Source organism: Patiria miniata, unplaced genomic scaffold, assembly GCF_015706575.1.
Source record: "Patiria miniata isolate m_02_andy unplaced genomic scaffold, ASM1570657v1 HiC_scaffold_3, whole genome shotgun sequence".
In the NCBI taxonomy this organism is placed as follows: domain Eukaryota; kingdom Metazoa; phylum Echinodermata; class Asteroidea; order Valvatida; family Asterinidae; genus Patiria; species Patiria miniata.
The window spans coordinates 8,234,473-8,378,651 of NW_024037069.1; the positions used below are offsets into that span (position 1 = coordinate 8,234,473).

General features: G+C 40.1%; 5 protein-coding genes, 1 long non-coding RNA gene and 1 pseudogene across 7 annotated transcripts; all 7 read right to left on the reverse strand.

The window, feature by feature from the left end:
* Nucleotides 1-12,067: 12,067 nt before the first annotated feature.
* LOC119736945 lies at nt 12,068-13,872 on the reverse strand. Its single transcript, XR_005272323.1, has 3 exons — nt 13,440-13,872; nt 12,553-12,740; nt 12,068-12,398 (listed from the first exon to the last, which is right to left on the reverse strand). It is a non-coding gene; the product is annotated as an uncharacterized LOC119736945 (long non-coding RNA).
* Nucleotides 13,873-32,304: 18,432 nt separating this feature from the next.
* Nucleotides 32,305-42,293, reverse strand: LOC119736422. The gene is made up of 8 exons (XM_038210441.1): nt 42,284-42,293; nt 41,599-41,655; nt 39,999-40,361; nt 38,889-39,098; nt 36,370-36,513; nt 35,337-35,509; nt 34,791-34,823; nt 32,305-32,370 (listed from the first exon to the last, which is right to left on the reverse strand). Exons 1-8 carry the CDS (start codon nt 42,291-42,293, stop codon nt 32,305-32,307), a joined length of 1,056 nt encoding a protein of 351 aa, XP_038066369.1.
* Nucleotides 42,294-62,285: 19,992 nt separating this feature from the next.
* On the reverse strand, nt 62,286-76,286 carry LOC119736423 (annotated as a pseudogene).
* A 1,658-nt stretch (nt 76,287-77,944) lies between these two features.
* Nucleotides 77,945-79,105, reverse strand: LOC119736424 (plexin-A4-like). Its single transcript, XM_038210443.1, has one exon. The coding sequence runs from the start codon at nt 79,103-79,105 to the stop codon at nt 77,945-77,947; it is 1,161 nt and encodes a 386-aa protein (XP_038066371.1).
* Nucleotides 79,106-83,542: 4,437 nt separating this feature from the next.
* On the reverse strand, nt 83,543-104,986 carry LOC119736425 (plexin-B-like). The gene is made up of 28 exons (XM_038210444.1): nt 104,914-104,986; nt 100,578-101,791; nt 99,528-99,734; nt 98,517-98,642; nt 97,987-98,102; nt 97,123-97,255; nt 96,617-96,770; nt 96,160-96,259; nt 95,589-95,706; nt 94,599-94,733; nt 93,805-93,900; nt 93,566-93,671; nt 93,230-93,420; nt 92,636-92,790; nt 92,083-92,197; nt 91,151-91,287; nt 90,485-90,652; nt 89,701-89,794; nt 89,142-89,369; nt 88,421-88,597; nt 87,892-88,093; nt 87,115-87,282; nt 86,336-86,416; nt 85,595-85,776; nt 85,252-85,292; nt 84,825-84,987; nt 84,273-84,409; nt 83,543-83,895 (listed from the first exon to the last, which is right to left on the reverse strand). Exons 1-28 carry the CDS (start codon nt 104,984-104,986, stop codon nt 83,580-83,582), a joined length of 5,133 nt encoding a protein of 1,710 aa, XP_038066372.1. The 3' UTR covers nt 83,543-83,579.
* Nucleotides 104,987-107,691: 2,705 nt separating this feature from the next.
* On the reverse strand, nt 107,692-109,565 carry LOC119738389. 2 transcript variants are annotated; one of them, XM_038213269.1, is made up of 4 exons: nt 109,410-109,565; nt 108,910-108,948; nt 108,347-108,380; nt 107,692-108,040 (listed from the first exon to the last, which is right to left on the reverse strand). In XM_038213269.1, exons 1-4 carry the CDS (start codon nt 109,539-109,541, stop codon nt 107,931-107,933), a joined length of 315 nt encoding a protein of 104 aa, XP_038069197.1. In that variant the 5' UTR covers nt 109,542-109,565; the 3' UTR covers nt 107,692-107,930. The 2 variants fall into 2 exon arrangements, with proteins under 2 accessions (XP_038069197.1, XP_038069199.1); XM_038213271.1 differs by lacking the exon at nt 108,910-108,948.
* Nucleotides 109,566-109,936: 371 nt separating this feature from the next.
* On the reverse strand, nt 109,937-111,601 carry LOC119736426. The gene is made up of 3 exons (XM_038210445.1): nt 111,158-111,601; nt 110,517-110,726; nt 109,937-110,112 (listed from the first exon to the last, which is right to left on the reverse strand). The coding sequence occupies exons 1-3, from the start codon at nt 111,507-111,509 to the stop codon at nt 109,937-109,939; spliced, it is 738 nt and encodes a 245-aa protein (XP_038066373.1). The 5' UTR covers nt 111,510-111,601.
* Between the last annotated feature and the right edge of the window lie 32,578 nt (nt 111,602-144,179).

A 144,179-nucleotide genomic window follows, 5' to 3' on the forward strand; every position in this document is an offset into this window, starting at 1 on the left:
GAAGAACAAAATGCCCCTTTAAGGGACGTCACATGACATTTGATGATGACATCACATTATTGTTCATCTATAACCCATCTTTGCATTGGTACGATCACGAATTTCTTCTAGGAACATCTGTGGGTGGTAGTCTAAGTGTGTACCAGGTCTAACGTCGATCGCATAATTTACAAAAGTGCCAAAGTAGAGTGTTTTAAAACGTGTACAAACCCTATGGGGAAAAATGCATCTTTAATGTGATGTAACCCAACACATGATGACGTCACGATCACGAATTTCTTCTAGGACCATCTGTGGGTGGTGGTCTAAGTATGTATTAAGTCTGAGGTCGATCGCATTTATGAAGGTGCCAAGGTGGAGTGTTTTAAAACGTGAACAAAACATATAGGAAAAATGTGCATCTTTAATGTGAAGTAGCGTGACAACTGATGACGTCACGATCACGAATTTCTTCAAGGACCATCTGTGGGTGATGGTCTCAGTGTGTACCAAGTGTTACGGCGATCGTATTTACGAAAGTGCCGAAATGGAGCGTTTTAAAACATGTACAAACCCTATGGGTAAAAATGCATCTTTAATGTGACGTAACCTGACACTTGATGACGTCACAATCACGAATTTCGTCTAGAACCATCTGTGGGTGGTGGTCTAAGTATGAATTAAGTTTAAAGTCGATCGGATTTACGAAGATGCCAAACTGGAGTGTTTTAAAACGTGTACACAACATATGGGGGAAAATGCATCTTTAATGTGACGTAACCAGAGACCAGATGACGTCACGATCACGAATTTCGTCTAGAACCATCTGTGGGTGGTGGTCTAAGTATGAATTAAGTTTAAAGTCGATCGGATTTACGAAGATGCCATACTGGAGTGTTTTAAAACGTGTACAAAACATATAGGGGAAAATGCATCTTTAATGTGACGTAACCAGACACTTGATGACGTCACGATCACGAATTTCGTCTAGAACCATCTGTGGGTGGAGTTCTAAGTATGAAGTAAGTTTAAAGTCGATCGGATTTACGAAGATGCCAAACTGGAGTGTTTTAAAACGTGTACAAAACATATGAGGAAAAATGAATCTTTAATTTGATGTAACCTGACACCTGATGACGTCATGATCACAAATTTCTTCTAGGACCATCTGTGGGTGGTGGTCTAAGTAGGTACCAAGTCTGAAATCAATCGGATTTAAAAAAGTGGCAAAGTGGACTGGTAGAAGAAACGTGTGTTAAACCTATGGAGAAAAAGTCTGAAAAAGGAGAAAAAAAAAAAAACTAGAGGTGTATGTCTGTTTGCAACAGAACATAGGGCTTTTCCGCATTATGTTTTTTTTTAAATTAAGGTCATGTTTTTCTGTTTTGTGCAAAACTGTGTGCATTTACGTTTTGTTTAACAAACCTCATTCAAATGGAAATTTGATTTTGGCATATTGCATTTGTCATATATAAAATATATATATAATCACAAGATGACGTCATTATGACGTCACCTCAATATTTATTTGTAACACATCCCGGCATGCCCCCATACCAAGTTTTAACCCAATCTAAATTACTGTTGATGAGATAGGGGCTTAAAATATACAAACGATGACGTCACATGTCTAATGATGACGTCATTGTAACAATACTTGGCAGTGCTCATTATTTTATTGCGGTTTTAGTCTGTACCAAGTTTGAAAACAATCGGATTAATGAAAGTGTTAAATTTTGTAAGCAGAATAAAATTGGCAATATTAAAAAAATCGTAAAAAAAATCTACTGATGACGTCATCGTGACGTATTTCAGATGTTGTGTACTAGTGTTATTATCTACCCACCCACCAAGTTTCAAGACGATCGGACATTCCCTTATATGTTTTTCAAAAAATCGCATTTTTGCTGACGTCATTATGACGTCACACATTTTTCCAAATTTTGTGCATTTATCTATTGCCCAGCGAACCTAATACAAAAAGAATTTTGAATTTATCATATTGCGTTAGTGAGATATGGCTTATAGGTCCAAATCTTCGAAAATCTATATAAAATCACACGATGATGTCATGATGACGTCACCTCAATTTTCGTCTATAACACATCCCGATCTACCTACATACCGAGTTTCAACTCAATCGGACTAACAGTTCTGTAGATATAGGACTTTGTAATATGCACATGAATGATGACGTCACGTGACCCATGATGACGTCATCATGACGTCTATCTTCGCGAACGACCTTTGCTATATGTTCTGTGACTATGTTAAGTTTTGATGTCATATGACTTTGTTTTATGCCAAAAGTGTTTGCTAGAAAAAACGTGCACAAAGTCTATGGCATTTTGGTTGGAAGTCCCAAGAGGAAAAAAAAAAAGAAAAAAGAAAAAAAATTCGTAGAGAAACAAAGGCTTTTCCGCAACTTTGCGGAAAAGCCAAAAAAAAAAAGAAAAAAACAAATCTTAACGAAAACAAGAGCTGTTTCGGTGTGTTACCGAAACAGCTAAAAACTAGACGGACGTTGTGTTTGTAGGTAAACAAACACCGAGCTGTTTCGGTGTTTTTTCTGTCTTTGAATGAAAAAGATTGACGTGGCCATCGGCGGCTATCGAACCCAGAACCTTTGTGTTGAGATTCTAAGTTTTTGCCGTGTGTGCCAAGTGTGTGAAGTCGATTTATGTCAAGACGTCCTAAATCCACGTGGTTCAATGTGTGCGCAGTCCTCTTTTCTTTGCGTTTGGGAACGGGTGCGCGTGCAAAGCGTAGGAGGGTGATTCCATAAATTTAGGGTCCAATTTTGGTGTCCGAGTTACATCTGACTTGTGTAAGATTTTGTAATTCAGGACACGTCTCTGATTCTTAGAGTATTTATGTAAAGCAAACTACCTGGTAAACAAATGAAAAATAGTGTGATTCATTTTTATTGACACTTAAATGGCAAACTAGAATGATTTTGTTCCCACATGGTAGGCAATGGGCATGGTTGTGCAATGGGGGGGGGGTGCTTCTATGTGAATATTGTATTCTTTACATGTAGTTTACTAAGCACCTCTGATTTTTTTAAACGCTATCAGCCTACATGTATATGACTGCCCAGATCATCACTTGGTATCCAGTTTTGCCCTTCTCTGATGATATCCTTTTATCCCCGCCCCCTGCATTCGTCACATGACTGTCTCCTTTTAACTGCACACATTGATTCCTCAGATTGTATGTAATTTTGCCCCTCGAAATATAATCCTGACAATCTCGAACGTTTCATTATAGGTAGATCATTTAAAACACTAGAGGGCAGAAAACAACTTTAACAGTTCCACAGTTGTGTGCGAGGTCTGACAAGAATACAAAACATCTTGGAAAGAATTCCGTATACGGACTCCAGTTATTTTCCTAGATATGACTTGAAAAGTACCAAAAGTTGTAAATCTGACGAAGAAACGGAAATTTAGGAGGGGAAAAATTCAAGATTTCTTTAAAAATACTTTGACGTTTCCTGTCATGGCCCATAGAGGTGGAGGCTTATACGGAATTCTTTCCAGTGTTCCTAACGTGGCGCACTTGAACAAATCCCCAAAAATCCCACATTAACATTTAAGAAATTCTTTAAAATTGTTAACTTATGATAAATCATGATTATCCCAACTCACAAACCCAACTACAAGTTTGTCACATTTACGTAAGCCGCATAAATCTGTGGCATCATGACTGTACTGCGTAGAGTGCGCGGGGACCTGGCCAGCTGAAGGGCGGCAAGGCATGCACGCGCATGCTGTCAAAATGTCAAGTTGGATAACGGTCGAGTTGTCCGACCCCATGGGTACAAAGCCTATGGAGAAAACAACGTGCACAATGCTTATGGAGAAAAGAACGTGTACAAACTCTATGGAGAAAAGAACGTGTACAAACCCTATGGAGAAAAGAACGTGTACAAAACCTATGGAGAAAAGAACGAGTACAAACCCTATGGAGAAAAGAACGTGTACAAACCCTATGGAGAAAAGAACGTGTACAAACCCTATGGAGAAAAGAACGTGTACAAACCCTATGGAGAAAAGAACGTGTACAAACCCAATGGACAAAAAATACACCTTTAATGTTACGTAACTTGACACTTGATGACGTCATGATTACTCATTTCTTCTAGGACCATCTGTGGATGGTGGTCTAAGTTTGTGCCAAGTCTGAGGTTGATGCTATTTAAGAAAGTGCCAAAGTGCCCTTGCTAAAGAAAAAACGTGTACAAACCCTATGGAAAAGAGTCTGAAAAAGAAAAAAAAAATTAAAACTAGAAATGTGTTTGTGGACAAACACAATCTGTTTCGGATATTTGAAATACTCTGTGCACGTGATGAACACTTGATGAAGTCACTTCGAATGTCATCTGCCAAGTGAAAAGTCAATCAGACATACAGTGCCAAAGTACATGGTTTGAAGAAAAACGTGTACAAAACCTATGGGGAAAATGCATCTTTAATGTGAAGTAACCTTACACCTGATGATGTCACGATCACAATTTTTTTCTAGGACCATCTGTGGGTGGTAGTCTAAGTGTGTACAAAGTCTAATGTTGATCGGATTTACCAAAGTGCCAAAGTAGAATGTTTTAAAACGTGTACAAACCCTACGGGGAAAATGCATCTTTAATGTGACGTAAACCAACACCTGATGACGTCACGATCACAAATTTGTTCTAGGACCATCTGTGGGTGATGGTCTAAGTGTGTGCCAAGTGTAAAGTCCATCGAATTTATGAAAGTGCCAAAGTGGAGTGTTTTATGAAAACGTGTACAAACCCTATGGGGAAAATGCATCTTTAATGTGACGTAACCTGACACCTGAGGATGTCACGGTCACGAATTTCTTCTAGGGCCATCTGTGGGTGATAATCTAAGTATGTATCAAGTTTGAGGTCGATCGGATTTACCAAGAGGCCAACGTGGAGTGTTTTAAAACGTGTACAAAACATATGGGGGAAAATGCATCTATAATGTGACGTAACCCGACACCTAATGACGTCACGGTCACGAATTTCTTCTACAACCATCTGTGGGTGGTGGTCTAAGTATGTATCAAGTCTGAGGTCGATCGGATTGACGAAGAGGCCAAAGTGGAGTCTTTTAAAACGTGTACAAAACATATGGGGAAAAATGTATCTATAATGTGACGTAACCCGACACCTGATGACGTCACGGTCACAAATTTCCTCTAGGACCATCTGTGGGTGGTGGTCTAAGTATGTACCAAGTCTGAAATCGATCGGATTTAAAAAAGTGGCAAAGTGGACTGGCTGAAGAAACGTGTGTTAAACCTATGGAGAAAAAGTCTGAAAAAAAAAGAAAAAAAAAAGAAAAAAAAAATCTTAACGAAAACAAGAGCTGTTTCGGTGTGTCACCGAAACAGCTAATAAAACTTTAACGAAAACAAGAGCTGTTTCGGTTGTAACCGAAACAGCTAAAAAAAAAGAAGAAGAAAAAGAAGAACTTTTTTTTTTGACTTTTCCAATGAAAACTTTATTTCAATTGAAAACATATCCAGAAGACTAAATACAAAGCAACAAAAAACAATTACAAATAAAAGATTGGTATACTAAATTAGTAACATAAAATAACAAAATTATAAAAAAAACACAATTATTTTTATGACGAACAATTATCTTTGTAAAGTAAACACGAAAATGTAAATGAAAAACTTTAAGAAATTATCATTATTATTACAAAAGCCATTAAAGACAACAAAAGAACAAAACAAAAACTCTTTTACATTAAGTTAGGTTGGAAGGTGGGAAGGGGAGCCACCGGCTTCTCAGGATGTGAGTGCATATGCACCCACTACCAGCGCCCTAATGGAGGAAGGAAAAGGGAAGGGGATAGGACTGGGGAAAAGGGGGGGGGGAACAAAAGTGAAAGTAAAAGAAAGCTAGATCAGCCATGTTATCTCATAATTTGATACAGTGAACAGAGAGTTGTTGATAGACCATCTTTTTAAGAAATCCTGTGGTTTGCCGAATTGCCGATGAGATGAAAGTAGTTATGATCAATGATGATTTTGTTTTTTAGGCGATAATTCTAGATGAGTAGTGGGTTTGAGAAGTGTGTGGTACGGTACGACCAGTAGATGATGTTTTTGAGGCTGACGATCAGAAAATTTCCGAGATCAACCGCCTCCCTGTGGTGTCTCCTGGCGTGGGGGATTAGTGTCCAATACACGTTGAAGTCAAGATTCAGATCAGGAGGAAGTCTGCTGAGAAGAGTGTGGAGTTGATTGAGAGCCGGTTGGATTGCTGGGCAGAGGATGAAAAGATGATTGACGGTGCCTCTTTCTCCGCACCAACCGCATTCTGAAGGAATTTCTGGATTGAGGTGATGAAGAACCTTGAGGGACGGAAGAACATTGTGGAGGAGTTTAGATTGAACGTCACCCTCTTTCTTTGAGGTAGGTAGTCTGTAGATCAGTTTCCACTGAATGGGGTGAGATTCTTCGAAGAATCCAATACGATGCCAGTGTGTGAGAGTAGCAGGTGGAAGAGAGTTGACGTGGTGGTTTTGAATGCCGTATAGGTGTTTCGATGGGAGAGAGAGTCCGTTTAAGTCAGGAGAGATAAGGCAGTCAAAATTAAGTTTTTGAAGAGGCGGGGCGTTGCGTAGAAGATCGGGAGAGGCGAGACTGCCAGAATGGTTGAAAATAGCAGGAAACTTGGAGAGAACAGAACGGTGAAGATGGTGCAGTTCCATTTGGATGAGCCGCAGAGATGGTGGGCGTGGTTGAAGGGGTTTCATTGCAAGCTCTTCAGCATCCAGCCAACGACCACTGTTGGGGTCTACAAGTTGCTTGACGGTTTTGATCCCCCGCGCCAAGAGACGTACGGGAGGGGCGTTCTCGTCAGCGGCATGAGAAAGGAGGAGACAGTCGAGGGGAAGGTTTATAACATGGCTGATAGAGTCTGGTGGTATGACTAATTGAGCTCCAGAGGCCGTCCAAGCACGCATGAGCTCACTGTAGAAGCAGGTAAGGCTAGTTTGAAATTTGGGGTTGATGTCTACGAGAAAGAGGCCGAAACCGAAGTTAAGTTTTTTGTACTGTCGGAGAAAATTATCTACCATAATGTAGGCGGGATGACAACAATGACTGAGGTAGCGTTGGATAACGGAAAAGCGAAAAGTTAATATGCGTGCTTGGAGGCAGGTAAGACCTAATCCCCCTTTGTCGGGTTTCTGGAAAAGACATTGTTTAGTAAGAAGGTGTATTTTATTTTTTGTGGTGGCATGGGTGGCTTGTGCGTAAAGCGCTCGCCTCTCACCAAGGTGACCACGGTTCGAATCCTAGCCGCGGAGGTGAGTAGAGTTGTGCGTTGGTTCTCTCCTGTGCCACGAGGGTTTTTCTCCGGGCCCTCCGGTTTTCCTCCCTCCGGAAAAATCAAACAGTTTCGATCTCAGGCTGTGCTCCGTGGTCATATATGGGTCGATGTGGCCGGCAGCCATAGGCGCCTTTACGTGCCAGCGGCCCGACCACGTTGTAGCCGCGTCCTTCGCAATTCAGCGTACCAGCTGCGAGTAAGGATGATTAGCCTCCCAAATTATTGTTATAGTTAATATTATTTGACCCGACGATATTGACGAGCATTTCTTGAAGTTTTTTTCAGACTGAGTCTGGCGGGGAAAGGACGGTGAGGCAGTGAAAAATGTTGGAGGCCGCAAGTTGGTTGGCAATGAGTATTTTTCCTTTGAAGGAGATGGAATGACAGAGAGATTGCCAACGGGAGAGAGTTTGATTAAGCTTCTCTTTGCATTTAGTCCAGTTTAGTTGATTGTACTTGTTGCTGTTACCAAGATGAACTCCAAGAAACGCTAATCCCTCGTTATTCCAACGAAAACCGAGGGGTCTATCATTTCTTCTAATCCAAGATCCGACCCATAATCCCTGAAATTTATCATAGTTAAGTCTAGCAGCAGAGGCTTGACTAAAGAGGTTATACACTTAATTGATAATTTTAAAGCCGGCGTCAGCAGTGATAAAGATGGAGATATCATCTGGGTATGCCGAGTCCGAGCAGTATTTGTTGGTGCCTGGAAGGAGAAAGCTGTTTTGATTGAGGTTGTTTCTGAGCGAGTTTATAAAAGGTTCTATGGCTATGGAGTATAGCAGTCCCGATAGAGGACAGCCTTGATGGATGCCCTTTTCGAAAGGGAAAAGAAATGGTTAAAGAGCCGCAAATGTTGATTAGGCTCTCAGCGCCACTGTACAGAAGATTGATGAAGGACAGGAAACGTTCACCAAATTCCATGGCTCTCATTGTGTTGAAAAGGTAGCAGTGGTCAACATTATCAAAAGCTTTCTTTTGATCAAGATTGACCACGGCTAAGGGAAGGTCATTAAAGTTGGAGTGATCAATAACATCTCTGATCAAGTTAATGTTATCATGCACAGTGCAACCAGGAACACAGTAAGATTGATCCTGATCTACAATGGTACCAATACACTGCTTCAGTCTACCTGCAAGTAACTTGGCAAATATTTTATAGTCCGTATTCAGAAGAGAGACGGGGCGCCAATTGGCTATGTCGGAGAGGTCGCCTTTCTTAGGGAGAAGGGTAATAATAGCTTTGTGAAATGAGTGCGGTAGCGATCCGTTTTCTATTGCGAAATTGAGGACAGAATGAAGGTCTTCTTTAAGAATAGGCCAGAAAGATTGCAAAAATTCTGAGGTGAGTCCGTCTATTCCGGGAGTTTTGTCTTTGCCAAGTTGCTTGACGGCGAAGTCGAGCTCCTGTTGGCTTAGAGGAGCATCGAGATCTTCCGTATCAATCGGATCAAGTTGATGCAAACTAGACAGTAGAGGTTCAAGAGCGCCCTCATCGACAGGCCCACGGCTATACAGAGATTTATAGAATTTGTGGATGTGAGCTTTGATCTCAGCAGGGTTTTCAGTGACGGTGCCGGAATCCAGACGAATATTTTGAAATAGTTTTAGATTGAGACCTGCTTTTCTCCAACTTGAAAAAGTAAGAGGAGCTTGAGTCCGTTTCATTTACGTGTTTGAAACGTGACCTCATGAGGGCACCTCGAACCTCATGTTTAAGAATAGTATTAAGTTCATTTCTTCGCTCTTTATCTTGCCGAATTTCGGGTGTGAAGTCTGGCGCAGATTGAAGATTATCGATCCGTTGATTGATAGTTAACAGAGAATTGCGTTTGTTTTGGGCCATTTGGGTGGCATACATTTGAGTAATGGATTTAATTTGAACTTTTCCAAAGTCCCACCAGGTGGAGACATTTGGAAAATCTGGCTTCTTTTGTTGCCAGTCGGTCCAAAATAAGTGGATGATTTCTCTGTAGTTCAGGTCCTCAAGGAGAGAGTTATTGAAATGCCGATATGCGCTCCCCCGAAGTTTAGGGTTAGGTAGATTAATAGTGAGGGAGACAGCAGAGTGATCAGAGAGAGAACAAGGTATTATTTTACAGGAACGGGTAGAAAAAAGGAGGCTCGCAGGAATGTAAAAACGATCAAGCCTAGCTTTAGACATTTTGTTGACGCTTGAGGGATTATCTCTATGCCAGGTGTATTTTTTGTCAACTGGGTTTTGTCTGCGCCAGACGTCATACAAAGAGAGGCTATCAACAGCTTCTTTGAGAGCCAGGGCTATTTTGGGGCGATGCTCGGTCGGCATACTCAGACGGTCTAACAATGGATTGAGTGTGCAATTAAAGTCACCACCAACAATAATGGCACCGTCGCTGTAGCCTTGGTCAATGCTCTCGTAGCCTTGGTCAATGCTCTCGTCGTTATTCGTCCCGTACGCGGTCAATCATCGGCATATATCCTCACGCGCTATGCACATGCATGTAAAATTACAGCGCGAACAGCGACCTCACGCGGCCAGTATTTTTATATGCAAATCAGTTGGGGACAATCGAGAGCCTTGGTTCAATCGTCCATGTGAGGTTTTGGGGTGGTGCTCATTATGTTAATAGCCTAAGCTGACCTTAAATGTCGTTTTCTTATTGGTCGATCGTTGCGTGGAAACTTGCATAGTGAAACGTGGCACCGTACATAATCCATACACGTACACGTTGTGTGTCTCTGCACACGGCACCAATGCACAAAAATTGCGGTTCCTGTCACGTCCGCAAAAGGCGAATAGCCGCAAATAATTTGATGACGTCCGGATTTACCAAGTTGTGATTGGACACTCCACATATTAGCCCCACCTACACTTATCTGTATTCGCATACGAGGTCGTGCGCTAGGAATCCAGCGCAAATAAAGAAACACATAAGCTTTTGCCGACGATTGAACCAAGGCTCGAGATCGTCCTCAACCGATTTGCATAAAAAAATAGTGGCCGCATGAGGTCGCTGTTCGCGCTATATTTTTACATGCATGTGCGCGTGAGGATATATGCCGACGATTGACCGCGTACGGGACGAATAACGACGAGAGCATTGACCAAGGCTACCATCGCTGATGCACTCAACGTGCCGATTGAAGCTACGAATGGCTCTTAAGAGTATGTCCACGAGAGGACCATGCAGACCGTGACAAGATGGGGGTCGGCGGATTTGGTTAAAATTTGGGGGGTAGGTGGGTCATAGGTAGCCTTGAGGTTGTACAAAATATTTGGCCAATCTGACCTCCGTAGCAGAAAAAAGAGCCAAAAATGTGTTTTTATTAGTGAAAAATGGTGATTTTCATGATTTTGGGGTACAAACGTTTAAACGCTTGCTGCTCAACAGGGGAAAGCAGCAGAGAGATGAAATTTGCAGGGTCCTGAGGTTGTATCCTTACCTAAAACCAGGTACTCAAAATTTAGAAAAAAATTGCTCTTAGGAGGTAACGGCACTCAGGGTACCCCCAAAGTTGAGTCATAAAAATAGCGATCTTTAAGTCGCCGTAGCGTCATTAGTGCAGGTCTTTGAACAATGACACTCAGGTGAAAGAGAGTTCTTATCATGGTCTTTAAGTATCAAGAATAAAAACATTGTCAGCAGTTTTTAGTATAAAATGGCAGGAGTCTGTTTCACCCCTATTTTTCGCTAGTAAAGGGGCGGGGAGGGGCATACAGTGCCCCCCCCTTTCTGTATTTTCAAAAGTCGACAACCAATTTTCATGAAGTTTGCTACCAAGTTTTATATTTCCAATTTGTAAATAATGACGTCAAAAATGTTTTTAAAAATCTTTAACAGAGGTTTTTTATTTTGCACCTTTTTGGTCAAAAAGTGTATTTTTCACATAATTTTTGTCTTTTTTGCTTGAATGTTATGAAAAATGGCAAACGTGTATATTTTTTCATGATCAATCAAATTAAAACCTATTTTAATACTGGAGACGCCATAAGGGGTGCTATAATTCCTTAATTTATCCCATTTTTAGGGTTGGGGGTTCACTTTAAATCAATATACCCTGCCCGATTTGTGGCAGAGGGAGTCCCCACAAATGTTCCTATACTCAACACACACTTGTCTTTTTGTTAACAGAAGTATCCCCCAATAGTCATCTAAAGAATTCCTGAGATTACCAGAACACAATGAAGACACAATGGGGGTGGGGGTTACACCCTGCCGCATATCGTGCACCAAATGTGGGAATGATGAGGCTTGGATGACAATGTTGTTATTTTTTGGCATGTTAATGTAACCCGAAAAATTAATAAACTTGGAAAATAATAAATTGAATGAGAAAAACGCTAAATGTTGGGGTACTCGTTGTCAAAAATGAGATAGACCTAGATGGGGTAGGAACAAGTAGAGAGGAATTTGAATAAATTGAAACAATGACAAACACATTTTTAGAAAGACCAAAAAAGACATAAATCTTATTCTCGATCATAACCCCATCTAAAAACACGTTAAAATTGTGCAGCAGCAGAATTCCAGTCAAACCAGTGAGTTTGGCGGTTTTGAAACATCATCTTATATTGAAAAAAAAAACTTTTTCATTTTGCCGACGCGCATGGCTACGGCGACGCGCGCGCATACCAGAAACCGGAGACTTTTTTTTTTGGCCTAAAGGAGGAGAACATGGAACCACTAATGCAAAAATGTTGGTAAAAAAGGATGCAATAAAAAAAATGAAAACGGGCATTACTATCAAAATTTTGACCACTTTGTGATGATTCAGCAGTTGTTTCACCGATTGTAATCTTCATGAGCCCATCTTCTTGACGTGGTGCTAAACAATGAAGAACTAGACCAAAGGCTTCCTTTGCCTTCCTTCTATAATAATGGATGGTGCTATCAGATGCTTCTTCTAATGACAGATGAAGCTGCCCATCAACAGCAGACATTCCACCCTGAGTAAGGAAAGTGTTCAGGGATTGCAGCTCCACATTCTTTGGTCAGGGGGTTGGAGCCCAAGAAGAGGCAAGTGCACCTACATCCTAAGTAATATCTCCATCAGTTGATGAGGACTCAGATGTATGCTAGAAATAATCATGAGAAAATAAAAACAGTGAGATGCGTGCTACATATAGGGTTGAAATACAAATTGATGTACTCAAAGAAGAGTGCTTACAATTCATCTGTGATAAATGAGATGCAATATGTCAAGGTCCATTCTTAGTTCACTCTCTTTACCTCATGAACTGAAGTGCACGCTGTGTCGGTGGGTTGGAGAGATGGTACACCAGCCGGCGATGTGAAATCACTGATTGTACACTGATGCTCTTCTTGTTCCTTAGAGAGCACATCGCTAGATGGTAATTGTTCCGCTGTCTGGTGCGTAACTGCTTGTTTGTGCTAAGATAGACAACCTCTACAGATACCTGAAAGTCATATGAACAGTGAAAATTAACAAAGTGTTAAGGCCGCAGCAGGCTTAATATTTTTTTAAAGTAAAAGATATAAAGCGGGGCGTATGTAGCCAACAATATTGAGCAATAGATGCCTTGAACAAAACCCATGTCATAAATTCCCCCCCCCCAAAAAAAAAAAAATGAAAAATAAGAAATCTTCTTTTATTATTTTATATTGCCTGTATTTAATTGCACTTATTACTTTTTCTTTTCTGATGTGGCTGTCTCTGGCGGATTTGTATAAAAGGGGAAACAAATCTGAAATTGTTCTTTAAGTTGTAAATGGTCTGAGTCACATCTCGTGAATAAAAGTAAAAAAAACAATGTAAGTGAAAAAAAAATATGTTTTATTCCCCAAACTGCGCATGTTCAGTGCAGTTCCAACTTTCTTTATATAAAACAAAATAAATTCAAAATCCAGCTCCGGCTAAATATCCACCATGTGTGTCCACTGCCGAAAACCATGTGTGTGGTCCAGAGCTGTGACAATCAGTATTAATTTTTCACACAATAATACATTTCACTGGTCCCAAGTCAACTGCATGATAAGGGATTTAATTGATATAACCTACCCAGGAACAAAGTCAGTTGATCAGAAATGGACCATGACCATGATTAATTCATTTCAATTTTCAAAAATGTATTTTTGTTTGATTTCTGTCTTCTCACCTGTTCCTACAGTGATCAGGGTACCCCATCGATCAAACATCTATGATCTCACGGCTAGTTGCTTTATTCACACCACGGAATGGTTTGCCTTTCCCTCTATGGAGTGGATGACAACATTTCCTTGATGATGTCCAACTCAACCCTAACTTGTATCTATGCGCTGGACGTATTGTCTTATCAGTGTATGCATCGACGTCGAACAAACCACAAGGCAGGAGGATCAGTTTCCACTCGACATTCACATCATATGCAGCGACTTTCCACTTCTGCAAATGGCTCCGCGTCTTTTGTGCATCGATTAAGTTGCACTGTATTTAGTTCGCGCAGATAAGAGGGATTTACACCACATTCGATGGCTTTGCTATACTCAAAATTACTAAAATTACATTGCAGCCGCACAGACGGGATGTCCATGGCTGCCATTTTGACGGTAACGTAATGCGAGGGCGCCCTCTTTCTACCGCGCGCTAACTGGGTGGGCGGCAACAGGACGTTCCCCTCCTACCGGATCAGTGCGCACCACCAAAGGTAGCCCACTCACCCACCCACCCAATAGGTGAAGTCTGCAAAACGTAGATTTTGTTACGCTCTTACAACAATTCCTGCAAAATGTCAATAAAGGGCAACCAATTGCACTAGGAACTGTCTAGGGGGCTATGTAAGTTTGGTCTTGAAAATTAGGAATTTTTCAACTTTGTTGACCGTGAGCAAACAAAAACAAGAAGAGCTGACAGTTTTTTATTTTTTCTTATTGTAGTCGGATATCTGAACTATATTTCCTCCAAGTTTGTTGACTCTCAGCCCTGCATTAATTAAGTTATGGTTTACCGCGTAAAGGACTTCATTTCGTAATAGAGCTGATACGTGTTTTTTTTACGCCTATATCTCCGCAGTGAATGCTTGCATATCAAAGATTTATATTTCATCGTTTAGAGGAGATTAAACCCTTTCTTTGATATGTAGGTCGACAGTAAACGATTTAGTTTAAGGGTATAAACGAGGCTATATCTTTACACCAGAAACAACACATATTTACTCCCCGGAAGTCACCCTTTTTGCTCAAAATTGTTGGTGCCCCGTACTCGGCCACCGTGTGATTATTTATCGAGCTACTCCACCGAGTGGTATCGTCTCAGGTGGGGATCAAATGGCCAAGATTTGAACTTAATTCGCTGACCCCCCACCTTGTCGATTTTTCAGGATTTTGCATGGTCTTCTCATAAACGCACACTTAAGGCACTATTGTCATTTTGAGGAATGTTGAAGTTATAGAGATTATAAATAGCATTGTTAAAATTAATTTTGACAAAAATGATGTGTCCTTCGAAAATGATGCGAGTATTGACGACATCAAGACATTTCTTAGTGAGAACAGTGACCCCTGATCCACGTGTAGGACTTGGGTTGCAAAGAGGGGTGTAGTCTGACCAAATATTCCAGCAGGAACATTTGGCAGTGAGGTTGTAGGTTTCTTGGAGTAAAACAATATCAGGATTATTAGCAATATGTTTAATAAAGGTTTGGAAAGAGGCGTTTCTTGTGGGGTCAGAACAACCTCCAGTGTTAAGCAAGATCAGCGACAGTGCCATCAGAAGGGGAAGGGAAGTGTAAAACCTCAAATCCATAGCAGAGAGAAAAGGACAAACTATAATTCAAGTTTTTTTATCAGTTTTTGAATTCTCTGCTGCAAGCCTTTTTGAAGCAAAGGACTGTTACGGAGTGGTTTTAGTTGCTTAACGAGTCCCGGGATGTTTGATGTGAATTTTTTTAGCCACAAACATCGTTTTTTTACTGGACTTAACAGTTGTTTTAAACTTCAGTAAGTTATCAGGGGATAGTGGACCACTTGACGCGGGAAGTCCGGCAGAGACGAGGATGTTTTCGTCAGACTGCGTGTCCTCCCAGGATATGGACTCCGTGTCAGTGCCCGTTTCAGAGGCAGGGGTGGATAATGTGGATGTGGTAGCATCAAGGGCTTGTGAGACGCTCGGAGTGTCGCGAATAGATGTGGTTTGGGTGTCAATTGACATTGGGGAGGAAACTTTCTTCGCTAATTTCCTCATGGACGTTGGGGATGATAACGGAACAAAACGGGAACGTTCGGTGATGGGCTCAGGAGTGAGTTGTTTTCGTTTGGAGACGGTTTCAGAAAACAAACGGGTGGGGTGCCCCAGATGTAAGTAGTGGAAGTCTTGGTGGGGGATTTGGAAGCAGAAGACTTGGTGTAAGGCGCGGCTGGGGATGCAATTGAATTATTGGGAGCACCAGGAGCATTTGCAATAGAGTCATGGGAAGTGCTGGAATTGGTATTTGAGCGGGTGGACCGTTCGAGATGTGTGCGTGTAGCTGACGCACTGGCTGCAGCACCTGATGAGGTGGGATCTGAAACCGACAAGCCCTCTGGCTGAGCGGCCTGCGCCGGGGTGCGCGGGTCGCACGGCCGCAGGTCCAGCACTTACCGCAAGGGCGGAATGCGGGTTGGAACAGTGGATTTGGATTGTTTTGCAGGATTTTGGGGGTCAGATTTGCTTTTGTGTACAAAGGTGGGAGGTGGGTTCAAAGGATTTGTATGACTTTCATTGTCAAGATGATCATTGATGTTTTTGTCCGAGTTGTTTTTTTTTGCAAGATTTACTTATGTGCCCAAATTCTCCACAAATAAAGCACCGAACAGCTTCTGTGGAGAGGAAGACGCGGTAGTTCATACCGGCATGGGTGAAATTGATGTGGTTCGGAGGTGTAATATTAGGTTGGAGCATAACTTGGACATGTCTCCTGAAGGACATAATATGGGACAGTTTTTTTTCCTTGAATCCAAGCGGTATAGGTCGGATCTGCGAAACAACCTTACAGAAACTGGACAAGTTCTTCGTGAGCACGGCATTGGGGATTTCCGCATAAACATTCGATAGAGTCAAACGGGTGGTTGGTTTAATAAGGGGTGACAGCTCGACATACGAATCTCCGTAAAGGAGGCCATGTTCGACAGCGTCAATGACGGTTTTTCTGGTTTTGAGATAAATTGCTATGCGCCCATTAGAGATTCGAGAGGCAGAAACAACTTCTTCAGCAGGAATGTGACTGACAAAAGCGTCAATGTATGATTGAATAGAGACATTGTCAACAGCACTGAATGAGACGCCATTGTTCCTTGTGACCTGCTTGAAGGGCTCGGTCTCACCAGGGACAATGTTTACTACGGTCGAGGGACCCGGCGCCGTACTCACGGTTGATTGCCCATGAGTAGGCGGTTTCGCCCGACTGGCCATAACGGCCAGTCGTGTGTATACTTATACAGAAAAATATGACCAAAACTATACAAAAAATAGCATAAATAAGGAAACCCGACAAAGGGAGATTAGTCTAGTAGGATCTATAAAGTATAATAACGACCTAGTAGTCAAAACTAGGACCATACACGGTTTCAAACTGAAATAATCTTACTGTTCCCCGGAGCTCGATGTAAACACGTCTTACCACCAGAAGAAGAAGTAAAAAAAACGTATTTACTAATCGCCAACCCACTCACCTTTGACACGCATAGTCATGTGTCCATCAACCATCGATCTGAACGCCGGTTTGACCTTACAGTAGTAGGTCCCTTCATCTGAGTTGGTAACATTTTCAATTACCAGAGATAAATTTCTGTTGATGTCATACACGCCCTTCGGGATGCCGTTTTGTGGAGCGACGTTCCCTAGGAAGAAGGAGATCAAGAGGTTTTCATCTAGTACCCCGGAGAAGTACCAGTGCATGACTTTGATCTGATCCAGCGGGATGCGTCTAGATGAGATGGGAGGGCAGGACAGGATGCCAGGGTTGCCTCGCTCCAGGAAGATGGTTCCATCCTCAATGTTACTTGCTTGGATGCCAATAGCCACCACAGAAACGACTATAATGGGGATAATGCACCAATTATTTTTTTTTTTAGAAACTATTATGTTATCAAAGTCTAGAGAATCACGATGGTGGAAAATCAACAGAACTAATGTTAAAAACGGAAGACTGCTTGTTGCATGTTACACTTAGATACGGTTGTTGTCTAGTACAGTTCGTAGGGCAGGTTTGGCAATGTTAATTCACCCCATAAGACCTCCATTTGATAGAACAGGGAAGTTTAATTGGATGGGGTCAGTCCCAGACTGTTCCATATTTGTAACACATTTTAAATTTTGTTTTGTATCACTGTTTGTAGCCACTTGATTATTGCAAAGAAATTTTAGGGTTCAGACAAATGAACTCCTCGTCGGTGTTCAAATACTATTCGTGCACAGTAGTTTAAAAAAATTTGAATAAATAATAATAAAAAAAAAACTTTTGAACGAGCCAAATTTGCAGCTAGCTATAGCTATTCGTTTTAGGTTAGTTCTGATGTCCATCGCTGATTCGAGGCCCCCATAAGAGCTTACGATAAGGCAGAAAATAAGTGTTTTTTAACGCAAATTGCAAACTAGACCAAACGCCATTGTCTCGGCTTGAGACCTTTTGTGCGTTTATTGTAACAATATTAGAATAAAAAGAACATCTGAGATACATACAACAAATAAGGACTATTGCATACATATCGCTGTTTTGATTAAAAGTATTGTTTGTCACACTTCAACTACTGATGATATACTCCTCGCTACAACTTTATAACAATGTTCACAGCGTTGAACAAAATATTTGACACACAGACCACTCACAAGTGAACTGATTCGATTCGAAAATTGATAAAAATTCAAATTTCAAGTGCACAGCGTACTTGGCGCATGTGCACATTCTCATGGACTGACTGAACTGCGGAATGGATGCCACTTACCTAGAACCATCCACAGGTCTGCTACGTGTGCTTGGATCATGTTGGAAAGCATCACCGCTGGAAAGGAATAAAATAAATATTAATACTCAAAATAAGGCAAAAATGCTTTTCAGAATTTGTTGTTGAAAGCTACCGGTACTCTCAAGCACTGCATGTACACAGCGTGAAGTTTTATCAGTACTTTTAGACTGTAATGTATGAGAAAGACAAATGGGGAAGGGTTCAAAATATGCATCAAAATACAATACGATCTGCCCAAAAGTATAGTCTGTGGGCTAGGAGGGGTCCACGCGTGCACCCCCCTATAATGCTCCTCTTTGGGTTTTATGCTCTGGCAGGAGCTTCTACATAGCACTTGGTGGTCGGTCGGTCGGTCTATCTCTCCCCAAAGATTGACCAAAAAAATTGACCAAATGCCTTGCCGTGATCAAAAATGCACTCTTGACGAAAGTTTTCGGAACCCCGGCTTGATTTCGATCGATGCGCATGCGCGTTTATTTTGCACGTGTCTGTCCCCAAAATTGACCAAAATAAGCCCACTAAGTTTTCCATAATTATAACTGCCAAATTGAAATAAGAAACCCCAAATTTAATACTTAACATAAAGTGTTTGTAACAATTCGGAAAGGTGTTTATACAAAGATTTGTAAATGGAGGCAAAAAATATGTGCAGTATAGTCACTTGGTATATAGCGCAGCGTGATTTTCGCGTGGGACGGCGCCCGGGCTTGAACGCACAATCTCCGGTCAATGTTACCGTCCGTTGCACGGTGAAATCGTTTGTGCCATCGTGGGTGGTACTCCGAAGCACACAGTGATTTCTTGGCACTGGTGCGGAAAGGAGCCCGGCGTCGCATTTTGAAGCTCTGACAGGGATCATTTCGATATATTTCATGCAATACGGCCAAAGCTTATATTGTGCACTCGCACTTCAGTGTGTTCTTTAATCCTTGGCATGTTCCCAAAAGACACAAAAGATGTATGTTAACAGTCAACATCTAGGGATGCACTCTCTCTCTCGGCAGGTTACTTACGATGACCTTTGACCCCAGTTTGGTTATGAGAAATGTTGGGGCTTGGCAACTTATACTTTTGACAAAGTTTGGTTGCAATCGGTCAAACTATGTAGGAGCATTAGACAATGTGAACGTTTGTTACTAACAAACGAATTTACTAACTATAACTTACCTAAAGATTAACAGAGTGACTTCACTGAAAAATTGCCTGGGTTAACTTTACCCAGTCAAGGGCGAAAACCACAATTGGCTGGTGGTATACCCAATTGGCTGGGTTAGAATTTCTGTTAAATTCAGACAGAACTTGTGGTCATACAATACCAAATTTAATTTGATCTTGTACAACCACAAGTTCTGGTTGAATTTGACAGAATTTTTTACCCAAGTAGTTGGGTAAAGCACAACCCAATTTTGGGTAGTTGCAGTTTTCACGCTTGCTTGGGTAAAATTAACCCAGGCATTCAACCAAGACACGTTATTTCAATGCTCTATCGATTACCCTAAAAAAAAAAAATTGGACCTGTTGATCTTTTTCGCCCTAACGACCTTCTTCCAATCTCCATGGTTGTATTTAGTTTCTTTTTGAGTTGTTTGCCGGTAATATTAAACAAGTGAATTACAAAACCATGTTAGCCAATTGACCAATTAACAGCCTGGGTTGAATATCTGCTCAAAGTGACGTCATTACTTTCAAAGTCGACTGCGAGTCCGACTCAGCCTCGACTCCGTGGGCTAGGGGCGCCTTTCCCCATCATGATGTCCCCTGAGCAATTATTTTCTGATTGATTCACTTTTTTTCAGCGGACTGCTTGATCATGGTCAGATCTTCCCCTCGCGCGCCCTATGGGTCGAATCAAGACCAACATGTTATAAGAACGTATATGTAGATGTTATTTTCATGTGATTTGTTAACTTTCGAAATCACATGTATGCACATGTTCTACACAATGTAAACTTGCATGTACACTTATGCGTTCTGTTTGAAGGGAGTGAGCGCGCGTGTTATACGACACTGTTATGACGCTTGTGCAACTTGTCGCGCTTCTGGAAAGCTTGTAAACTAAACGATTTTTTTGAATTTGTTTTAACCAACTTGTTGTAAATTCGACTTGAGTCAAGTCTAAAATCGTCCCTGTGTCAGCGTAAAAAAACCCACTAGACTGTTATAGGTCAGAGTCCGAAGATAATACAGCGCGGATATTATCTGTATTTTTTTTTCGACAAAGTAGTTTGATTGCTTTTTAAACCAGGCAGGGTGCTATAGCCTGGCACGGATTAGATAATAATAATAATAATAATCATCGGCATTTAAGAACGCTCTTATTAGTAAACTAGATCACATGTTTAAATTGTGTAGGAGGAAATGCGCCAAAACAAACTACAGGCTTGGAACAAGACCTACGTGCATTTATCGATCAAGCCAGTGGCGTAGCATGGTAATTTTTAGGGTGGGGGGGGGTAAACATTTTTTTGAAAAGGGCACTTGCACATCTGTGCTGAAATGTAAACACGTTTTTTCCCCCGGACACTTGGCCTCCGTAAAATCAAATAGTGGGGGGAGGGGGGGGGGGGGGCTGGTACCATGGGACGGTGGCGCTGTTCAAACCCGACAAAATATCGGGGGCGGTAAATACCCCCCCCCCCCCCGCCCGCTGGCTACGCCTATGAGCTTCGAAACAAACAGCACAGACATTATTTATTGTGAGTACCTGTGTGAATCATCTCTGTCATAGGGCAAAGACTACACCTAATCAGTATTTTGTAGACAGATAATAAAAATGTTTACTTTAGGTCCCATTTGAAAACATTTTCGCTAGACTCCGTTCTATTTCTGTATTAAAGGGAATATACAACATTTGCAAACATCGAAAAATAAAACTACCAAGTTTTTGCGAAATACCTTAACACGATGTTGGTAAATGACAGTCTAAAGCATCCTGTAAAATTATGGCACCTGGTATACTGTCATTTTCAAGAAAAGTGGTATTTTTGTATCAATTTCCAACGCTGATCGGCCGATCAGCGTTGGAAACAACTGGCTTTTTTTCAAATACTGGCCCCAATTGACCATTGCACTTGTTTGCAATCGATTACAAACCTATGAACGGGTACGAGCCAGCTAGACTGGTTCCCTGACCTTACAATTCCCCAATGTATGTAAACTGCTCTGTTTCTTCTTATATGGAGTCAGGGAACCAGACTACAGGAAAATGATCGTTTTTCTTGGTTTTTATAGCATTTTCGAACCCAAAACCTCCAAAAAAGTCAGTGTAACTATATTCGCTTTATATTTCCAACCCCCCAATTCCATCCATTTCTGAAAATTACAGCAAAAGCAAATGATGTATATTCCCTTTAAATGTGCTATTTCTGTAATAAATGTCAGTTCGGTCGCGGTGTAATATGTAAATTTATTGTGTATGCATGGACGGAGGGAAGGAAGATGATCCCTGAATCCAGGTGCACAAAATAATGGCTGATATCCAGAACCTTTATTTTATTTCTCTCAAAAAAGACAATATGAAGTGAAAACCCCTGCAAAGACAGAAAGTTAAATATTCCGAGGTTCATTCTATATTTCCAGTGAAAGTTCATTTCAACTGTAGATATTGACTAAAGAACTCTGTACTATGCATTAATCTAGTTTAATGTGGTGTTATACAAATACAGCATGGTTTGAGGGAAAGTAGTGGGAATTACTGGTCCCGAGATGTAGGTCAGCTTGACTACCTCCTGCCGCGAAGCGGAGGGAGGTAGTCAAGCTGACCTACACCGAGGGACCAGTAATTTTAACTATTTTCCAGAAATAAACCATGTTGTATTTGTTTTTCAAACCAGGCTGGGTGCTCTGGCCTGGCACGGATTAGATAATAATAATAATCATCATCATCATCGGCATTTAAGAACGCTCTTATTAGTAAACTAAATCACACGTTTAAATTGTGTAGGAGGAAATGCGCCAAAGCAAACTACAGGCTTGGAACAAGACCTACGTGTATTTATCGATCAAGCCAGTGGCGTAGCACGGTCATTTTTATTGGGGCGGGGGGGGGGGGTAAACATTTTTTGAAAAGGGCACTTGCACATCTGTGCTGAAATGTAGACACGTTTTTACAAAATGTCGGGGCGGTAAATACCCCCTTACCCCCCTCCCCCGGCTACGCCTATGAGCTTCGAATCAAACAGCGGAGACGTTACGTATTTTGAATACATGTGTGAATCATCTCTGTCATAGGGCAAAGACTACACCTTATCAGTATTTTGTAGACAGATAATCAAAATGTTTACTTGAGAACCCGTTTGATAACATTTTCGCTAGACTCCGTGCTATTTCTGTATTAAAGTTCGGTTCAGTCGCGATGTACATGTAAATGTATTGTGTATGCATGGACGGAGGGGAGGAAGATGATCCCTGAATCTGGGTACACAAAATAATGGCTTTTATCTTCAAGCAAACTTGATTCCTCGATCCTGATTGGTCGATCCATGGCAACAAGCCGTGCTACAAAAAACCATACCGCACGGCCACGGTCCATACCGCACTCCACGTATTGCGCTATTCTAAGCCTACGTGACGCGATTAGTGCTGCACAATTCACTGTGAATTCAAAAGTTGCACACACAGTATGCGTGTTCCAACTTTAATGTGCGTCAAATTTGCTTCAAGATAAATTCGTTATTACGCTCGCGTCTGTGTCCCACATTCCACTCGGCCTTCGGCCTCGTGGCATGTGGGACACAGACGCACTACATTATTGCGTGTTCCACTCGCGCTCGCAAGATAACTAATAATATCCAGAACCTTTATTTTATTTCTCTCAAAAGAGACAATATGAAGTGAAAACCCCTGCAAAGACAGAAAGATAAATATTCTGAGGTTCATTCTATATTTCCAGTGAAAGTTCATTTCAACTGTAGATATTGACTACAGAACTCTGTACTCTGCATTAATCTAGTTTAATGTGGTGTTATACAAATACAGCATGGTTTGAGGGAAAGTAGTGGGAATTACTGGTCCCGAGGTGTAGGCCAGCTTGACTACCTCCTGACGCGAAGCGGAGGGGGTAGTCAAGCTGACCTACACCGAGGGACCAGTAATTCTAACTATTTTCCAGAAATAAACCATGTTGTTTTACTACACCTCATAAATATTAGGCAGCCTCACTGTCTTGTCGATAACGGCCTTCGTAGATTTTGCAGATTTTGCAGATTTTGCATCTTTATTCAGCACAATTTGAGTTCTTCGTCACAGTACATGAAATAGTCTAGTGCCAACACTCTTTAATGTGTCTTTACTGCTGCAGTAATAACCAGGATTACAAGAACAGACTGGTTTCGTAAAGTTTACATGCCATATAGACTGTATGTCTACGAGGTGGGTTCTAGAGCAAATGTTAGGTGCTACCAGAAAAACTACAACAAGACAGCGAGCCGGATACTCACCGGGATGACGTCACATGGGCGCGTAAAATGTTTACTTCCCAGACGCGCGACGGAATCGCCAATGACGCCCTCCAATTTGATCGTAAATGTTTATGAGGTGTAGTACAATTCAATACATTGTTGCGTGTTTGCAAGATTAAATTTTATTTAAAAACAATCACCGACAAAATAAGAGGTTAATGACACAAAATTCCAATAACTTGATGGTTTGTAATAATTACTTCTTGATGTGTGACCCTTCGGCAGATTCTCACTTATTGCAATTGTGCACCGAGTTCTCACTCACAGTGACCAACACCCTTTTTAATGTGCCTGCTCATCATTACTACTCATGGAGACATCTAAGATCTGGACACGCTCATCTTCTGGACTATGTTCTGATTAGCCAGGACAAGATCCGTGACGTGTGCATCACTAGAGCCATGAGAGGCCCAGAATGTGGCACTGACCACTACATGATAAGATGTAGGCTCAAGGTCTCTATCCATCGGCCTAGACGGAGAACAGCCCCTCGCCCAAGCAAGAAGCTTAATGTCAGTGCTAGGGAAGACCTCTCAACTATCTTCAGTCAGCGCTTCTCCCCAGCTAGCAGTTCCACTGCCGCTGAGAAGTGGCAGAACTTCAGCTCATGCCTTTACGAAGCTGCTAAAGAAGTATTGGGGCACCCAAAGTGCAGGAATCAGGACTGGTTCAATGATTCGGACTCCTGCATTTCAGAGCTCCTCAAAGCTAAGCGTAAAGCCCACTAGGCCTGTCTTGCCAAGCCCAGATGCCAGAGAACCAAATCTGAGTTCGCCAGAGTGAAGGCAGAACTGCAACGCAAGCTCAGAGACATGGCGACAAGTGGTGGGATCAGAAAGCTGAAGAAATTCAGAGAATGGCAGACATGGGGGACACCAGAGGCTATTACCAAGCACTGAAGACTGCCTTTGATCATGGAGGAACACAGTCCAGCCCTCTCCTTGCACCTGATGGCACTACCCTCTTGACTGAACAGGGTGACATTCTTGAACGATGGCGGATACATTTCGATCAGCTCCTGAATCGAAGATCAAATGCTGACATCTCGATTCTCGAGAGAATCCCTCAGTGTCCAGTGCTTCTCAGTGCTCATGACCCTCTGCTCATAGATGAAGTGCGGCAGGCTGTCCGAAGCCTTACCTCCAACAAATCCCCCGGAATGGATGGTATCCAGGCGGAGATCTACCAAAATGGAGAACAGATTACCAGTAATCTATATGATGTGCTCTCAGCCATTTGGAATGAGAAGTCTGTACCACAGGAGTTCAAGGATGCTGTCATCATTCCCATCTTCAAAAAGAAAGGCAACAAGCAAGAGTGTGGCAACTATAGAGGCATCTCACTCCTGTCAGTCGCTGGCAAAGTGCTTGGCAAAGTAATTCTGGAGCGCCTCAAACCCATCCTCGATGCAGTCCTCCCCGAGTCGCAGTGTGGCTTTCGTAGATCCAGATCGACCATTGATATGATCTTCACACTGCGCCAGCTGCAGGAGAAAGCTCTGGAGCAGAACATACCCCTGTACATCGTGTTCGTTGACTTTACCAAAACCGTTGACACAGTGAACAGGGAGTGTCTCTGGTCTCTCCTGCGTCGATATGGCTGTCCTGAAGGCATTGTCAGCCTCATCTCTCAGCTCCACACTGACATAATGGCTCAAGTCTCTCTCAACGGCACACTCTCAGACCAGTTCACTGTGATTCAAGTTGTCAAACAAAGCTGTGTGCTGGCTCCCTCCCTGTTCTCCATCTACCTCAGTGCTGTCTTAGAACTGTGTCCAAAGCACCGTGGTGTTTATCTCAGAACACGTTCAGACGGAAAGTTGTTCAGCGCCAGCCGTCTCAAGGCCAAGAACCTGACCAGAATTGTTTGTGCTCGTGAACTGCTTTATGCAGATGACTCTGCCATGGTGTCACACTCTGCGGCGGAACTCCAGGCCATGCTTGATGCCTTCCACTCAGTCGCCCAAAGCCTCGGTCTTACCATCAACATCAGAAAGACCGGGGTCATGCTCCAGCCTCCTAAACACACTGCCTACGTTGACCCAGAGCTGTCCCTTGGCACTTCAAGCTGTGCACAGCTTCACTTACCTCGGCAGCACAGTTTCCAATGATAACAGCCTGGACAAAGAAGTGGAAAGGCGCATTAGTGCGGCCGCTGCAGCCTATGGGAAGCTCCAGTCAAAGGTTTGGAAGAGACATGGCATCCGGCTAACAACCAAGTGCAAGGTGTACCGTGCAGTAGTCCTCACCTGCTTGCTCTACTCATCTGAAACCTACACTCTGTATCGTCGCCACATCAAGAGACTCCAGCGCGTTCAGATGAACCAGCTGAGACATCTCCTCAAGATCTCCTGTCGAAACAGGATTAGTAATGTGGAAGTAAGAAGACGAGCAGGCATCCCCAGTGTTGAGGCACTACTCACTCAGAGCCAACTGCGATGGAGCGGCCATGTAGCCCGCATGGACGACCTGCGGCTTCCTAAGGCTGTCTTATATGGTGAACTTATCAGAGGCGCAAGAAATAGAGGCAGACCCAAGCTGAGATTCAAAGACTGTCTCAAGACACACCTGAAGGCCTGTGCCATCGACGTCGACTCCTAGGAGGTCACAGCAAGCGACCGTTTACGGTGGAGATCTGCTGTCAGAGGTTATGTTACCCTCATTGATGAACGCCTGGCTGAAGAGACAGCATAGCGCAGTCGCAAGCGTGCTGCCAGGGCTGCATTAGTGGCCAACCCTCATGCTCACATCTCTCGCTTTTGCTGCCGCCACTGCGGCAGACAGTGTTCTCACCAAATTGGACTCTATGCCCACGAACGATATTGCCGAAGTCGTCATACTCCTCAAGAGTGACAGCCAGAGAGAGACTATTAGCCACGGAGTTACCAAAAATGTACTACTGCGCATGCGCGCATCCCAGGACATCGATTGGGGCGCGTTCGAGTGTGTTACTCTTGCTACTCCCGAATGCAGGAAAATGTTGCGTGTGCATTACTCTCAGTGAAGGAGGATACTCCCGGTATGATGGAGAGCATACTCTTGCCAACCCGCGGGTCGTACTCCTGCCGTTCGTGCGCTTAAGACAACATTTGCAAACGTCGAAAAAAACAACCAAGTTTTTACGAAATACCTTACTATCGGATGTTGGTAAATGACAGTCTAAGGCATCCTGCAAAACTATGGCACCTGGTGTGAAGTCATTTTTAAGAAACTGATACATTTCCAACGGTGGTCGGCCGATCACCGTTGGAAAAAAACCTAACTATTTTTCAACTACTGCTCCAAATTTACCCTTTTTTAATCCAAAGTTTTTTTGCTAGTGGTTACATGTTCATGAACCGGTGCAGGCCAGCTAGACTGGTTCCCTTACCTTACAATTTTCCGGCATTTATAAATTGATCTATTTTATCTTTAGTGGAGTCAAGGAACCAGACGTCCTAAACCTTTTGTTTTTCTTGGTTTTTCCAGCATTTGCGAACACAGAACTTCAAACATGTCAGTTAAACAATATTTGATGTATAAATACTAACCCCTCAAATAGTTCATTTCTGAAAATTACAGCAAAAGACAATGATGTACATTCCCTTTAAGGAAAAGTGCTATAATATTGCAGCAAAAAGACTGCCATTAAAAAAAAAAAAAAACCAACATTTCACCCACTTTAAAATGGAACGTTCCCCAGTTAAAGGTACGTCTGCATGTCACACAATGTACCAGTACGTGTGCGTGAACAGTGTCATATGAAAATCCGACTCCTATATGAAAATCCGACTAGATAATAATAAAATCGGATTAGATAATAATAATAATAATAATCATCGGCATTTAAGAACGCTCTTATTAGTAAACTAAATCACATGTTTAAATTGTGTAGGAGGAAACGCGCCAAAGCAAACTACAGGCTTGGAACAAGACCTACGTGTATTTATCGATCAAGCCAGTGGCGTAGCACGGTCATTTTTATTGGGGGGGGGGGGGGTAAACATTTTTTGAAAAGGGCACTTGCACATCTGTGCTGAAATGTAGACACGTTTTTTTCCCCCGGACACTTAGCCTCCGTAAAATCAAATAGTGGGGGGAGGGGGTTGGGGGGCTGGTACCATGGGACGGTGGCGCTGTTCAAACCCGACAAAATATCGGGGGCGGTAAATACCCCCCCTCCCCGCCCGCTGGCTACGCCTATGAGCTTCGAAACAAACAGCACAGACATTATTTATTGTGAGTACCTGTGTGAATCATCTCTGTCATAGGGCAAAGACTACACCTAATCAGTATTTTGTAGACAGATAATAAAAATGTTTATTTTAGGTCTAATTTGAAAACATTTTCGCTAGACTCCGTTCTATTTCTGTATTAAATGTGCTATTTCTGTATTAAATGTGTTATTTCTGTATTAAATGTCAGTTCAGTCGCGGTGTAATATGTAAATGTATTGTGTATGCATGGACGGAGGGAAGGAAGGTGATCCCTGAATCCAGGTGCACAAAATAATGGCTGATATCCAGAACCTTTATTTCTCTCAAAAAAGACAATATAAAGAGAAAAACCCTGCAAGGACAGAAAGATAAATATTCTGAGGTTCGTTCTATATTTCCAGTGAAAGTTAATTTCAACTGTAGATATTGACTAAAGAACTCTGTACTCTGTACTTAATCAGTATTTTGTAGACATCAAATAATCAAAATGTTTACTTTAGGTCCCATTTGAAAACATTTTTGCTAGAGTCCGTGCTTTTTCTGTATTAAATGTGTTTTTTCTGTATAAAAAGGTGATCCCTGAATCCAGGTGCACAAAAGAATGGCTGATATCCAGAACCTTTATTTCTCTCAAAAAAGACAATATGAAGAGAAAAACCCTGCAAGGACAGAAAGATAAATATTCTGAGGTTCGTTCTATATTTCCAGTGAAAGTTCATTTCAACTGTAGATATTGACTAAAGAACTCTGTACTCTGCATTCAAATAATGTGGTGTTATACAAATACAGCATGGTTTGAGGGAAAGTAGTGGGAATTACTGGTCCCGAGGTGTAGGTCAGCTTGACTACCTCCTGACGCGAAGCGAAGGGGGGGGGGGGGTAAGCGCTGATGAGAAAGGGCATTTAAATAGAAAAGGGCAGTCTTTACAAAATATCGGGGGCGGTAAATCCCCCCCCCCCCCCCGCTGGCTACGCCTATGAGCTTCGAAGAAAACAGCAGAGACGTCATGTATTGTGAATACCTGTGTGAATCATCTCTGTCATAGGGCAAAGACTACACCTAATCAGTATTTTGTAGACATCAAATAATCAAAATGTTTACTTTAGGTCCCATTTGAAAACATTTTCGCTAGACTCCGTGCTATTTCTGTGTTAAATGTGCTATTTCTGTATTAAATGTCAGTTCAGTCGCGGTGTAATATGTACATGTATTGTGTATGCATGGACGGAGGGAAGGAAGATGACCCCTGAATCCAGGTGCACAAAATAATGGCTGATATCCAGAACCTTTATTTTTATTTCTCTCAAAAAAGACAATATGAAGTGAAAACCCCTGCAAAGACAGAAAGATAAATATTCTGAGGTTCATTCTATATTTCCAGTGAAAGTTCATTTCAACTGTAGAAATCTGACTACAGAACTCTGTACTCTGCATTAATCTAGTTTAATGTGGTGTTATACAAATACAGCATGGTTTGAGGGAAAGTAGTGGGAATTACTGGTCCCGAGATGTAGGTGAGCTTGACTACCTCCCAACGCGAAACGGAGGGAGGTAGTCAAGCTGACCTACACCGAGGGACCAGTAATTCCAACTATTTTCCAGAAATAAACCATGTTGTTTTACTACACCTCATAAATATTAAGCAGCCTCACTGTCTTGTCGATAACGGCCTTCGTAGATTTTGCAGATTTTGCAGATTTTGCATCTTTATTCAGCACAATTAGAGTTCTTCGTCACAGTACATGAAATAGTCTGGTGCCAACACTCTTTAATGTGTCTTTACTGCTGCAGTAATAACCAGGATTACAAGAACAGACTGGTTCCGTAAAGTTTACATGCCATATAGACTGCATGTCTACGAGGCGGGTCCCAGAGCAAACGTTTGGTGCTACCAGAAAAAACTACCACACGGTAGCGAGCTGGATACTCACCGGGATGACGTCACATGGGCGCGTAAAATTTTTACTTCCCAGACGCGCGACTGAATCGCCAATGACGCCCTCCAATTTGAACATAAATGTTTATGAAGTGTAGTAAAATTAAATACATTGTTGCGTGTTTGCAAGGTTAAATTTTGTTTTAAAAAAAATCACCGACAAAATAAGAGGTAATGACACAAAATTCCAATATCTTGATGGCTTGTAATAATCACTTCTTGATGTGTGACCCTTCGGCAGATTGTTCTCATTTGTGCTGGTTTATTTCTGTTCAGTTGAGGAATGAAGACAGTTTGTAACTTGGTCTTCGACCGAAAACAGAATGATACATAAAATAACAAACGAATGAATATACAAATTACAAAAGAATGAATATACAAATGAATATACTTTAGAAATGATCAAAATACTCAATTATACCCAAAGGATGCGTCAATAATTAAACAACAATCAACGGCTGGCATCTAAATTCGGGCAGTGTCCGCTATCTGGAATTAGAGGGCACCGTTGGAATCAGATAAATAGGGCCTACACGATTACGGTAATGACGCAATGAAATAGTGAATTTCTTAAATTCTGAAGATATTTCTAAAAATACAATGAATCGCAAGTCAATCAGAGTTGTGGCGGTCGTGCCGACAAGCAACCCCGAGTCGTCCTCGATCGGCCGACGTCAACGAGCGATCAAGCCTGCATGAGAAGGCCAAGGGAGCAGGACCGTTTCGGGGCAGTCTACCGCCAGGCGCAGCAGGGGAACAACTGTGTTTGAAGGCGGAGCTGCCGCCTGCAGTACTCGCGCAAGCACACATGGGAACAGGGCAGGGGAAGGAAATCGGGGCACCTCTAAATCAAACACAGGACGTGTCTCTTTAGGTTGATATTCATTTATTAATATCTACTCAGGTGGACCAAATCATATAGGTCTTAACAGGTGTTTATCACCTTCCCGGTGCCTCCTTTTAAACACGGGTGCGAGTTCCCTGTACAGGTTCTTAATCCTTCGCACTAAATTTAAGTCTACTCACCACTATATACGGCCTCGCTACGTGGACGGAGTTCCTCGTCAACTCACTGAACTAACACCCTGACAACTTCTCCCGGTAAGTCCGTCACTTACGGTTATGTACAGCTGCCTACTGCAACCAGTAAAGTGCACGCGAGGGACTGTCAATAGACACAATGCACCGTAAGCCACGGAGTTACCAAAACTGTACTACTGCGCATGTGCACATCCCAGGACATCGATTGGGGCGCGTTCGAGTGTGTTACTCTTGCTACTCCCGAATGCAGGAAAATGTTGCGTGCACATTACTCTCAGTGAAGGAGTATACTTCCGGTATAACGGAGAGCATACTCTTGCTAACCCGCGGGTCGTACTCCTGCCGTTAGTGCGCTTAAGACAACATTTGCAAACATCGGAAAAAACAAAAAGTTTTTTCGAAATACCTTACTATGTGATGTTGGTAAATGATAAAAGCATCCTGCAAAACTATGGCACCTGGTGTAAAGTCATTTTCCAAAAAATGGTATTTTTGTATACATTTCCAACGGTGGTCGGCCGATCGCCGTTGGAAAAACCTAACTATTTTTCAACTACTGCTCCAAATTTACCCTTTTTTAGTCCAAAGGTTTTTGCTAGTGGTTACATGTTCATGAACGGGTGCAGACCAGCTAGACTGGTTCCCTTACCTTACCTTTTCGGCATCTATAAATTGATCCATTTTATCTTTAACGAAGTCAGGGAACGAGACTACTCGAACATTTATGGGTTTTTTTTCCAGCACACAAAACTTTAATCATGTCAGTTTAACAATGTTTGATCTATTATACTAACCCCTCAAATAGATCATTTCTGAAAATTACAGCAAATGCCAGTAATGTACATTCCCTTTAACATGAGTACCACGCTCGAACGCACCCTTGCGGTCGGGGGATAAATAGTTCTCCACACGCGTGCAAAATCATAGCGGGGTACCAACGAAATCATAGAAAAGTTCTGTTTTGAAGTAGATGCACAATTTTATTGTTTTTAACGGCACCATGGTTTAAGATGTTTTGCATGGTCCAACTTTTGCGCAAACAAAAATGTCCATCTTCTTTTTTACTAGAACAACATTGCAAAAATGTGGATTCGGTTACCACGTCCCCCATAGGCTTGTGTGCATATATCTGCTTTGTTTAGTTGCGCGGTACAAACGTTTTTGGTTGCGCGGTACAAACGTTACGAGGTAAAAAAAAAGTTTACTGGGTACAAAAGGTATAATAGTTGTGTGGTACTATACAAAAAAACAAAAACAAACGTGAAATTGGGAATATATATCAACATTTTCCTATGGTGGCGATGTTCAAAACGGACGCCGTGGGCAGCATGGAACAATAGGTGGCGATTTTCAACTTCTGTCATTCAGATTGCAATATAGATACGTACTGGCTTGTTACTTGGTAAATAAATCACATTACACTCTGTTCGTTAAGTGGGTCCGTGGTTTCACAATCCGTGTGGTTGTCCGCCGGCAACTATTAAGTAGATGAAGAGAGAGTATAAAGCAAAAGTCATTCAATGAGGTCAATGATCCAGGGTTATAGCAAACTCCTTCAATTCAGTCGATATATTCTTCTTCCCATCAAGATTAAAATGCGAATTTTGAAAGGAGAAAAAATAATGTAGTGTATCTCAAACAAAACGGGTAATAGAGGCCTGAACCAAAGCTAGTGCAGTATTTTTAATATCATGTTTTCAGGCCTCGGTGCTTTCATGCACCTTTTTCATTCCGTCAGCTCCAACAAACCATTCGAAAATCGCGCAGGATATTCGTTTCTGCATAAAGGTTGCCTTTTTAATGGTATGTAATCCATTTCGATATTTTTTTAACCATCACTTACTTTACAACGACCACAGTGTTACCTAAAATGCATTTGTCATTATTACCATTTACATGTTGTATAAGCGTTCGGTGATATCAGTACGAAAGCCCTGTAGTGCCATTAAGTATATATTTCGCTAAGTTCGTTTTTATGAGTTATATATTTGGCCAAGTTCGTTTTTATGAGTTATATATTTCGCCAAGTTCGTTTTTATGAGTTATATATTTCGCCAAGTTCGTTTTTATGAGATACATTTTGTCGAAGTTCGTTTTTATGAGATACATTTTCTCGAAGTTCGTTTTTATGAGTTACATTTTCTCGAAGTTCGTTTTTATGAGTTACATTTTCTCGAAGTTCGTTTTTATGAGATACATTTTCTCGAAGTTCGTTTTTATGAGTTACATTTTCTCGAAGTTCGTTTTTATGAGTTACATTTTCTCGAAGTTCGTTTTTATGAGATACATTTTGTCGAAGTTCGTTTTTATGAGATATATTTTACGGAGTTACGGAGTTTTATGAAGTTACGGAGCCCCTAAAGGGACATCCAAAATTATTTTCTTATCTCGTGCGCACGACATAATATCTCGTGCGCACGAGATAATTATCACAGGCGCACGACATATATCACGTGCGCACGACATACTATCTCGTGCACACGACATAATATCTTGTGCGCACGAGATAATTATCACGTGCGCACGACATATATCTCGTGCGCACGAGATAATTATAAGTATTAACGGAGCTTGCTGCACGTGCAGCGGATGAGTTTGTTTGTAACGAAAGCAGCGTGTCTGGTACGGAGCCCCTAAAGGAACATCCAAAATTATGTTTTTATCTCGTGCGCACGACATACTTTCTCGTGCGCACGACATATATCTCGTGCTCACGACATGCGCAAGCTCCGTTTATGCTTATAATTATCTCGTGCGCACGAGATATATGTCGTGCGCACGAGATATATGTCGTGCGCACGAGATATATGTCGTGCGCACGAGATATATGTCGTGCGCACGGGATAGTTATCTCGTGCGCACGAGATATTATGTCGTGCGCACGTGATATATGTCGTGCGCCAGTGATAATTATCTCGTGCGCACGAGATATTATGTCGTGCGCACGGGATAAACAAATAATTTTGGATGTTCCTTTAGGGGCTCCGTAACTTCATAAAACTCCGTAATTCCGTAAAATATATCTCATAAAAACGAACTTGGACAATATATAACTCATAAAAACGAACTTGGCCAAATATATAACTCATAAAAACGAACTTGGCGAAATATATAACTCATAAAAACGAACTTGGCGAAATATATAACTCATAAAAACGAACCTTGCGAAATATATAACTCATAAAAACGAACCTTGCGAAATATATAACTCATAAAAACGAACTTGGCGAAATATATAACTCATAAAAACGAACCTTGCGAAATATATAACTCATAAAAACGAACCTTGCGAAATATATAACTCATAAAAACGAACTTGGCGAAATATATAACTCATAAAAACGAACCTTGCGAAATATATAACTCATAAAAACGAACCTTGCGAAATATATAACTCATAAAAACGAACTTGGCGAAATATATAACTCATAAAAACGAACTTGGCGAAATATATAACTCATAAAAACGAACCTTGCGAAATATATAACTCATAAAAACGAACTTGGCCAAATATATAACTCATAAAAACGAACTTGGCGAAATATATAACTCATAAAAACGAACCTTGCGAAATATATAACTCATAAAAACGAACCTTGCGAAATATATAACTCATAAAAACGAACTTGGCGAAATATATAACTCATAAAAACGAACCTTGCGAAATATATAACTCATAAAAACGAACTTGGCGAAATATATAACTCATAAAAACGAACTTGGCGAAATATATAACTCATAAAAACGAACCTTGCGAAATATATAACTCATAAAAACGAACCTTGCGAAATATATAACTCATAAAAACGAACTTGGCCAAATATATACTTGATGGCACTACAGGGCTTTCGTATATCAGAGATATACCTACTAATATACTAGAAAGTGTTTGCATACCTGTATTCCATTCGTTTGTCCAGGCTTCCTCATCTGAAATGACATTGAAAATATAAGACATTACATACTACAACAAGTCATGAGCCGCTATCATTAACAAGACAGCGACGAGCACCACTCCGGTATATGTCTAGACATCTTGTTCAATGCGCATACTCAAAATATGACACCATTAATAACTTTAATTAATAAACCCAAACTGTACATAAGGCATCACTTAACCGGGTCTACCCAATGTTCCTTAATACCTATGTTCCTTAATACCAACGTTCCCGAAATCCTTAGGATTAGGATAAGGGTTAGGGTTAGGGTAAGGGATATAGGGTAAGGATTTCAGGGAACATCGGTATTTGGGATCATAGGTTTTGGGAAACATAGGTATGCACCCCCTCTACACAACTGCGGTGCACTTAACCTGCTTGTGTGCTTATTAAGACAACATCTGTACAAGGATATGGATATTGGCTACACATTATTTACTTAATAATTGATTAATTGAGAGTGTACACGACTTTAAAAGAACATAATTCTGTTTTCGCAATTTACCTTGCACACAGCACTAACCAAACCAACGACGACAGCCAATGACAGGCACAAAGCAACTGCAAGCCCAATCACAGCATTCTGAGAGCTATCTGGAGCGTCCTTCATCGCAGATGTAAAGCCCAACATACTAGGCATAACCGTTAAAGATGTGGTAGGTTGAGTTGATGTCAAGTCTGCAAATATGATTTCAAATTCGTAAAAAAAATCACTTATGGTTAATGTATTCATTAATTTTTATAACTGCGTTTGTGTTTGATACTCAGTCGTAGAAAACGTCTGCTCCGCAGTAACAGAAAGAGGACTAGAAAAGTTCCTATAAAGGCATATAATTGAAGCTACTAGGTTGCTCATTGCTCTTGAAGCGCTCAAGCATTAAAGGTAACCATCGAAAATCATTAATCCTCCATGCTTGACATCAAAATTATGCAGTGCAGGCAGAGATAACACTATGGGTTTCTTTTTAATACAAAGCCTTCGCAGCGCTACTGTTTGTTTCAATGGTATTTATCTTGGAAAGACAGCCCAGACAAAAACACTTTTACCAAAAATATGAGGCTGGGTGAGGACTACAAAGCGTGTAATTGGCGGACTTAGACCCTAAGCCTCTACTGGAACTTGCGTAAAGTTTTGTGTATAAAATTAAAAGCACTAATGCAGAGCAGGAGCAGTAACAGTAAACAAAGTGAAGTTGTACGTGGTTATACAGAGTGGGCTTGTCGGCCTTGTCTTTGCCAATTTTTATAGCTGTTTCGGGATTTCAATTATTTTCGTATTAATTCAGTTAATTGTCCCTTCTTTTCATTTAGCATTTTTGATACGGCGGCTGCCATCTTGAATTTTCGCCCAGCTGCACTCGACACGTACTTAATTCGGCGCTCGTATAATCAGCAACCCGAGAACACCGCGGCCCTATTTTGGTAAAATGATGTAAGTCGATTTTTGGGCGATTTTGTTGCGGGTCACTGAATACGCCCCAGAAGTTGTACTAAATAAAATATACAATAAGACAAGAACAATGAATATTAATGCTCACATAATGTTTGAGGGGTCACGTGACTACCATTCCTGGCGCCCAGAGCCTCCCCGTATGCTTGACATATGTACGTGAACTTGTCCCCATCACTCACTATAACTGGGATTGATGCAGAGGTCGTGAATGTGTTCACCAAATACTCACCTAAAACACAACACAAAGGGAAGAGTTATTATTATTTCACTATAGCTGAGAAAAAAAAAAACAACTACAGGGTTAGTAAAAAAAGAAGCGGAACCCAAACCCCCAAAAATATATTTCATGTTTAAAAAAATATGTAGCACCAAAACTGGTAATGACTGGATTGCCAATTTCTACTTTTAGACGAAAAAAATACTGAAATTGCTCAATCTGTTCAAAAAGTATCTTCATTTAAACACAATGACTCTAAAACCTCTTTTGTCCAAAAGATGCAATTTTAAGAATCGTCGTCACAATTTTCTTCAAACATCCCCAGCGATAACACCTCGGTTTAAAATTGAAAAATTATTCAACAAAGTCCTTTGAAGGCCCGTCTTTTAAAAAAGTAAATCTTTTAAATCATATTGTTTGCCTAAACAGGGTTTTTAAAAAAGATATTGTGTACTACATGCATTTGTTGACAAGTATAGGTTTTCCCGTCCAATTTTGCACTTAGTGCATGCAAGAGTATAAATAGTTTATTCAATTTTGCTATAGGGCAACCAAAAATTCAAAATAGTCATTCAAAATCGCCATAGGGCAGTCAAAAAAGAAAAACAGTCATTCAGAATCATCATACGGCAGCCAAAAATTCATAATGGGCATTCAGATTCGCCATAGAGCAATCAAAAGTGTAAAAACAGCATTCAGATTCGCCATAGTGCATTCAAGTTAGCACGGAAGGACACGTGACTGAAGATAGAGCATTCAATTTCGCTATAGGGTATTCATGTTCATAACTAGTGCATTCAATTTAGCACTGTATTTACATGACTTGTATACAGTAATACATATTCAAATATTCTTTGCGCGTTTTTCCCAACCTGCAATATGTGTGCCACCAATGACCATTCATAAAACTTCACTGGACAATTTACATTATTTATTTTTTACAGATGCCTGGGCTTCGATAGTTGTATTTGTTTTGTCTCCTAGAGGTGAAATGTAAATTATAGAAGCATTGGCCTGCTTATTGAACAAGTTATTTTGTTCCTCACCAGCGCCTTGGTGCAAATTGTACATATATTTCTTTCATCTCCTTTGGTAATGCATTCTTTGCATTTCACCTTTTGCTTTCCACATATAATTATCAGCAGCTTGAGAATTTACATTGGCAGACATTACGCAATTAACATCAATGGCTGAAAAAATGACTGAGTTTTGAGCTTTGAACTTTAACATGTAAATTTCCTACCAAAGATCAGTAAATATAACCATCTGCAGTTGCGATATCATATTAGGTATATACATTAAGTTATAATTATGTTTTTAAAAGATTATAAAAGGTTCAACAAAGAATTAATATAATGGAAGAAAACCGTAATCAATGTCTTAAGTTGTGATGAAAGATTGTTTTAAATGATTAAAGTCATATGAAAACAGATACAAGATAAAATCACAAAAAGTACATATATATATATGCTATATGAAAGAAGAAAATCATGATATTGTATACATGCTATGATTTATGTCTCTAGTCAATGCATATAATTAAAGAGATGGTGCAAATGACCAAAACAAAATATACATTATGAAATAAAATTTACAAAGATAAAAAAGGCATATGAATTAACAGAGGGAAATGTAAGGAAATGTTCCCTATGTTAATTCATATGCCTTTGGGCCATCCGATAAATATGATTTTTATTCGGTGACTTAATATAGACAAAGCAAGCTCATAAAGTGGAAGAAGATATAAACATGAGAAAGCTATTAAAAAAAAACAAATAGAAAAAATTACATGTGCTAAATTGGATGCACAAATTGAATAATTGGATGCCCTATGGCAAAATTGAATGCTCTAACTTAGCTCGAGGCGGTTTGAAGGGCGAACTTGGTTGCACTATGTACGAATTCGTATGCCGATTGGCGAATTTGGTTGCCCTAAAGCGATTATGAATGCCAATTGGCCATTTTGGCTGCACTATAGCGAATTTGAATGCCGATTGGCCATTTTGGCTGCACAATAGCGAATTTGAATGCCGATTGGTGATTTTGGCTGCCCTATCCGCGAAATTGAATGACCTATTTATACTTTCTCATGCACTATGTGCGAAATTGAATGACCTATCTTTACTTTTGCATGCACTAAGTGCGAAATTGGACGGGAAAACCTATAGTTACTTGATAAAGCGTATCACAGGCCGAAATTTACCTGTGAGAATAAATTCATGGCAATGCTTCTTCCTTTAATGAGGCAGCCCCATGTCTGCCAAATGAAGAGATCTTCCAGTCTGGGATATAATTTCAAAAAAACTACCTAGTGCAAAGAGTGAAAAACCAGCTTTTGCTACTCTCCAATTCCGGGGGATTCAGATTCAGTCACACCCTGTACATACTCGGTTGTACGGTGAACCTTTCGCCGATGAGCTGTGTGTCGCCATCACTATACTCAAGCAGCCATCGGAGAGCCACGGCAGGCTTGGCATCCCGTACGATGCAGGTCAGCCTTGGTTTCTTGATGTCATTCGGTAACTCTGCCTCACACGCAGTCTCAGAGATGAGTTCAGTGCATTGAGTCACGTCGGGAAACGGCTCTTTGGGAGATACTACACAACATATCAACGAATACATTTTTGTAAAAATCCTTTGAATAAATTCAAATAAAATGTTCGGACTTCCTGATTTTTTAAAATAAATCTTAACATTTTTGATATGTTTTATGTTCAAAACACTTAGTACAGAAAAGGGGAACGTAACAATTAACGATTCACAAGAGCCGTCAGATCATTATTGCAACAATCGATCACAATTACTTGAATTGAAATAAAGTGAATGGAAATCCCAAGCCCAGCACAGCTTTTTCAGGATATTTGTCTAACGTTGGCTTCTAAACCCCATATGTATGGTAAAAAATATTGTAATTTCCTTTAACCCTAAAAGGGCCGGGGGGGGGGCGGAATCCGCCCCCCCCCCCTCAACATTTTCCGCGATAGCTTCTAAAACAATTTTTTTCGCGACCCAAGCTGTTATGACTTTTTAGCCTCGAGCTTTGCGCATCTTTTGATACCAAAAACATAAAAATCGGACCACGGGTTGGCCCGTAGCGAAAAATTTTCCGGCGCTACGCGCCGTGAAAACTGAATTTTCGCATATACATCGTGTACATCGAGCAGAATTGCCATTCATACATATGAATAATTAATTAGCCATAATTCCAAAACCCTTTGACCTATAGTCATGAAATTTCTTGGGCATGTTTAGGAAGAGTTGCTCTATGCATGTGTGGAGTTTCAAAATTTTTCGTCACTCGATGGCCGAGATCTTAGGGGGGGGGGGGGCGGAATCCGCCCCCCCCCCCCGGCTGAGAGATGGTCAAAATAACCCGGCCCCTTTAGGGTTAAACGTTTCCGCCCTTCAGAAAATAGGTTTAAAACTGAGTTGGACAAAATATTGCTTTTCTCCAACGCATAAATACAATATTATCTACTAATCGCTAACCCACTCACCTTTGACACGCTTAGTCACTTGTCCATCAACCATAACTTCTAACTTCGGTTTGACCCTACAGTAGTAGGTCCCTTCATCTGAGTCAGTGACGTTCTCAATAACCAGAGAGAAGTTGTCGTTAATGTCATACACACCGTCCAGGATGCCGTTTTGTGGAGCGACAATCCCTAGGAAGTAGGATATCAAGATATTTTCATCTCGTACTCGGGGGAAGTACCAGTACATGACATCGATCTGATCCAGCGGGATTCGTCCGGATGCGACGGGAGGGCAGGACAGGATGCCAGGGTTACCTCGCTCCAGGAAGATGGTTCCATCATCGTTACTTCTTGCTTGGATGCAAATAACCACCAAAGAAACGACTACAACAGAAAAAAGAGTACCAATGGATCTTATTAGAAACTATGAGTTTGGAAAATTAACGGAACTCATGTTTAATGCAAAAGATTGTATTTGTTAATTACATGTATATTCAAATATAGTTATTGTTCAACACAACTCGTATAGGGCACTTTTTGAAAACGTAATTTCACCCCATAAGACGCCCATTTGACTGAAAGGGTTAGAAAAGGGAAGTTTTATTGTACAGGGGCAGTCCCAGATTGGTACATGTTTGTAACACATTTTTTATGCAGTTTAGTTTTGCACTTAGACCTAAGCGATTAAACAACTGCACATAGTTTTATGGTTCAGACAAATGAACTCTTTGACGGGTTTTAAGTACCATTTGTACACATATTTTTTTTTTTATCCTGGTGCTTAAAAGAAATTGTAGTAGTAGTAATAATAATAATAGCTTTATTTACAGATGGTAGCCATGTCACCTGACAGATGATTTTCAATGGGCCATCTATCAATTAAAACAATTAAAATTACATGACTTGATTAAGACTATACATACATACAAAACACAGATCATTTCACAATGATAGTGCCACTAGAAAAATCAGAACTATAAAAATACATGTAGTATAATATGAAAACTAACAAAACTTTTCTACAGGCCCAATTTGCGGCTAGCAGAGAGGGTTTTTTTTTTTGGGGGGGGGGGCTGAGTCGTAATGTCTATCTCTAGCTCTGTCCAGTTGCGTGACTTATAAGGGGGCGGATCAAGTCCTCTCCCCTCCCTCCCCCTAATAAAATACACTTTTTATAGCAAATTGCAAATTGGATCCAACGCCATTGTCTCGGTTGTAGACCTAATGCATTGAGTTTAAGTTGGAGGACAACGTTTTTGTACTGCTTGCATAGGCACGATTAATTTGTTTGTGCGTTTATTGTAACAACGCTAGGATAACAAAGAACACCGGCCCTCTAGGATACGTGCAACCGAAATGTCTATTGCATACATGACGCCGCTCTGAATCAAAGCAACTCCTGACGATACGTTCTCTCTGCAACAACGTTCATACTGTTCAACAAAGGACTTGACATACAACCCACTCATAACTCACAATAATCTCTTTGTAAGCCTCCATACAAAAAAAACCACCTGATTTGTTTCAAAAATACTGTTCAAATTTCGGGCGCGAAACGTAACTTGAGAATGCGGACATTCGTATGGCTAGCTGACTGAAGTGAGCAATGGATGCCATTTACCTAGAACCATCCACAGGTCTGGTTTGTGTGCTTGGATCATGGTGGAAAGCATCACCGCTGGAAAGGGGAAAAAACAATAATTCAAATAAGGCAACGATAACCTGCAGATTTTTATCGTGTTAAAAAGCCACAACTACTCTATAGCACTCATAGTCGTAACCAGCGGGGGTGTAAGGGAGTATTTCAACCCCGCCTCTCCTCCCAGAAAAAAAAAATATATATATTTTGTAGACTGCCCTTTTTACATTCCAGTGCCCTTTTTCCATCAGCTTGCCACCCCGAAATATTTTTAACGAGTGGCCCCTTTGTTAATCAGTGCCTTTTTTCCGAAAAAGTGCCCTTTAAAAAAATGTATTAAAAGCCGTGCCATTTTTGTAACAGCGGCCGTTACGAGTGCCTTATTATGCATTTCGCGTATGTGTCGCATTGAAAGGGCTATATATTGTCCGTTCGTATCGTCTGTTTTAAACAGCGCCCCAAGCCAGCCCCCCCCCCCTCCAAACAAAAATCAAATGACCTTGCTACGCCCCTGGCGCTGCATTTTCAGTTATAGACGGTGTAGACGGTTATCTTGAGAAAGACAAATGCGGACGGTTTTAAATAATGGATCACACATTCCACTATGATCTGCGAAAAGCTATACATCTAGTCTGGGCTAGGAGGGGTCCCCGTGCAAACTACCAACCCCCGGCCATAAGCCTCAGCCCTGGTATTTTTCTGCCTTGAGGTTTTATTTTAATTTAGCTTCTTAATGAGGTCGACCGAATCTTTTGCTTAATTTATAATTAGGCCTTCAGCAAGAAAGGAGGTGAATGCGAATGTACATGTAGATCCAACCGAACCTATATCACCTATTGCACCACACAGCACAAACAGCACTATGTGGAAAGCACCACCAGCAGAGAAAGAAACAAACTTTAGTAGACCAAGATTTCTTTTGGATTGCTACTATACAAATGCCAACAGCATTTTAAATAAGAGAGGAGGGTTTATTACTATGACGGACCTTTTGAAACCAACAATTATTGGTATATCGGAGTCATGGTGTGACAGTACAGTTTTAGACGGTGAGATTTCCCTGGACGACTACGTACTTATCAGAAAGGACAAGTCGGTATCATCGGGAGGAGGTGTGTTACTTTACGTGCATAAATCGCTGCAAGTAATACCATGTGAAGATTTAAATGACTCTGGATTTGAAAGTTCAGCTTGGTGCGAGGTTAAGTTAAATCAGAATGAAATCCTACTAGTCGGAGTCTGTTACCGTAGCCCCAGCAGTACTGATGAAAACAACGAGAAATTACTAGAACTACTAAAGAAAGTAGGAGAGAAGAAGAGGAGCCACTTACTTATAATTGGCGATTTCAACTTCCCACAAATAAACTGGGAAACAAGTGAAGTAAGGACGGGTGAACAACACCCAGCCAGCCATTTCTTTGACACAACGCAGGACTTGTACCTCATTCAACATGTCAACTTGCCTATCAGACACAGAGACGGTCAACAGTCCTCAATCCTGGACTTGGTTTTCTCAAACGAAGAGTACATGGTTGAAAATCTTAGAGATGTAGCTCCGATGGGAAAGAGTGACCATGTTGGCTTAACGTGGACTTACGTATGCAGCTCTGACATCACGTCAAGGGAAAAGGAGAACGGAGGAAGACTAAACTTCAACAAGGCAGACTATGTCAGCATGAGGGACTACTTTGGAGCAGTTGAATGGGAACAGAAGATGGAAGACATGAACTGTGAAGAGGCATGGCAGTATTTAAAGAAAGAATACAACCAGGCAGTCCAGGAAAATGTACCGAGGACAAAACCAAAAACGAAGAGTAAACCCCCATGGCTTCGTTCACATGTCACAAAGTCTGTCAAAAAGAAACATAGATTGTACCAGAGGTACAGGAGATCAAAAGCATACCATGATTATGAAGAGTACAAGAAACAAAGCAACAAGACAAGAAGCATAGTGAGGAAAGCACAAGCAGAGCACGAAGAGCGGCTTATGAAAGAATTTAAGAAAAAGCCAAAAGCTTTTTACAACTACGTGAGACAAAACCAGAAAGTTAAAGTTGGAGTTTCCCAGCTGGAAACAGAAGACGGAAATCTGACAAAAACTGATAAAGAAGCAGCAGAGGAGCTATCAAGATTCTTCCAGTCGGTGTACACCCTAGAGCCAGATGGGGAGATCCCAGAACTTCCAAGGGTAGTTGACATCATCCTGGATGACTTGAACTTCACCTACGACGACATCAAAGCAAAACTTGACAAATTAAAACCAGACAAGTGCCCAGGGCCAGACCAGATTCACCCCAAAGTACTCAGAGAATGCAGTGAAGAGCTGTCATTACCATTGTACCATGTCTACAGAAAGTCACTTGACAGTGGAGAACTACCTAAAGACTGGAAAACAGCCAGGGTAACCCCTATCTTCAAAAAGGGATCTAGGACAAAATCTGGTAATTACAGGCCAGTTAGCCTGACGTGCATTCCCTGCAAGGTAATGGAGTCATTAATCAAGGACAAGATGACTGAGTTCGTACAACAACATGAGATACTATCTGACAGGCAGCACGGATTCACTCAGGGTAAATCATGTTTGACAAACCTGCTTGAAACACTAGAAACGGTTACCCATGACTTAGATGAGGGCAGCGGAGTAGACATCATCTTCTTGGACTACCAAAAAGCCTTCGACTCAGTCCCACATAGACGACTACTAGGAAAACTGTCTACATATGGAATTGAAGGAAAGATAGCCAAGTGGATTGAGGGATTTCTAGTTGACAGATCTCAGGTAGTAGCAGTAAGGAATGCTGAATCAAGTCATGCAGACGTTGCAAGCGGAGTTCCTCAAGGATCGGTGCTAGGACCGCTTCTTTTCATCCTGTACATCAACGACTTACCTGGAACAGTAAAATCAAATGTTCAGATGTTTGCCGATGATACTAAAATGTTCACAAGGATAAAGTCACCGGAAGACGCAGTCAAACTACAAAGTGATATCGATGCACTGCTGAACTGGTCCAAGATATGGCTCCTACGGTTTAACGCAGACAAATGCAAAACCATGCATATGGGAAACAACAACCCAGGATGTGTCTACCAGATGGGAGATACCAAACTACAAGAAACAGATCAAGAAAAAGACTTGGGAGTGTATATCTGCAACAACTGTAAGTCGTCTGTTCAGTGTGCAAAGTCTGCCCAGAAAGCGATGAAGAGCCTCAGAGTTATCAAGAGAACCTTCAAGCATATAACCAAGGATAGTTTTGCTGTATTGTACAAAACATACATAAGGCCTCATCTTGAATACTGCGTCCAAGCATGGAACCCAGGGCTGCGGAAAGATATCCACACATTGGAGAAGGTGCAAAGAAGAGCAACCAAACTGGTTCCTGCTGTAAGACATCTTAGCTATCCAGACAGGCTAGAGGCACTCGACTTGTACAGCCTAGAACAAAGGAGAACAAGAGGCGACCTTATAGAAGTGTTCAAGATTTTCAACGGATTTGACAAAACAGAACCAACAAGATTCTTCAAAATCTCCAACACAAGAGAAACAAGAGGACACAACATGAAGATCTTTAAGAGTGGGATGAACAAAGCTCTGAGATGCAGGCAAGACTTCTTCTCCCAGAGAGTAGTCAACACTTGGAACGATCTACCAAGTTATGTTGTGAATGCCAAGACCACAAATTCTTTCAAACATGAGCTCGACGAGTACTGGAAGAGATATGGGGTCATAAAGGCTTATAAAGCCTAATACTTATTCCCATTAAATCGTAAGTGTAAGTGTATAAGCTTTGTCCCTGCAGCGAATTTCCCCTCTATAGGTTGAGCTCAGATCCAAGGATGAGAATCTTTGGACTCGGTTGATATACGAGGAATGAATAATTGAATCCCTTCGTGAATGCTTTGCTTGAAGATATCCCACAACTGATCAACTGTTGAGGTATGTTGAGCCATGAATTTTATCAGCTAGTTGGGAGGCAATATGATGAAAACTCTCCCAGTTGGCCTTGCTGTACAAGGGCATTTTCCAAGGAAGTTATTTGCTGTGCGTTGGTTTTATATCTAATTCTGTGTAGACTATGTTGTGATCGCTGATACCAGGGATGACCTGTGTCCTGTTGATTTGGTTAGGGCGATTTGCGATGATCAGGTCTAGAATATTTCCAAGACGAGTCGGTTATTCAACCATCTGAGCCCAAGCCGTTGTCATCTAGTATATCAACAAACTTTCTGTGAACTGATGGATGATGAACATTGGTTTTGAGATATTTAGTTGACCAATCCCAGCCAAGGAGATTAAAGTATCCACCGAAGATAACTGTATTGTTACCATGACCAGATATTTTCTGAATAGATGAATCTAATGTGACAGTCTCCAGTGTAATAGTATCCACAATTTTTGCACGATGGAGCCATTGGAATGTCCAACTTTTTTGGCGAAAATGTGAATATCAATTTGTTTGTGGTCCTTTTTGATGCACCACACAAACCGTTGGAAACATCCCCATTGGAACGATCCATATAATCAGCGGGGGTATTTTCAGTTTTTATGTAATTACTAACAAACATGGCAAAAAAATGTTGTCCTTAATCGAGTATTATGAAGAATATATAATATGCCTATGCTTTCGATTAATGTTATTTTTCTCGGAAAAAATGTCGATAAAGCTCCGTCATTTTTTTGGATAAACTTCACGACTCTCTCTCCAGTTTCTGTGCAAATTTGTGTGTAAAATTGCTTTTTTTCCCCGCTTATTTTCTGCTGTACTGACAATCTTCAACTTGCCATAATTATGCTCGCGCCCTCCTTTGACTGTCTGCTGATGTGCAGGCCTTATCGCTTCGCTCGCACCCCTGCCCTGCAAACAGGACGCTGGGAAGGGCTGATGACGAATTAATGCTCTGATTGGATAGATTTTGCGTGACCTGTGACCTGCAAGTCATCACGACAACGACCCTGTTTTGAAATGGCCGTTAAGACTGAGTCATTCATCACTCTTTTATTCCCATTCATAAATGCGGCGCCCTTTTTTGGATGAAAAGCAAAATAACGTAGGAAAATCTGCTCTGTGAGGTAATTTTTCAACTCCCGTCAGTTGCTCATACAGGCTTCGTTTCGATTTCACGAAGAGTCGAAATGCATATCATTCGACGCTCAAAATGTGTCCACATGTTCCGCAATGAAAAAGAAATTACATCTGGTATGGTGTGTATGCATTTCTATGGCAAAATTTTCGGATAGTATTTGCGCGCATGGGCTAACCGCGGTCTACAGCTGCAGCCAGATGCTTTATACATAGGTCATGATAAATTACCAAGAATGTTATCCCCACTTCCTTCACAAGATTATGTGAAGCTCAGCTGCCCTTCCCAGCGCCCTGTTTGCAGGGCGGGGGGTACGAGCGAACCTTATCGCTTGATCACTGTGTATTTGTGTACACAATTTTGTGAATGTGAGTTCTTGAATTTCGCTTCAACTCGCATGTGCAAAATGCCCAGTAGGGTACATTTTCTTTAGTCTGGTTCCCAGACCTGACAATTATTCCCGACGCTCACGTCTTAAATTGCAGGTCAGGCAGCCTCCGTGGCTGAAAATAAACATGACGACATTAATGGCCCTTTTTCAAAGCGCGGCTTCGTTTCCGATTTCGCTTTATCACTTGAAGCTTTTAATGTTCTGATCAAATCTTTAAATAAATCACTTGCTTCATAATATCATACAGTTATGATAATACAGTTTGATGTTTTTGTTAGATAACATTGAGTAATGCTGATCTGGAATCTTCAAAATTACGGAACCAAATAGCACTGTTAGCAGGCGCAGCCGAATGAAGATCGAGTTTTGGAAAATCTCAGTAACGGTCGTCAAATTCAAAATTGTACATGACGCAGCAAAAGGTTCGCCCGTACGATCCGAGTATATTTGATGCACAAAATCGTCGTTGAATTTCAACTTTTCTACATAAAAAACAATGAACATTAATTATCAACTCATTTAAAATAAAATTAATAAGCAATTAGCAGTTAATTAAACCTATATAATATATACTCGGAAATACTCGGGCGCAATCCGATTGTCGACGAAACGACTTCGGCAAACTTCGGAAATTTTCGGAAAAAAGGAGGAATTCCTCCCGTTTTAGTCATGTGACGTAAATTGTAATACATTGTATTACCGGAGGCTACCGGACCTAAGATTCATCAGGAATAGTCGGAATCTTTTGGTCTGGGAACCAGACTACATTTTCTTCAACTTTATTGCGTGTGCTGAGTTCTTTTGGGTAGTCTGGTTCCCAGACCTGACAATTATTCCCGACGATCACGTCCAAATTGTAGGTCAGGCAGCCTCCGTGGCTAAACATAAACATGACGACATTGATTAATTGTTATTCTTGTATTCACTTCTTATCGTTTCTTTTCACCTACTGAATGTTTTTGCTTACGGCATTTTCGCTACAAGCCCCGGCTTTTAGAACGTGCTATACTCTGTGTCCAGTTAATACTTATTGCTTAATATCATGTACATTTATTGACCATATTTGCCTATTATTATTTCGTATTATTTCGTTATATAGTTTTATTTATTTCGTTATATTATGTATATTATTTGCGTTTGTATACAGAGTTGGAGATAACTGTTAAATGAATGAATGAATGAATGAATGAAAATTGATGGCCCTTTTTCAAAGCTCGGCTTTATCACTTTTAGCTTTTAATGTCAGTTCTGATCAAATGTTTAAATAAATCACGTGTTTTGTAATCATCATACAGTTATGATAATACAGTTTGATGTTTCTGTAAGACAACAATGACTGATGTTGATCTGCAATCTTCAAAATTAGGCACCAAAATAGCACTGTTAGCAGGCAGACCGAATGAAGACCGAGTTTTTGAAAATCTCGTCTCGGTAACGGTAGTCAAATTCAAAATTGTAAATGACGCAGCAAAAAGTTTGCTCATACGATCCGAGTAAATTTTATGCACAAAATTGTTGTTGAATTTCAAGTTTTCTAAATGAAAATAATAAATATTAATGATCAACTCATCAAAAAAAATCTAATAAGCAATTAGCAGTTAATTAAACCTATATTATTTTTTTGCTGTACTGACAATCTTCAACTTGCCATAATTATGCTCGCGCCCTCCTTTGACTGTCTGCTGATGTGCACCCTTATCGTTTTGCTCGCACCCCCGCCCTGCAAACAGGACGCTGGGAAGGGCTGATGACGAATTAATGCTCTAATTGGATAGATTTTGCGTGACCTGTGACCTGCAAGTCATCACGACCACGACCCTGTTTTGAAATGGCCGTTAAGACTGAGTCATTCATCACTCTTTTATTCCCATTCATAAATGCGGCGCCCTTTTTTTTTGATGAAAAGCATAATAACGTAGGAAAATCTGCTCTGTGTGGTAAATTTCAACTCCCGTCAGTTGCTCATACAGGCTTCGTTTCGATTTCACGAAGAGTCAAAATGCATATCATTCGTCGCTCAAAATGTGTCCACATGTTCAGCAATGAAAAGAAATCACATCTGGTATGGTGTGTATGCATTTCTATGGCACATTTTCCGGATAGTATTTGCGCGCATTAGCTAACCGCGGTCTACAGCTGCAGCCAGATGCTTTATACATAGGTCATGATAAATTACCCAGAATGTTATCCCCACTTCCTTCACAAGATTCTGTGAAGCTCATCTGCCCTTCCCAGCGCCCTGTTTGCAGGGGGGGGGGGGGGGAGCGAACCTTATCGCTTGATCATTGTGTACACACATTTGTGAATGTGAGTTCTTGGAGCACGTGTGCGTGGCAGCGCATGGTTGCCCATGGATCATAAAAGAGATTACTTAACTTGGATTGAGATTCAATCAATAGATCCTATGCAGATACATTAGGCCGATGATATTTCCATTCCGAGTATGCCATAATTTCCAAGGTTTTGTGCTCACCCCTTATATGTGGAGTTTGGGCATATAATTAGAATTAGTACGTGACTGTTAACAGGATGGTAAGGGCACACTATTAAAAGGCAATGACACAACATTTCAATTCCGGGATGGCCTGTAATGACTTCAGAATATATCAGAAACACACAATTCAATCAGTGAACTTACTTGTGATTTACCCGTAGTCTGGACAGCACTATAACTCGAATTTGGAGCCTGGGGTTTCCCGGTGTCACGGTACACTTCTCCGGCGTGCTAGCTTCTCCGAGAGGGAAATTTCGCTTCAACACGCATGCGCAAAATGCACAGTAGGGTACATTTTCGCCAAGTTTATTGTGTGTGCTGAGTTCTTTTTTTTTAGTCTGCTTCCCAGACCTGACAATTATTCCCGACTCTCACGTCCAAATTGTAGGTCAGGGGTGCAGACCAGTAAATAAACTTCCATAGACCCCAATGGTAAATGCTCCCACTTCGAAAATTCGGGAAAAATACTCACAATTCTTCAAAGTGTTCGAGACACACATCAAATTAAAGCTTATTTCATCATCTTTCATTTTCTTTTCAATTTTTGGGGGGTCAACTGATGACTTTTAGGAGAATTTTCCAGCCAAAGATGATCACCCCTGAAAAAAAGTCCTGAAGCCCATCGCCCTTTTGAAACACGATGCCTACACTCCATTGCAAAATAGAGCGCTTTAAGGGCCCCAATTTCATCCAAATTGAACGGAACTACAAGCTCACAGTCCTGTGCACGGCTTCCACCCATATTTTTTTACAAACCCTCAAGTTCATGGCCCACAGCATGCTCAAATACTGAAGATTTTGAGGGCATGCAAATCGTGATTTGGCCGGCGTAGGCAATTTCGGACCGATTTACTGGTCTGCAACCTCAGGCAGCCTCCGTGGCTAAAAATAAACATGACGACATTGATTAATTGTTATTCTTGTATTCACATATTATCATTTCTTTTCACTTACTGAATGTTTTTGTTTACGGCATTTTCGCTACAAGCCCTGGCTTTTAGAACGTGCTATACTCTGTGTCCAGTTAATACCTATTGCTTAACATCATGTACATTTATTGACCCTATTATTATTTCATAATATTTCGTTATATATTTTTAATTATTTCGTTATATTATGTATATTATTTGCGTTTGTATACAGAGTTGGACATAATTTTAAATGAATAAATGAATGAATGAATGAAAATTGATGGCCCTTTTTCAAAGCTCGGCTTTATCACTTTTAGCTTTTAAGGTTCTATTCAAATGTTTAAATAAATCACTTATTTTGTAATCATCACACAGTTATGATAATACAGTTTGATGTTTTTGTAAGATAACATTGACTTATGTTGATCTGGAATCTTCAAAATTAGGCACCCAAATAGCATTGTTAGCAGGCAGAGCCGAATGAAGACCGAGTTTTGGAAAATCGTCAAATTCAAAATTGTACATGACGCAGCAAAAAGTTTGCCCATACGATCCGAGTAAATTTGATGCACAAAATTGTCGTTGAATTTTAAGTTTTCTAAATGAAAGTAATGATATTAATTATCAACTCATAAAGAAATCTTATAAGCAATTATAAGACTCATCAGGAATAGTCAGAATATTTTGGTCTGGGAACCAGACTATTCTTTTGTGTTGCACTGGTGCACGTAAGATCTTAGGATATTTGTATGTAGGTCCCTATACGTTAAAGGGTACCAGTCGAATCCAGAATTTTCGTGGCGGGTGCAACACGAATATCTCCATGCTCCCAATAACCGAAAATGCGCATTTATTTCAAACCGTGGTTGCAAAAATAAGGACCCAGTCACAAGATTCAAATTGACCAAGTTGCTTACTGGCACAGTAGGCGCGGATCCGGGGGGGGGGGGGGGGGGGGGCCTGCGGTCAACCCCCCCCCAGCTCTGTCAAACAAAAGTTCATAGAAATTCCTTAAAAATAATGCGAACCCCCCCCCCCCCCCCTGCCTTCCCCCATGCTGACACCCGAAAAATGAAACTGGTAATAATGTTCGCTTCTTCCCAAAATACGGACAGAGCCAGCTTTGTTAGGGGTATTGGTACACTATTCTGTAATAGTGTTAATAATCGTCGGATTTGAACAGCGCCCCCATTGAAATTATGGTACGAGCCCGCTCCCCCTTTTTGTTTTCGGAGGCCAAGTGTCCATAGAGAAAATAACCTCTCTATATTTCAAAAAATTTGCAGCCATCCAATTCTGAACATCATGTAGGCAGGAAGATAATGAATGAAGTGCATGTTGGTAGTCAGTGTTGGTTTTTGGGCAGAATGTGGTGTATAACTGTGTGTCATCAGCATAAAGGTGTGATTGAAGGTCATGTTGTTGAGCAATTTGTCCGAGTGGGGAGGTGTAAAGAGTGAAAAGTACTGGACCGAGGATGATGACGATCCTTAAGATAGGATTGAAACCAGCTCAGAGCTAAACCCGCTACTCAAAACCTATTCCTCAATCTCTGGATTAATATATCATGATCGATCGTGTCGAAGGCAGCCGAGAGGTCAAACATGCCAAGTAACACAACCTTTTTGCCATCAACAGCACACATTATATCATTGTGGACTTTCAGAAGTGCCGTTTCAACACTATGTAGGCTGATTGCCGGGCTTCGTGCAGATTGTGTTTCAACAAATGTGCGTTTAACCTGTCTACTACAGCCTTCTCTACTACCTTCGACACAAAACACAGGTTAGAAATCGGGCGGTAATTGTTCATGTCGTTGCAAGCCAGGGTTTCTTTTTTTGATGACAGGAGTGATCATAGCAGTCGAGAAGGAACTAGGGAACAGGCCGCTTTCTAGCGACATGTTCGTTATCTGAGTTATTGGCGCTGCTAGTGAATCCAAACAGTTCTTGACTAGAGATGTTGGAAGAGGGTCCAGTGCTGGGCATGATTTTGGTGGTGAGCTCTTGATGATTTTCACTACTTCATCTATCGTGACAGGATGGAATGCTGTGAGAGGACACTGGAACGAGGGATCGGGAGTGTCTATTAGAGTGGGGTTAGGTGTGGGGAATGCATGTATGTCATCTCTGATACTGTTTATTTTCTCAAAAAAGTGAGTTGAGAAGTAGTTGGCAAGTTCCAAAGGAGACAAGTTGGTTGGGAACTTGGGAGATGAGCTCTTATGCATGAGATGATTTGTTATTTTGAAGAGTTCCTTTAGGTTTCCTTCACAGCTATTGATTTTGTTGAGAAAATAGCTTGATTTGGCTTCCGAAAACATGTGTTTTACCAGGTTTCGTTGTGCTTTGAAATTGTCATGATCAATAACACGTTTGGTCTTCCGCATTTCCTTTCTAATTGGCGGCATTGACGTTTTGCCTTAGCGATGTTGTCACTGTACCATGGGACAGCAGGACGATCAACCACTTGTGCATGTCCTTAAGGGTGCATGATGGTCAATGTGATCACCAAGTGCAGACGTATACTGGTCAGATAGAGCATCAAGTGTGGATGCGGGATGGGTTATCAAGGAAGAGCTGGCGAGGTCGTCCTGAAATTTGCCGAGATCGATGGACTTGATTTTCCGATATTTGGCTAGCCCTTTAATATATTTGGGTTTCTGCAGGCTCAGTGAACAGTGGATGACACGGTGATCAAATATGAACTCAGAAGGGGATACTGAGCGTAGCAAATGTCCTGATTGCCCAACGATGATCAGATCAATTGTGTGGCCAGATATGTGTGTCTCACAAGCTGTGTTGTCATTCCAGTGGACATTGTAGTCACCCAGGACAATGAGGGTACCGGTAAAGAGCGCCTGCTGATCAAGCAGCTGGGTGAATTCTTCGATGAAAGAACTAAACGGTGCTCGTCGTTTTTGTGAGGGTGGAGGGCGATATAGCACAACAAGACGTAGGTGCCGATTTTCATGCATGATACCCACCTGGGTGAATTCAAAAGATGTTGGTATCGGCATATCTTCGCTCAGGGACTGCTTGGTAACAGACGCTTTCAGTCCAGATTTGTGTACTAGGGCTACACCACCTCCTTTCTGACCTTTTCTGGGGGCGTGGATAAGTGTATAGCCTTTGGGAGTCACGTCGGCGGTGTTTTGGTCATTTTCTGATTTAAACCAAGTCAGTGCCAGTAAATCAATGATGTGATGGAGAATGTGGTCCTTCAATAATTCGCCCTTATTGCATGCTGACTGACAGTTAATTAAACCAAGAGTCATCATCTGGTTGTGGGAAGTAATTGTTAAATTATTAACAATTTCGGGAGTTTTAGACCTTTTCCATTGTCCACCCCTGCAACCCCTGTGGACGTGACGCCATTTGGCAATTCTAAGGGATTTCATGTGATAGAATTTCTCCTTTGGTAGTCTTAAGTGGCAGGGTGACACGTCAGCTCGTATACCTCTGAGATCATCGCCGCTGTATTGCAGCGTTGGGGTGCGTGAGGCATATATTGGTGGGCACAGCATGTGAAGACATGCAGTGCAGGTCCATACAAGCACAAGAAAACAATAATACCAGACACGTATCATTGTAGTAGTGTCATCGTGATATTATGATTAAGATTGAAAAACAGTACGTTACATCAATTTCTTGACGATCCAGAGTTCCTTGACTGTCCAAGCTTGCCAGATTTGACGCTGAATCAGAGTCACAGGTTTGGGCTACCTCAATAGTGTCATCAACAGTCAAAATCAGTGAAAAAGTAAGGGTTTTGCGGAGACCAAGTCGCAAGGGGCTGCCAGTGTGGCGCCGTCCATTTTTGCACTAGTTCAATAAGTTCAAAGAAATCCCCTCCCCCCCCCCAAAAAAAAAAAAAATGCTTGCAACAATTATGTCAATGTTAAAGTTTTCTTTCCATTGATTTTCTTTATAATAATTTTGGAAATTTCCTTGAACTTTTTAAAGGCACGTTAGGCAACCCTTTACTAATTATGCCAAAAGCGTTTTTTTCCCGTTTGTGTTATAATTGACCTGTTCAAATGCTCCACGAGGCCACTGCTTTAGCTTCACGGCATTGAATTGCTCGCCACGATTGCTTTCAGAAGTCGGTTCCAAAATTTAACTTTTTCCAAAGTTGAGCTTAATTTAAATCTTATATAGGAATATGTTATTATTGTCATACAGGTTATATCTATCTGGTACTCAACCAAGGAATCCTCATAAGCGCCTTAGGTATTGTAAGCTCGCAAGCCAAACCTGTAGAGAGAAGCCAATGAGAAGAAATAACATAACAGTTTAGAGGTGGGAGGAAAACTCCAGAAGCATATTCTGGGGAAAACCCACGTAATCAAGTGAGGACAGAACCCAAGATGTGGACCAGGGCATGAATGTATTGTTTTTCTGTATGATTTTCCTCCAATATCCTAGCAGGACTCCACCTCCATGATCCGTTCACAACCGCCGCTCAGGACGCATCCTTCGCTTGGCCAGCACAGTCCTACTACGAGAACGCATCTCTTTCACCGGGTATACTCTCTTCAACCTGGACCAGATCATCTCCAAAACTGCACCCGCTCTGGCACTCTGCCAGAGCCGACTTGTTGTCTGGCAGCCAATATTCGAAATTTATAAAGAAATAATTAAATAGATAAACGTCGGTGGATTTTTGTTTTAAATGACAACAGCACGAGGAATGCATCTTTGAATCTCATAGGAGCAATGCCAACATCTTTCTTAATATGCTTCTGTACTCACCCCGTAGCCATTGCAAAAAGAACCCTCCAAATAGTCAATCTTGTTTGGCCCATTCCGCCCATCCTAAATACATCCCCGTACTGCTTCTCTGAAGGCATTCAAGATATCCGTCATCCTGTACACACACAATGCTGAGTGATCAATGGGTACATCACTGGTACCCGGAGCTCCTTGGCTCTTGGTAAACACAGCATACAGCACCTGTTCGTCTGCATGGAGACCCAATGATGCCGCTAGATCAGGTCCTGCTGGTCCAAAGTGAGCTGCTTGTACCAAGCTGTACACACTGTCATCCGATCCACTGCACTGTAGGGTAATTTCTGTGTAAGCGTCTAGGTTTGGACCGCCCTGTTGATCTTGGAAACAAACGTCCCGGAATTCAAGTCATCCTTCTGAGAGGCGACAATGTATGTGAATCCACTGGAGTCAAATACTTCATAATACCTTATTGAAAAAAATGTCCATGTGGCAGCTGCACTGAAGAGGATAGTATCCCTGGCTTCCTCTGTTGATAAAAAAATACTGTTTTCAAGGTTTCTTCTCGCTATTACTGGGAAGGTTCCTCATTCGTTAATATTTTCACCAGTATACGTAACGGCAACAAAAAGCACCGATCCACTGTTTTGCCCCGGAGTAATCAGACTAATGGTTGATGCATCCTCAAACCCAGCAACGTAAGGAACCGACTCCATCATCACGTTCCTGATATCCTGTAACTGTCGTGACTGACAAATACCATCATACACACCACCACAGGTTATCAAACTGTTCGGCCGGGTACTGTCAACTACCAGTATCTTGTTGTAGTTATTTGTAGCGTGACAGAGCATCACACTATCTGGCCTGCTGTCATCACAGGTTGAAACATTCTGTATCATTTTCAAACTACTGTCCAACCTGTACAACCAATTGACAGCTCCAACATACACATCGCCATGGTCACTCAAGGTAAATTGATTGAACTTTGATGCACGTGTTTTTGGGTTCATCCAAAATATCTGGATTGTCAAAGATGGCCTGCTCATAGTCTGACAGGTCTCCGAGCCACCCAGCCGATGTGGTTAACAAATGTACGCAGATGATGCTCGAAGTCAGAACAACTATCCACAAGACGGAATTATGGCTCCTGTGAGACTCCATGATCTTCAGAAGTTACAGATGGTTGTGGATCATAGGCAAAGCCTAACGTCACAGTCTGTACGGAGAAAACAAAAACCAATAATCAAAGTTTATAATGCCGTATTGGCATCCCTTCTTCCTCTACTGCTGTGCAACAACCAACGTCTAACGACTGTTTGAAACTGGGGGAAATAATAGGAGATATTAATCGTACATGAAAATGTAGGCTTATTCCCTCGCACTCAGGAAATAGTCTGTGGCGCTTGGAATTATTGGATTGTACGACACCAGTTACATCTAAAGTCAAAGCGTGAAATAACCACTTCGTTAACCACCACAAGTAACCATTCCAAATTGGCTACATTGAGAGATTTTGTTGTAGAACGTTCAGGCGGTCACATGTGTACGAAGTGATTCTCCTTACGCAATCCTTCTGCTTAGTCTGAAGAGCACCTGATCAATAGGTGAGTGACCGTGATCGTGGGGTAGGTACTCCAATGCAGGATCTTCATAATTATGTTTGCTAAATCACCCTCTACCACTCGGCTCATCTAACAACCACAACCAAATGGACTCAGGTAGAACGGCAACAATCTGATGTCGATAGCGTCTACAATGCAGCAATTTACATATTTTACAAAATGGAAAATAGAAAGGTTTCTTCATGGAACATGGTAAAATGTTGGGGGTTTCATTTCCGGGTGTTGAAACTCAAGGTATGTTTACCAGTTCCCTGAACAGTTGGTTAACTCCAGGTGTCTCTCAGTCTTAGTTGTTGCTGTGAAAAACGATATAATCTCTCTTTCTTGAGACTGACAAGAAATGTAGTTGTTACGAAAAAAATCAAATTCACAGTGAATTTTTCCTTATAGTGCTGGTTATTATTTTATTTCTATAAAATGCCAGTTTTGCATTGATAACTTTAGATGTCTGGTGTATTTGTACTGATTTCCATTTAAATCCGAATACACTTCCATGGGCGTCTAGAGGGGGACAAAACATATTCCCCCCCCCCAAAAAAAAATTTTGTATTTCGCAACGAATTCTCGATTTATCAGTTTTAGAGGGGGGCAAGGACATTTCCCCCACCCCCAACTCATTAATTTTTTTACTGTTGCTTTTCGCCCCCCCCCCCCTCGCGACGCCCATGTACACTTCCTTGATCTTGACATAGAGTGTACTCCTGGTTTTTCACACTGTTACATTTTCACACACTGTCAAAAAAAAAATACAATAAAAAATTCAACCCAATTTGAGGTAACTTCTTCCAATGCCGGGTACATAACATTGCCCGACAGTGATGTATTATCCAACCTTAAAAACTGAACAACTTATGGAACTGCATGTATAGGAATTCAGTATTTCAAGGCTTCGTCGTGACACACAATGCCCTTACAGTTTATATGCTTTGGTTCAGAGTTTGTTTTTATAATGCGAGTAAACAAGACAGCAAAATAGTTTCTCTGGATAAATCACGATACGTAGGAGTATTCTACACGGATGAAACAGGTGGACAGGAATAAACTCAATGGAGACAACCAACTGAAGAGTTTCCGACATTTCCGACACTAAAACTTGCAATTTTTCACCTCACATGTCAGAGAAAAAGAAGTCTGTCGGAATGTACAATTTCACAAAGCATATAAGCCCTATATTCAGGCGAAATCACAGTTGTTTAGCTTGAAGCACATACCTTTTTTCAGGTATTTCGTCATTTGCGAAGTGAATATCGCTTCGAATTTCCAAAAGTAGTTTCCGGGTGCAAAGTTTTCCGATTTACAATACATGCATTCAACTGCAGGGCAATACTAACCTATGGGTGCCAAGTAATGAAGCAAACACTGACTGTATAGAAGCACTACAAAATGCTGTGTCAAGTTTAACAAAGGTCCAAGGTTGGAGCATAATGGTTGAACTATAGCTGAACCATAGGTATTTCGACATGATGGGAAAGGATTTTCGTTTCCTGGTGCAGTAGGTAAGGGTTTATCCCAGTCACTTGTTATAATGGTACAATTTGCATGGATGCATTAATAAGTTTAAATTACAATGAATATCATTTTTAATGATTTTTATTAATTTTTTAAAGTTGCTTATTGGATGCCGTCATTATGGAAAGCGTTTAGAATCCAGTATTTCAAGGCTCCGTCATGACACGCAATGCCCTCTCAGTTTTTCACCATGCTTTCAGTTTTCATTTGGTTCTGTTGCTTTTATAATTAGGGCATGCAAGAAAAAAATAGTTGTCCTGCAATTAACCCATCATGTGTGGATAAATCAGCATACTAAGGAGTTGCATACTCGGCTGACAAGAGGTGAGCAGGAATAACTGAAGACAACCAACAGAGGAGTGTCCATGTCCGTGATGAACGGCTGACCGTACACTCGCAAACCCAACATTTCAACTCCTTAGGCCACATAAATAGAAGTCTATCGGAATGTACAATTTAACAAAGCATTATCGGTATGCAGGCACACGGTCGTTTAGGCCAAAAAAAAATAGTCGGTCTCTGGTCAGCGCGCGCGTCGATTTTAATCATGCGCGTCAACCTTTTTTTTTCTTCAAATTGTCCGCGGTAGCTACAACAGCGCCCTCTATTGCCGCACTCCTCAAAATTTTGTACCAAGGAATGGGGAAATTGCACCAAGGCAAATGATGGAGGGCACCAAGGCAAATTATGGAGGACACCAATGTATATAAGAACACAAAAAAGCAAAAAATCGTACCCACCTTGTCTGTACAATCCAAGCTTGAAAAAAAAAGCCCCCCCCAAAAAAAAAAAAAAAAAACGCGTCGCCGCATCAGTTCCAGAACTTTGGTCTGACCAGAGACCGACTATTTTTTTTTGGCCTCAGCTCAAAGCATATAAAATTGCTAATGTATATCGTCATTATGGGAAACGATTAACTCCGCTACGAATATCCACAAGTCGTTTCCTGGAGCAAACTGACGCTACTAACAATACAATATTTTACTAACAACAGCAGGGCAAATACTTGTCTTTATCTGTTCGGAAGCAAACACCCGTGGGGCAAGAATTGTATTTATTGTGGACAGCCTTGGAGTTAGATGCAAAGAAAGCGACCTCATGTAATTAGCACACGTAAATGTTGTTATACAGGGAGGATTGTTGCCGAGTATTGGGTAATTAGTTCACGTTTAATAGAAAATATACCAGTAAAATACAGTACTCTGACGCCACTTTAATATTGCTACCTTTATTGTTATGCCATTCAATGCCACAAATTGTAAAAGAAAAGTTTGACTAAGGCTACAAAAAATTCGTTCCCATTTTATTATTATTTTTAATAAGATGGGTGTGTTGGGAATTGTTCTTTGCTTGATAGTTTATTGCCAACGGAAGTTTTATGGAATGAATTTGTTACTTTTGTATTGATATTTTTTAGCAGGCAGGCATTACTAACAGTGGTCGTTTAAACCAACTTTTCATTATGGATTGGCTGCGCTGAATACTGCGGCGAGACCAACTGCCGGCCAACTTACAAAAACAAACGAACTCCGAGTGAAACATGCAGGACGATTTCCGCAAAAAAAAATAAATAATAAGATTCAGTGTAATTGAATCTAGAATTGAGAAGGTATCAGACATTGAACATGGTAGAGCTACAACATGCAATAGAACCAAATACACTAGAACCGACTTGTTGCTTCTGTATGTAACAAATCCTGTGAGTCAACCAGTAAGTTAGGTCTCTATTGGCGCTGAAAAACTTGCTAAGATGGGAAATTTACATACCTGTTAGATACCCCAGAACATTTTCTCGCGATATATTTCCGAATTTTGTTTGTGAGAGAATTTTTTTCTTGCAAGGCCTGGGCTAAAAAATGTTGTATAAATGATGGCAAATTTATTGCTATTGAGCGTCAAGATAAACATTAAACAATGACTGACTTCAAGAATGTTGCTTCTAATCAGAAAGCATCATTTATTTTACAAGTAATATCCCAAGTGAATGAGTTGCATAGCGTACGGAAACTGGCTGTATTCAAGCATAAAGCACAATAAACAGACCTATATTTAGTTATAAAATGCTGTTTTCATGAAGCACTTTGTTTTGAGAAAATGCATGTGGAGCATACAAAACCAAAGTGACCCCCTAACAGACCTCAACCCATCAAACCCAAATGGCATGTTTTGTTGGAATCTGTCCGAATGAGTAGGCCTACAGTAGTTCCCTTACTAAACTTAGTCTTTTACATTGGGTTGGCACACCTCCAGAATCAAAGTCAGAAATATGTGTGTGCAGTTTCCCATATAGTGTTGGAATTTGCCAGGATGGGTATATTAAGTTCCTTGTAAATAGGGTTTTTATCATATTTGTACTGATTTAAATCAGGACTTAAATCAATAATTATCAAAAAAATACAATCAATCAACCCTGTTCCCCCAAAATAATCTATGAAATGGAACCCTCAGCATCAAGCATAAGAATGTCATCGGATAGATCGATCTGTCTGTGAAATGTGAGTATGTGTTTCAACATATCTGAAATAAAAGTTGTCTTGACATTTGTAACAGAAATTCACCATTGGATATGTGAGCAATATACCGGCTTCTATGCAATTCTGCTAATCTGATGAAAAAAGTGATTATACGTGTCCGAGTATCAAATGAATAAATGATCTAAAAGCGAGATTATATGAAGTCAAATGAATCAAATATGAGCATTTACACAGCACTCGGTGTTATATAGATCTTTCATTGTTATATAGATTTTTTTTTCGCAGGCATTTACCCACTGTTTCTGTGTTTTTTTACCTGTTAAGTCAAATTATTTTTTCTACATTTACTAGGCAACAATTGAGCAGTTTCCGTTACATTGCATTAAGTACTTCTTTACAAATGTTATTTCACGCAACATCTTTGATGGAAGACTCTCCTTAAAGAAACGTAATATTTGTTCAAGGTAAACAAGATATCATTTTCATAAAATGAGCTACATTTCATATTTTTTTGCAGAAGAATGCATATGCACGTGCCATCTGTTTACTAAGAATATAAGCCTTTACAGGTATTCCAAATATAAAATGTCAATTACGTAATACACTCTTTATCTTAATAATTAAAAGCTGGAAAAACCTGTGTACAATACGTTAAACAAAATAACATTGCTATTGTTTGTTCCTTCTTAGTTTATTGCAATATCGAAAGCTGTTGGTTTCCTGAAAGTTTCAACCTTTTTATGTAAATGATTTTTGCAGCCTGCAGGAATCTATGAAGAAATTCCCAATCGGCAAGTTATCACTTGCAATCAAACATGAATGGCTTATTATTGTTCTACAGTTTTTACAGGAATATATTTTATTAAGTTCAGATAACGTAGGATCTTGTTTTAAATTGTTGCAATTTGCTTGGCTAATGGTTATATAATATAATGCTGGAAATTCACGGTGTATTTTAGATTAAACGGTTTTAGATTATTATTATTACATGGAAGCATTTTCTTCTTGAAAAACAGTGATGCACTCATTTGCGGAATATCTGAATATTATGAAGTAATACAAAATAATTATGTAACTGCATGCAAACGTTTCATTCAATGATACAACAGTAATACCTCAGACTAATTTACCAATGTCCATAAACAACAATGTCAATCGGAGAAAAAAAATGGCATTTGGCATTGGTTTAAGACGCTTAAAATACATGTTTTAGCTATTAGTTTAGCTTGCTACCTCCTTTATATTGTAAACGATTTCATTCTAAACCACGGAGAAAAAAAAAAACCTTGAAAGGTGATTTTTTTTTTTTTTTAGAAATGAAAGTGAGCAAGGAGTGTGTCCTTTGTATCCATCTTGATAAGTAAAGATTTTAATATGTTGGCCACTTGAAACAGACTTTTTCTTCAAACTATTTTCTTTTCGGATATTTCTTATCGTGGAATGTGCACGGCACTTATCTAATGACAATTTTATTAACATAATCCAAGGGATCATGGGCAGCAGTCACGTGGCTCCCGCTGGTTTCTCCGTCACTACACGGGCCGTCAGCACCAAAGGCGGTCTCCTGCTGCATCGGGACCAGATAGCTGTCGTCTGTGACACCAGGTTCTTGGCGATGTTCGATGGGTCCCATACCAACCACACCCACACTAGGAGCTACTACGTAGTCGCGGTCTCCCTCCAACAGTTCTTCCAGCTCGTTGGCGACTTGGACGAATGTGCAACGTGACTTGGGGTTGTCCTGCCAGCAACGTACCATTATGCCGTAGCTGTGTCAGTCAGGTAAAGTAACATGAGTTATTAGATAAGCTTGCTTGACAGTATCAAATTTTGTTTGCATTTTTACTTGAAACCCCCCGACAGTAAACTTTTCATTATTACTGAGTACTCGACACTACCTTTTTTTAAATTCATATTTGAAACCCCAAGAGTGTTATTCCTACTTAAAATTAAGTAAAACCCCTGAGAGTGAAATAGGTGCATTAAGATCCCTTTACCTTCAGAACAAGTTGAGTGAAGCATAAAATAGCCTTGCATACTTTTTACAGCAGTTAAAACGACATTACATTTGTTTACATGTATTAGTAAAGGTAATGGTGAGCGCTGTTTGAACATACATTTCTGGCGGGCAGTTCTTGGGAGCATCCATGCGTTGACAACTCTTCAAGAAATCATACACATCTTGGTTGGGTATTCCTGGATACGGTTTGGCACCCTTACTGAAAATCTCCCACAGGAGCACACCGTATGACCACTGTAGAAAAACCAAAAAAGACAATTATTTCTCAATGTAAGAGACCATTCTAGTGTTGCCTGTCAATGAGCCACATAACACTTAGGTTCGCCAAAATTAACGAAGATCGACAATATCTACATTTTAACCGAGTGTTATTATTAAAATAAACTATTTTAAAATATCATGTGTCAAATGTAATTAGGCCTAACCAAGAACGTTGATTATTGAGAAATCAATTCAGATCGCCGCCTTCACACGAAATATTCCAGCTGAGGGTGTCTGATGTAAATTATTAATAATTAACGTTTCATCACCAGACATAGTTTCTCTCTAAGTGATAGTTCCACGGAACGTAAAGTCATGTGCGTCACTTTCTTTTCCTCCAGATCTTCATCTTAACATATGGAACATTCCAATCAAAGATGGATTTAATTGCATACCACGTCAGTCCTGGCGTTGTACACTCGGCGTTCCATGGACTCGGGAGCCATCCATTTGATAGGCAGCTTAGCCTGGACATCGCCGCTTGTGTAGTAATCCGATTCGTGCATGTCACGGGATAGTCCAAAATCAGCTATCTTCACCAGAAGATCACTATCAACCCTAAGGAGGTTGTTAAAGTTGTTCTTACTTTGGGGTTATATCAATCAAGAATTGCAATGACATTTACTCAAACTCTTGAGTAAAATCAATTAATGCATGTCTCCTGACATTTCTGATGCATTAAACATATTTTCGATAAAACAACTAGCCCATTTCTCGTAACATTACCAAAATATTCTGAGTCTAATTTAGCTTTCATACAAACACTTATATAAAGACAGTTGCAAAAGCACTGAGTGACATAGAAGAGAGGATACACTTACATGCAATTTCTGGCCGCAAGATCTCTGTGGACAAACTTGTGCTGAGCCAAGTAACTCATACCGAGTGCGGCATGTGAGGCAAACCTCGTCAGCAGTGATGTCGCCAAGGTCTAAATTAAAAGTAAAAACCTCCAATGAATAAATAAATACCACACTCAGAACAAAACACATGACATACTTTTTACAAAATGGGACAGCATTTTGTTCATTATTTCTTGTCAGTGAACTACCAATTATCAAACTTAACCAAATGTACCAAAATCACCATTAAGTGAGTTCCAAGCTCATGCAAAAATCACGTATTTTTTTATCAAACTTTCCACTACTTACGTTCGATATTTTGATTGTCATGATCGCTCTTGACTACATACCTGTTTCTTCTTGACTAGATATGTCTTGAGGTCACCGTTTGCCATGAAGGGTATCACCACCAATGGGTTTTTGTCCGCGTCAAAGGTCAACCCCAGAAGCCCCAGCACGTTGACATGGTCGAAGGTTTTCATGATCAGGCCTTCCTCCAGGAACTTCACCACATTTTTCGGGTCCGAAGTGTCTATACATGCAAAAATATGCGATAAGTCATTAATATCCCATAACTAGCACGCCCAACTTACATTTGGCCAAGATACTACATAAAACGGGAACTTGTAGTTCAACTAATTTTCCTTGTCACAGAAATGCAATAGCCAAGTGACACCGCAGAACAATTTAATTTACTTCAGTTCAAGAACATTTTACAACCCCACAATTCGCCATTCTGAATAAAAAGACTCTTTCGGCTCTTTCACTCAAGACGCACAATGTTGTTAGTAGTTCCTTTTTCTCGGTATAAGTTCATACAACAACTTTTCTGTATCTCTAATCAGCAACAAGTATACTCGAGACCAAAACTCATACCATTTTGAAATTGGCCCTTTTTATCCGAGTAACAACTTTTCAATGCTTTGATTTTAATCCATGATACTGTCATAGCAAACATCTCTCACAAATGGCCGACATTCTCACCACCAACCTTGCACTGTCTTCACTGCCACAATTTTATCTTCCCCTGACGTATCGTGTAGAGCAGCTTTCAGTACACGCCCAAATGCACCTGTAAAATGTGGCCAAGTGTATTATATTCATCTAAACTGATTATCTTTTGCTGGTACCGTAGAACTAGACAGCTGACCGACTAATAGACCTAGCGACTTTACTGACAGAGCCAGCGACTGAATCCCAATAATTTCCTGATGTGCGAAACGTGAACACGCGTTTTAATCACGCCTTTAACGGTTTGCACACGCAGCCCCTGTACTTTATGTGGGCCTTTCCTTCTCAGGTAAAATAACAGCTTACACTTTGAACTCATGACATGTTCATTCTTTCCTCGTACAAAGTCACTACCTTGTCCAAGAGTTTCCCCCAATTCCAGTTGGCTGAAGTCGATATGAATGTCGTCGGGAACGAAGCTGACCTTGTTGTTCAGGACAATGCGCTTTTGTTTTGGCTGAGCAGATTCCGACTGTTTCTGGGATCTATACCACCTGCGTCTTTTGACGTGGGAGTCAATTTCTAAAGAAAAGAGATACAATGTCGCATTCACATTTAATAACGTTATATAGCGGTAAGTTTACGAGCACGTTCGGACTCACAAATCGGCAGACAAAACAATCTTTACATGCAACACAAGAATCACAATTTGTCTAAAATGACAAGCACAATCTTGACAAAGGAGTTCTATATTTATTTTTGTTGATGAGGTATTTGTTTCATCCTGTTCGCAAATTTAAAGACTACAGTCAATTGAGGAGTACGCCATTTCAATTCTTTTGCCATGTATTTTACCATTAAAACCAGCTGCCCGTTAGTAGCCATCTCGAGATGACTTTTTTTTAGAAGTACTAAGATCATAATTTAATACGGAAATGTGCAGCAACGTACTGTTTATTTTTTTCTAAACAGACATATTCATGTTTAAAAAAAATGATAAGTAGCTATTAGACACAACCGATGAAGAATAATTGGCTTTTAAGTTTTAGAGGGTTTCGGGATGGTAACCATTCCGCCGTCTTGAGATCAAGTGATTTTAATGTGCATATTCCTAGGTAGATTGTTTATCCCTTAACCGCAGTTATGTGCACCTTTTAAGCATTCAGGAGTATAATATTCGAGTTAACTCAAGTCACCTCTTGCCACCAGCACTTACCGAGATGAATCGCCACTATCCTTCCCAATAGTCTTCGGTCGTGGGTGCGCTTCCTTCGCAATTGTCTGCAATACACGAAGGTAGCAGCGAGCAGTATCGCCATGGAGAGTGGAATGACCAGACTCGGTACAAGTATAGCGACAAGTGGCACCGTACTGGGATAGACCAAGTAGCCCAACCTAAATTTTAAGTTATTGTGGCGAACCTATGGAATAACACAAATGAAATGATAAACGATTCAACAACTGACATAGACTTAACCAATTAGTTAATGTCGACGTTAAAATAATCAATTTTGAAGAAACAATCAACAATGAAAAAGTAGTGTATCACGTTTTGGGGAGAACTGGCCGAATGTTGGGTGTTTTTAACCTTTCGGATTGAGTTATAACAGATGTTCAGTCCATCCGAGGAACAATGTTTAAACCTAGCTTAATAATATTCTAGATGAGCCGGTTTTCTTGGTCATTTTACAGCCAGAGGGGTCTTCTCTTCAGATTTCGGGAGTGTAATGACCGAATATTATGAAATTCTTTGACCGAAGAAATAATGATTCAAATTTGTTAATTGGTTTACTTTTCATAATGTCGAAACAATTTAACAAAAACTGAGAAAGACCATCACATTTAAAAAGTTATACTAAACATTTATTTAAAAAGGTCCAGGAAAACTTCATTTCTTTTGGATGTTTCAAGGATAATATCAAATTAGCACAATGAAAAATTACCCGCAAGTTTGTAAGGGCGTACAGTGGCGGATCTATACGGGGAGGGTAAGGAGATAAACCTCCCCCTTGCGGCCGCACAAGAAGGAAAAATCTTGAAAGAAAAGAACAATTGACAGCTACCCCCCCCCCCCCAATTCAAACATGGATCTGCCCCTTACTTACCCATACCACAGGCAGATCTTCCTCGGAATCTTCTCCCAAGTAGTCACCGGCTGCTGGTGCCTCCTCAGGCAATTCACATACGAGTGCTGAATCAGTGATCAGGCTAACGGGACAGCTCTCTACTCCGATTGTCACGATGATTTCTCCCTCTGTGATGGCGCTGTCAATCCGCTCACCCTGTCAAAGCATCCATAGGTAATTGAAGTTCAATTGATTTTAAAGGAAAATTAGAGGTATCTGGATTGGTATATTTTGGACAGATTTAATCTTTTCGGTCGTGGCAAATGTTTTATTTTTAAAGAAACAGGTTATAACCTGTATCACACGTAAGACTTTTTCTTCTTCTCATGTTCATGTACCCCTATACATACCGTGTGGGTCTGAGGTAAAAACAAACTTAACTTTTATTTCACATCACATTTACATTTGCTTTTGCAATGACTGATCTGAGCTTGATACGAAGTTTTGTAACTCAGCAAGAGTTACTAAGAAAGGCCTACTGTATTTTGGGAAGATCCACTTGATTCAGGAGGAAGAGATATCAACTTGAATGTATCTTTAGTCACATATGAGAGGTGTTTCACTTTACAAAGTACTGTATAAGTGTGCTTCGTTCACCTACAGGCCCCATATCTTTATACAGATAGAAAAGGCAATAAAAGGATAGGCGCATAGAATAAGACCCGCGTATACCAACCGTGATTGTCAAGGTTTCGCCTTCTTTGTCCTTCATAACACCTTCAAATTTGTTATACACTGGATCCTCAAAGTACTCCAAGTCGACATCGTTATCCTCAGACCATGTCAACAGTTGAGTGACCCCATCCATGATGAAGCCAAAGGTCAAGTTTTTATTGCTTATGTCGAGGTCTGTTACGTTAGGAGATGGGCACCGCATCTCCGTTGCAGATTCACCTTTACATTCCTGCAAAATAAAGACCCACATCAGTCAGTTGACAATTCTGGTCAGCATTAGCTCCGGTTGACAATGGCACCCCTCTTTGTTTCTACTTCAAAACAGAAATGTGTTTAATGATGTAATTGCTGTCATTCTTTACATAGTACCCTTATTGCAATGTTCACATTTAAAGTGGTCGTTTGCGGTAACTTAGCAAAATAGAAGTTTTAAATGTTTCCTAATTATATATGTTGGAAGAATGGAGCAAGTAGATATAATAAGGGAGGTTGAGCAAGGATAGAGCAGATATAAAATCATTTATACAGATAATAAGTATAACACAATACTCACCTCATTTGCATTAGTGACAACGATTTGACGGTTTCTACTTGTGTTTAGAAAAGTGCCAGTAACCGTCAACATTCGACCACCCCTGACAATTAAAATACCGATAGCAAATACTGAAAATATATTCTACACACTGAAAGATATGGGCTGGTGTAACATCACTCTTAACAATTTAGAAATGCACGAACATGTTCACTTTCAGATATTTCAGCTAATGACATTTGGAAGTTTAGAATAAAGCAAAACATTTCACTGAAGTCTTCAGTAATAAAAAAATTTGTATTAGTCTGCTTCTTAAAACAAGCTAGCATAAATTTGACTGTGAGCTTGCTATTTTGACAGCTTCTACCTAACAACAGAAACATAACAGTTCAATAATACCAAGACCAAAATTCCCCTATTGCCCTCATTTTGTTGTTAGTGTTTTAATATATTTAAAACACCGAAAGTATCTTTTGACAATACAGGCTGTAACAGTAAAGATATAAATTAATGTGGATGATACAAATTGAAGTATATAGCCCATGGTAAAACAGATGAAGACATAAAATCATGTAGACTCACGAAACGATGCTTTTCAGAGGAGACACCTCAGTAATGGTGGGATTCTCACTGTACGTGTACATATGTGATGAGGTTCTCATGGCCCCATCGAAGGAGAGTTTCACAACACCTTGATATCCAACTTGGCCAGCAGTGGTTGTGCATTCTAGCATGGATTCAACTGGTTGGCTGAATAATTTGGGAAAGAAGGAGCAGAGGCCAAAAGAGGCTATGTTTACTAAAATCTAGTGTTTCTGAAGTAATGTAAGAGTGAAATTCATCTATGTGAATAATGGTCCTTGTCATTGTATGGAATTCCTCAAGGTAAATGAAAATTTGACGGTTTTGCTGTAATTCTTCACGAAAGTATCAAGTCTACTTTTAAATAAAATCATGGAAAAAAATAAAACATACTACTTTTACAAAAATTAATTGAAATATATTTTTTAAAATTCACAACAACGAAATACTTATACAGTGTCGTGAACTTGGGGAATATGAATTATGATAATTGAAGGAACTGATTATTTGAAGCCACTGATAATGGCAATGTTGACGAGATCCCTTTTTTCCCTGAATTATTCATAATTCCACTTCTTAATTGTATTGTTTCCAACGAATGCTACAATTTATATCATTCCAGAGTTAACTTAGGGGAAAAATTAGATTTTTCTTCGATAGTTGTCATATCTGCCACAATTTGAATAGTGATTTGTAGGTAAAGTTACACAATACCCAGTTATCATGCAAGGACGGTCGCCGATGAACGCTTCAATATCGCGTCCCGTGTTGAGAGCAGTGCCATTCACACTTACTACCGTCCCACCGGCTTCTGGGCCGAGGCTGGGTTGAAATACTGTAATTGTTGGGTCCTGGTAACAAAAAACATTGTATAAAAACAGTATATAACATATAACAGTAGACATAAACTTTTTCCTGGACGCTTGTTCCAATGTTAGGCAGATTCCTAAGGGGTCAACTCAGTGTAAAGAAAACGGATGCAGGACGTGACTTACTGTGAAGTTAAAGTTGACTGTTCCTGAGCTGTGTTGCATTGTACCATCTGCACCCGTGACTGTCAAAGTAACCAACTCGGCTCCTTCACTTTCTGCTCTCGTTCTACAGCTGACACTGAAACATAACGAAATACGTGACATTAAAATAGAAGATTGAGCAAAACCTCATCCTCTCTGTACACCTTTAAGATTTTACAATGTTCCACAACATGGCAACAAAAGTACAAAGTAATGTCCTTGCATGAGGTAAGATTTGACACCGTACCTTGCTCCAGTTTGGTAGTCTGAGTTTAATCCATCCAGATCACAGGGCTGATTGCCAACCATCACCCTCACAACATCACTCGATCTCCGACCGATATCAGTTCCCATCACATGTATGACTGTGTTGCCTTCAATGGGCCCAGTCAAGGGAAATACCTAATGCGTGATTTTGAAACAATAATAACATAACACACCAAAGAGAGTACATGTAACATGAAACAATGTATTTCAATACAACACATTATAGCCTACTTTGTAATATATAGGCATACTTTGTAATTATGATAGGTCCAACACCTTTGCCTATGCAATCATAACCTTTTTTCCATCGTGCACGTAACAAAATTTTCCTTTTTTTCATTCTGACACAAAGGCAAGTCGAATGGATACAAGGTGTGCTTCATTTGGAGTCATTAATCTTTGATACTTTGTGATAACTATGTATAATTACAAACATGTTGACAAGTACCCTCACCTGGAATATTGATAAAGAATACTTAAGCAAATATATCATATTCAACTGAAGAGTTGTATTACCTACCTCACTCAGAACTGGATCAGGGCAGTTCAATCCGTTATCCAAAGTCACCCTATTTTCACTGCAAATTTCATTCAGTTTACAAACACCAGCCTCGCTGGGCATGGCACCACACCAAACACATTCGAACGCTGGGCGGGCTGTAACACAACGGCTGCAGTCTGGCTTCTGGACTTCACACTTGTACAACGTTACTGTTTGGTGTGAGCAGAATACAAGATAATCTCTTGTCTTTCAACTCGACATATTAAAAAACAACCTCCAATGCAAAACTGTTGATAACAAACGACGAATAGCACATAAAGAGTTTATTTTAAAAACTTGATATACCCATTTCCCTCCAAAACAGTAAAAAGTTTGCACGGTTCTTAACTTTAAATGATGATTAAGCGCAATTTAATCAGGTTTATGGACGCACGGACACCTCGAGAATTTTCAGTGAGAAGATCCCTGGTGTGGTTGTTTACGATTACGTCACACGCTGAACGCGTGAATAACCGGTGGTCATTGGTGGAAAGTTCTTCCGCGTACATGTAAATAGCATGCAATAGTTTGGCGTCGCGTCATTCTCGATTCCACCTCTGACCGGAGAAAAGGCAATTTTTTGCCCATGAAATCAGTCTTTATTCCTTACTGTCAAATCCATGTTTGTCATCTAGAATGTGCGCAACACCGCTTGTGTCAGTCCATGAAACAGACAGTCTCACTTCCATCTCTGGTTCATCATTGGAGAGGTAAGTGTACTGTTGAAGGCAAGCAAACAATCACCTGTTAATACATGAAGCTCAAAACATCAACATTGTGTCCGGCGAGCATGCAAAATAAGTGATTACTTTCATTTTTATTAAAGAAATTAGCAATCCAAGGCTACAATATAGGTTTTAGGATAACCTACAGCCTTCTCTTGGCATGTGATCCTATCTCCATTGCGGTCTGCATTAACAGCCTGAGATGATCCCTCAACATCAAAGCTGCACTGATAGCTAGAAATCTGCACATGGAAAAAACAAACGGTGTAACGACCAATATTTTTTTGCCAAGTTACGAGTCAGGAAAGACTATTAAAAACTAAGATTTACTTGGACTCGGTAAAAGGTCTTCGAAAGTAAGTTCAATACTTGACAATGCGATGCAATGTTTACATTGCATGCTACCTAAGGGCGATTCAATACTAACTTATCATTCAAATATTAACCTTTATCTAAGCACACACAATGTTAATGATTATAATAATATATAGGGTACATAAAGCATCTGCAAACTGCACCGACTACACTGACCTCAAGTTACATATACGGTCAATGATAACTTTGCAATTCGCTTTGCATTTAATTCAATGTCATTAAGAAGGTCAGATATGTAGTCCCATGCCATTTAGCAAACTATATCAGACGGTATTCCAAGAGGGGAAATTTTATATTCTATATATGGTAACTGGTCTCAGAGAAATGTTGGAAACTGTTACTACGCTATCAGGCATTAACAGGTTAATGTTCTAATAGACGGGGGTTAACGTGGACATAAGTTACAGGTTGTCATTGTTTTTTGTTTGTTGTGTTTTTTTCTTCAGACATTAATAAACAAACCTCAGCTGCGTCTGGCAGGTTTGTAGTCATGACAGTGATGCTCCTCATAATGTCATTAGGAAGCAGAACTTCAGCAGTCTGGTTCAGCAGTTGAGGGCAAAACTCAGGTCCTTTGATTGCAGAAGTGGTTGGATTCTGTGGATAAACGCCAACAAACAACAAACAATGTCATAACCTCCCCAAAATATACACCTGCTTCGATCTTAAACTTATGATCAGCAGTACTTCCATGGGTGGTTAATTGGAGGAGGATATCTATTACAATAATTGCTGCCATTTTCAATAAGTAATGCGCAAAATAAGTATTTACTGAATAGTCAACATATATATAGGATTCTACAATCAAGAGATTTAAGTAAACTAATAATTTTTCCTTTTCCAAATTTGTTTTGGTTTAGCTCGAATATGTTTATTCTCACGTTATCTCCAGTAATGATGATTTCATTAGCACGTGTGCACGTGGAGCTTTCATGAGTACATCTGTTCTCAAACACGCATCAATCGCAGGCCCAGCGACTACCAGCGCAGAATATACATCTACGTAAACAACAAAAGAAAATTGTATTATTCATCGATTAAAAATATCACAGGCAAATGTACTGAGGAGATATGCATTAAAACAACCTAAAGGTAACAAATTGAATTTCAAATACAAATGATTAATACTCACGAGGTGTGCGTTGAGCACTCATATAAGTAGAAGTCGGTGTCTACGAATTGAACTGACGTTTCAGATGACTCGACACTCAAATCTACTTTTACTGCATCATCTAAGCAATAAATAAGAACAAATCCCTCGTTTTGTGAGGTGAAACATTCAATTCGAAAATGAGCATATATCTGTTTTAAATTGCCACGAGTTCAAATCGATTTTTGTGGGTACAAAATGCAGACATAATTGTCATGCTAACAGTAAGCATGTCAGTGAACTATACTGAACTGCCTATGAACACATTATCTGTTGATATCCTTATGATTGGTCTAAAGATGCGATTGAATGAAAAACGACACGTCGGTTCACAAGCATCATTTCATTCTAGAATGTACAAGAAGGAAACTACAAGTCGACATTTTGAATGTTTTCTCTGTATATTTTGCCATAAATAACATCCTAATGATGCTTCTTATTGCACTTGCCTCCTTGTGGAATCGCAGGCATCCCATCACTAGGAGGTGACGTACACTCTAGTACTTCACCATTCTTCGTAGCTAGAGATTCGAGTGACCCGAAATGACATGCATAACTCTGGCCTGTCCCTAGATCAGGTAACTGCTGCACAGTCAGGGTGATCTAAAAGTGAAAGAAAAAAAAGAGATACATTTAATAATAATATTTATTATTTGAATATTCAATGAACTCCAAGAGCTAGCTCCATCGGTCAGGGGTACTAAAGACAAAGTGGAAATAACATTTGGTGAGCTCAAATGACTGGGAATGAGCGACAGGTATAGTATACGAAGCACGACATTCTGTATCATTCCGACGCATGATAAAAAGATTTTCTTAGAGAGTCACAAATTTCAGAACATAATAAAGATGGTGTGACATGAAATATACCGTTTACTGTACGAAGCCTAAATTCATTCAGGGTACAGAAAATGAATTGCGCACAATTTTTACTCATCACAATTAAGAAGGCAAAGTGCATGGAACAAATATGTGAAATTATATACAGATGAAAACCTATTTCAATTCTTGAGATCCCTAAAATAAAATTATTAGGCCCCATACATGTACGTCGTTTGTGCGATAGGCGTCGCATTGACGTAAAATATTTCCACCTATACCTATCCGCCTAATCTGGAAAAGTCCTTAACAAATCTGCACTTTGAAGTAGGCCTAAGTGTTTAATTTCTAAAGCAGGTTTCATTTTTGTTCCTATAACGGATGCAATAAAGATGTAATTTCAATGCATTTGTCTCTCACCTGTTGCTCAGTGACTGTAATTGGCAGGTTATCATAGGGCGCTACATCGGTAATATTAATGCACTGAGCAGCATTGTAGGCCAGCCATCGAGTAGATACATCAGGTGTTGGACAGTCTGCATATCTCGTACATCTAAGACAGAATTCAACGTTATCACATAGCTTCGTAGCCGACAGTAACCAAAAACCAAAAACCAAAATTGACAAACATGAAATGTCATACTTTCCAGATTTCATTGAGAAACATCAATAGGTCATCACTGAATTAGATGGATCGTACAAAATTTGTTTCACGTACAAATAATTACGACTTCGGACAACCGCAGCTCATCGAACTTTGTATTAGTCATGTAAATAAAATGGAAGTTATTTCAGGGACACGATCAACAACTAAACTGACCAAGCTGAAAGGTCATTTTTCATCCTGTACACAAAAAGATACCACGGTAAGGGATTTTCACTGTACCTATTTGTGCATGTCCTAATCCTTACAAACAACACGGCACATAATATGACAAGAGTACAAATGAATTTGATGGAAATGCCTTTTATTTTCCACCTGCACAGTATCGCATCCTTTTTAGTATCTCCTATTTTAAACCTTTTCAGCACCCTTTTCACCCCAAAGTGCTATTGTCATGTTGTCATGATTTTTTTCCCAAGTATGTGAAAAAAAAAACGCTCTCAGCTTTAATCTGATACCCAAAGCATAAGAGTCCACTGATCCTTTTTTTTTAAGGCAAATGTTTTAGGGTTGTATTTTTTGGGGTCACCCTGTACAACATTAATATAGAATAGACAGTTTGCGGTAACACTATGTACATGTCTTTTGGGTTGTGTGGTTCTGACTTCGGCGACGTTTCGAACAGTGTGCTCTGTTCGTCGTCAGGAGACTGCCGGACTCTTACTGGTGTAGTTGTTTTAGTAGTGGAGGCTGGGATTCAGCATCAGGAAGATTCTTCAGGACCATTACAATGATACACCATGAATGATACATTTCCACACATGTTGCAACCCATCTGAGTGGTGATAGACTACCGTTCTTACACCCCTCAACTCACTCGAACACTTTGGAGACATCCCATATGACTTACCTTCGTTCCAGAGTGCACCATCCACAATATGGGTCTCCATCATTCCCTGCATCAGTCCCAATACATGTTTCGCATGTCGTGTATTGGCCACAATTCTCCACGCGAAGCTTCACCAACTAAAGTGAAAAACATATTGTACCTTTTTAACAATCTAAATGTTGAGAAAGAAAATTATTTGATTTCAGCAGATTTTTTTTTTTTCAAATTTGAATCTTGTTTTCAGTTTACAAAGCATAAAAGTTCATGTTCATTATGTTCCTTTGGCCAAAAAAAAATATTTTTCTTGTCAGCTTTTCCCTGCCAAAAGTGTCTTCTTTTCTGCTAATGCGAAGCCCACGGGCGACGCTAAATAGAGCAGAGAAAGTAATTATTTAGTTAATAGTAGTACTCCTCAACAGGTATGTATGCATGTGCTTACCTTTTGTTCCGTCAAGAGAAATAGTACTCGTGTTGTGTCATTAACCTTGACGTCTGGCAGAACTGGACTGGTATCAACGCTAATGTGTTCATAAAGTCGGCTGGCAGTGTTACTTTCCATATGAACCTAATGACAAAATGACACATAGCACCTTAATACATCTGTTTACACCTACATTGCACATAGAGAGTTAAGAAGGTTCACATGGATTTATGAATAGTTAAGATGAACCCGCCATGCACTGCTTGCCTTGAGTGTATGCTTAAGCATCGTCGTTAATGCAACCAATTTATTAAGAGAGACCAAAAATTTAGCTTATTATTTCTCATTTTAAAAAAATCAATAACTTTCCAGAATCAATGCGTCGTGCTAAAAAACTAAAGTCTCGAGTGCAAGGGGTGTAAACGAAATGGTTTGAAATAAAACTGTTTCTAAACGGTCCAATTTAGGCTCTACGACGCCTTCAGTCATTACAATTCAACCGATTAGGGATAATTTACCTTGAGTAGATCTCCACTTGATGTTCCGATTAAAGCGATGGTGTGGTTGACTTCTATTGTGGTTATGATTGATGACATGAGAGTACCAGGCAGCTCTAGAATTGCCGTGGATGGAACGGGGTCCATGCCCTTGGCGTACTGGAATAATGGCGTTCGATTACTATCATCGGTCGCGGGTATGCAGAAATAGGGATCCAGAATGGGAATCTATAACGAAAGTAGAAAGAAGAAACATAATTAAAACAGTTAAAGTAATATCGTGGTTCAGCAGTGGCAATTATCAAGACACATGAATCCAGGAAGTTCAAGGAGAGTCGTTGATGAAACGAGAATTTCAATCTAATTTAATTTAAGGGTTTTATTATCGATTCGTCGCATCCCAAAGGCTGAATTGTGGATGATTTACAATCAAGTACAAATATAACAAAACATTTGAATTACTTCATTCAAAAAATGAATCGTCATAACAAATTAATAGCTATCAATTAAGAATAAAATGAATAAGATGTCAAATAGAATAGCAATAAAAGGACACACATAAAGAATATATATATTTTTATCTTCTAAGTAACGAATAAAGCAACATTCGTGCTGATGAAATTACGGTTGTTAATAAAACAGGCTCAATTGAAAAATAGAAATTTCGATTTCTATGTTATCATAACAAATTATCATACCCAAAGTCACGCATTACCAATCATTACCAAGAATGAGTGCTTTAGCGTGTTTATACAACCACATTGATGCATCAGCCAGGGGACTACAAAGAAAGCTGCCTTGTTTTTACCATCATCTATGGTTCAATTACCTATAGTTTACACCATTATTGCAGAAAGAACCAGTTTGAACCGTTCAGCCTTGAAATGAAGTGGAAAAGCGGGACTGAGGGCTTGACTTTACACGACAGGTTTGCTAGGCATTTGGGGGAGGGGCATATTCAGGGCCTACAGAGTAACAAACATCAAGAGCAGAATAGCAATGGCAAAGAAGCACTCACTGGACCTGGTCCCCATCTGGAAAGATGGAGGCGTCGATACATTGTCAAAATGTTACATTTTAACGTTTTTACCACCAATTTCGGTTTCTCCTCTTTCGCTATTCTATATTCCCGCTCGTTGTTTTGAAATAGCAGCATGTTTTGCACGTATAGTGCTTGTTTTACAATGACTAAGATGACCCTGGACTATTTTATTTTAGGTTAGGCAACCTGTGCATTTGGGTTGGCTCGGGTTGGGTAATTGTGTTGGATTGTGTTTACGCCGTAACAGTACAGATAATGAACCTTTTGATTCGTAACCGTGCAGTTTAGAGATGCATACATTTGCTCTTCAAAAAGTGGATTTTGTTTAGTTTGAATATTTTTTTTCATTTCATTTTATGCATTTTAGGTTAGGCAACCTGTGCATTTGGGTTGGGTTGGTGTAAGTCGGGTTGGACTTACGCCGCAAAAAGTACAGGTAATCCGCCTTTTATTCGAAGACGTGCAATATACAGATGTATACCTTTTGCTCTTCAGAAAGTGGATCTTTGTGGAGTTTGTATATTTTTTTCATTTTATTTTTTTATGCACAAATAACCCGCTCTGCGAGAGACAGAATTGTTGTCTGGCAGCCAATCACTCAAAATGTGTGAAGAAATAATTCCATAACCAAACGCTGGTGGATTTTTGAGTAAATTGTCTCATTTAAAAGTGAATAAATGTTATAGTGCTAGGCAAATAGAAATTAAAAAAAAAATCGAGCTGTAACTCGAAAACAGCACGGGGAATTCATCTTTGAATGTCATTAGAGATATGACAACATCATTCTAAATACGCTTCTGTACTCACCCCGAAACTACTGCAAAAAGAACCGTCCAAATAGTCAACAGAGTACGTATTTCCATCCTGAATACATCCCCGCACTGCTTCTCTGAAGGCATCCAAGATATCCGTCATCCTGTACACACACAATGCTGAGTGATCGATGGTTACATCACTGGTACCCGTAGCTCCTTGGTTCTTGGCAAACACAGCATACAGCACCTGCTCGTCTGCATGGAGACCCAATGATGCCGCTAGATCAGGTCCTGCTGGTCCAAAGTGAGCTGCTTGCACCAAGCTGTACACACTGCCATCTGATCCACTGCATTGTAGGGTAATTTCTGTGTAAGCGTCCAGGTTTGGACCGCCTTGACAGACTCTGCTTATCTTAGAAACAAATAGGGCAGAATTCATCAAATCCTCCTTCTGAGAGGCAACAAAGTATGTGAATCCACCGTAGTCAAATACTTCCTCATACCTTATGGAAAAAAATGCACTTTTGGCGTTCAAATTGAATTGGACTTCATCCTCTTGCGAATATGCCGGTAAAAAATTGTGATCGTTTTCAAGGCTTCTTCTCGTTATACCTCTGAAACCATGTACATTGCGCCTGGTATAAGTAACAGACACAAAAAGCATACTTTTTCCATTTCTTCCTTGAGCAATCAGACTAACGGTTGATGCATCCTCAAGCCCTGCAACGTAAGAAACCGACTCCATTATCACGTTCTTGATATCCTGTAACTGCCGTAACTGACAAATACCATCATACACACCACCACAGGTTATCAAACTGTTTGGCCGGGTACTATCAACTACCAGTATCTTGTTGTAGTTATTTGTAAGGTGACAGGGCATCACATCTGGCCTGCTGGCATCACAGGTTGTATTATGCATCTCTTTCAAACTACTGTCCAACCTGTACAACCAATTGACAGCTCCAACATACACATCGCCATGGTCACTCAAGGTAAAATGATTGAACTTTGATGCACGTCTTTGGGGTTCATCCAAAATATCTGGATTGTCAAAGCTGGCCAACTCATAGTCTGACAGGTCTCCAAGCCACTCAGCAGATGTGGTTAAAAAATGTACGCAGATGATGCTCCAAGTCAGAACAACTATCGACAAGACGGAATTATGGCTCCTGTGAGACTCCATGATCTTCACATCAGAAGTTTCGGATGGTTTTGGATCATAGACAAATTAGCCCAAAGTCACAGTCTGTACGGAGAAAACAAAACCCAATAATCAAAGTTTATGATACCGTATTGGAAACATCTCTTCTTCCTCAAATTATAACTTGTATTCTACTATACTGCGCAATAACCAACGACTAACGACTGTTTGAAACTGGGGGAAATAATACGAGATATTAATCGTACCTGATAATGTAGGCTTATTCCCTTGCACTCCGGAAATAGTCTGTGGCGCTTGGAATTATTGGATTGGACGATTGCAGTTACATTAAAGTCAAAGCATGAAATAACCACTGCGTTAACCACCACAAGTAACCATTCCAAATGGGCTACATGGAGAGAAGTTTGTTGTAAAACGTTCAGGCGTTCACAGGTGTACGAAGTGATTCTCCTCAACAAAGCAATCCCTCTGCTTAGTCTAAAGAGCACATGATCAATAGGGGAGTGACCATAATCGTGGGGTAGGTACTCCAATGCAGGATCTTCATAATTATGTTTGCTAAATCACCCTACCTGAGAGAGTTTGTTGTAGAACGTTCAGGCGGTCACAGGTGTACGAAGTGATTCTCCTCAACAAAGCAATCCCTCTGCTTAGTCTGAAGAGCACATGATCAATGGGTGAGTGACCGTGATCGTGGGGTAGGTACTCCAATGCAGGATCTTCATAATTATGTTTGCTAAATCACCCTACCTACCACTCAGCACATCTAACAACCACAAACACATACACTCAGGTATAACGGCAACAATCTGATGTCGATAGTGTCCACAATGCAGCGATTTACATATTTTACAAAATGGAAAATAGAAAGGTTTCTTCATGGAACAACGAACATCACTTGTTAAGTTACCGTAGCTGAGTTTATAAACCTGGTATGATTTTGGGGGTTTCATTTCCGGGTGTTGAAACTCAAGGTCTGTTTATCAGTTCCCTAAACAGTTGGTAATAAATGGCTCATCTAAAGGTGTCTCTCAGTGTTAATTGTTGCTGTGGCAAACAATATATTACAATACTGGAACCTCTTTTTCTTGAGACTGACAAGAAATATAGTTGTTACGAACAAAAATCCAATTCACAGTGAATGTTCCCTTATAGTGCTGATTATTATTTCTATGAAATGTCAGTTTTGCCTTGATAAGACCAAAAAAAAATAGTTGGTCTCCGGTCAGCGCGCGCGTCGATTTTAACTTCTTCCAATGCTGGGTACATAACATTGCCCAACAGTGATGTCTTTAATATCCAACCTCAAAAACTGAACAACTAATGGAACTACATGTGTAGGAATTCAGTATTTCAAGGCTTCGTCATGTCACGCAATGCCCTCTCTGTTTCTATGCTTTGGTTCAGAGTTTGTTTTTATAATGCGAGTAAACAAGACAGCAAAATAGTTTCTCTGGATAAATTACGATACGAAGGAGTAACTCTACTCGGATAAAACAGGTGGACAGCAATACATTCAATGGAGACAACCAACTGAAGAGTTTCCGACATTTCCGACACTAAAACGTGCAATTTTTCACCTCCACATGCCATAGAAATAGAAGTCTATAGGAATGTACAATTTCACAAAGCATACAAGCCCTATATGCAGGCAAGATCACAGTTGTTTAGCTTGAAGCACATACAATTGTTCAGGTATTTCGTCATATGGGAAGTGAATATCGCTACGAATTTCCAAAAGTAGTTTCCGGGTGCACAGTTTTGCTATTTACTATACATGCATTCAACTGCAGGGCAATACTTACCTATGGTGCCAATTAATGAAGCAAACACTGACTGTATAGAAGCACTACAAAATGCCGTGTCAAGTTTAACAAAGGTCCAAGGTTGGAACATAATGGTTGAACTATAGCTGAACCATAGGTATTTCGACGTGATGGGAAAGGATTTTCGTTTCCTGGTGCAGTAGGTAAGGGTTTATCCCAGTCACTTATTATAATAGTTCAGTTTGCATGGATGCATTAATTAGTTTCAATTACAATGAATATCATTTTCAATGATTTTTATTAATTTTCAAAAGTTGCTTATTGTATGCCGTCATTATGGGAAACGTTTAGAATTCAGTGTTCCAAGGCTCCGTCATGACACGCAATGCAAACACCCGTGGAGCAAGAATTGTATTTATTGTGGACAACCTTGAAGTTAGATGCAAAGACAGCGACCTCATGTAATTATCACACTTAAATGCTGATACAGGGAGGAGTGTTGCAGGGAATTGGGTAATTTGTTCACGTTTCATAAGAAAATATTCACGTAAAATACAGTACCCTGGCGCCACTTTATTGCAACATTATTGTTATGCCCTTCAATGCCACAAATTATATAAAAAAAGCTTGAATTAGGCCACACAAAATTTGTTCCCCATTTTATTATTATTTTTAATAGGGATAGTGTGTTGGTAATTGTGTTTTTTTGCTCGATAGTTTATGGCCAACGGAAGTATTATGGAATAAATGTGTCACTTTTGTTTTGATATTTTTAGCAGGCAGGCATTACTAACAGTGAACGTTTAAACTAACTTTTCATTCTGGATTTGCTGCGCTGAATACTGCAGCGAGACCAACTGCCGACCAACGTACAAAAACAAATGAACTCCGAGTGAAATATGCAGGACGATTTCCGCAAAAAAAAAAAAATAATAAGATTCAGTGTAATTGAATCTAGAATTGAGAAGGTATCAGACATTGAACATGGTAGAGCTACAACATGCAATAGAACCAAATACACCAGAACCGACTTGTTGCTTCTGTATGTAACAAATCCTGTGAGTCAACAGGCAAGTTAGGACTCTATTGACGCTCAAAGACTTGCTAAGATGGGAAATTTACATACCTATTAGATACCCCAGAACATTTTCTCGCGATATATTTCCGAATTTTGTTTGTGAGAGAACTTTTTTCTTGGGGTGGCCTGGGCCAAAAAATCTGGTATAAATGATGGCAAATGTATTGCTATTGAGCGTCAAGATAAACATTAAACAATGATGACTGACTTCAAGAATGTTGCTTCTAAACTTAGTCTTTTACATTGGGTTGGCACACTTTCAGAATCAAAGTCAGAAATATGTGTGTGCAGTTTCACATATGGTGTTGGAATTTGGCAGGATGTGTATTAGTTCCTTGTAAATCATGCTAAGGATTTAGGGTTTTTATCACAGTTGTACCTTGATTTAAATCAGGACTTAAATCAATAATTATAAAAAGTTACAATCAATCAACCCTGTTCCCCAACAATAATCTACGAACTGGAACCCTCAGCATCAAGTAAATGAAGAATGTCATCGGATAGATCGATCTGTCTGTGAAATGTGAGCATGTGATTCAACACATCTGAACTAAAATTTGTCTTGACATTTTCAACAGAAATTCACCATTGGCTATGTTAGCAATACACCGGTTTCTATGCAATTCTGCTAATCTGATTAAAAAGTGATTATACGTGTCTGGGTATCAAATGAATAAATGATCCAAAAAGCGAGATTATATAATGTCAAATGAATATCGAATATGAGCATTTATACAACACTCGGTGCTAACTACAATCATTGCTCGATCTAAAAACTCTATACTACTTTTCAAAACAGATCTCCAAAATACTTCTTTCGCAGGCATTCACCAACTGTTTCCGGTGGTATTTAGTTACCTGTTAAGTCAAATTGTGTTTCTACGTTTACTAGGCAACCATTGAGCAGTTTCCGTTGCCTTGCATAAAGAACTTCTTTACAAATACAAAAGACTCTCCTTTTAAAAAAAGGTGATTTTTTTTAAAAGGTGATTTTTTTAAAAAGGTAAACAAGATATCATTTTATTAAAATGAGCTACATTTCATATTTATTTTGCATATATATTTTACAAAGTTCAGATAACGTAGGATCTTATTTTAAAATGTTGCAATTAGCCTGGCTAATGGTTATATAATACAATGCTGGAAATTCACAGAGTATTTTAGATTAAACAGTTTTAGAATATTATTATTATTACATGTAAGCATTTTCTTCTTGAAAAACAATGACGCATTTGCGAAAATCCGAACATTGAAGTAATACAAATTACGTAACTGCATGCGAACGTTTCATTCAATGATGGTGAACAACAATAATACCTCAGATTAATATACCACTGTCCATGAACTACAATGTCAATCGGAGAAAAAAAATGGCATAATACGCTTAGAATACATGTTTTAGCTATTATTTTAGCTTGCTACCTTCTTTATATTGATAACGATTTCATTCTAAACCACGGAGAAAAAAAACCTTGCAAGATTAAATCTTTTTTCTTAGAAATGAAAGTGAGCAAGGAGTGTGTCCTTTGTATCCATCTTGATAAGAAAAGATTTTAATATGTTGGCCATTTTAATATGTTGGCCACTTGAAGACCTTTTCTTCAGACTATTTTCTTTTCGGATATCTCTTATCGGGGAATGCGCACGGCACTTATCTAATGACAATTTCATTGACATAATCCAAGGGATCATGAGCGGCGGTCGCATAGCTCCCGCTGGTTTCTCCGTCACTACACGGGCCGTCAGCACCAAAGGCGGTCTCCTGCTGCATCGGGACCAGAAAGCTGTCGTCTGTGACACCAGGTTCTTCGCGATGTTTGATGGGTCCCATACCAACCACATCCGCACTAGGAGCTGCTACGTAGTCGCGGTCCCCCTCCAACAGTTCTTCCAGCTCGTTGGCAACTTGGACGAAGGTGCAACGTGACTTGGGATTGTCCTGCCAGCAACGTACCATTATGCCGTAGCTGTATCAGTCAGGTGAAGTAACAGGAATTATTAGATAAGCTTGCCTGATCGTATCAAATTATGTTTGCATTTTTACTTGAAACCCCCGACAGTAAACTTTTCATTATTACTGATTACTCTACCCTATTTTAAAGTCAGAAAAATCTTTGAGAATTGAGTTTCCCTCTTATATTTGAAACCCCAAGAGTGTTATTCCTTCTTAAAATTAAGTAAAACTCCTGAGAATAAAATAGGTGCATAAGGATCCCTTTACCTTCGGGAAAAGTTGAGTGAAGCATAAACTAGCCTTGCATACTTTTTACAGCAGTAAAAACGACAATAGCTATATTTGTTACATGTATTTTTAAAGGTAATGGTGAGCGCTGTCTGAACATACATTTCTGGCGGGCAGTTCTTGGGAGCATCAATGCGTTGACCACTCTTCAAGAAATCATACACGTCTTGGTTGGGTATTGCTTGGTACGGTCTTGCACCCCTACTGAAAATCTCCCACAGGAGCACACCGTATGACCACTGTAGAAAACCAAAGAAGGCAATACATTTCTCAATGTAAGAGACCATTCCAATGATGCTTGTCAATGAGCCACATAACACTTAGGTTCGCCAAAATTAATGAAGATTGTCAATACCTACTTTGTAATCGAGTGTTATTAAACTATTTCAAAATATCATGTGTCAAATGTAAATAGGCCTAACCAAAAACGTTGATTATTGAGAAATCAATTCAGATCGCCGCCTTCACACGAAATATTCCAGCTGAGGGTGTCTGATGTAAATTATTAATAATTAACGTTTCATTACCAGACATACATTCTCTCTAAGTGATGGTTCCACGGAACGTAAAGTCATGTGCGCAACTTTCTTTTCCTTCAGATCTTTATCTTGACATCATGGAACATTCCAATCAAAGATGGATTTAATTGCATACCACGTCAGTCCTGGCGTTGTACACTCGACGTTCCATGGACTCGGGAGCCATCCATTTGATAGGCAGCTTAGCCTGGACATCACCGCTTGTGTAGTAATCCGAATTGTGCATGTCACGGGATAGTCCAAAATCAGCTATCTTCACCAGAAGATCACTATCCACCCTATAGAGGTTAATAAACGTTGATCTTACCTTCGGATCTCATCATTTAAGAATTGGAATGCCATTCACTGAAACTCTTGAGTAAATTCAATGAATGCATGTCCCCTGACATCTCGTGTGCTTTAAAATTGTTTTCGACGAAACAGGTAACCAATATCTCGTAAGATTACTAAAACATCTGAAGCCAAATTTTGCTTTCATACAAACGCTTATATAAAGACATGTGCAAAATCACAGAGTGGCATAGAAGAGAGGATACACTTACATGCAATTTCTGGCCGCAAGATCTCTGTGGACAAACTTGTGCTGAGGCAAACCTCATCAGCAGAGATGTCGCCAAGGTCTAAATGAAAAGAAAAACCTCTAATGAATAACTAAATACCACACTCAGAACAAAACAAATTAAATAGGCTACTGTTTACCAAATGGTACAGCATTTTGTTCATTATTTCTCATCAGTAAACTACCAATTATCAAACTAAATCAAATCTACTAAAATCACCATTAAGTGAGTTCCAAACACATGCCAAAGTCACTTATTCTTTGATCAAAATTTCCACTACTTACTATCGACATTTTGATTGTCAATATCGCTCTTGACTACATACCTGTTTCTTCTTAACCAGATATGTCTTGAGGTCACCGTTTGCCATGAAGGGTATCACCACCAAGGGGTGTTTGTCTGCGTCAAAGGTCAACCCCAGAAGCCCCAGCACGTTTACATGGTCGAAAGTTTTCATGACCAGGCCTTCCTCCAAAAACTTCACCACATTTTTCGGGTCCGAGGTGTCTATACATTTGTACAAGCAAAAATAAGGCATGTAATAACTGGCACGCCTAACTAACGTTTGACAAAGCCTTACAGCGGGGAACAATTTGATTCATTTTAGTTCGAGAGCATTTTACAAGGTTATTGATAACAAACAGAGCATACTGTTCGAAACGTCGAGTTAAACCTACAGGTTCTTCTCAGAATTAAACACACAACTCTTAAAGGTGTTGCCTCAAACCTTCCATTCATTGATCATGTCTACCATGCAATCCCTTAAGTCTCTTTTAACATTTTACAACCCACAATTCGCAATTTTGAATGAAAAGACTATTTCGGGTCTTTTTTACTCAAGACGCACATTCATTTATGTTGTTTTAGTTCCTCTTTCTCGGTGTACCGTCATCTAACACCTCTTCTGTAAATCAAATCAGCAACAAGTAGATACTCAAGACGAAAATGCATAATCTTTTGAAATAGGCCCTTTTTTAACCGAGGGATCATATTTCAATGCTCTGTTTCGAATCTATACTGTCATAGCAAACATCTCTCACAAATGGCCGACATTCTCGTCACTAACCTTGCACTGTCTTCACTGCCACAATTTGATCTTCCCCGGACGTATCGTGTAGAACAGCTTTCAGTACACGCCCAAATGCACCTGAAACATTTGATCAAGTGTTTAATATACGCCATCAGCCTGGGAGTTTGGTCGGTATCAAAATGAGAGGAATAATGTTCATTGTGATTTTTTGGCATGGTATGCTACCCTGCATTTGGAAAATATGTAATAGCATTGCAGCGGTTGGCAGCTTTTTTGGGGTGCTTTCACTTTTTGAAAAAAAAATGGCGGCCAAAACATGCTTGTTACCACATATAATTAGTCCGGTAACAAGAATATTGGCGGCCATTTAAAAAAAAATAAAAGTGATAACATCAAAAAAACTGCCACCGCTCACACTGCCAAGCTGTCACACATTTTCCAACTCTAGAGGTGCATACCTTGCCAGACATCGCCATGAGCATTGTTCCATTCGGTCATTTGATACCGGTGGCCCAATTTTTGGACCGAAGCTGATAGCCTAATACTCATCAAAACTCATTGTCTTTTGCTGGTACCGAAAAACCTGCCTGATAGCAGAGACAAACTGACCTACCGACTTACTGACAGACCCAGCGACTGGCCGAGTCTAAATAAACTCCTTAAGTGCGAAACGTGAAAATGCGTTTCATTTACGCCTTGGAATGGTTTGTACACACAGCCCCTGTACTTTATATAGGCCTCTCTTCTCAGGTAAAATAACAGCTTACACTTTGCACTCATGAAACGTTCATTGTTCCCTCGTACAAAGTCACTACCTTGTCCGAGAGTTTCTCCCAATTCCAGTTGGCTGAAGTCGATATGAATGTCGTCGGGAACGAAGCTGACCTTGTTGTTCAGGACAATGCGCTTTTGTTTTGGCTGAGCAGATTCCGAATGTTTCTGGGATCTATACCCCCTGCGTCTTTTGACGTGGGAGTCAATTTCTGAAGAAAAGAGATATAATGTCGCATCACATTAAATAACGTAATATAGTGTTCACTTTACGACCACTCTCAGGCTTACAAATCGGCAGACAATTGCATGCTACTCAAGATTCACAAGTTGTCTAAAATAACAATCAGAATTCAATCTTCATCTTGACAAAAGAGTTCTATACTTATTTTTGTTGAAGAGGAATTTGTTTCATCCTGTCTGCAACTTTACAATTTACAGTCAATTGAGGAGGTTGCCATTTGAATTCTTTTGCCATGTATTTTACCATCAAAACCCAATAGCAGCCATCTTGAGATGATTTGTTTAAGAAGTAGAACATAATTGAATACGGAGATGTGCAGCTACGCACTGTTTATTTTTTTCCAAACTATCATAATTATGTTTGAAAATGAATAATTGGCTTTTAAGTTTTAAAGGGTTTCGGGATGTTTACCATTTCGCTGTCTTGAGATCAAGTGATTTTAATGTGCAAGAGCATATTCCTAGGTAGACTGAGATTATACTCTCCCTTCACTGCAGTTTTGTGCACCTTCTTTTTTTGGCACTCAGGAGTATAGTATTCGAGTTAACTCAAGTCACCTCTTGCCACCAGCACTTACCGAGATGAATCGCAACTATCCTGCCCAACAGTCTTCGGTCATGGGTGCGCTTCCTTCGCAATTGTCTGCAGTACACGAAGGTAGCAGGGAGAAGTATCGCCATGGAGAGTAGGATGGTCAAACTCGGTACAAGTATAGCGACAATTGGCACCGTGGGATAGACCAAGTAGCCCAACCGAGATTTTAAGTTATTGTGGAAAACCTATGGAATAATACAAATGACCAAAATTCAATGACCAAATATTATGAAGGCAAATTAATTTGTTGAGTGCTATGGCCTCGTGGTTAAGGGCACTGATTCGTGGTCGGTGGGTAAAGCTGCATGTTGTGGGTTCGAGTCCTGGTGGGGTCATGGTGCGTGTGCCCTTGAGCAAGGCACTTGGCCACTCATTGTTTCTCTCCAACCAGGAGTAAATGGGTACCTGTGAGGGCAGAGATGGTTATTGTGATTGAATTACCTTGTGCCTAACAGGCTGCTTTGAGCTGTATACTCCCAGCTGATTCACACATGGATCCGCCCCTCACTTACCCATACCACAGGCAGACTTTTCCCGGTATCTCCTCCCATGTAGTCACCGGCTGCTGGTGCCTCATCGGGCAATTCACATACGAGTGTTGTCGCACTGAACAGGATAATGGGACAGCTCTCTTCGCCGATCCTCACGACAATTTCTCCCTCTGTGATAGCGCTGTCAATCCGCTCGCCCTGTCAAAGCATCCACAGGTAATTTAAGCTAAATTGTTTTAAAGGAAAGTTATTGGTATCTGGATTGGTATATTTCGGAAGAGTTTAGTCTTTTCGGTTGTGACAAAATGTGCAACACTTGTTTTATTTCTAAATAGAAAGGTCATAACCTTTGTCCCACGTAAGACTTTCTGTCGTTGTTCATGTACATGTACTCCTATACACACCGAGTGAGGACTGAGGTTAAAAAAAAAAACCTGAACTTTTTTTCAAATTACATTTACATTTGCTTTTGCAATGACTGATCTAAAATTATGAAGTTTTGTAACTCAGCACGAGTTACTCAAATAAGCCCACTGTATTTTTGGAAGATCCACGTGATTCAGGAGGAAGAGATATCAACTTGAATTTATCTTAAATCACATAATGAGAGGTGACATCACTTAACAAAGCACCAAACAAGTGTGCTTCGTGCACGTTTAATACCGACAGGTCCCATAATCTACAGATAGAAAAACACAGCACTGAAAATGACTGGCGCATAGAATGAGACACGCATACCAACCGTAATTCGCAAGGTTTCTCCTTCTTTGTCCTTCATGCCGCCTCCAAATTTGTAATACACTGGATCCTCAAAGTACTCCAAGTCGACATCGTTATCCTGAGACCATGTCAACAGTTGAGTGACCCCATCCATGATGAAGCCAAAGGTCAACTTTTTATTCCTCATGTTGAGGTCTGTTATGTTAGGAGACCGGCACTCCATGCTCGTTGCAGATCCACCTCGACATTCCTGCAAAACAAAGTCCCACATTATTCAGTTGACAATTCTGTTCAGCATAAGCTCCGGTTGACAAAGGCACCCTCTTTGTTTCTACTGAAAAACAAAAATGTTTTGATGATGTAAATGGCTATCACACTTTATACGTCGTACACTTTTTGCCATTTTCACATTTAAAGAAGTCGTCAGCAGTAACTGAGAAAAAAGAAGTTGTAAAAAGTTCCTAATTGTATGTTGGAAGAGTGGAGCAAGTGGATATAGAAATGGGATGTTAAGGGGAGATTGAGCAGGGTAGGACAGAGATAAAAATCATTTAAGGTAACAGGTATAACACATTTCTCACCTCTTTAAGATTACCATTTCCAGAAGTGACGAAGATTTGACGGTTTCTGCTTGTGTTTAGCAAAGTGCCAGTAACCGTCAACATTCGACCACCCCTGACAATGAGAAACACCGATACAAAGTGATGAAAATGCGTTCTACGCTGAAAGATCCTGGTTGGTGTATAGAAGAATTTAAACAACTAAGAAATGCACGCAGGATTCACTCAAAAAACATTCTGAGCAGATAATTTTCTTACAACTTTAGAATCAAACATTATATTTGTTTTCTGTTCACTCAGATTATCAGTAGTCTTGACTTATAAGATTATTTGTATTAGCACGCTTCTAAAACAGCCAAGCATAACTGTGTTTACAAGTTTGCTATCTTGAAAGCGTGTCTTACAATAGAAACATAACATTTCAGAAATACCTAGACTAAAATTCCTTTTTACCCTCATTTTGTTATGTTTGCATTAAAAACGATTTAAAACACCGGAAATCCTCTTTTAATGTGGATGATACAAATTGAATTTATAGCCCATGGTAAAACAGAGGAAGACAGAAAAATCATGTACACTCACGACATGATGCTTGTCAGAGGATCCACCTTAGTAATGGTAGGGTTAACAATGTAAATTACCTTTTTAACCCTCATTTGTTGTTCGTGTTTAAAAATATTTAAAACACCGAAACTATCTTTGGACAATACATGCTGTAATAGAGACACAAATAATGTGGAAGATGCACATTGAAGTATATATAGCCCAGGTAATACAGATGAAGACAACAATCATGCAGACTCACGAAACGATGCTTTTCAGAGGAGACACACCAGCAATGGTAGGATTCTCACTGTAAGTGTACATATCTGATGAGGTTCTCATGGCCCCATCAAAGGAGACTTTCACAGCACCTTGATATCCAACTTGGCCAGCAGTGGTTGTACATTCTAGCATGGATTCAACTGAGTGGCTGAGTAATTTGGGAAAAAACAATTCACATAATTACAATATTACATTTTTGCAGAGATTTTAAAAGTGAAATTCATCTGTGTTACGTGTTTGATGCCCCTTAATACTAAATGTATGTATAGCAATGTATCATGGTAAATATTGGCATAATTTCGAGTAGTTCTACAGAACAGGATGGAGTATATATTTATAATACAGTAACCAAAATATGCTCCCAAAAAAACACTTTAACCCGGTCCACAAAGGAGGGAAAAAGCAAACCTTTTAAAGGACATTTAAGCAACTGAAGCTTGATAGGAGTCCATTGTTTGGAACGCGAGATTGTACCAATGTTGAATTGATAATTATCGTACAAAAACACTTTTATTTTTCAGTTTCCAATGATTGCTTCAAATAATGTCATTCTTGAGTTCCAGGGGAAAAAAATTAGACAATGCTCCGATTTGTTCCGTGTACACAACAATTTGAAAAATGATGTGCAACGAAAGCGACATAATACCCTGTTATGTTGCAAGGATTGTCGCCGATAAACGCTTCAATATCGCGTCCTGTGTTGAGGGCCGCACCATTCACACTAACTGTCGTCCCACCGGCTTCAGGGCCGAGGCGGGGTTGGAAATCTGTAATCGTCGGGTCCTGTTAACGAGAATTATTTTGTGTAAACATTGAAGAACTAACTGTGTTCGTCTATCAAAAAAATTTTCCTCATCAATTATATTATTATTATTATTATCATTAATCATTTCTGGTAATGAAACAAAGGATTCCTCAAAAGCGCCCAAGGCACTGTAGCTCGCAAGCCTGAAGAAACCTGTAGAGAGAAGACAATGAGAAGAAATTACAGTTTTAGAGGTGGGAGGAAAAGCCCAGAAGAATATTCTGAAGAAAACCCACGGAATCAGGCAGGGACTGAAAACCAATCGACATATTGGCCCAGGCGGGATTCGAACCCAGGTCACAGCGGTAGAAGGCGAGGAAAGTACCGCTACGCCAACCTGACTCCCATATCATTGTTATCGTAGGAATAAGTTGATGCCATGGTTATTCGTCCATCGATCCCTGGAGTAATATTGTTTATATATTTCTCCCTATCCTTTACACAAATTTGGACACTTTGACCAAGGTTTTCAGGAAATTCACTCAAAAGTCCGTGGTTTTTCTACAAATTCTTAACTTAAAAATTAAAACAGAAAACCTCCATTTTTGGTGCGAAACTATACATTCAGCTATGATATATCTAAATATTGCTCTGGCTGACATAACACTGTGTCGAACTTCTAAGAAAAGAACGCCCGTGAATAGATCTCATTCGTGATCATACATTCCGTGCTTACTATTTTCATAACAGTGTATAAAACATTTTTCTTGGACGCTTGTTCCTAGTTGTTGAGTTAATGTAAGGAAAACGAATGCGTGCGAGACGTGACTTACTCTGAAGTTAAAGTTGACCATTCCTGAGCTGTGTTGCATTGTACCATCTGCACCCGTGACTTTCAAAGTAACCAGCTCGGCTCCTTCACTTTCTGCTCTCGTTCTGCAGCTGACACTGAAACATAAAATGGTATGTGACATTTAAAATAAATGGAGGTTGAGCAAAACTCCTCCATTTCATCAACGCTGTAGCTTAGACCAACTAAATAATACCGTTTAACTGTTAAGCACAAATGTATACTTTTAAGATTCTAACATGTTCATCAACATGGCACACATTCCGCTCTTGACTACATTGTGAATTGAGAATTATGTTTATAAAAAAATATACAATTGATTAGAAATTTAAACAATGTCTTTAAGCAAGGCTGAGGCATACTGACATCGCCTATAAATACTGAAAAAAACCACCTATTATAACTGACGGATACAATTGTTCGATTAGGAAGGTTAAAACGTTAGGGACACAATGAAAAGCTGAACATTAATTAGTCAAAGCTTGAATAAAAAAGTACAAGGTAATGTCTTTGCATGAAGTATGATTTGACCCAACCTTGCTCCAGTTTGGTAGTCTGAGTTTAATCCAGCCAGATCACAGGGCTGATTGCCAACCATCACTGACACGACATCCTCAAATCTCCGACCGATATCAGTTCCCATCACATCTATGACTGTGTTGCCTTCAATGGGCCCAGTCAAGGGAAATACCTAATGCGTGATTTTTAAAACAATAATAACGTTACATACAAACGCAAGTACATGTAACATGGCACAATACATTTAAATACAACACATTTTTATTGAAGATGCATTGGTAAATGCTTTGAAAGACAAATCATTCGGCTTGGTGGCTTTTGCAGTCATCCGTATTGGCCTACTTAATATAAAAGGCCCTACACAGTCATAAAAATGTGGCTTTTTTCATCTGGCACGAAATTTCCCTTTTTCCATTCTGTCACAAAGGCAAGTCAAATGGATACAAGGTGTGCTTCATTTTCTGGCGATATTCTTTGATACTTTGAGGGAACTATAGATAATTATATACAAACATGTTGAAAGTAGCTTCACCTGGAACATTAATAAAGAATATTCAAGATACTTCAAAGTGAATCATACATGTATTCAACTGTAAAGTTTTATAACCTACCTTACTCAGAGATGGATTAGGGCAATTCAATCCGTTATCCAAAGTCACCATATTTTCGATGCAAATTTCACCTGGTTTACAAACACCAGACTCGCTCGGCATGGCACCACACCAAACACAGTCAAGCGCTGGGCGGGCTGTAACACAGCGGCTGCAGTCTGGCTTCTGGACTTCACACTTGTACAATGAAACTGAATTTAAAATAATGTCATTTCTTACAATATCGATATTTTAAAGAAAAACCTCCATTCAAAACTGTTGATAACAGTCAATGAAAATTATAACCATTAGACTGAAAAAAAGCATAAATCTCTTCAATCAGTCTTTATTCTTTACCATTAAATCCATGTATGTCATCCAGGATGTGCGCAACACCGCTTGTGTCAGTCCATGAAACAGTCAGTTTCGCTTCCATCTCTGGATCGTTGGAGAGGTAGGTATACTGTTGAAGGCAAACAATCAACCACACATGTAAAGTATCTTAAGCTCGAAGCATGAACAGTAACTTACTCTCAATTGTTATTATCAAAGAAATTAGCAATCCAAGGCATAAAATGAGTTGAACTTTAACTTACAGCCTTATCTCTGCAAGTAATTAAATCTCCATTGCGGTCTGCATTAACAACCTGAGGTGATCCTTCTACATCTAAGCTACACTGATAGCTAGAAATCTGCACATGGAAAACAAAGGGTATAACAACCAACATTTGGCAGATTTAAGTGAGCCAGGAAAGAGTACAACTAATATTTACTTGGCAGTAAATTCCTTGCATGGACTCTTGTTAAAGGTGTTTGAAAGTGAACAGCTTTCTTTGACGTTTCGATACTTGACAATGCGACGCAATGTATTTTAATGCAGTTATTCAGCAAATCTAATAAAGTGTATAATCAATACAATGCAGACTTGTATTTGGATGCCACTAAAGGGCAATTCAAGAGCAGCTTATCATCCAAACATTAACTTCTATCTGAGCACACGCAATGTTAACGATGACAATAATATTTAATAATATATTAAGTATGCATGAAGCATTTGCAAACTGCTCCGACTCCACTGACCTCAAGTTTACATACCGTCCAGAAGGCATTGTTATGATTGCTAACTTTGCAATTCACTTTGTATTCAATTCAATGTCATATAAAGACGGTCAGATATCTTGATCATTAAGCAATTTAGCAAACTATATTATAATGCAGTATTACACGGGAGAAACTGGGGATGAATTAAGCAAAGTGGTAACTGGACTCAGAAAATCTTGTAAAATGTCACTATCAGACATTGACAAGGCAATTTAATGATAGACGGGGATTAACGTGGACATCACTTACAGATTGACATTATTTGTGTTAGTTGTGTGAATAAACATACCTCAGTTTCGTTTGGCAGGTTTTTAGTCGAGACAGTTATTCTCCTCATAATGTTATTAGGAAGCAGAGCTTCAGCATTCTGGTTCAGCAGTTGAGGGCAAAACTCAGGTCCTTTGACTGCAGAAGCGGCTGGATTCTGTAGGTAAAAACCAACAAACATGAAGTACATGATTATCATTAACTCTCCAACAAATATAAGGCCAAAAAAAAATATTCGGTCTTTGGTCAGACTAAATTCCGGAATTGACGCGGCGACGCGGCTTTTGTTTTTTCTTCAAGCTTGGATTGTACAGACAAGGTGGTGTACTATTTTGCTTTTTTGGTGTCCTCATGTGCATTGGTGTCCTTCATAATTTGCTTTGGTGCTCTCGATCATTTGCCGTAGTGCAATTTCCCATTCCTTGGTGCTCTTTGTTAAAAAAATTGAGGAGGTGCGGCAATAGAGGGCGCTGTTGGAGCTACCGCGGAACATTTTGGAGAAAAAAGATTGACGCGCATGATGAAAAATCGACGCGCGCGCTGACCAGAGACCGACTTATTATTTTTTTGTGGTCTAAGCCTGATTCGACAGAAATCTGGAAAACGAGCTTGTTCCTAAAACAAGAATCCTGCCAGGAAACATAGGCCGCACAAGTTCCGGTCAAGTTCTTAAAGTTGATTTGTTATCACTCCAAAACAACTTCCGCAACCCAAAGCTGATAGATGCATGCAAAGCGGTAGGGGGGCTACCTCCCAATTTGTGTGGTTTTCAGTAATCAAAGCGCAAAACACTCAGTTATTGAAAATTCAGTACGTGATCTTTACAATCAAGACATTCAGCTAAAATAACTGTATGAAAAATGGATTCAACTGCTGCAAACTGACTGAATTGACCGGAAGCCAAGACTTAAGTCAAGACTGAAATACCAGGCCAGCTAATGTTGTGGATTTAAAATAATTGTAAGTATTTTAAAGATTGTGTTGGTCTAATAGCTTGTATAATTAATCTTACGTTATCTCCGGGAACGATGATTTCATAAGCTTGTGTGCATGTGGAGCTATCATGAGTACATCTGTTCTCAAACACGCACCAATCGCATGCCCAGCGACTACCAACGCAGGATACACAACTATGCAAACACCAAAAGCAAATGCAAATAGGATCAATTTTAAAAAACGAACACATAAAACCGACTGGATACTAAATATTACGTATTTAAATACCAAATTTTACTGACAATCAAAAATAACTTAAGCTTTCTCTACTCGTGCTCTTAGCATGTTCCACTTTTTTTTTTAGTCCTGACGAATTGATGTTTTATGGTTAATAAAAACTCTTTTTTATTTTGCACGTTTTTCAAACTATACTGCTATTGTACGTTATCTTTGCGTCTCGGACCGCAAACAAATTCCCAAAAAGTAAAGTAATCAGCCATAACTAAACACGGTGGGTTGCTTTGTTTTATATCTCAATGTAATGCCAGTATAAAACTTACATCTATGGGAGTACGCTTGAACACAGAACCGTTGTTAGAACAACTTAAAACTTAAGAGTATTTAAACAAAAGAAACCGAATACTCACGAAGTGTGAGTTGAACACTCGTAGAAGTAGAAGACGGTGTGTACGAAATGATCTGAAGTTTCGGTCGACTCGACACCCAAATCTACGTATACTGCATCATCTGTGTAATGGGTATGGGGGAAAAATCACTTATTTTAGGAATGGAAAAAGGCACTTTGAAAATGAGTGTGTATTTTCAATAGTAACGAACTCAAATCGGTGCTAATTGTTAGGACCCAAACTAAACAACGCTAATAGAAGCCATTTTCTGTACCAAATGTTTTTGCCAATGATCACATTTTCTCTGTCGATATCCTTGTGACCTTCCCCTTCATGTAATTAAAAACAAAAGACAGGCTGATTCAGAAGCCCCATTCATTCTAAAAGGGACAAGAAATATACCATAACTCTTTTTCAATGTTTGTTTTATATATTGTCCCCTAAATGACGTCACATGGATGTCTCTTATTGCACTTGCCTCCATGCGGAATGACAGGTACCTCATCACTAGGAGGTGACGTACACTCTAGCGCTTCACCATTCTTCGTAGCTGGAGATTCGAATGACCCGAAATGACATGCATAACTCTGGCCTGTCCCTAGATCAGGTAACTGCTGCACAGTCAGGGTGATCTAAAAGTGAAAGTATAAATACTAATTTTTATTTCATTCCTATTCAAAGAACTGCAAGAATATTGATCCAGTGGCCATGGATACTATAGACAGAGTTGAAATAAAATTTGGTGATGAAACACTGAGAATGTGCGACTGGTATTAGTAACCTTCTGTATCCTTCCGACGCTTAACAATATATTTTCTGAGAGAGTCATAAAATTCAAAACATATTAACATAATGAAAAAGGTATATGAATATATAGTCAATAACAAATGTGCATTTTAAAGTTGAAGTGTATTTTCTGAAACAGTTTTCATTTTTTCTCTAAGGATGCAAATAAGATGTAATTTAAATACATTTGTTTCTCACCTGTTGCTCAGTGACTGTAATTGGCAGGTTATCATAGGGAGCTACATCAGTAATATCAATGCACTGAGCAGCATTGTAGGCCAACCATCGAGTAGAGACATCAGCTGATGGACAGTCTGAATATGTCGTACATCTGGAAAGAATTCAATGTTGTTATTATCATCATCAGTGTAGTTTCCAAAATTACCTTTTATGTGAATTTTGATCTTTGCCTTTTAATTTGTTTACATTTATGTTACATTGTATAATTATTAACTACTTATTTGCATGCAACCTTATAGGCCAGAAATAGTGATTTGCATATGAAGCGTGCTGTTGCAAAGGATTATGGGGCAAGTTTACCCGATGTGGAATCGACACCCTAGCGATATTGATTGAAACATGTACACCGTTTGAAACAGTCTTTTGCCTAACGGTCAAACGACCTAACGATTACGATTTTACCATATTTGAAGAGGTGGTGAAAATTTGCTGTGAATCTGTGACTGTGGACAGTGATTCCGTTGGAGACTGAATCGTGAATGGAATGAACCGATTGCAAGCCATATGCCAAACTGCGTTTAATGACTATAAAAACTGTGAGTTAAACTTTACCAGATCTTTTGAGTAGGACGACTAAAAGTTGACCTTGGGCTTGAATTGTTGTGAACAATGAACATTACAATCAGGATAGCTAAGTAGAAACTTTCTTATGAGAAACATATCGGTCTGTCATCTCTGAATGAGATGAATCGAGCACATGCGAAGCTCATTTTCATACAATACGTTTCCAAACATCCATTATGATTATATAACGCCAATAGTGTACTCTGTAACGTTACAATGAATACAGCGAAGCCCGATATTGGGTGTGACTGGACTTACCTTCGTTCCAGAGTGCACCATCCACAATATGGGTCTCCATCATTCCCTGCATCAGTCCCAATACACGTTTCGCACGTAGTGTATTGGCTACAATTCTCCACGTGCATCTTCACCAACTATATAGAGTAAAACATATTGTACTTTTAAATCTAAATTTTGACCGAAAGTGTTTGATTTCAGCAGAAAGGGTGCTATCTTTTCCTTCAAACCTTATGAAAATGGAATGACTTGATATCTAATTGCAATGAACAACACACATGCCGGTCAAATTTATATCTTCAGTTGCAAACAGCTGACCTCTCTATCTATACACTGCTAGGATACATTATCTTGTGTTAACCAGTCAACTTCCGACTTCTTTTCGTTTGAGAGAAAGCCTCCAAGCCAACCTCTTTGTGTGTTTTTTTTTTAAAGGTAGAGCACAGAAGCCGCATAAAAAGTACTTCTGCAGTAATTATATTCGTTTCAACTTATAATAGGAGTTAACTGTGTGTGGCAGGTTAGAAAATGCGACTAAACAGAAATGTTACCTTTTGTTCCGTCAACAGAAATAGCACGCGAGTCGTGTCATTCACCTTGATATCCTGCAGAACTGGACTGGTATCTACGCCGATGCGTTCATACAGTCGACCGTTAGTGTTACTTTCAATGTGAACCTAATGAACAGATGACACATTAAACCTCTTTTTTTCATTAGAAAGACGAGCAACCGATTTTCCATCAACCATGCACTGCTTGCATTGACTTTTTTCAAGAACTGTCGTTCCCGTACGCCATTTTTGTACAAAAGAAGACATAAACCTAAATCCACGAAATCAATACGTTTAGAGATTCGCGATGTATGAATTATGGTACTAACCTTATAATCGAGTACTTTTTAAATGTCCATACCCAGTGTTCATTGAAATAATATTTGTTTTCTCCTCAATGATTTAAATTTGATGTTTTGTTTTAACGACAAAAACACTACTTCTCTCCCCAATAAGATTAATATATGTGTCTAGGGGTTTCATTTTGCGCATAAAAAAAGAGCTTTTGTCTGGCAGCCAATAATAATCGAAGTTTGTGAAGCATTATACAGTATTAAATCGCTTTGTTGTTTTGTTTTGTTGTATTTGAAACTCGAAAATGGCACGAAACACATCTTTAAGTTTAAGTGGCAGTGGCGCACCCAAGGGGGGATTGGGAGGCTTGAGCCCGCCCAAAGAGTTTGTCATTTTTTGGGGGTTGATAATTATTGTTGACCTTGGTGATAATGTGGCCTATTTTCGGGTAGTATTAATAGGGGTGTAAGTGGCGCCACAAACATCAAAATAGTCCCCCCCCCCCCCCCCCCCGATTAAAAAACTCCCATTTTTTTCTGCGGCCAAAAAGTTTGGGCAATTTTTTTTTGCATTTTTGTTTAGCCCCCCCCCCCACCAAATTGTGGGTGCGCTTTTAAGTGGTGTAAAAACCTTCAAATTAAAATTGCTGTGGTCAAGTCGAGCTTAGGCTCTATGACGACTTCAGTCATACATTTAAATCGATTAGGTATCAATTACCTTGAGTAGATCTCCTGTCGATGTTCCGATTAAAGCGATGGTGTGGTTGACTTCTATAGTGGTTATGATTGATGACATGAGAGTACCAGGCAGCTCTAGAATTGCCGTGGATGGAACGGGGTCTATGCCCTTGGCGTACTTGAATACTGGCGTTTGAGCAGCATCATTGGTCATGGGTATGCAGAAATAGCGATCCAGAATGGGAATCTATAACGAAAGTAGAAAGAAAAAAAAATAAACAGATGTCTACTCGAAGGGGCTAATTTGCAATTATCCACGAAACACTAATCCTGGAAGTTCAAGAGAGCCGTTGATGAAACGAGAGTGGGTATTTTAGTGTTTTTTTTTAGGGGGGGGGGTTAAATCAATTGTTACATAGTTGTGGGCAGATTACCTCGTCGTTTGCAAAGCTTCGTTAACAAGTTAATTGCTATTCAACAAAAGGAAAGCTTCACCAATTTATACCCAACCTATACTAAATCGATAATTTGTTTTAAATATTACATTTAAGGGCCTGTACTATTTTGCAGTTTCTCGTCTTTGCTGTTCTATATGGAACACAAATATTTATTTTGTGAAATAGCAGCATATTTTGCACGTAGTGCTTACAATGACTAGGATGACTCTGGACGATTTTATTTTAGGTAAGGCAACTGTTGCATGCAAACCAGTTGTGTTGAGTTGGGTTGGAAACCGTTGGGTTGGATTTACGCCAAAAAAGTGCAGATAATCCGCCTTTTGATTTGTAGTACGTGCGATTTCTATATGCACACCTTATGCTCTCCAAAAAGTGGATTTTGTTCAATTTGTATATGTTTAAGAATTCCATTTTGGGCACAAATAGCCCTCTCTGCCAGAGCCGAATTGTTGTCTGGCAGCCAATATTCGAAATTTATAAAGAAATAATTAAATAGATAAACGTCGGTGGATTTTTGCGTTAAATGTCTCATTTAAAAGTGAATTCATTATATATAGCCAAGATAACATAATTGAAACCCGACAACAGCACGAGAAATGCCAACATCTTTCTTAATATTCGTCTGTACTCACCACGAATGGTCTGCAAAAAGAACCCTCCAAATAGTTAATCTTGTTTGGCCCACGGCCACCATAATTGTCCCCATCCTGAATACATCCCCGCACTGCTTCTCTGAAGGCATCCAAGATATCCGTCATCCTGTACACACACAATGCTGAGTGATTAGTGGGTACATCACTGGTACCCGGAGCTCCTTGGTTCTTGGCAAACACAGCATACAGCACCTGCTCGTCTGCATGGAGACCCAATGATGCCGCTAGATCAGGTCCTGCTGGTCCAAAGTGAGCTGCTTGCACCAAGCTGTACACACTGCCATCGGATCCACTGCACTGTAGGGTAATTTCTGTATAAGCGTCTAGGTTTGGACCGACCTGACATACTCTGTTGATCTTTGAAACAAAGTGCGCAGAATTCAAATCCTCCTTCTGGGAGGCAACGAAATATGTGAATTCATAATGTTCAAAAGGCATAACATACTTTATGGTATGAAAGTCCACAATTGCCTCGTATTTGTAAGAGACCGTATCCTCCAAGTATGATACTGATAAGAAGGGATTGCTGTCAAGGCGTCTTCTTGTAATTGCTGGAAAGTTTCCGTGACCTCCAATATTTTCCCAGGTAAACGTAACAGCCACATAGAGCAGTTGTTGTCCATCTCTTCCTGGAGCAATCAAACTAACAGTAGATGCATCCTCAAACCCGGCAACGTAGGGAACTGACCGCAGTAACACGTTACTGATATCCTGTAACTGTCGTAACTGACAAATACCTTCATACACACCACCACAGGTTATCAAACTGTTTGGCCGGGTACTATCAACTACCAGTATCTTGTTGTAGTTATTTGTAAGGGGGCAGGGCATCACATCTGGCCTGCTGGCATCACAGGTTGTAATATTCTGCATCTCTTTCAAACTACTGTCCAACCTGTACAACCAATTGACAGCTCCAACGTACACATCGCCATGGTCACTCAAGGTAAAATGATTGAACTTTGATGCGCGTATTTGGGGTTCATCCAAAATATCAGGATTGTCAAAGCTGGCCAACTCATAGTCTGACAGGTCTCCATGCCACTCAGCTGATGTGGTTAACAAATGTACGCAGATGATGCTCCAAGACAGAATAACTATCCACAAGATGGGGTTGTGGCTCCTGTGAGACTCCATGATCCTCCGAAGTTTCAGATGGCTGTGGATCATAGGGCAAAGCTTAAAGTCACAGTCTGTACAGAGAAAAAACAGTAAAAAAAAACATTATAATAGCGTATTGGAAACAGTTCAATGAAAGGAATATTCTCCTCATTTCAAAAGGATTTAACAGAAAAAAACTCTTTTAACTGTTTGTTTGGCAAATTAGTTTCAGGTTATGGAACTAGGAAATTAGAACCAGATGCAGCGATCGGATCTTCCATTCATTGGAACCCATTTCTATTACATAACGAAATCTTATTTTAAGGAAAGAAGTCGTCCCATTATTTAGAAAAATACCTAAAACATGAGTAGATTAAATAATTGTCAGTAATGATATATATGAAATCCAGGTAATTTTAAAGCATTTTGCTGTTTCAGTTATAAGTTTTTTTGTGAGCTCCTGTTTTTTGAAAATGCAAAACTAAGAGGTAAACTGGCGATTTCACTGCTCGTATCTTTTTGCAATCAAATTATCCATTTCCGTCAATATCCTGACAGGAAAAAAAACCTGGTAGGAACCTCAAAGGCAGTTGGCTGTTGCTCGTTTTAATATTAAAATCAATGAAGTGGAAGCAGCTGCACGATGCCACGCTCAGTTTTTCGGAAACCCAGTTTTATATACCGCACATGCCTTACCAAACACTAACTACAATATTATTGGCGGAGAACAATCAAAATAGTGTATAGAAGTACCTTTCACATAGATTTAGTTCGTAAGAATGGATGTTTTGCTTCTTTTCGAGAATTAAATAGCTTGTTAGAACATAATCTAAGAAATATCTTCATTGTGTCTATCATATAAAATGCTAAACATAAAAACTATATTGCATGCTAGCAACATATTATACGTGACAAGTAAGGAGAACTATTCCAAAGCATTTGGAAAATCAAGTCTAAAAACTAAACGAAACAATATCTTGAAGGCTTGAGATTACAAATATCTTTACATCCAAAAATTCAACAGTAAAAACCTTCTTTTTGATGTCACATACACAGAAAATCTTAAATTTAAGCTTTGTTGACCGTTTCGTCGACTGAAAGCAGGTTCGTACCAATTCATATTTTACCGCTGGCCCTCTTAAGTGCCAAACGTTGTAGAATTTCAAAATTAGTTTACGCCCTTAACGTCCGCGTTCATTCGTCCTCAAATTATAATTTGTATTCTACTATTGTGAAAATTTTGTTGTAGAACGTTCAGGCGGTCACACGCGTACGAACTGATTCTCCTCAACAAAGCAATCTCTCTGTTTAGTCTAAAGAGCGCCTGATCAATAGGTGAGTGACCATGATCGTGGGGTAGATACTCCAATGAAGGATCTTCATAATTATGTTTGCTAAATCAACCACTCAGCACGTCGATAACAGTCACAACTGCATGAACACATACGTAGAGCAGCAACAATCTGATGTCGATGAGGAACACAATGTAGATTTTTTACAAAATGGAAAATAGAAAGGTTTCTTCATGGAACAACGAACAGCACTTGTTAAGTTACCGTAGCTGAGTTTATAAACCTGGTAAAATTTTGGTGGTTTCATTTCCGGGTGTTGAAACTCTAGGTCTGTTTACCAGTTCCCTGAACAGTTGGTAATGAATGGCTCAATTAAAGGTGTCTCTCAGTGTGAGTTGTTGCTGTGGCGAACAATATTATATTAAAATACTGGAACCTCTCTTTCTTGAGACTGGCAGAAAATAATGTAGTTGTTACGAAAAAAAAAATCCAATTCACAGTGAATGTTTCCCTATAGTGCTGATTATTATTTCCATGAAATGTCAGTGTTGCCTTGATAACTTTGTATTATATCAATTTATTAATTTAACTGATCTCAGTCGGATTTGGATTGACTTTGAATAATAATTAAATTCGTACACCTTAATTTCTATGAATTGACATCATTGTTTCCCCGCCTTGTTACTTGCTGGTTGTTCCTTACATATCCCTTTTGTTTTGGCCAATTGTTTATTCTTCCCCATTTAATTTGCATTTGCTGCCGTGAATGACATACTGAACTTTTAGTTTGGTGTGTCCACACGTAACAATCTACATCTACGATGGTTCTCATCAAAGCCTGTTTGGCATCCAGACCAAGGGCGGATCCAGAACACAATTTTTTTGAGGGGCCAAAAAAAAGTGGTTCCCCCAAAAAGTGGGTCAAAAAAATTACGGCGTGGGGTTCGGGGCCCGCTTAAGGGCCCCGAACATTTTTTGAATTCTAGATGCTCTGTGGTGCGATCTGAGGTAATTTCCAACCACTTTAACCAATGTTTTTTTTGAGGAAAAGATGGTGGTGTACTCATTGCCTGCCTTAATTGCGATATCACATTAAAAAAAAAAAAAAATGGTTTCGTTTTGGGTGGGGCCATGGCCCCCTTTGGGCCCCCCCCCCCTGGATCCGCCCTTGATCCAGACGAGGGACTGGTGTGTGGTGCTTCCAACAGTGCACGCTAATAATTATGTGCTTTGGTTGTACTTTCTTACAAGTGTAATTTGGATTGGTGCCAGTAAAAAAGACATTAACATTGCTAATTGATGGCCACTTGAACTGCTCCACAGTGGGCAGCTCAATGGTTTTCTGAAGTGCATCCCAGTCTCTGACTACAGTTAGGCTATATCAACATGATATCTTCGAATTCTCAATAATTGATATTTAGGGATTTCATTTTCTGAAATGGGGTCCATATATATCTACTTAATCGCCGCTTTTTGTTAGGTGTTTCAATGACCAACGATCAATATTTCTATTATCCATAACCATTGCGCTCGTCTGGCAGGTCATGTCGTACACAATATTGCTCCTACATGTATGCACGCACATGGGGTGCACAAGCCGCGCCAGGCTGGCCAGGCAGCGCAGAAGTGATTTCGGCTTTAGGGGTGAACGCGCGTCGTAGAAAATGCCGGGGAGGGGGGCACCAATACAATTTTTTGGGTGGGGGAGGAATCACGAAATCCTGCTTCTGCATATGGAATTTTGGTGTTTTTCCCCCCAGAAAATCCCTGTAAATGCAGATAAATCTAACCATTCCATCGTTCACGTTGTGAATATAAATGGTACATTTTGACAAAGTTGAGAATGGAGCATTATCCCAAGATGAGAAATAACCATGTTCAACCACAATAGATAACACATAATAACGTTATTCTTTGTTTACGTTTGCGTTTATGGGAGTCTGCTTGCTGGGCTCTCGTCCCCATGAACAGCCATTCGTCCCCATGAACAGCCATTCGTCCCCATGCACCTACTAGGCTTCCCTACATAGGAAAACGCTCATGTAAACAAAGCATGAGGTCATTATGTCTGGGATCTATTAAGTGACAGTACATACGGTTATCGTGAGCTGAGAAAACTGCCTCACTTCCCCAAAAATACACAGGATGCAAATAATGGCGCACTGGCAGCTTCATGTGTGTGGTGTATTATGATTGTATTACTCTTGACACGACGCAATGGAAATTTCCATGTATTGTAGTTCGCCTGTTTACTACGCCAAAGTCCACTCAGTAAAGTTGTACTTAAAATACATTGTTGTACACATAATAAACCTTAAACTCTCCATCATATGTGTTAAGAGACAGCGGGGTGTACGAATAAAAACTACCATTTGCTTTTAGTACCAATTCCTAAGCATTTACTCGCATATCTGTATGAATACAAATGAAGCAACAACTTTTATTGAAGGAGCATTTGCTAAAAACTGAAAGTATTGACTTTATTTACTTTTTAGCATTTGCTGGACTATAAACGATTGCTTCATTTCGTATGAAAATTTGAAGAAGGCCTATTTACTGGTCAAGTTTGGTTCGGGGATACATTGAAAATAATGAAGCAAGTACTTCTGCGCAAACAATTATTGGCGCATTTATGAAATCTTACTGTAAAATTCCAACGGAAATCGCATCGAGTCCTGATGCAAGGCGAGTACTATGTTCTACATTAAATTTTCAGGTCTAATCGAATCACTACCCCCCTCTCATTTGTAGATCTTTATGTTGACTGGGTCCTTTAACTGATTGTGTTCCTTTTGAGTTTGTAAACAACTTTAGAACTTTAAGAGCAGTCTTGACATACATGTACTTTGACGCTACATGACGCTCTTTTTTTCTTATCAATAAATTAACATTTCATAAAGTCATACGGTTAAGGTAATTCAAAAATCCTCAAGATTTCTCTTTGGTTTAATAACAAAAAAAGCTTTTAAAAGACACTTCCTGGGCAAACGGAATATTCACTGGAAATATGTGGGGGACACGTGCCCCCCCCCCAAGCGCCCCCCCCCCCCCCCCCGGCAGTAAGCGCTGCTGCGGTGACTTAATTCGTAATCCAGGTTAGCATCTTTGTAAAGACTCAAAGCATTTACTGATCGACCCACTCTGGGGCCAGGGCTTAGGGTACCGCCTTGTTCCTCCCTTATATGGGCTTGGCCCTTGGGTATATGGATGGACAGGGAAGGTAGCGTGTGGGCCAGGACCGCCGAGATCCCAGAAGGGTCCTACATGGGAGTACGAGTCAGCAATGTGGTAATTGAGTTGAGTTAAATAAAGTCCGACCCCTGAATGCTTGGTCAACACCACATAACTTTTAGTTTTATTAATCACATTTTTTTCAAACACAGAAGTATTCATTCACGAAAAATAGTAATTATTTACACCTTAACGTAATTTTTTCAGGGCAGATACAAAATACAGTCTCAGTAGTATATTACAAAATGTAACAAGATTCAGTGAAACCGTCACTTTGTGGGAAAGAATTAAAACTTATATAGAGGTCAGCAAATTTGCAACAATGCGTACCTTAACATGATACTACATGTATGTAATCCCATACGATTACCTTTACTTAGACTCCATAATTATATTTCTCCAATTAAAATTAATCGATTCCGTTCCTTTTTACTTTCAGTTAGTTTGTTTTATGTTAATTTGCAAAACTATCAACTATAGTTTTGGATATTTACAATAGAAATTACCAAAGAAGATTACGATTAATGTTTTATTGAATCATCTACACGTAAAAAAAAAAATGTATAGCAAAAGTCTATGGGTTTGCACGCTATTCAGTCTATAGCTCTACAGGTTCCTTTTGGCCTTTTAATAGAAATTTCACAATAGAAATCAATAGAAACAATCAACATTTTCGTCCAAATAACATCTGCATTAAGATATCAAACTGAGTGATATAGCCTACCAACATGAAGAGCACATTATACACTTTCTACTGCACATAAAAACTAAAGAATGAAAACGTGTCTTAAAGACATTATTAAAACTAATACAAATGAATAAGGAATGTACAACTAAACAATATAATACAAATGTTGCTGATATAATATGTGCCCTGTCACGTTATACCGACAGACAACCGCCGGGCAACCCAAGCATTAAGATCTTTTGCACGTTTTTTGGCCCACATTAAACAGTATCAACAATTTTACCCATTCATATTGCAAAAGATACACATGCAGTGCAGAAGAAAACTGTTCACTAAAAGTTGGCATCACGTGACGGGGAAACCTGTATTAAACGCAATTCTTGGTATTCATTCCCCCCCCCCAAAAAAAAATAAAGGCAATGGCAATATACAAGCCAGATGGCGAATGTAAAAAAGCGAGGAAGAAGGTATGCAATTTTTTTTTTTTTTTCTTTTTTTCTTTTTCTTTACAACGAATGATTGACGACGCCATTTTTAAACTATGGGTTGCAGACCATTTCCATTGTCCCCAGTGATATATGCCGCCGGTTCAGAAATTGTGGAAAAATATTCACAACTATCCAAGGTGTTCAAGACGTACATCAAATTAAAGCTTATTTCATGATCTTTCATTTTCTTTTCAAATTTTTTTGGGGGTAATCTGATTACTTTTAGAAGAAATTCCATCCGAAGATGATCACCCCTTAAAAAAGTCCTGAAGCCCATCGTCATTTAAAAAAACGGCATTTACCCTCCTTTGCAAAATAGAGCGCTTTTAGGGCCCAAATTTCATCCAAATTTCACAAAATCTGGTTTGAAAATGCAGTGTATTTTGCAGGCTATTATACGAAAGAATTACTTAGAATCAAAACTAATATCTCACAAGTTTTTAGAACAATTGGGAATCTGTGAGGAAAATCAGTATCTCACAAAGAGGGATTTCCCAAATACCGTCAATTTTATATCGACATTTCCATATGATTACGTACGATTGGCTTGTTTCTTTAAGTTACACACATGTCCGTTCTCTCCTTTGAGTGGGATAGTGACTTCGGAGTCCAAACACGTCTCTTGGGGTTCTCCCTTAGATCCTGCAAAATATAAAGTTTCGTGATTACTTTTTAAGCGTTTTGTAATTTGTTCAAATTAACGCATCATTAAGTTCATGGTGGGAAGTTCTGAAATATTCCGAGTTTTGGAAATTTGAAATGTGTCAATTTAGCTTGCATTAACTATTTAGCTTGCATTAACTCTTTATTTCAGAAAGGCTTGGATAGTCTCCAACGATCTGTGTATATCCCCCTTAAACCATGCAGCACCGTGAAAACTGGAATCATTCTTTCCAGGTTACGTAAGGAACACGTAAAAGCATTTTGCCTGTTATCAACTTCTCATACCTTTATTTTCCCTGACCCTCGTCTCGTTCTGCAACTATTAAGTAAAAGAGAGAATTGCAAAAGTAATTAATTGCGTTCAGTGATCCTGGGTTATACCATAGCGAGCTCCTTTATAATTCAGATAAGTTGGTGTACTGTTATATCCCCCTTAGGTTTAAAATTCTAAATTTGAAAGCAAAAAATACGTCGAGTATCTCAAACAAAACTGCTAAACGTATGCCTGCACCATGAACATATGTACTACCGTATTCTTAAACACGTGTTTACAGGCCTCGTTTTTGGTGTGTGGAACTTTGTTATCATGTCAGTTCCAACAAAAGCACTGTAAATCTTGCACAATCTTCCTTTCTAAAAAGGGTGTTGTTTAAATGATTCTTAATCAATAATTATTGTAACTTAACCGTAAATACCTCATGCAGAATGAATTTCCGACGCCTTGTGTTTGAAACCATTGCTGACTTTACAACGAGCACAGTGTTACTTATAATTTTTATCATTGCCGCAGAAGCGTGCTGGGTTATTAGGCTGTCTAGAAATACTAGAATACTCAAGTGTTTGCGTACCTCGATGTCATTCTTTTGTCTAGGTTTCCTCATCGATATCTGAAACGACAATGACAATATACCACAGAATGTAATATGTCACCGTAAACAATATGACGTACAAAACAACTTAGCTCTCTTAATGTTTTTGAATTCCTTGGTCTGCTTTTTTATTTTTATACTGTCTTGATTTTTGTTTAACTATACGTAACCATACCTAATCAGCGGCCATCATTAACAAGACAGAGAGAGAAGATCCGGAGCATCATTCCTGTATCATGCCTCGACACCTTGTTAAATGCGCAAACTCAACCATGCTGGTTTGAAACCCAAGCTGTACTTATAGCAATTCAGAAAAACGTTTAGTAAATGTATCCTACTTCTGTGCATATTAAGACAACATTTGTGCACGGATATGGATATTGGCTACAAACAATGTATTTCGTAATTGATTAATTGCGAGTGTCCACAAAATTTAAAATAAAAGTTCTTCTGTGATTGGGCGCATGCCCCCAATTTACCTTGCAGACAGCAATAACCAAACCAACGACGACAGCCAATGACAGGCACAAAGCAACTGTGAGCCCAATCACGGCATTTTGAGAGCTATCTGGAGTGTCTTTTACTGTAGAATTAAAGCCCAACTCAGCCATCACCGGTACAGCTGTGGTAGGTTGAATTGAATTAAAATCTGGAAATAATTTTTGGAAATTCGTTAAAATAATTATTATGAATCGATTCGTTTGATGACAGACATTGTAAGTGTGCGATTCAGCCGTTATATGGAATGACTTACTGTCAATTAGCATAATGTTAAGGCAAATATGATAGTTGTAGTGCAACCTCTTTTGACAATTATAGTATTATTATTGCTTGTTCATTGCTCTTGTACTTATTAAGCAAAGGTAACCATGTCAAACTAAATAATGTTGACATCGAATGTGTACAATAATAATGGACGAAAGATCCAACAACCACAAAAACTATCATCAAAGTATGAATAAAAAAACATTGTTTGTAGGGTACCCAGTGCTACCCTACAAAGCAATCAATATCCAGGCTCACGTGGTGTTTGGAGGGTGTAGAAGGCTGTCACCGTCACGTGGCTACCATTCCTGGCGCCCAGAGCGTCCCCGTATGCTTGACATCTGTACATCGTGTCCACATAGCTCGCTATAACTGGGATTGATGCTGAAGTGGTGAAGGTGTTCACCGAATACGCACCTAAACACACACCGCAAAGACCAAAGCTGTTATCATTTCTCTTGCTGAAATCGGAATTAAGCCAAGAACATGCACTCGCTAAGCATGATGGATATGAATTACGTAGGCTCCAAAAATACTTTCTTGTTAGAGCATGTGACAAGCCAAAAGTGTCGTATGGTCCTTTTGGCTGGATTTACCTGTTGAAATAGGAAGAATCCTTCTTCCCTTAATCAGTTCCATGAAAAGTATGCCAAATGAAAAGAGATCTTTAAGCCTGGGACATAATAAGAAATTACCTCACCTCATGCAAAGATGCTTCAATTCACAAACATGTATGCTGCCAGAATTCATAGCTGACTTATGTTAATTCCCATCTAATGGGGGAGTGGGGCACCTGAGATTCAGTCACACCCTGTACTTACTCGGTTTTACGGTGAACCTGTCGCTGATGAGTTGTGTGTCGCCGTCACTATACTCAAGCAGCCACCGGAGAGCCACGGCAGGCTTGGTATCCCGTACGATGCAGGTCAGCCTTGGTTTCTTGATGTCGCTCGGCAACTCTGCCTCGCACGCACTCTCGGAGATACGTTCAGTGCATTGAGTTACGTCGGGAAACGGCTCTTTGGGAGATACTCCACAACATAACGAATATTTTTTTTGTAAAAATCCTTCGAATAAATTCAGATAAAATGTTCAGACTTCCTGATTTTTTTAAAGATAAATCTTTACTTTTTTGATGTGTTTTGGGTGCAAAACACTTAGTACAGGAAAGGGGACAATAACAATTAACAGTTTACTAGAGCCGTCAGATCATTATTGCAACAATCGATCACTATTACTTGAATTGAAATAAAGTGAATGGAAATCCCGAGCCGAGCACAGCTTTTTCAGGATATTTGTCTAACGTTGGCTTCTTAACCCGTCTGTATGCTAAAAAAAATATTGTCATTTCCTTTAAACGTTTCCACCCTTCAGAAAATTGGTTTAAAACTGAGTTGGACAAAATATTGCTTCTCCTCAACGTATGAATACAATATTGTCTACTAATCGCTAACCTTCTCACCTCTGACACGCTTAGTCACGTGCCCATCAACCATAACTTCTAACTTCGGTTTGATCCTACAGAAGTAGGTCCCTTCATCTGAGTCAGTGACGTTCTCAATAACCAGAGAGAAGTTGCCGTTAATGTTATAAACGCCCTCTGGGATGCCGTTTTGTGGAGCAATATTCCCTAGGAAGTAGGAGATCAAGATGTCTTCGTCTCGTACTCGGGGGAAGTACCAGTACATGACTTCGATCTGATCCAGCGGGATTCGTCCGGATGCGACGAGAGGGCAGGACAGGATGCCAGGGTGGCCTCGCTCCAGGAAGATGGTTCCATCATCGTTACTTCTTGCTTGGATGCGAATAACCATCACAGAAATGACTACAACAGGGAAAGAGTACCAATGGATCTTATTAGAAACTATAAGTTATCAAATTCTAGAGAATCATGATGTTGGAAAATTAACGGAACTCATGTTAAATGCAAAGATTTTACTTGTATATTACATGTATATTTAAATATAGTTGTTTTGCAACACAACTCGTATAGGGCAGTTTTTCAAAACGTAATTTCACCCCATAAGACGCCCATTTGACTGAAAGGGTTAGAAAAGGGAAGTTTAATTGTACGGAGGCAGTCCCTGATTGGTACATGTTTGTAACACATTTTTAATGCAGTTTAGTTTTGCACTTAGGCCTAAGCGATTGAACAGCTGCATATAGTTTTAAGGTTCAGACAAATGAACCCTTTGACGGGTTTTAAGTACCATTTGTGCACATATTTTTTTGTATCCTGGTGCTTAAAAGAAATTGTAGTATAATATGAAAAACTAATAAAACTTTTCTATAGGCCCAATTTGCGGCTAGCGGAGAGGTTTTTTTTTGGGGGGGGGCTGAGTCGTAATGTCTATCTCTAGCTCTGTCCAGTTGCGTGACTTATAAGGGGGCGGATCAAGTCCTCTCCCCTCCCTCACCCTATTAAAATACACTTTTTATAGCAAATTGCAAATTTGATCCAACGTCATTGTATCGGTTGTAGACCTAATGCATTGAGTTTAAGTTGGAGGACAACGGTTTTGTATCGCTTGCATAGGCATGAGTAATTTGTTTGTGCGTTTATTGTAACAACGCTAGGATAACAAAGAACACCGGCCCTCTAGGATACCTGCAACCAAAGAGTGTATTGCATCCACTCCGCTGCTTTGAGTCAAAGTTACTCTTGACGATACGTTCTCTCCACAACAATGTTCATACCGCTCAATAAAGGAATTGACATACAAACCACTCTTAAGTCTCAATAATCCTTTTGTACGCCTGCATACACAAAAAAATACCCGATTTGTTTAAAAAATGCGATTCAAATTTCGAGTGCAAAACAAAACTTGAGAATGCACACATTTGCGAATATAGCAAAAAATCTAGCAGAATGAATATTTTAGCGGAATTCTGCAAAATTGGTGGTCCTGGCAGAAAAAAATATATAGCAGATTTTTTTTGAAATAGCTTCAATCACTTCAAACCAACACTTGGACAGCGACTAGGCAGGCCAGACTAAAAACGTTGAGGTTCCCTGATGTGTACGACTACGCAGTAAAGCACTATAGACATTGGAAGCCAGGCTAGATACGCGTTTTTTGTTTTTATTAAATTGTTATTTTATTCAATTTTTTTAAAGGGCATTTTGTGATTTTTTTAAAAGCAAATTTTATAAGATGATGCATGTGAAAAAAACTAAATCTAGCATAATTTTGAAATGCCTCTGGCAGAATTTCACGATTTTCATCTAATCACTCGGTATCCAATTTCTATCCCACAATTCATTGCGCGCCCAAGACTTGGAAGTGGCTGAAGAGTGGCAAATTAAGAGACACATTTCCCCAAAAGAGCCATTGAATGTCCTTATTTTTGGTGATAAGTGCATATCATTTTGTTTGCGCGCTCCTTTTCAACACACCACACAACCGCTCGAAACATCCCCATTGGAACGATCTATGGAATCTGCTGGGTAGTTTCAGTTTTTATGTCATTAGGGCTTCTAACAAACGCGGTAAAAGTTTTCGTCCTTAATCGAGTATTATGAAGAATATATAATATGCTTTCGATTAATGTGAATTTTATTAGAAAAAAAAGTCGATTACATTCCGTCATTTTGATAAACTTCACGACTCTCTCCTGATTTTGTTAAAGTTTGTGTGTAAAATTGTTGTTGTTTTTCGCTTAGTTTGTAATACTGACCATCTTCAAATCGCCAAATTTACGCTAGCGCCCTCCTTTGACTTTCTTAATCACACATCACCGTCCAAAACGAGACAAAGAATTTCCATCCAATAAAGGAAGCTCTTTGGGATGCAGTGCACTAATTCAAGTGAGAATTTCTACGCGAGGTCATTAGCATAAAAAAGTGCCCCATCAACTTGTTTTGAAAACGGAGACCGTTTGGCTTTCAAAAAGGTGGAATTGTGTAAATGTAGCCAAGGATCAACTCCCTGGTTGTTGGGCTTCTGTCTGAGGGCAGGCTTGATAAAAGAACGGTTGAAAGATGCGGGTTCTATTTGAGAAAGTGGAAGGATGCCACTCGTAAAATGGCTGCATGCAGCCTTGGCAACTACCAATTTTTGGGAGGTGATTTTATTTTGGTGCGAATCTTTAAAAATACAATCGGCTAGTTTACCCAAAATTGAAAAGAAATGAAAAGATGAAGGACCAGACAATAATTTGTGGGATTTGGGGATTGAAATGGATTCTCACTTAAAAACTGTCGTGCGGGGGAATCCATTGAAGACATGAGTCTGCTAATCAAAACCTTCAATGACTCTGAAACATTTACTCCCCACCCTTAGAGATATTTGCTTTTCAAGACAACCACGCCCACCCCAAAAAAGGGAGTAATTATCCAAATAATAAACACAACTCACAGAAAACAAGCAAACAAAATAAAAATGCTCTCCTGCGCTCACCCAACTACCGATACACCCATACCCGCGTACATTTTGCAAAAATAAAACTTCTTTAAATGAAAGACATTGCAGATTCTGTAGGCCTATGTGTGCTGGTTTAAAACTGTACAAAATGCTATAGACTGCAGGCCTTCGACATTTAATCCCATAAACGGCCAGTGGATCAATTTGTTTCCATTTTTTCTTACAATTAATTGAGGTCTTTGATTCATTCTTGAATTTTTTTAGTATGCATTTTGTGTCAGGTAATTAAACATCGATATCTTTATAGGGTGCAGTGCACTAATTCAAGTGAGAATTTCTACGCCAGGTCATTAGCATATAAAGTTCCCCCACAACTTCTTTTGAAAACGGAGACTGTTTGGCTTTAAAGTCGGTGGAATGGTGTGAATATAGTATAAACTCCCTGGTTTTGAGGCTTCCATCTGAGGGCAGGCTTGATAAAAAGATACGGGTTAAAAGATGGGTTCTATTTGCCTAAAAAAGTGGAAGGATGCCACTTGCAAAATGGCTACATGCAGCCTTGGGAACTACCCAAAATTGAAAAGAAATGAAAAGGTGAGAAAAACCAGTGATGTCGACTTGCATGTTATTTGGCCAAGAACTTTGTTGATTTAACACTGTTTTCAATGGGGCTTGAATTAGTTCAACGAACCCTGTCCTATGAGCCATGGGCAACCAGTACGCAATGACTCACTGGACCAATCTGCTGCGTACGTACATACACACATACAATCATTAACTGCAGGGGACGTTCCATTTTTAGTAGGGTGCAATGTTGCTGTTTGAAAAACGTGACAATACAAGTGTTTTTGCTGCTGTTATATAACACTGTTACATAAGCAGTATTTTCACTGATAACTCAGGCCTGATTTCCAAAAATAGACGTCTTTAAATTCTAAGTGTGGGTGGATTGATCAAACAAGCATGAAAATAATAATGTTGGCCCCACACAGCTGCATACTTGCTGGACGAAGCTACCCCTATTTACCAAAGTGGTACAGCACGTTCTGAATGCACTGGTCTTCGGAAATTGTGTGTACACAATGATCGAAGCTAGTGCAGTGCACTGGAGTGTTCAAAGTAGCGTTTTACTGTGCGAAGGAATTGATATGATATGCTTGGGTAATAAAAATCCCGGTACAAACCGTTATTTCGTTTTACCGTTTTGGATTTCCTCAAAAGCAAAAAAAGTAAACGAACCATTGACTGTTCTGTCGTTTTACAGTTTTGTAACTTTTTCAGTCAACTTCAAGGAAAAATCCACATTTCAGGCATCAGGCCAGGGCAAGGTTAAGATTTAAGATTTATAGTTATGTGCATGACAGCTTAAACTCAGAGGGTAAGGACAATTCAGATTTAATGTTCTGTCAACTTTGAACATGACCTTCCTACTGGTCACGTTCAGGGAACAGAGTATAGTTTCATTGTTTTACAGCTCTGGTGTACTTACTTAGTAGCTCCCCTAGAGAAAAAGAAATACATTTTAGTTCCAGTCTAGATGCCCCCCCTCCCTTTCTTGGTAGTGCCTAGTGTGCCCCCCTGTTTGTTTATTTCAGCCCATTAACACGTTCCCCCATACAATCTGCCACAGTTAAGCCTCATACAGCCAGCAGCTAGACCACTTAGCAGAGACAAGTTCACATTTACTATATGTTGAATGTTTCTCCCGACCTGGAGAGTGTTTTCCTGCTTGGATTTGTCTGCTTGTCGAGGCATTATGTGAGTTTTGTCATGGAATTGTTTTGTTTTATTTTATGTTATACATGTAGGCCTATATTCAGTTTGTTTCAGTGTATTATTAAGTTTTGAAAAGTTTGTTTTGTTTTAGTATATTGTTCAGGGGTCTTACATGTTTTTAGTAAGTATATGAGCAGTCTTGTTGTGATTTGAACGATTTTGATTGAATTTACGATGGATCATGATCGTTGCAGTTTGGGTATTTTTGAGGAAAATTGTGTTGCCACAAAAGCCCACAAGGTTGAATTATTGACTTGTTTTCTTGGTAGTCGGAATGACTGAGTTTTGATGAAATTATTGCCTGTTTAATTATTAGGTTTGATTATTTTTATTTTATAGTTCTGTGGTTTTATTTTGAAATCTGGTTTTAAGTGGAGATATAAATTTGTACCCTTGGTTGGTAGTTGAATGGATGTGTTTCTCCATTACCAATTTGTTCATTTTATACATTTTTTAAGCCAATTAAGAGGTGTGGTTTTCCCACATATTATTTCATTGTTTAAATTACTTAGACCTTATAAAGCTTGACTTCATTTTCATTTGTTTACTGTTTTTTATGGTATTCTTTTTTACTTCTCTTTCTTGTTACATAGTTTCGTCAGTGTGTTCTGAGATCCATTAATGCCCACTGTGTTAGTTTTAAGTTGTTGATTATTTACTTGGGTTTTAGGTTTCAGTCTATAGTTTGGTTTTCGTGGTTTTGGTTACATAATTGTTTGGTCATTTTGGGTTTTTTTCTTGAAAATAAATTATTTTGGTCTTTTCAAATTGTTTTTGGTTTGAAATTTAGAATGTGTCTTCTGCCTCTATTAATTCAATTTTCTCGCGACTTTTCCCTTAAAAGATCCCGAGTTTAGTTTAGTTTGGTTAGTTAATCCCCATAAAGTCAATTTTAGTGCGAGTTTCCCCATAGTGTGTCGTTTTTCCGGGTAACACCATATCATTTACCAAGTTTTTTGGGGTAACATTTGCATGACCCTTGCCCAAGTTTGCACAGAGTTTACTTTGGCACAGAATAGAGCTACGTTACTGAATATAGTGTTATCAGGGTTCAATTTTAGTTAATGAAAGCACAGTGCACGGACAAATCAAGAGTCAATGACACAAAATTGTTATTTCGTGATGGCTGTAATGACTTCAGAGTATAAGAAGCACACAATTAAATCAGTGAACTAACTAGTGATTTACCTGTAATCTGGACAACACTAACTCTGGGGCGTAACTGGGGTGAAATATCTAGGGGGGACACGGTTAACACTTTTTTTTTCAAGGGGGCTCTGAAAGTAAATGAACTGCGTCTTGCCTTTTTCGTTTTTGGACTAACATGATAAAGGCCTAACTGACACGTCACTAAAAAAATGGGCGGGGGGAGGGGCATGACCCCTGTTGCCCCCGCCCCCCTCCCACCCTTGCATGATCCACCCCCTGGACGTAAATGCTATAGCTGTTTTACTTTTTGAAACCAAAACATGATGAGTTCAGTTCCCTTTGTTGGCAAATATTACCAATACAAAACACAAAAATTTCATTTTTTGTTGTGCTTTTCGGAAAAGGTTTTTGTGAAGTCCGTTTTTTAGGAGTTGGGGACTCGCCATGGCCATTTTCAACCTACGGATACATCATAGTTGGCACTCCAGCGTTATGTCGAATTCCCGATGAGCATATGCGCTGGCTAGAGTGTTACTAAACGTTATATATTAGTTTTGTATGACTGAAATAGTGGACTGAGTTTGTTCTCAATATGGACTTGGAGAAGGGCCAGTATACCTAAAATATAGCCACTCCCAAGAATGAATGCATAAATGAAATTATAAACAGCTACACAATTCAGATTATAAACTAAAGACAACATACTTACGGGGAAGAAATTTCACGAAAACCCACTCAGTAGTATCATGGGGGAACATGCTTCACTGTTCCAAAGCTCGATGTGTTCTTGACATTCTTGAACTAAATTCACAGTTTTGATGCGCTCAACATTTTACAACCATAATGCGGACGTAGTATGCCCAACTCGACAAAAGTTTATTTACATTGGCGTGCACGTATGCAGCAGCAGTTGTTAGCCTTTAGATAATGAACACACGGCAAGCGTTCACTTCGACAGCGCGGTGTATTTTTAGATTTCAAATGGGAGGGGGGGGCACCCAATTATCTTTCAGTTTGTTTGTTTTTCTAGAATAATTGTTTGCTTTGTAATAAATACACAGTCTGGTACCCTAGTCTTGCACGGATGTTTAAATCGTGTAGGAGGAAATTGGAACAAGACCTACATGTATAGTTATCGATCAAGCCTCGAATCGAACAACAGCAGAAACGGTATATGTATTGGGAATACATGTATGAATCATCTCTGCCATAGGGCATGTACATAATTAGTATTCTGTGGTAAAAATGTTTACTTTGTCCCATTTGAAAACGTGCTGTAGACTCCGTATATTATTTATGTATTAAATGTCAGTTCATATGTAAATGTAATATGCATGGATGGAGGGGAGGGAAATGATCCCTGAATCTAGATACACAAAATGACTGATATCCAGAAACTTTATTCCTCTCAAAAGAGACAAATGAAGATAAAACCCCTGCCAAGACGGACAGATAAATATTCAGAGGTGCATGGTTTGGCTATATTTCCAGTGAAAGTTATCGTACATATCGACTACCGGCCTCAGTATTCTTAAATACATGAATAATCGCAAGTCAATCAGTATGATATTTTACATGATATATAATGGTCATATGTTTCAACATGTTGGAAACATAATTATGTTGCAACATCAACAAAATAATGACCAAAAAGCAATATAAATGAAACCAAAGGATAGCACATGTTAATTGTGAATTAATTTGAGATATAATTGTGGGAAAGAATAAGATAAAATATAAAAAAAATAATAATTACCTGTCGATGAACGATGACAGTGTTTCACTGGTTACTGGTTCACAAAACCAAGAGGGCGCCCGCAAAAAAGGGGGATTTGCCTCGCATACTGCGGCGGCTATAATTCACCCAGGCAGCGCAACACCTGGGGGGGGGGACCAATACATTTCTGGGGGATGAGGAATCGCGAAGCACGAAAACCTACTTCCGCCTACGGAATTTTGTGGTTTTTTTAATCCAGAAAATCCCAGCAAATGCAGATATATCTAACCAATCCATTTTTATCACTTTGTGAATATAATAGAGCATTTTGACCAATTTAATGGAGCATTGTCACAAATTGAAAAATAACCAAGTCCACAATCACGATTGATAATGCATTAGAACGACATTTGTTGTTTACATTTGCGTTTCCTGTAGGGGGGTCTTCTTGATGGGAACGAGTGGCTCTCGTTCCCATGAACCTACCTTGGATCTATTAAGTGACAGTACATACGGTTATCGTGAGCTGAGAAAACTGCCTCACGTCCCCTCACGTCCGCAAAAATACACAGGATGCAAATAATGGCGCACTTGCAGCTTGATGTGTGTGGTGTATTATGATTTTATTACTCCTGACGCGACGCAATGGAAATGTCCATGTATTGTAGCTCGCCTGTTTACTACGCCAAAGTCCACTCAGTAAAGGTGTACGTTCGGACGAATGGAATCCCGGGACATACCGTTATTTCGTTTTACCGTTTTGCATTTCCTCAAAACAAAAACAGTAAACAAACCATTGACCGTTTTGTCGTTTTACAGTTTTGTAAAACGGTCAAACGGTATTAAGATAAATACGGTTTCTCTGTTTTATAAGTTTAATAAAATTCATCACAGCATAACGATCAATGATTTTTGTTTTACAGTTTTACACAAATAACTTTGAAAAACAGCAAAACGGTCAGTATTGAATACAGACTGTTTTTTATTTCAGTGTCATAGTGAGCAGTCCGTGGTGCATTTTGTGGTGCTGGGCAAGGGGGATGGAGGGGGACCATGCTTTACATGAAAAAGTGTTACCTCGGCATAATGCGTGGTGTGATTTCTGGCGTGACCCTGACCACCTTCTCACGCGATTCAGTTGGTGAGGCTTAAGAGTTGCAAGCAAAAATGGCGCTGGAAAACTTCAAGGGGGGACATTACTTTTTACAATGGATACAGGATGGTAATACGTTTGAAGAAGTTGCAGATATTTGAAGGAAATTGGAGTTCGGCGCGGCTCTTCAATAGCCAGTTCGAAAACTATGTCGTGAGAACGAAATGTGAGGAGGGTAATTTGGGTCCCAGACAATGACTCGATCCCATGAGGACGCATTAACATTCCTAGGTGCATTGCTTAATTGCCGAACCTAAATCAAAAAATGGTCGACAGGATTATTGACCGTTTTTCATTGTCATGTTCTTGTAAAACAACACTCTGAAATGAAGCAACTAACCGTTTATCGCTTTCAACAATCAAGAAAAACAACAAAAAGGTCACTGTTTTTTGTGACCTAATACCGTTTGACCGTTTAACAAAACTGTAAAACGAAAAAACGGTCAACGGTGCGTTTACTGTTTTTGTTTTTGAGGAAATCCAAAACGGTAAAACGAAATAACGGTATGTCCCGGGATTCAATGGCGAGCGCCAACTTAAAATGCATTGTTGTACACATAATAAACCTTAAACTCTTCGTCATATGTGTTAAGGGACAACGGGGTGCACGGCAATAAAAACTACCATTTGCTTTTAGTACCGATTCTTAAGCATTTACTCGCATATCTGTACGAATACAAATGAAGCAAAAACGTTTATTGAAGGAGCATTTGCTAAAAACTGAAAGTATTGACTTTTTACTTTTTAGCATTTGCTAGACTATAATCGTTTGCTTCATTTCGTATGAAATTTAAAGAGTGAAAGCGTCGGATTGGACATTTGGTTCGGGGCTACATTGAAAATATGAAGCAAATGCAAGTACTCCTGTGCAAACAAGTACTGAAGCATATAATGTTATTGAAAAATTACAGCAAAAAATGTGTTCGTATAGTACACATGAAACCATACACTTTATTTTTAATCACATTCATGCGAGATGCATATTCTTTTTATTATTATTTTGAATACTAGGGGAAAACCTATAACTTCTCGTTTTAAAAATCTGGGAAGGGTTACGGTATAATTTCGACGCAGCACAGAAGGACTCCCTGGTTGTTGGGCTTCTGTCTGAGGGCAGGCTTGATAAAAGAACGGTTGAAAGATGCGGGTTCTATTTGAGAAAGTGGAAGGATGCCACTCGTAAAATGGCTGCATGCAGCCTTGGCAACTACCAATTTTTGGGAGGTGATTTTATTTTGGTGCGAATCTTTAAAAATGCAATCGGCTAGTTTACCCAAAATTGAAAAGAAATGAAAAGATGAAGGACCAGACAATAATTTGTGGGATTTGGGGATTGAAATGGATTCTCACTTAAAAACTGTCATGCGGGGGAATCCATTGAAGACATGAGTCTGCTAATCAAAACCTTCAATGACTCTGAAACATTTACTCCCCACCCTTAGAGATATTTGCTTTTCAAGACAACCACGCCCACCCCAAAAAAGGGAGTAATTATCCAAATAATAAACACAACTCACAGAAAACAAGCAAACAAAATAAAAATGCTCTCCTGCGCTCACCCAACTACCGATACACCCATACCCGCGTACATTTTGCAAAAATAAAACTTCTTTAAATGAAAGACATTGCAGATTCTGTAGGCCTATGTGTGCTGGTTTAAAACTGTACAAAATGCTATAGACTGCAGGCCTTCGACATTTAATCCCATAAACGGCCAGTGGATCAATTTGTTTCCATTTTTTTCTTACAATTAATTGAGGTCTTTGATTCATTCTTGAATTTTTTTAGTATGCATTTTGTGTCAGGTAATTAAACATCGATATCTTTATAGGGTGCAGTGCACTAATTCAAGTGAGAATTTCTACGCGAGGTCATTAGCATATAAAGTTCCCCCACAACTTCTTTTGAAAACGTAGACTGTTTGGCTTTAAAATCGGTGGAATTGTGTAAATATAGTGTAAACTCCCTGGTTTTGGGGCTTCCATCTGACGGCAGGCTTGATAAAAATACGGGTTAAAAGATGGGTCCTATTTGCCTGAAAAAGTCGAAGGATGCCACTTGCAAAATGGCTACATGCAGCCTTGGGAACTACCACTTTTCGGGAGGTGATTTTCTTTTAGTGTGAATACTTTAAAAAAATATAATTGGCTAGACTACCCAAAATTGAAAAGAAATGAAAAGATGAGAAATACCAGTGATGTCGACTTGCATGTTATTTGGCCATGAACTTTGTTGATTTTACACTGTTTTCAATGGGGCTTGAATTAGTTCAGCGAACCCTGTCCTATGAGCCACTGGCAACCAGTACACAATGACTCACTGGGACAATCTGCTACGTGCGTAGACATACACAACACACCCTATCATTAGCTGCAGGGGACGTTCCATTTTAGGTAGGGTGAAATGTTGCAGTATTTTCACTACTAGGCTTGATTTCAAAAATAGAAGTCTTGAAATAATAAGTGTGGGTGGATTGATAAAACAAGCATGAACTTCAAAATAATAATGTTTGGCCTCACACAGCTGCATGCTTGCGGAACTAAGCTACCCCTATTTACCAAAATGGTACAGCACGTTCTGACTGCACTGGTCTTTCGGAAGTTGTGTGTACACAATGGTCGAAGCTAGTGCAGTGCAGAGCAGTGCACAGGAGTGTTCAAAGTAGCGTTTTTACTGTGCGAAGGAATTGATGTGGTTTGCTTGGGTAATAAAAATCCCGGTACAAACCGTTATTTCGTTTTACCGTTTTGGATTTCCTCAAAAGCAAAGACAGTAAACGAACCATTGACTGTTTTGTCGTTTTACAGTTTTGTAACTTTTTCCGTCAACTTCAAGGAAAAATCCATTTTTCAGGTCAGGCCAGGGCAAGGTTAAGATTTAGTTATGTGCATGACAGCTTAAACTCAGAGGGTAAGGACAATTTAGATTTAATGTTCTGTCAACTTTGAACATGACCTACTGGTCACGTTCAAGGTGCAGAGTATAGTTTCATTGTTTTACAGCTCTGGTGTTCTTACTTAGTAGCTCCCCTAGGGAAAAAGAAATAAATTTTAGTTCCAGTTTAGATGCCCCCCCCCCCCTTACTTGGTAGTGCCTAGTGTGCCCCCTGTTTGTTTATTTCAGCCCATTAACTCGTTCCCCCATACAATCTGCCACAATTAAGCCTCATACAGCCAGCAGCTAGACCACTGAGCAGAGACAAGTTTACATTCACTATATGTTGAATGTTCCTCCCAACCTGGAGAGTGTTATCCTGCTTGAAATGCAATTGTTTTATTTTATGTTATACATGTAGGCCTATATTCAGTTTAGTTTCAGTCTAGGCCTTTTATTAAGTTTTGAGAAGTTTGTTTTGTTTAGTATTGTTCTGTGGTCTTACATGTTTTAGTAAGTATTTGAGCAGTATATGAGCAGTCAAGGGAGCAGTCAAGGGGGCTCTGAAAGTAAATGAACTGCGTCTTGCCTTTTCGGTGTTTGGACTGACATAATAAAGGCCTAAGTGACGACATGACCCCCCTTGCCCCCCCCCCCCCCCCATGCACTTCCTGGACGTAAATGCTATAGCTGTTATACCTTTTGAAACAAAAAAAAACATGGGGTGTTACTAAACGTTATATATTAGTTTTGTATGACTGAAACAGTGGACTGAGTTTGTTCTCAATATAGACCTACTTGGACTTGGTGAAGGGCCAGTGACTACCTAAAATAGCCTCTCCCAAGAATGAATGCGTAAATGAAATTATAAACAGCTACATAATTCAGATTATAAACTTATGAAGAACATACTTACGGGGAAGGAATTTCCTGCCCCCCGTAGTTACGCTACAAACTTGAATCTGGAGGCTGGAGTTTCCCGGAGTCAGGCTCAGTGAACGATCCTCTACTCGATCGAGATTTACGCGGGGAAACTTCCCGCTTAAATTTCCCGCTTATTCGCTTAGACTAGACTTGCGAACAAGTCGTAGACAGTCATATTTTGTTCAGACCCCCCAATACCGGGACGTTATGTACATGTATTTTAATTGTGGCGTACGCATACACTGTAAAAAATGTGTGTAATTTAACAAAGAATTTTAAACAGAACTGCACTGTACTTTAACAGCATATTTTTATGTTAGTTACTTTTTATATTTTCCCGCCAAATTTCCGTCTTTTTACGGAAATGTGTATATATAAAGCCAATTTGTAACAACAGGTCTTTAGTAATACGCAGTAAAACAAAATTGTTAGTATGTGAGTTGACATTAAATTTACAGAAAATGTGATGTTTTATCAATTTAGTCACTTTTATAGATTTTCGAACAGATCTACTCTGTAACTGGTTTTATATTTAAATCACTTTTGATCTCAAATTTTAAATTCTTCGCCAAATTCTGTGTTTAAAATACATAGGAAAACGAGTTGTTAAAATACCTTCACGTGAAATATGTGTTGATCAATGTCACACAGTTTGTTTTAACTGTAACAAAATCACGCGGTAATGATGGTCAATCCTCGTCTCGTCTCGTCCCCACCGCCATGTTTGGGTGAATGTAATCAAAGGTCTTATGGCAGGTTGGCAACAAATGTTTTGCGTTAAGACCTATACTTGCATTGTGACCCATCGAAGTATGCGATATTGCAAATAAATCATTCAAGTTAAGCTCCCTAGCTAGGCGCCCTACCTCACATGCATTCATATATTGATATTGAATGTATGAGCTAGCCATGAGGCATGCATGACGCCTATGGAGATCAATTTGTACGATATGTTTTCCGGTGTGGACTTGTGTTTTGGTTTCAAGTTCAAGAGGCCCTTAGCGACGAATACAACGCGTATAATGCACTGGGTTTACTGTACAAATTTGATCACTGAACAGAAAACCAGCTGCAAGTGGCCAGCCAGCTATAGATGCTGCATGTAGACCAGTTGTACTCAAGTCGTGCATACGACCCGCGTGAAAGTTCAACAATTCTCCGTTACTTTTCTTGCACTGTTTGACTCAAAAAAAGGTCAGGATGAGTTTGAAATGTGGCCTGATAACTAAATAAAAACGAGTGAAAAGTTTATGCAAAGTTTATGTATAAACTTAGTGGTACAGCAAGATTCTAGATATTATGATGTCTCTGGCTGGTTTAACGCAGTAACCTAAACCGTACACGTCTGGCCTATAGTGGACCAGTCAAAGTGGAATATCACACTTTGGACGGCATTTGTTGGTAATAGCAGGCAACAATGTCACATCAATCAGTCAAAGGATTGAGAAAAAAATGTAGGTGGATACCAACCTTAAAGAGGTTGTGGAATGCTTGAAGACATTTCCGTCATTTTTTGGGTATATGTAGCCTAAGATGTGATGAAATAAAAACGACTATTGTTTCTGTCATAAAATGAGTACAAAAGGTACTTTTGAGAGCTGTTTTTCAAGTCCTGTCGTGCCTGTTTCGACCCGAATGTGCAATTTGTGTAAAAATCGTCGTTGCGGGCAGCAAACAAAACACAGTAAATCGTGACGTAATAAACAGGACTCCCGATGCAGAGTAGCATAAACGTGTCCTGTTTATTACGTCACGATTTACTGTGTTTTGTTTGCTGCCCGCAACGACGACTTTTACACAAATTGCATGTTCGGCTTGAAACAGGACCTGAAAAACAGCTCTCAAAAGAACCCAAGGAGATGGAGCCGAGTCATCACGCCGCCATTGCTCAGCTACTTATCGATTATGCTGACGTATTTTCTACAGGTGACGATGATATCGGGAGGACAGGATTGGTAAAACACAGTATCGATACAGGCAACGCCCACCCTATTAGGGAGAGGCCGAGGCGTCAGCCGGCCTACCATCAAAAAGAAATTGACAAACAAGTAAGCGATTTGCTTGCAAGAGGCATCATTCAGCCATCCGATAGCCCTTGGGCATCGAATGTGGTTTTAGTGCGAAAGAAAGACGGTACCCTACGCTTTTGCGTGGACTATAGGAGGCTAAATGCTGAGACCGTGAAAGATGCCTATCCAGTACCCAGGATCGATGACACGTTGGACGCACTTGCTTGGGCCAGATGGTTCTCCACGCTTGATTTGGCCGCTGGGTACTGGCAGGTGGAGCTAGATGAGGACGCAAAACGCAAGTCTGCCTTCGTTGTGCGCGGGGGATTGTACAGCAGGGGGGGTTATGCCCTTCGGTCTGTGCAATGCCCCCGCCACATTTGAGAGGCTAATGGAGAGGGTAGTATCAGGCCTACAGTGGGAAACATTACTGGTGTATCTGGACGATGTTATTGTCTACAGTAAAACTGTACAGGAGGAGATTAGTTGGTTGCAGGAGCTTCTGCAAAGATTCCGTGCGGCGAGGCTCAAACTGAAGCCTAAGAAATGCCATCTCTTCAGGCGGGAAGTAATATGTCTGGGACATGTCGTTTCCTCCAATGGGGTATCAACGGACCCTGAGAAGGTGGAGGCAGTCAAATCATGGAAGACCCCGACGGTTGTCAGAGGTGTGAGGAACTTTTTGGGGTTAGCCTCATACTATAGGAGGTTCATCAAAGGATTCGTGGATATAGCCCGTCCATTGCACAAGCTTACGGAGAAGGCGCGACCATTCGTCTGGTGTGATGACTGCCAAGATGCCTTTGAGACATTAAAGCAACACCTACAGGAGGCACCCATTCTGGCGTACCCTGAGCCAGAGGGGCAATTTGTATTGGACACCGAAGCGAGCGGCATCGGAATAGGAGCTGTACTTTCGCAAGTACAAGAAGGACAAGAGCGTGTTATCGCATACGGCAGCCGGACGCTCAATAGAGCCGAGAGGAACTACTGCGTAACTAGGAGAGAGCTGCTGGCGATCATTGTGTACCTGAAACACTACAAGCAGTACCTATATGGGCAGCGGATATTGATTCGGACGGATCATGCGGCGCTCCGCTGGCTAGTTACCTTTAAGAATCCTGAGGGCCAAGTAGCTCGCTGGCTGGAGGTCTTGAGGGAGTATAACTATGAGATTGTTCACAGACCTGGAAAGAGACACGGCAATGCCGATGCTCTCTCCCGCCAGCCGTGCAAACAATGCGGACGCTCGGATGAGGAACCTCAGAACCCCGTATTTGATGAGAAGGATACGACCGAGAGAGTGAGAACCGAGGGTTCAATAACTGACAGTGGACTGGAGAAATGCCTCCCTCACAAGGAGGTTGAGGAATCTGAGTATATGACAACAAGAAAAACCGAATAGGAGCCTCAAATTACCATGGGAGAATTGCGTGAGGGCCACTTGAGGGATCCGACGATCAGTTGGGTAATAGAGGCAAAAGAGGAGTCTGGTTGTCGCCCGGATTGGAGCGAGGTTTCCTCAAGAGCAGGAGCAGCTAAGGTCTACTGGTCACAATGGGACCAACTAGAGATGCGTCACTCGGTATTGAGTAGGCGTTTGGAATCCAATGATGGTCAGGAAATTAAATGGCAAGTGATCCTACCCTTCGAATTCGTGAGGCGATACTAGAGGAATTACATGGAGGAAAAAGCGGAGGCCATTTCGGTGTAAGCCGTACACTAGCTAGGCTAAAGACCCGGTTTTACTGGTGTGGTATGGCAGCAGACGTGCCAAACGGAAGTTGCCTCCCAAAAAGAGGCGGGTGCCTCTACGGCAATATCAGGCTGGGGCCCCCATGGAAAGAGTGGCCCTTGATCTTGTTGGACCGCTACCAGTGTCAACAGAGGGTAACAAGTGGGTGCTCGTCGTTGGAGATTATTTCTCCAAATGGATGGAGGCCTATGCCCTCCCAAATGGCCAAGCTCCCACCGTGGCTAAAGCTTTTGTGACAAACTTTGTATGCCGGTATGGGGTACCTCGGGAGTTACACTCCGACCAGGGGCGTAACTTTGAGTCTGCTATCTTTTCGGAAATGTGCAAGATCCTTGGGATAAGAAAGACCCGGAGAGTGGCGTATAACCCCAAATCCGATGGGTTAATCGAGAGATTTAACCGTACACTGATAACCACAGTGTCAATGATGCTTGATAGGAGCCGAGGCCAGAGGGACTGGGACGAACAGTTGCCATTTGCTACATTCGCCTATAGGTCAGTGCCTCAGGAGTCCACGGGAGACACCCCGAATATGTTTATGCTCGGACGGGAAGTTGCGTTGCTGATAGATTTGACGACGGAGACACCACCTTTGACGGAAGATGAACCTAACACAGACTATGGAGAGGAATTGAGGCATCACATGCAAGTGGCTCATGACCGAGCCAGGCAAGAACTCAGGTTGAGTGCGAGGTATCAAAAGCGCACGTACGATAGAGGAGCAGAGGATGCAAGGCACAGGGAGGGAACATTTGTCTGGCTGTACGACCCCTCTAAGAAGATAGGGGTATCGCCCAATTTGGTGAGCCGGTGGAAAGGGCCTTTCCTGGTAATCAAGAAACTTTCGGACGTGACGTTTAGGGTACAGAGGAAACCACGGGGGTGAATGCAGGTAGTGCATTCAGACCGACTGAAGGAGTATCAGGGTAAGGCATTGGAGGCGTGGCAGGTGCCGCCACCACAACTAGTACCCTCACCTGGGAGGCGTTACCAGAACCAACAAGCTCAGTATGAATCAGAGATTCCACCCGCCGGTGTTATAGAGCCTTAACCAGATGTGTCACCCGACTGTGAGATCGATCCCTCGCCAGATGAGAGGAGAGACGTGCTGGGTGAGGAACTGCTCCAGCAACTGCAACAAGATGAGGACACCGAAGCCTTGGAGCACGACGAGGATGTTGGCCGGGGAACCCAGACCAATCATGAGCCCGTGAGGAGGAATCCGCCGAGGCAGAGGCGACTGCCCTCTCGCTATAGATAAACCTCTGCGGGAACAATGTGTGTTGTCCGTGTGTCCTCAATATACAGTGATCAACTAATTAATTTGATGTTTTGTTCTTTCTTTCTTTTGTAACTCAGAGACCAAAATGGACGGACAAAAGCCACCGCAGGAGTTTAAGTGCAAACAGTGTGACCGCACTTACCAACAGAGGCCAAGTCTAGCTCGCCACGTTCGGACAGAGCACGCGGCGAAATCCCTGTTTGCCTGGTGCCGCCGATCCAACAGGAAGGACAATCTTAGACGCTACTACAGCAAGGAACACCCGGAGCATCTGGATGAGGTGGATGAGAAAGCGCTTGAGACAGAGGCGGAACGGATGGTGCAGCCGAGGAAGACACTTAGATTAAAGCTATCCCGGAGGGATCTTGGGGATTGTGCGTCCTGGAGTGAGGTGCGGGAGGTACTCGAGGTGGAGCGAAGGAATCGCTCTCGGAGCAGGAGTGCAGGGAGCAGCAGCCGACCTCGCGAGAAGAAGGAGGAGACGGCAAAGGAAACGCCGTCCGTTGACACGGGAAAAGCTAAGCATCGCCAGGCCCCGTCAGCGACTGGGTCCTCGGCTAGCCAAGCTGAGGGTAATGCTCCAGTGGATCTATCCGTTCGTGCTCCAGTGCAGATGCCAGCAGAGATCTCGTTGTCACCGTCTCCAATGTCGGTCTTTGGGGAGGCTAAGGAGGCGCCACGGCCTTCGTACGAGCTGGAGGCGGGAAGCCACGTGGAATGTTGGCCATGATGAAGGTCAACGAGGCTACAGATGGAGAATCTCCAGAGGTAGAGGCGACGTCCCCACCGGATGTGGTGCCGGCCAAACGCATACAGCTGCCAGCCATGAATGGAAAAGTCAAGAAGGTCGTCGAGAACACCACAACCATCCGCTACGACACAGACGGGAAGAAAGTCGAAGAGATCCGGCAGCATCGAGTATACCACGTGGAATTTGAGCATGACTTCCAGAGCGGCACCATAGAGTTTCTACTTCGAGATGTTTAGTTTCTTAAAGGTTTTCTAGCGTTTTATAAAGTTTATATTCATCAAAAGTTTTTAAAAGTTTTGCATTTATCTAAAGATTTGTTACGTTTTGTATTTATCTAAAAGTTGTTACGTTTTGTATTTATCTAAAGGTTTCTTACGTTTTGTATTTATCTAAGAGTTTGTTGAGTTTTCATGAAGGGACTTCACCTCATTTTGATTAAGTTAAGGAGGAGGCGTCCGGTTTAGAGGCGCTTGAGGTGTTATGTCTTATGTTATTTATTTGATGCGCCATTATGTATGTGCCTTGAACCTCAAATGATAAAGTAATTTTCTCATTTGCTTATTTTGTTATTTAGCTTTTTGACCGGGACGGTCAAAGCAATAAGGAGACTTTGTAACGCAAATGAGCGAGATTTGCTATGCGATGCGAGCGCGAGCAAGAAATCAGAGTCTAACTACAGAGGGCGCTAGAGCGCTACCGCGCTAGTTGCACACAATCAGAGCGCGAGCGGGAGTGCGTGTTCAGACATCGTCGGGAACGGACGTGTGGAGTGCTGAGCTCAGGTATTGGAGGCTACAGTGTGCGCTACCTCAATTCGAGCGGGGGCCACTGTTAAGAATACATGAGTGGGACTGCGGTGGGATGCCGATAAGGAAACTAGGGATTAGTTTCTGGTCCGTGAACTAGCGGAAGGGCGTTAACTTACCTTTGGAAACCTAGGCGGAGGCACTCGTAGCCTCGAGGCTACAACGGGAGGATCCAAACTAGGAGGCGCGTCAATCGCTGGGAGGCGGCACCATTTATTTAATTGCTTGTAATCAGTTAATTATTGAGGGTACAATTTAATCGATAACTGGGAGGGTCAAGCAGCAGTACGTAATTGAGTGATAATTAAAGGAGGTCACATCATCATTATTTCCTTGTCCCATTTACTCTTGTCCTGTGTCATGTCTGTCCCCGAGGAGGTATACTGAGGGTCCAGTTATTAGCCCTGTGCATTAGGCGGTATATTTCCGCCCAACGGGCCTACTCCACCGGTCTTTAGTCTCTTGAAGGAGGTACCACACCTGCTGGGTGACCACCGGGGGGAACAAATCGTCCGGGGTAATTTGGTAATTCAATTTAACAATTTAATGACTTCTATATAACGATATTCTTGCGCTTTTCTTGCTCACTTGATCTTTTCTTGCTCGTTCCTTGTTCATGTTTGCTCGTTTGCTCATTTCTTGCTCTTTTCTTGCTCACTTGCTCTTACTTGCTCACTTGCTCATTTCTTGCTCATTTCTTGCTCATTTCTTGCTCATTTCTTGCTCACTTGCTCATTTCTTGCTCATTTCTTGCTCTTTTCTTGCTCTTTTGCTCATTTCTTGCCCATAATTTGCTCATTCCCTGCTCATTTCTTGCTCATTTACTCTTTTCTTGCTCATTTGCTCATTTCTTGCCTATCTCTTGCTCATTTTCTGATCACTTCTTGCTCATCTGCTCATTTCGCCGGCCATTCACAAATCGTTGTTATCCTCATTCTTTGATCAGTGAAAAGAGATTTGCGGATGGGCGGCCAAATGGGCATATGAGCACGAATTTATCTGGAAATGAGCAAATGAGCAAGAAATGAGCAAGAAATGAGCAAGCAATGAGCAAAAGAGCAAGAAAAGAGTAAATGAGCAAGTAATGAGCAGGGAATGAGCAAATTATGAGCAAGAAATGAGCAAATGAGCAAGTGAGCAAGAAAAGAGCAAGAAATGAGCAAATGAGCAAAAAAGAACAAGGAATGAAACGAGCAAGAAATGATCAAGTGAGCAAGAAAAGAGCAAAAATATCGTTATAAAGAAGACATTAAATTGTTATTGATTGAGTGTGGTGTGAAATAAAATAAAATGTTGACACGAACTTGTAAATGAGAATGTAAAGTGTGATGCTTTTTTTATTTTACGTGTCTCGTATCTCTTAGTTTAGTCGTCTTTTATAACTCATAGGCCTCTATAGATTTTATAAAGTTACATTTATTAATTTCATAACACCCGTTCACCTATTTGAAATTATAAAGGCATTGAGGTATTTCAAATACTGACATTTTAAATTTTGGTCCAATCAACATCATCAAACATAAAAAGCAAGGTCCATTTTCAGGTAAAAGGGATCGGATTTCATGGAACTCTAAAGTTCTTTGACACCGGAACAAAGTCGAGGTTTGAGAAAAAAAAACCTGTATGCCATGAGTTTACCTCCTGTCCTTATATCGATATCATGCGTGAAACTTAATCCACACACTGCATGACGGTGTTCGGGTAATGGCTTTTTGCTTGCCCCCATCACTCAAAGGCAGATTGTACCGTTTATCCTTTTTTTTTAAGACTTAGAAGGAAACGCAAACCTCGAAAAGTATTGTGGGTACGTCACTTGCTATAAATGGTGTATGCACGTGGCGCCATTATAGGACGCCGTGGACGAAAGAACTAGGGGCTTACCAATAAATAAACCGCCAGATATAGACCCCAATGGTAAATGCCCCCACTTCAGAAATTCGGCAAAAAAAGTACTTACAACTCTCAATGGTATTCCGGACACACATCAAATCAAAGCTCATTACATCATTTTTAATTTTATTTAAATTTATGGGGTAATCTGATGACGTTTAGGAAAAATTTCCATTCGAAGACGATCACCCCTTAAAATAGTGCTGAAGCCCATCGCCATTTTGAAAAACGGTGTCTACACTACTGTGGAATAACGACGACTAACGACTGTTTGAAACTGTGGGAGAAATAATTAATTCAAGATTATAAACATACCTGCTAATGTAGGCTGATTCCCTTGCACTTAGCACATAGCCTGTGACGCTTGGAAATATTGGATTGTACGATAGCAGTCACATCTGTAAAAGTCAAAGCGAAGAGTTTCCAAGTTAAACGGCTGAGCGTACACTCATAAAACTTGCAATGTTCAACTCACACAGGCCATAGAAATAGAAGGCTATTAAATGCACAATTTCACGAAGCATGGCCTAAGTATGCAGGAGAGAACACAGGTGTTAAGCTTAAAGTATATACATGTAAAATTGTTAAGGTATTTCGTCATATAGGAAGTGAATATCGCTAGAAATTCTAAGAGTAGTTTCCTGGTGCACACTTTTGCTATTTACAATACATGTACTCAACTGCAGGGCAAATACTTACCTATGGGTGTCAACATGGGTGTTGCCAAGACTTTTTTCTAGAGGGGGCAAAGCCCATTTTCCCCCAAAAATCCCTATATTTTTCAGCATTTTCGCGATTGATAATTTTTTTTCGAGGGTGGGCAGGGACATCCCCCAACCCATTAAATTAACAACAATATGATTTGGCTTGTTGTGTTTGTCATTTGGGGGGGGGGGGGGGGGGGGGGGCAAGCACCCTCTTGGCCCACCCCCCCCCTCGTGACACCTATGGGTGTCAATTAATAAAGCAAACACTGACTGTATAGAAGCACTACATAATGCTGTGTTTAGTTGAACGAAGAATTGAAGTGGTAGCATAATGATTGAACTATGGCTGAACCATACTTCATTCAGAGGTTTATCAAAGGATTTTCGTCTCCTGGTGCATACATACGTTAGGGTTTATCCCATTCACTTTTTATAATGGTTAAATTGGCATAGAAGACTTAATTCGTTTCAAATACAATGAATATCGTTTACAATAATTTTTATTAATATTTAAAAGTTGCTAATGTATTCCGCATTATGTGAAACGAACCGCGCTACGAATTCCCACAAGTCGTTTCCGGGAGCAAGTTGACGCTAACAATACATGTATTCAACAGCAGGGCAAATACTAACCTACATTTACATTAGTATCGATGAATGAAGTAAACACTAGCTATATTAGAAGCACTACAAAAGGCGATGTCAAGTATATCAACAGTTTAGTTGAACTACGTGCACTTCATTTAGAGGTACTTAAACTTTCCACGCACTCGTTATAATGATTAAATTGGCATGGATATATTGTTTCGTTTCATCTGTCATTTTACTAATTTTTGTGTCCTGATAAATTTCCGACTCTTGAAACGTGTAGTTTGATTTGACTGCAAAATAGTCCGCTTGCACTTAGCAGACTAATACGGGTGCAACTCGGTGAATGGTGTTATTATTTTGTACATGACTAGTAGTGTAAACTGCTGGAAAGGCATCGCCATTTTGGCAAATGGCGGACACAAAAGTAGAGCAGTATTTGGTTTTCGGTCATCTCTTTTGTGCGCCCTTTTTACCCAAACCAAAAAGCGCCCTGCTATTGTTTCCCCTATAAAGGCCTATATCAAAAAGGCTACCTGTGCCAAGCAGTGTGATGTGCATGCTCTTGTGGGTGTGGTCTCTCCATCGTCTTGATCACCTTAAGTGGCGTTAAGCTGTGCCGGCGAGTGGGGGGGGGGGGAGGCATAGGGGATGACCCAAATCAAACATTTGCACGTCCATAGAAATTCAAAAAGCGGAGGGGGGGGGGGCGCTGAACACCACATTACACTAGGGGCGCTCTTCGTGATATACATGTTAACTTGCGCTTGCATCAAAACGGCGCATTTTAAAAGCTTTTGGTTGTAGGGATGTTGGAAAAATACCTTGAAATCCGCTGGTGGGGGGGGGGGGGGAGATGATTCAATAGCCCAGCCCCTCGTCACAAAGTGGGGGATATATACCCCCACCCCATTTACGCCCCTGATCACCTTTATCACAAATGTTGAAGGACCATAATCTGATGAAGCAATTTGTAGTTCCGCGGTTCATGGAATGAGTTCCAATAGTCTGCTTTCTCTAGTCAGTCAACTGAACCTTGCCATTGGCCACTTTGCACGCTTTTGTATTCGTTCAGGTACTGGGTACTTTAATGCCCTTAAGCAACTGAAAAGAAGTATAATCCCAGCTTTTACTCCTTGTGGATTGCTTTTTACAGGTACTTCATTCCTCAAATCTAGACTTTGTTCCAGTCCAATAGTTCAGTTTTGTTATGTTACCCTACTGTATCTCCGTTTCACTAAAGACATTAAAGTAAAGAGATGATAAGTTTAAGACTAATTCGTCAGTTCGTAAAGACGGAAACAAAATAGAACACTCAGTAGCCAGATTCGCTACTTGGTCGAAACAAAAAATAAACGCTCATATACATTTTCCGAACACTCTCAAAATTCCAAAGCGGGCAAGTGGGGACCAGAGGATTTACTCGAAAAAAGAACCACTTCGATCGAAACTTGAGGGAAAACTCGATTATTCGTGGAACATTGCTTGTGACTAGTATTTAGCTGTTGTTACTCTCATAAAGACTGATAGTTCTGGAACGCAAGCATCCCGCCGAATCCCGAAGAGAACGTTAATGTTGGCCGCCACATTTGCCCTCATATTGGCCGCCATTTGGAATTGGAAGCATGATAGCAAAAAAAATATACCAGAAATCCATTTGCGATAGTAAAAAAAGCCCATATAACTAACAATTGTAATTATGATTTTATCATAATTATTATTAGACTGATATATGACTTTTTCCCTTTTTTTCAGGAAAGGAAAGTACAGTTCCTGTCAGGGAAAATGTAATAATGATGTTATCCCGTTTTAAGGCCCTTCTTGAGAATGTTGTTTGTGGGCTTTACGCTTTTTAGCTGCTTCCTGAAGTCGAGTCAGAAACGCCAAATATGGTCAGTAACTTTCGATTGGCTTGGTGCTCCCCTTCAACTTCGTCATTTTCGCTGGTCACGCGCAGTCTTGTTACTATGCACCCGCAAGGCTATCGCGAGCACCTCCGACGCCAGCCATCGCCAAGAGATGATCCGCCGTCTGCAGAACGCCGTTGCCATGTCGGTCCTCCTTGGCCTGTCCTGGGTCTTAGGGCTGCTCTCGGTCTTCCAAATCTGCCAGCTTTGCATTCCAGGTCCTCTTTGCCATCTTTAACTCACTCCAAGGGCTGTTCTGCGGCACACAGCAAGATGTACGCCAGGTCGGGAGAGACATATTCAGGTGCATGAAGAACTTGTATGGCATGCGCGGGATATCTAGAAAGACAGACATTGAATCCGACTTGCGATGTGATATCCCACTGTCCAGTCGGGGTTCAAGTATCACTGATGTGACGGAAGTAAAGCATTAGACCGGTTAAGAATTTTTTCTTTCCTCCATAGTGCTTTCTGATTGATCTTCAGATTTTTAGGTTAGCCACTTTTTTAACAAACAAGACAAGTACAGTATAGCTTGGTCCAGAATGCAAAAAAAATTATATTTATTTGTTTCTGAACAAGTTCGTATCAACAAGCTGCGGTTGTAATGTGATAGACAAAACAATTCCGACATTCGCATGGAGACTTGACTAACTGCCTGTCTTGCATTCAAGGTTGGATCCAGGGGGAGCCAACGGGGGCCATGGCCCCCGAAACAACACATTTTTTTTTTAAACTGACGTCGCAATAAAGGCAGGCACTGGCATGAACCACTATCTTTTCCTAAAAAGAAATTGGTACAAAGTGGTCACAAATTGCCTCAGATCGCACCACAGAGCATCCAGAATACAAAAAAATAGGGGCCCGCACAGAGTTGTAACGAGTCACTGATTTTTGTGACTCGAGTCGAGTCGAGTCGAGTCGAGTCACAGAGTGTGGTCGAGTCGAGTCGAGTCGAGTCAAGTATTTAGCTCGAGTCAATTCGAGTCACACATATTTGAACGCTAAATTACAACAAAAAATAACAAACACAAGAGAGAAAGAATACAAGGCACCAGTCTATTACGGAAATCCAAAGACATAAAGTATGCTATATGGTAACCAACCAACAGTTTCCATTGCTAGCTCACGTCACAGATAAGAAGATGTGAAACTTCGGTCTGATAACTGGTTTGGCTTCGGGTCTAGATTTTGTTGTTCGCTGATCGCTGACAACGCTAAAACCTAATCGCATTATACAAAACTGTTTCTGATTATTTAAAGGTGGGCCCGTCCGTATCCATTTTTTTGTGTGAAATCGGGACATGAATTTAGCCAGCGTTCCACCAAGAACTTCAAAATCGCCCGAAAGCAATGATGAAACCACGGATTGAGAAATGCGTTTTAAGTCTGGTTCCGGGTTTAGCATTACATGCTATAGAACCACAAGGTGGGAGTCCGCGACACGGTGTATGTTTGTTGTTTCATTATGGAGGAAGGAAACAGACTGCCGCTGTATATAAACGTACATTATTCGCGAACATTAACGTGACGTGAACAAAAACTGGCAACGCGAACGGCGCAGCGTAAGTCATTGCAAATATTTTTCGTAAGTAAGTTTTGCTTTTATTTTGGGACTCGAGTCTTATTAGCCTTCCTCGAGTCGAGTCGAGTCATTCTGATGAGGGACTCGAGTCGAGTCGAGTCATTTGCTCGCAGTGACTCGAGTCGAGTCGAGTCATTTACCCGTCGGGACTCGAGTCGAGTCGAGTCGCCAAAAAATGTGACTCGAGACGGACTCGAGTCGAGTCATTGACTCGAGTCATTACAACTCTGGGCCCGCATAAGGGCCCCCAACTCCGCGCCGTAACTTTTTGGGACCCAATTTTTTGGAGACAAAATTTGTTTAGCCCCCCCCCCAAAAAAAATTGTATTCTGGATCCGCCGTTGACTACTACCGTAAATCTTTGCAAAGGTAATTTGTAATCTTCTGTTTTGAAGAATATCTCATTCTTGAAAGTGCATTTTATAATAATAATTGCCATTACATACAATTAAAAATTTTAGCCTATCTCTTGCCTATCTCTTGCTCATTTCCTGATCACTTCTTGCTCATCTGCTCATTTTGCCGGCCATTCACAAATCGTTGTTATCCTCATTCTTTGATCAGTGAAAAGAGATTTGCGGATGGGCGGCCAAATGAGGATATGAGCACGAATTGATCTGGAAATGAGCAAATGAGCAAGAAATGAGCAAGAAATGAGCAAGCAATGAGCAAAGGAGCAAGAAAAGAGTAAATGAGCAAGTAATGAGCAGGGAATGAGCAAATTATGAGCAAGAAATGAGCAAATGAGCAAGTGAGCAAGAAAAGAGCAAGAAATGAGCAAATGAGCAAAACAGAACAAGGAATGAAACGAGCAAGAAATGATCAAGTGAGCAAGAAAAGAGCAAGAATATCGTTATATAGAAGTCATTAAATTGTTATTTATTGAGTGTGGTGTGAAATAAAATAAAATGTTGACACGAACCTGTAAATGAGAATGTAAAGTGTGATGCTTTTTTTATTTTACGTGTCTCGTATCTCTTAGTTTAGTCGTCTTTTATAACTCATAGGCCTCTATATATTTTATAAAGTTACATTTATTAATTTCATAATACCCGTTCACCTATTTGAAATAATAAAGGCATTGAGGTATTTCCGTTATTTCAAATACTGACATTTTAAATTTTGGTCCAATCAACATCATCAAACATAAAAAGCAAGGTCCATTTTAAGGTAAAAGGGATCGGATTTCATGGAACTCTAAATTTCATTTGACACCGGAACAAAGTCGAGGTTTGAGAAAAAAACACTGTATGCCATGAGTTTACCTCCTGTCCTTATATCGATATCATGCGTGAAACTTAATCCACACACTGCATGACGGTGTTCGGGTAATGGCTCTTTGCTTGCCCCCATCACTCAAAGGCAGATTGTACCGTTTATCCTTTTTTTTAAGGCTTAGAAGGAAACGCAAACCTCGAAAAGTATTGTGGGTACGTCACTTGCTATAAATGGTGTATGCACGTGGCGCCATTATAGGACGCCGTGGACGAAAGAACTAGGGGCTTACCAATAAATAAACCGCCAGATATAGACCCCAATGGTAAATGCCCCCACTTCAGAAATTCGGCAAAAAAAAAAGTACTTACAACTCTCCATGGTATTCCGGACACACATCAAATCAAAGCTCATTACATAATTTTTAATTTTATTTTCAAATTTATGGGGTAATCTGATGACGTTTAGGAAAAATTTCCATTCGAAGACGATCACCCCTTAAAATAGTGCTGAAGCCCATCGCCATTTTGAAAAACGGTGTCTACACTACTGTGGAATAACCGACAACTAACGACTGTTTGAAACTGTGGGAGAAATAATTAATACAAGATTATAAACATACCTGCTAATGTAGGCTGATTCCCTTGCATTTAGCACATAGCCTGTGACGCTTGGAAATATTGGATTGTACGATAGCAGTCACATCTGTAAAAGTCAAAGCGAAGAGTTTCCAAGTTAAACGGCTGAGCGTACACTCATAAAACTTGCAATGTTCAACTCACACAGGCCATAGAAATAGAAGGCTATTAAATCCACAATTTCACGAAGCATGGCCTAAGTATGCAGGAGAGAACACAGGTGTTAAGCTTAAAGTATATACATGTAAAATTGTTAAGGTATTTCGTCATATAGGAAGTGAATATCACTAGAAATTCCAAGAGTAGTTTCCTGGTGCACACTTTTGCTATTTACAATACATGTACTCAACTGCAGGGCAAATACTTACCTATGGGTGTCAACATGGGTGTTGCCAGGATTTTTTTCTAGAGGGGGCAAAGCCCATTTTCCCCCCAAAATCCCTATATTTTTCAGCATTTTCGCGATTGATAATTTTTTTTCGAGGGTGGGCAGGGACATCCCCCAACCCATTAAATTAACAACAATATGATTTGGCTTTTTTGTGTTTGTCATGGGGGGGGGGGCAAGCGCCCTCTTGGCGCCCCCCCCCCCCCCCTCGTGACACCTATGGGTGTCATTTAATATAGTAAACACTGACTGTATAGAAGCACTACATAATGCTGTGTTTAGTTGAACGAAGAATTGAAGTGGTAGCATAATGATTGAACTATGGCTGAACCACACTTCATTCAGAGGTTTATCAAAGGATTTTTGTCTCCTGGTGCATACATACGTTAGGGTTTATCCCATTCACTTTTTATTATGGTTAAATTTGCATAGAAGACTTAATTCGTTTCAAATACAATGAATATCGTTTACAATAATTTTTATTAATATTTAAAAGTTGCTAATGTATTCCGCATTATGTGAAACGAACCGCGCTACGAATTCCCACAAGTCGTTTCCGGGAGCGAGTTGACGTTAACAATACATGTATTCAACAGCAGGGCAAATACTAACCTACATGTACATTAGTATCGATGAATGAAGTAAACACTAGCTATATTAGAAGCACTACAAAAGGCGATGTCAAGTATATCAACAGTTTAGTTGAACTACGTGCACTTCATTTAGAGGTACTTAAACTTTAGTTTCCTGCTGGTGCATACGTTAGGATACATCCCACGCACTGGTTATAATGGTTAAATTGGCAAGGATATATTGTTTCGTTTCATCTGTCATTTTTATGGATTTTACTAATTTTTGTGTCCTGATAAATTTCCGACTCTTGAAACGTGTAGTTTGATTTGACTGCAAAATAGTCCGCTTGCACTTAGAAGACTAATACGGGTGCAACTCGGTGAATGGTGTTATTATTTTGTACATGAATAGTAGTGTAAACTGCTGGAAAGACATCGCCATTTTGGCAAATGGCGGACACAAAAGTAGAGCAGTATTTGGTTTTCGGTCATCTCTTTTGTGCGCCCTTTTTACCCAAACCAAAAAGCGCCCTGCTATTGTTTCCCCTATAAAGGCCTATATCAAAAAGGCTACCTGTGCCAAGCAGTGTGATGTGCATGCTCTTGTGGGTGTGGTCTCTCCATCGTCTTGATCACCTTAAGTGGCGTTAAGCTGTGCCGGCGAGTGGGGGGGGGGAGGCATGGGGGATGACACAAATCAAACATTTGCACGGCCATAGAAATTCAAAAAGCGGAGGGGGGGGGTCTGAACACCACATTACACTAGGGGCGCTCTTCGTGATATACATGTTAACTTGCGCTTGCATCAAAACGGCGCATTTTAAAAGCTTTTGGTTGTAGGGATGTTGGAAAAATACCTTGAAATCCGCGGGGGGGGGGGAGATGATTCAATAGCCCAGCCCCTCGTCACAAAGTGGGGGGATATATACCCCCACCCCATTGACGCCCCTGATCACCTTTATCACAAATTTTGAAGGACCATAATCTGATGAAGCAATTTGCAGGTCCGCGGTTCATAGAATGAGTTCCAATAGTCTGCTTTCTCTAGTCAGTCAACTGAACCTTGCCATTGGCCACTTTGCACGCTTTTGTATTCGTTCAGGTACTGGGTACTTCAATGCCCTTAAGCACTGAAAAGAAGTATAATCCCAGCTTTTACTCCTTGTGGATTGCTTTTTACAGGTTCTTCATTCCTCAAATCTAGACTTTGTTCCAGTCCAATAGTTCAGTTTTGTTATGTTACCCTACTGTATCTCCGTTTCACTAAAGACATTAAAGTAAAGAGATGATAAGTTTAAGACTAATTCGTCAGTTCGTAAAGACGGAAACAAAATAGAACACTCAGTAGCCAGATTCGCTACTTGGTCGAAACAAAAAAATAAACGCTCATATACATTTTCCGAACACTCTCATAATTCCAAAGCGGGCAAATGGGGACCAGAGGATTTACTCGAAAAAAGAACCACTTCGATCGAAACTTGAGGGAAAACTCGATTATTCGATGTACATTGCTCGTGACTAGTATTTAGCTGTTGTTACTCTCATAAAGGCTGATAGTTCTGGAACGCAAGCATCCCGCCGAATCCCGAAGAGAACGTTAATATTGGCCGCCACATTTGCCCTCATATTGGCCGCCATTTGGAATTGGAAGCATGATAGCAAAAAAAAGATACCAGAAATGAATTTGCGAGAGTAAAAAAAACCCATATAACTAACAATTGTAATTATGATTTTATCATAATTATTATTAGACTGATATATGACTTTTTCCCTTTTTTCAGGAAAGGAAAGTACAGTTCCTGTCAGGGAAAATGTAATAATGATGTTATCCCGTTTTAAGGCCCTTCTTGAGAATGTTGTTTGTGGGCTTTACGCTTTTTAGCTGCTTCCTGAAGTCGAGTCAGAAACGCCAAATATGGTCAGTAACTTTCGATTGGCTTGGTGCTCCCCTTCAACTTTGTCATTTTCGCGCTGGTCACGCGCAGTCTTGTTACTATGCGCCCGCAAGGCTATCGCGAGCACCTCCGACGCCAGCCATCGCCAAGAGATGATCCGCCGTCTGCAGAACGCCGTTGCCATGTCGGTCCTCCTTGGTCTGTCCTGGGTCTTAGCGCTGCTCTCGGTCTTCCAAATCTGCCAGCTTTGCATTCCAGGTCCTCTTTGCCATCTTTAACTCACTCCAAGGGCTGTTCTGCGGCACACAACAATATGTACGCCAGGTCGGGCGAGACATATTCAGGTGCATGAAGAACTTGTATGGCATGCGTGGGATTTCTAGAAAGACAGACATTGAATCCGACTTGCGATGTGATATCCCACTGTCCAGTCGGGGTTCAAGTATCACTGATGTGACGGAAGTAAAGCATTAGACCGAGTAAGAATTATTTCTTTCCTCCATAGTGCTTTCTGATTGATCTTCAGATTTTTAGGTTAACCACTTTTTTAACAAACAAGACAAGTACAGTATAGCTTGGTCCAGAAAGCAAAAAAAATATATTTATTTGTTTCTGAACAAGTTCGTATCAACAAGCTGCGGTTGTAATGTGATAGACAAAACAATTCCGACATTCGCATGGAGACTTGACTAACTGCCTGTCTTGCATTCAAGGTTGGATCCAGGGGGAGCCAACGGGGGCCATGGCCCCCGAAACAACACATTTTTTTTTAAACTGACGTCGCAATAAAGGCAGGCACTGGCATGAACCACTATCTTTTCCTAAAAAGAAATCGGTACAAAGTGGTCACAAATTGCCTCAGATCGCACCAGAGAGCATCCAGAATACAAAAAATTGGGGCCCGCATAAGGGCCCCCAACTCCGCGCCGTAACTTTTTGGGACCCAGTTTTTTGGGAGACAAAATTTGTTTAGCCCCCCCCCCAAAAAAAAACCCAATTGTATTCTGGATCCGCCGTTGACTACTACCGTAAATCTTTGCAAAGGTAATTTGTAATCTTCTGTTTTGAAGAATATCTCATTCTTGAAAGTGCATTTTATAATAATAATTGCCATAACATACAATTAAAAATTTTAGCGTGGCAAATTGAAAAATTCCAATAGCAAATTTTGTGTAAAAAACCACAACAAATATATTAACCAAAATATTATAAAACGCTATGTTTTTATAGTAAAGGTATTATGATTGGTTTAAAAGTGTTGACATATTGTTTAATATGGGCCATATAACATGCAAAAGATCTAAATCGTCACCGTTTTGCATGTTATTTGGCCCACATATAATAGTATGTCAACACTTTTTAATCATTCACGCAAGAGATATATTTACAATTATAAATGGAGTGTAGAAGGGAACTGTACTGACAGTTGGCATCACGGATACATTAAAAATTACCAGATAAAACTGACATCATATCATCATGTGACAAAAAATACAGAAATGCAAAATACATAAGAAAACTGTTCAAAACAAATAATGTACATTAAAAAATGGCACCAACTGTTAGTAAAAGCAACTAATAAAATAAATAAAAAGCTGTTTGGCAAAATATTTGAATCCATTAGGAGCCATTCAGTAAGCGGATCAGGTGAGGCAAAGCGCTTTTCTTAAATCGTTCAGTTCTACACCACCTCACCTACCTGCCCAGCATGTCTGAGATGGTAGCCGTGCTTAGGTTTAGCGGGTAGTTGTTTTTCAAGATGGATGTTGGGAGTGTTTTGTAAACAAACATGGTCTATGCACCACGAGAAACGCGGAATCTTAAAGAAACGTGCATTGCATCTAGAAAACGACATCTTCGACGTTCTATATAAACAAGCATGTCGCATAATAAATATGTTTCCCTGGTTACTTTAACATTACGTATCACTCAAAATCCCGTTGAATGATTATTCAATTTCATTTTAGAACCGCGTAGGGCTCCATTGTTAATCCCAATTTCAAACTTCAAATCTACACCAATTATTTTCGTGAGTTTTTTTTAAATGGGGGGGGGGGGATTCGTCTCATGTGGATAGATTGGCATTTAATTGAAAAGCAAAAAATCATTTTGTTTTAAAATCATTTCAATCATTAGAGAAAAGCTGTGACGTTTCGGTCAAATGTTTTCTACTTGTTTTCAATGATTGAGTAGATTATCACAAGATAAATCTCACATCTGATTCTATTTCCAGATGATCATGGAATCTGGCGAAATATGAACGACTCATTGGCTTGGATTTTCTGGTCCCTTTAGCTAAAAGGCAAACGGAGATATATGTTCTTGTTGTATTGATATATTTTAAAAAAAAGGAACATTACGCACGCGCTAGTAGCATATCCAGCTTTTGATGTCGGGGGGGGGGGGTCAACCAGTTTTTTTTTCTCCGGACACTTGGCCTCCGTAAAATTTAAAAGGGGGGCTTGTACCCATTTTCATAATGGGGGCGCCTCCTCAATAATTACCAATATTATGCATACTGCAACTTATGCCCATTTT

Excerpts from the sequence above, each read along its gene's own strand:
- LOC119736422 (XM_038210441.1), bottom strand. Across the intron at positions 36,514-38,888 it reads AAGGTTCACCGTACAACCGA|GTGAGTATTTGGTGAACACA; the intron begins GTATGTACAGGG and ends GTTGTGTTTTAG. Across the intron at positions 35,510-36,369 it reads CGTGACCCCTCAAACATTAT|ACTTGACATCAACTCAACCT; the intron begins GTGAGCATTAAT and ends TCATATTTGCAG.
- LOC119736424 (XM_038210443.1), bottom strand. The coding sequence starts at position 79,105 with ATGGAGTCTCACAGGAGCCATAATTCCGTCTTGTCGATAGTTGTTCTG.
- LOC119736425 (XM_038210444.1), bottom strand. The coding sequence starts at position 104,986 with ATGGCTGTTCATGGGGACGAATGGCTGTTCATGGGGACGAGAGCCCAG. Across the intron at positions 88,598-89,141 it reads GAGAAACCTTGCGAATTACG|GGCGAGCGGATTGACAGCGC; the intron begins GTTGGTATGCGT and ends ATGCTTTGACAG. Across the intron at positions 84,410-84,824 it reads ACAACGCCAGGACTGACGTG|TGGTCATACGGTGTGCTCCT; the intron begins GTATGCAATTAA and ends GGTTTTCTACAG.
- LOC119738389 (XM_038213269.1), bottom strand. The coding sequence starts at position 109,541 with ATGGCTGAGTTGGGCTTTAATTCTACAGTAAAAGACACTCCAGATAGC. Across the intron at positions 108,949-109,409 it reads TGGTTATTGCTGTCTGCAAG|ATATCGATGAGGAAACCTAG; the intron begins GTAAATTGGGGG and ends TTGTCGTTTCAG. Across the intron at positions 108,041-108,346 it reads GAGGGTCAGGGAAAATAAAG|GATCTAAGGGAGAACCCCAA; the intron begins GTATGAGAAGTT and ends TATATTTTGCAG.
- LOC119736426 (XM_038210445.1), bottom strand. The coding sequence starts at position 111,509 with ATGGTTATTCGCATCCAAGCAAGAAGTAACGATGATGGAACCATCTTC. Across the intron at positions 110,727-111,157 it reads CGTGACTAAGCGTGTCAGAG|TATCTCCCAAAGAGCCGTTT; the intron begins GTGAGAAGGTTA and ends TATGTTGTGGAG. Across the intron at positions 110,113-110,516 it reads CAGGTTCACCGTAAAACCGA|GTGCGTATTCGGTGAACACC; the intron begins GTAAGTACAGGG and ends GTGTGTGTTTAG.